The sequence below is a fragment of the Terrapene carolina genome, unplaced genomic scaffold (assembly GCF_002925995.2).
Source record: "Terrapene carolina triunguis isolate 2854851 unplaced genomic scaffold, T_m_triunguis-2.0 Scaffold49, whole genome shotgun sequence".
NCBI lineage: Eukaryota > Metazoa > Chordata > Testudines > Emydidae > Terrapene > Terrapene triunguis.
Genome location: NW_020664400.1, coordinates 215,176 through 359,354, shown reverse-complemented (window position 1 = coordinate 359,354; position 144,179 = coordinate 215,176).

Below are 144,179 nucleotides of genomic sequence, written 5' to 3'. Positions count from 1 at the left end.
ACAGACCAAATCCTGAGATGAAATCCAAGGTGGGCACTGGGGGCTACCAATTTGCAAATAAGTCTGATAAGACTTTAGCGCATAAAATATGCACAGAGTGAAAGTGTGAATAGAAGACAAGTAGAAGTTTCATTTACATTTCAATCTGGAGTAGAAAACAAGATAAAACCACATCTTTCAGGAATGATAACACTACCAGTGACAGCATGTACAGATTGGATAAACATGGCACACAGATCAAAAAAATGCATGAATGGTGGCAAACATTGAATCAAGATGAAAAGACCAAAGAGACACTGTCCCAAAAACAGATAATTAAAATGTCTTAACATTCATCCATCAAAATAGTTTTCAGGCTTAAAGGCCACCAAATTTGCAGTTTTATTAAATAGAAAAAAAATTTCATTACTTAGTTTACCATTTTTAGGATTGTTATGCAAGTTCTAGCTATTTCCTACAAAAATAGATTTTATTAAAAGTGTTTTATTTCTTTCTATTTTTTTTTGTTGACAAAGTTGACTTTCAAATATATCGTTACCTTGTTAAACCAGCCTGGCATGAAACTCTTTCCAGAGAGAAAACAATGGCAGCTATAAAGCAGGAGCTGACATGAAATGTAAAACTTTTATTTCTATTTAACTGCCAACAAAAAAATCATGATGGAAGGAGGTCATATGTTCCTTTAAGGCTACCCACTGACAATATTTAGCTAGTATGTTTTTGTATGCACCTTCTATTCTTCTTCTTCTTCTTTATAAAGGACCTTCTTCTAAACTCCCATGAAGTACATCAATTTGTTATTTTTTAGTTCACGTCCTCTTATGTTTGAGCCTCTTATCCTCTCAAACAGTTTTGTGACATCCATCATTTACATGTCTCAGCTCTCAATACAGAAAAATAATGTCTCTTCTTAGTTACCTTTTTAGTTAATACAAACTCAGAATTCAAGAGAGCTAAGTTTTTTGTTTGGAGGCAGAGAACTGGCTACAGACTAGTATGAATCTGAACAGTGGTAGAAGTGGTCATGATAGTTGATGAATCCAGGCCTCCAAAACTTGGTAGGTATGAGAGAAATATTTCAGGATCAACTGGAGCCATATCCAGCTCTTGGAAGTAAAACTGAAATGATAGGTGTGATTTGATGGCAGGCATTTCTCCACTGATCCATGTCCATTTTCTCCCCTCACCCCATAACTGCTGAAATACAAATACCAGCAAAATACCAGAATTTTTATCTGTATCAAATTGAAGAACCATCGCATCCCTAACAGCCCAAGATTTCCTAATCTCTTTTTGTTGTCATACTCTATTGCTTTTACTCATGCAAGTTTTGCCATCTTCACACATATTCCAATACCCTTTTATCTTTCCATTGACATTCAAAGTGTTCACAATAACTTCGGGTTTTGTCTCACCAGCCTCTTTGAACAAACCTTGTGTTTAATCTGTCTGTAATGGTGTGTTCCACTAAGCGTAGCATACTGTTGTAACCTGGGAACTCCAGCCCTGACGTGAGTGAAGCTCAATGCAAGAGCTCTTAGCATACATGGGCTGTTGCCTGTTGCTGCTCTTCTTATAAAACTGTATTTATGGTGACTTCTAATTGTGTGTGTGCCTAAATTTCCCTTCTAGTAGGCAGCATATTTGTTTTAAGCGATGCCAGACATTGGGCTAAAAGCTTTACGTTTACCCTATCCCCTTTTATTTTTCTGATCAGTGTTTTGTAGACTTTTGCCATTTAAGGCACACCTACTTTACTTTTTTTCATGTTAATCTGCAGGAACTCCTACTTAGTCTGTGTCCTATTTTTCCTAGTCTCTTGGAAATCAATCTCTATCCCCTTCAGTATTGAATACTCCAACCAATTTAGTGTTTTCTGCAAATTCCTTGTTAGTTTTTTCTTCCTCCGGGTCATAGTATAAGATCATTGGATTTACCACTGATAAATGTAGCACCCCACTTACCATTCTTTCCTACATAATCTACAATGTTTGATATAATACTACTCTCTGACACCAGTTTCTAAGATAATATTTTACCAATTTAGAATTATTAACATTATACCTAATAGTCTAGGCTTTAATACTGTACTGTTTATAAAGGTTTCTAGAAATCTAAGTAGATTATGTGTCTGTCTAGACCCAGTCACCTCTCATTATTACCTCTTCAAATAAGTTAATCAGATTAATTAAATGGGACCTGGCTTTTATTAAACTATGTTAGCTGTTTTTGACCACTGTCTATTTGTCCAAGTATTCTTCTATTCTGACCATAATTGATAAATAAAAGCTTCCCAAGTATAGACAAGTTCAGCTGTCATTCCCTGATGTTAAAATGTCAGCGTCAAATTCATTTGCCTCCAGTCTCTAGGCAACTGTTGTATAAACTGATGAGGTAAGCTGAACTTCTACAGTGCTGGTACCTTTATTTTGTCTGCCACATATTGGTAATATCTGATGGGAGGTTTTTATATTTATGATATATTTGGAGCAGATGGGCTATGAATTATTGTTTGATCTTTTCTTCTCTATCCTCTCTAATATGTTACATAATATTGTACATAACCCTGAAATGTTGCTGTTCAAATTAATTGTTCTTATATGATGCATATTTTCAACATATTTTGTTTTAGTTTTCTGCCCCTGTAAAATATATGTGCTGCAAGGCTTGAAAGTGTAATTTTGAGTTCAGATTTTAACTTGAGCCTTTGTTGAATGATCTCTTGTCTCTGATTTATTTCATAAATGTTTAGCTATAATTATAATTCTGCCATTTTTTGTGAAGCCATAAAATTTCACCCACATCCCTATTTGCAAGTAAACTTTGCAATGAGCTCGCTGTTGTGCATTTATTGTATGATCAGATTCTCAAAAATAGATAGGGCCACTAGTTGCATATATTTGTATGTATGCTTAATTTATGCAAACAAATTAACCCCAAATGCCTGCACAAGTCAGGTGTTTATGTATGCAAGTGGCCAGATAGGTGCCTAATTTGATTGTGTGCATGCAAATATTCTGCATGGGACAGGGTGGATAAAAATAAAGGAATTAATAAATCTTATCCCATGTCTTCTTACTTTGCTTACGAGCTTCTGGTGAGAGACCTCATCAAAAGCTTTCTGAAAGTCCAAGTACACTATATCCACTGATCATTGGATCACCCTTGTCCAAGTTTGTTGCCCCCTAAAGAATTCTAATAAATTGGTGAGACGTAATTTCCCTTTACAAAAGCCATGTTGTCTCTTCCCCAACAAATCATGTTCATCCATGTGTCTGAACATTCTGTTCTTTACTAAAGTTAGGCTTACCAGCATGTAATTGCCAGGATTGCCTCTGGAGCCTTTTTAAAAATCTGCATCACATTAGCTATACTCCAGTCACCTGGCACAGAAGCTGATTTAAGCAATAAGTTACATACCACAGTTAGTAGTCCTGCAATTTCAGAACTCTTGGGTTAATACCATCTGGTCTGGATGACTTATTACTGTTTAATTTATCCATTATGCTTGCAAAACATCCTCTATTGACAATTCAATCTGGGACAGTTCCTCAGATTTGTCACCTAAAAAGAATGGCTTAGGTGTGGGAAACTCCCTCATATCCTCTGCAGTGAAGACCAATGCAAAGAATTCATTTAAGCTTCTCCACAATGGCCTTGTCTTCCTAAGTGCTCCTTTAGCACCTCAATTATCCAGGGGCCACACTGAGAGTTTGATAGGTTTCTGCTTCCAATGTACAGTGGAACCCCGCTATAACTCACCCCGCGATAATGCAAATTCGGTTATAACAGAGGGCGAGTCTGGCCCTGGCGGCTGCAGCGGGCGTGGGGTGTGTCCGGTGGGCACTGGGCATTTGTGATCCATGCCCCGGCGGCTAGCAGGAACGACTCTCCCTGTAGCCCCTGAGCGCCCCCAGGGTACTCACCCCAGGGCTGGCTCCAACCCGCAGCCCGCGTCCTTCCCTCCCCGCCGACCGATGACTTTCAGTGCGCCACTGTAGGGGGTGGCAGCACGGAGGAGGGGAGCGCCCTGCTGGGAGCGGGATGTGCGCTCTGCCTGCCCCAGCCAGTGCCAGGTCTGCAGCAAGCCCGGCAGCCCGCATCCTTCCCTCCCCGCTGACCGACGACTTTCAATTCACCTGCAGGCGGGAGTGGTGCAGAGCCCTCCCGGCAGGCGGCGTGGCAGGAGAGACCGAGTGGTGAGCACCCCGGCTGAAGGAAGCCCTGGCCGTCCCCCTTCTTTCTTCCCCCCCGCTCCCTCCCTCCTGCTAGTCGGGGCACGTACTCTGCTGCCCGGGGCATGTCTGCAGGGCAGGGAGTCCCGCTAGCCAGAGTGCAGCCACCGCCCGCCCAGAGGCTCGCCAGCGCGGCCAGAGGAGGCAGCCTCAAGCCGCCAAGTAAGTGGCAACAAAAGTTTGTGCCCTGTTTTGTTGTTGTTGTTGTTGTTTTGCTTCGCCGCTCCGGCTGCCCTTTTTTTTTTTTCTTGCCGTCCTGCTCCTCCTGCCTTGGACAAAACTTCCTTAATAGTTGTAAGTTGAAACTGGAAGCTGAACACAAGTACAGTGGAACCCCGCTATAACCCAACCCTGCATTTACCGTGATCGAATTTTTTGGACCCCAATTATTGCATTATAGCGGGGTTCCACTGTATTTTAAAAAATTGCTGTTCATTTTTGTGCTTTTTGCTAGTTGCTCTTTTAGTTCTTTTTTGGCAGCCTAATTATACTTTTACACTAGATTTGCCAGAGTTCCTTTCTATTTTCCTCAGTGGGATTTATTCAACTTTCAATTTTTAAAGAATGCCTTTTTGTCTGTAACCATTTCTTCTAATTTTTGGTATACATTTAATTTGAGCCTCTATTATGGTGTTTTTTAAAAGTTTCTATACAGCTTGAAAGCCTTGTCACTCTTGCTACTGTGCTTTTTGATAACCATTTAAATAGCTTCCTCATTTTTTGTATTTCTCCTTGATGAAGTTAAATGCTACTGTGGTGAGCTTCTTTGGTATTCCCCCCCACACACACACACACACACTCCCAAGGACAGGGGTCGGCAACCTCTTGCACGCGGCTCACCAAGGTAAGTACCCTGGCGGGCCGGGCCCGTTTGTTTACCTGCCGCGTTGGCAAGTTTGGCCGATCGCGGCTCCCACTGGCCGTGGTTCGCCGCTCCAGACCAATGGGGGTGGCGGGAAGCCGTGGCCAGCACATCCCTTGGCGCGTGCCGCCTCCCGCTGCCCCCATTGGCCTGGGACGGCGAACCGCGGCCTGTGGGAGCCGCAATCGGCCAGAGGTTGCCAACCCCTGCCCTAGGATGTTAAATTTAATTACATTATGGTCACTATTGCTGAATGATTCAACTATATTCCCCTCTTGGAGCAGATCCTGTGCACCACTTAGAACAATCAAGAATTGCCTCTTCCCTTGTGGGTACTAGGACTAGCAGTCATTAATGGTGCTGAGAAATGGTGCTAAGAAACTATCCCTGCATCCTAACCTGAGGTGACATGTACCCAGTCAATATGGGGCTAGTTGTAATCCCCCATTATTACTGAGTTTTCTATTTTTGTATCCTGTCTAATCTCCCTGAGCATTTTACAATCACCTTCACCACCCTAGTCAGGTGGTCAGTAGTATATTCCTAATGCTATATTCTTATTATTCAAGCATGGCATTTCTATGCATAGATTCTATGGTACAGTTTTATTCATTTAAGATTTTTACTATATTTGACTATGCTTTCTTTAACATATAGTGCCACTCCCCAACCAGCATGACCTACTCCACCATTCCTATATATTTTAAACCCGGGTATTACCATGTCACATTGATTATCTTTGTGCCATCAAGTTTCTGTGATACCTATTATATCAATACCCTCATTTAATACCAGGCACTTACTGGTCACCCTTCTTGCTATTTACTGCAACATGTTCTTTTCTAACCTCTTTTCTTGCCCTGCTCATATCCATTCAAAATGCACCTGCAAAGATCATTTTCCTAGCTCATTGTTTTGACAATATCAGCCCTCTCTTTGTATCCCTGCACTGGCTCCCCTTTCTCCATTGCATCAAGAAAAGATATTATCTTTCAACGCCTTTCATGTCCCATCCTCCCCCTACTTACCATCTCTCATTCACTTTTGACATGTCAACTCCCACATCCAATCAGCCAACGACACCAGCTTTTATCTCCCATTGGTAAAATTTCCAAATACTCATCCGTATGCTTTCTCCTATATTGCCCCTCAGGCTTAGGAGTAGCTCCCTTAAATAACTGCAAAACAAACTCATTATCCTCTCTCAAACTATTCTTACTTGTGATGTCTACAAAACTTGACAACAGTTAGACACCTGGTTTGCTGAAACCGCTGCCTATCATGCTGACCAATATTGTTTGTATTCTTGTGGTCCCCACCCATCTCTCTGTGCACACTTGTTGTCTTGTTTTATACTTAGATTGTTAGCTCTCTGGCACAGGGAACATTTTTTTCCTCTATGTTTGTACAGCACCTAGCAAATGGAGTCCTAGGTGTTACTGCAATACAAATAACAATAACACAGGACAAACTGGCAGAGTTAAACCTGAGATTCTGATCTAGGCTTTAAATGGGCTAGTTTAGCTTGTTTTAACAGTGTTATCCCTACTCTAGACTACACTTTTCAAAAGTGTTAGCTAATACATTCATATCAACAAACCTTTTATCTTAGGCCAGGGTTATAGTAGAAAATTTTCTAGCAAGCAATGCAAGTCAGGGGTCTGGCTTTTTGTAACATTTCTCTACCAGCAAAAGCTTTAGTGTAAACAGTTTAACAGGGCAAAAATGTGCTTTTGCCAGCATAGTTTATGCTGATTCGGCAAACAAAATAAGCAACATTTGCAAAACCAGAATAGCTATTCCAACACACCTTTTCAGACCTGGCCTTAATCTACACACTGTTCCATTGCCATGTATTATATGGAATGCCTGGCTTGCTTAAGAGTGATTATGTTGCATTCTAGTGGCTAGCCAAATAAAGACTATCAGCCCTAACAGAACTCACAGTTCTCTTTCCTGGTGCCATCCTCAAGGTTAAAAAAGGATATAATTAAGAATTCTAGCTTAAGTCCATAGAAAGGTGGTGTCAACTTTATACAGACCCTTTGAGTTTACAAAAGGCAGTTTAAGAAGAAGTGCAGTTGCTAGGAAACTGTAATCACCAAGTGTCATGGTAATGCATGTTTTAATTTTAAATAAGGAATGTTGGTTAATGAAAATACTTAAGAGATAATGAGAAAAGATGAAATGTGAAATTTAAATACTGTACAGCTCAAAGTGAAGAAGGAATAAAAAGAATCTGATGCAAAGATTAAAGATTTACATAGTTGTTTCATCTTGCTAGCATTCAAGCAAGCTTGTTGGAGAAACAGTTGGCTCAAGTAATTTTCATATTTATGTATAATACACTAAATACATAAATATATTAAAAAATACAGAATGTGGAAGTACTTTCCATGAAGACCCCAGACAAATTCAAAATGGTCTTTGCAAAGACAGAACACTGCAGTATCAGGAGAAACAACAAAGGGTTCAAAGTTAGCAAAGGAGGATACTTATAATAAGCAACTGGCCTCCTGGAAGTTTTGCTAAAGCCATACAGTTGTATATGGCAAAACAGGAGACCCTAGGGGAAAAAAAGATGTTCCAAGAATATGTTGATTTGTTTCTTAAACTTCTGCAATTCTAAAAGTGCAACTGGACATTCCAAAACTTTTGCATGTAAAGATCCACAGACCTTGCAGTCTTGAAACGAAATCCACAGCAATGGTAGGCAATTGCAAATAAAAAATTCTAAAGAAACATGCTCTGTTTTCTCATTAGTCTGTGAAAAGGCATATAAAGTACAATTCATATTCTGATTGACCACCTCAGTATTTCATATGAACAAAGAATTGAATGTAGATTGGTCTATATTAGCTTTTAGAAGAGTGAACCAAGTCAATCAGCAGTCCATCAAAACCAAATAAAAGAACAGTTCATTCATTTAACTTTGCAAGCACTATCTGACAGCCATCTTTATTTTACATTCTGTAATTTTTTATTTAAATATAGATTCTACTTTGAATAAAAATACATCAAATTGTTAGAAGTCTTGAGTTTTTGCCTAAGCAATTTGAAATTCAACAGATTTCTAAGAAACCTTGCCAGGCTACTGAAGTCTGCCTGTGCAGAAAAAGATAAAGACTAAGGGGCATAATGTGACCAAAAATGGCAGTTTCTACCCCTAACTGGTAATTATCTATATACTACAGCTCAGAACCTAGCATAAGATCAATAAAGTTCAGGAACAAAAAAGATTTTATAGATTTGCTAGAATAAAAAACCCCATATAAGCCTCCTAATATATGTAGTCAATAGGGAGTTATCTGCCTACATGTGACTAAATATACTGTAGCTGTCATCTAAATTGGAGACCCAATGCAAATTTCATCACTCAGGGAAACTATGTGGGTTTGTGACACTTTCTGGAGACCTTTTTATCCTAAAACCAATGAATAGACTAAAATGAATGAACAGACTCATCTTTTTTTATTTATTTTGAATTTTTCATTGGCACCCGCCTGGCATCTTCCACTAATAAAAACAAAAGATCATAAAATAATAAAAACAACTTTTGAATTCAGAGGCCACTAGTGAACACTCTCTTCACATTGCTCTACTATAAAACCAATCCTAAATCCTCACTATTTAACAAAACAAAATATCCTTCAGAGGCTAAATTAAATAGTTAAATCTTACATTACATGCAACTTGAACCCTGGAGGGAGAGAGAGAGTGTACTCCAGAGATCCAGAAATTTCACTGCTGAGAAAACTCTGTTACCAACTCTGAGGAATTTAGCTCCAGGGACAGGTAGCAAGAGAAACCCAATACAGATCAACTTCCAATACAGACAAAGTAAGAGGCGCTATCTGAGACAACTGAGGCTTGGTCTACACTTACCCCCCAAGTCGAAGTAAGGTACGCAAATTCAGCTACGTGAATAACGTAGCTGAATTCGACATACCTTACTTCGAACTTACCGCGGTTCAGACGCGGTCCACACGCGGCAGGCAGGCTCCCCGTCGACTCCGCGGTACTCCTCTCGTTGAGCTGGAGTACCGCAGTCGACGGGGATCACTTCCTGGTTCAATTTATCGCGTCCAGACCAGACGCGATAAATCGAACTCGGAACTTCGATCCCCAGCCGCCGAACTAGCGCGGCAGTGTAGACCAGCCCTGAGTCTTGGACCATGTAAAGTTTATATAGATTCTAACTACAGAGGCAAAAAGACATCGCTCCCATTTAATCTGGATTACAAACATCTGTGCCAGCTAATTCCTATCCACTTCTTCACCTACATGAGACACTGGGAAACTGCATCATCCAGGTTTGACATAAAGAAAATGCAGCTCTAATTATAATCCTAATACTGGAGGGATTACACACCATATCATCTTCCTATCGCCCATAGTGGCTGCACACATAAATTGAAAAAGATCAGTGACAACACTAAACCCTGTGGAACCCCACAAACAAATGCCCTTGGGAAAGAACAGCAAATTCTCATTACCGCCAGCTGGAATATTTCTAAGGGAAGGAAAAGACCCATGGAAGTTTGTCTGTCAGAGAACTACATCAGTAATTTACCAACTGTATCAAAGGTTGCTGACATCTAACAAACCAGCAAAATGGTTTAACCTTAGTCCATCATCAGAAAGATGGCTGAATTCCCTTAATGTCATTAGCAGGACTGATAATATGCAAGGTAGTTGATGGAAGGAGCCAGGGCTGAAGGTGGAAAATCTGTGGCACACATAGTATGAATAATCATCATTATTTAATAGTTATGCCAAATAATAGATAATATAAGTTAGCACAATATCGTGTAAATATATTTTATTTCTTGTAATTATTTCAGACTGCAGCATTTCAGACAACATAAATTAATGCAAATTGTTTATATAAAATGAGAAAAGGAATCCAGCAGTTTATGACATATGGCACACATCTCAGTGAAATTGAAGGTGTCACCATCTCTGACTTGTTGACCAAGGCATAGCAAAATCTAAGCACTATGTCACAGCAAACCCCGCCTTCCTCCCCCCAGCAACAGCTTCTCATATGCCCATCATTTAACTGAGATGTATGTTAAATGTCATTAAATGCTCTAAACTAACTGCAAAATATTGCACTGTATATTGGTCAAGTACAAAATATTGCATGTGATATATGACTGCATTGCATTTCCAACAATGTTATACTGGATATAAAATTAGAACACATTTATTAATAATAATATATTTTTAAGTAATACAAGAAAAGAAATGGGTAGGAAACTTGAACTAGAGTCAACGACCAGACCAAATCACAGGATAAACAAAATATAATAATTAGAAACCTACAGCTGATCATTCATATGAGCTAAGTATTGACAATATTTGCCAGAAGAATGGCTATGAAAATCCTGCCTTAGCCAAATCCACACAAAGAGATCTGTGAAAAGAAACAGAAATGTGTAAACATTCTATGAAGTGACACCCCTAAAACAGGCAAATTGACACAGAAACTTATTTATCACAAATATAGGTATGGACCAAGCCCAACTTCAGTATAAAAAACGTTATAAAACATATATTCTATAAATCCATGTTAACACTTTCCAGTCTAAAATGTCAAAACAGTTTGGATTTTTTTTTAAATATTAAATGGTATAATTCCCAAAGTAAAGTGTATAGAAACTCCCTGTTTGAGATCTGCATACCCTGCAATCTCCAGTTTATGTAATTCACACAAATGAGAATTTGCATGGCTTAATACAGAGATAGTGGATCAGAAAAATGCCTATCTGTTCTCTAGAAGTTCACTTTCCACATAAACCTGCACAACAAGAATCCACCCATTCACCCCCCCACACACACCACCACAATTGTCACCCTCTCCCCCGTGCTGTGCAACTCCAAATTGAATGTCTTCAAGGAGGATCAATGATCTGCCCCGACTGCCATTTGACTTCAGAAGTCTCACCTGGGTCTTCCAGCAGGGAGGAATGGGGTGGGTACTGATGGCCACTCTTTGCAGCAGGATCTTTAAGAGAAGCCTGGTATGGAACATGCAGTGCATACAAGGAGTGAGGATTTTTCCCCTCTCCTGCTATCCTTTTTCAGGTTTGGAGTGAGGTTTGGGGAGCAAGTCCACTCTAATTTTCCAAAGATCACAAGTGGATGGGAAGAAAATTTTCAGTGGCACATTCAATGTGATTGGAGAAACACCTGCACTACTTGTTTATGTAATCTTAACCCCATGAGGTTATTATAAAGGAATAAAAGATGACCCTACACCATAATTCACATGGGAATTTAAAGATGCTGTCAAATCTTTTCCCAGACAACTCCAATAAAAATTCTACAACTTTATCCCCCACAAACCCACCCCAGGGACTTTCTGCATGCTTCCCAAGATACAGAAACAAGGGAAATCTGGCAAATCCAACATACCTGTCCATGGCACTCTGACTGAAGGAATATCAGGAGCCCTAGAAACCATCCTCAAACCACTCACCATGTAAAGGGCCAGCTTCCTAAATGGCACTACCAACTTCCTCCAGAAATTCTGCAACACCCTCCCGCAGAACACCATCCTTGTCACCATAGATGTCACCTTACTATAGACTAACATCCTACACCATGAGGACACTGCTGTCTGCCTCAAACACCTACAAGATAATGTACAATGCTCAGAAATCCATCCTAAACACAGCACCAAACTCATCCATTTCATCCTCACCCACAACAACTTCACATTTAGCAAACACTTTGTCCATGGGACAGCCCCAGGTACTAGAATGGCTCCTCAATATGCTACTTCTTCATGGAGGAAAATTTTGAAGGAAAACACACCGTGAAACCAATAATACACCTGAGATACACCATAGCACTCTTGGGGGAAACATTTTTCACAGTGATCACGCCATATCTGATCTTTCAATACTCGTCCGCAAAGAAAACCTGGACAACACCTTCAGAAGGTAAGCCTAGGAACATAAATTCATAATGGTGCTAGACTCTAAAAACCATGGACTTAACCGGCATACTGGTTTCCTGGATCTTTACAACAATCTGTAACACACACATGCTTGCTAACCTTTAACTGCCCACTTCAAACCCTATTTGCATAACAATCTAACTCTTATTGCTCACTCCATCTCAAGTGACTTCCTACAATATATGTTTCTTCTCATGCTTATCTACCTGTCCCAACTTACATTTAGCTTGGTATGATGATCTGCTGGGGTTCCCAGAATTGAGAGTTACTGTGTTACCACTCTCAGCCTCAGCAAGTGAGAGTTTTGCTACTGCTAAGCTGCTCACTAACAGACTACCTTATTTGCCTTACCAGTAAACTCTTTAGGACTCTGACAGTCCAAACTTTGCCCTGCAGGTAACAATCTGTGAACTCCAACTCCTGAGTTCCCCAGAGACACTTCCCTGCAGTGTCCAGCCCTCTCCTGGAACACTTAGGCTAGGTCTACACTACAGCGGGGGTCCGACCTAAGATACGCAACTTCAGCTACGTGAATACCGTAGCTGAAGTTGCGTATTTTAGGTCGACTTACCTGGCTGTGAGGACGGGGGAAAGTCGACCGCTGCCGCGCTGCCGTCGACTCCGCTGCCGCCTCTTGCCGCGGTGGATTTCCGGAGTCGACGGCAGAGCGATCAGGGATCGATTTTATCGCGTCTTCACTAGACGTGATAAGTCGATCCCAGAAAACCGATTGCCTGCCGCCAGACCCTCCGGTAAGTGTAGACAAGCCCTTATAGATGTTACTAAGTTTGTTGTTCCTTTAAAGATATACTGCAGCTCACTAATTTATCTGGGGTTTGACAAGCACTCTTATTTCAATCACAGCACTGATTTGGTTTATAGGTAAAGTAAAATAAGTTTATTCAAGAAAAGGACATAGGATTAAGTGATACCAAGTGAAAGGAATAAAGATAGAGAGGGTCATAAGCAAACAAATGTAAAAGTACACTTCCAAGACTAAAACTTAATATTAGCAAGTTACAATCTTTGACTAAACTGGTTTCTCTCCTAAACTCAATTCCACAGACTTAAATCCCTTTGGTTGAAGACTCCAATGTTCTGTGATTTCAGGAACTCTGGCAACTTTTATTGCCCAAATGATGGATACCAAAAAGGCTTTCTGTTTTCATTTATGTCTCCCAAACTTCATTGACCCTGTTACAAGAGGCAGGAACGCTTCCTGGTGTTTTTCCCTTCCTGTTGATTTCCCATCCCTTGCTGACTCATATATAAACAGGATGTCTATTGTTTTGATTCCAGAATACTTAATTTACATTGGAAACAGGTAACCATACTCAATATACTTTTACAATAATATTGTATACAGTCAATTCAATTATTTTTCATTTGAGGTTCAGACACCCTGTGTTTATAGCCTAGTAAACCTCTTAAGTGTATTCTTCTTAAGTGTATCCCCAGATAAAGTTTCTCTCTCCTGCTGGGGTGTAAATGCCATGTTGTCTTCGCCTCTGCTTGTTAACTTGATAGCTTTGTTTACCGTACAGATAAATGTACCTTCATTGTTTCTGCCTGGCAATCAGGCTTGCCAGACAAGCAAAACACACTCCACTGTCTAACACAGACTGGACTTGTGTATTGCCTGTCAAACATATTGTAAGAACAATGTTAGCACATATTTATAACTATTTGTATGCATCATGTACACTATGCAGTGATTTTTGGGACCAGTATATTACCAGTTTGTATATGATACCTTACATTACACCTTTTAGATGCAGATTGACAATAGTGTTTTAGGTGTATTGAGTATGTCAGGCCTGACAAGAGCTGCTGACAAAGAGTAGTGAACCACCAGTGGGCCTCTGCATCACACTTAGACACTCTGATTTCTTTCCCGGGACCTGTAAGGAAGAAGAGCTCACTGAAGTTTGGAAACTTGTACCTTCCACCAACAAAAGATTGTCCAATGAAAGATATTACCTACCTTATCTACCCTGTCTCGTTAAAATGACTGTTAACTAGGATTGTGAAACACTGTATATGTGTCTACTAAGCTTAAAAGTTTCATACTACCTTTAACGTTCTAGGTGTTCCAGGAGAGGGCTGGACTCCTGAACTGTACTCAGCCTATACATTTTGTCATAAATGTAGGAGTCCATGTTAGATAGTTAGGAGTGTTAGCTCATGGCTAACATAATTCATGGGGAAGTAGATTAAAAGGGGTCACTACAATAGATCCATTGGGAAGAAGACCTTGTGAACTGGCATGTAAGTAATTGAGTAAATTGTCTATGCTTTAGCTGTGGATTGTTTTTCTTCTGTTCTGTTAGCAGCACCGGAATTGATAACCACTTGGCACAAATGATGCCCTGTTCTGAGGTTCTCTTAGGCAAAAATCAAAACAGTCACCTGTCAAAGGTAATGATTCAGTATACATGTTATTTTCTATTATGCCTGTGTTATTTGATTCTGAAAACAGGAATAGTTATCGGATTGACTAATTTTCTAATTTATGTTAGCAAAATCATAGTCCAATACTATTTTTGCCTTGTCTTATCACATACTATTAATTTCCATTGTTAAGGAAAGTTAATAAACTTTATAAAATTAAATTAGACTCAAGTCCTTTTCTTTAGTTAAGCAATAAAAATCCAAAGGACCCTAAGAAAGCTGGTATGTGTAATCAGTTAAGAAGTTTGCTTAACTAAGTTTTGTCTTATAGCCTATCTTTTTTACAGTCTTCATCTCCAATTGGTGGGCATTACAGATAGAGACAGGAAACTTTGTTCTATCCAAGACAGAGGAATGTTTTTCCCAGTTGCTATGAAAACCCTATCAGACATATTGACAGTCATGACCAGATCTGATCTATTATCTGTGGAAGGAGCTGTGCTTTGAGACCTCAGTTGAATCATTGTGTTCCAGGTGGTGGTTGCTATGTTCTCTCTTTCTGATACTATTCCCTGAACTGAGTCAGTAAGATCCCTTAAGAAACAATCTGATTGTAGGGTGAGATGCAGAGGGGGTACCCAAAAGTACTGAATAGGTATACAAAATCTGGATCACTGATGTATGCCTGTGTATGAGATCAGCATTTCCCATAGGCTCCTGTAAGAGTTGGATTTTTGTTTCTGTGATACCACTTGTTTTCCATAAGGGCCATCTTCATCTTTTGTTCAGATTTTTCTGAGATGAGACCTTGTACCTGATAGCTTTCCTCAGCCAGGCCTATGATTGACTTCCCTGGCACCATGTCTCTGTGTTTGTCCTGAATCAAATATACTTTAGATAGCACGCAACTCTAATGTTTGCCTTACCTTTCTCTCTGTCTGGAACCAGGATCAGAGAAATTGTCCAGGAAGAGATACATACATTTATTTTTTCCAAAAAGCCAATATTATTGCTTCCATGATCCTAGAGAGACCCTGGGAAGCACATGTAAGATCAAATGGTAGTAATCAAAGCTGGAAAAGAAAAAGGCTTCCATCCATCTACAAAACATAAGAATTGTCTGAGGATGGTAAAAATGGGAATGCTTTTAGGACAAGCCTGCATTAGGAACTTATTTAGATATTTCAGACAGGCCCTTCTCTGCTTGTCCCCAGTTCTCTCGGGCTCCAATCTGAAGTAGAAGATGAATTATTCCATTCATGTCCTGGCCTCCCATGGGTTACTGAGACTGGGAATGAAACAAATCTATTTCTGAAATTCTTGCACAGCTTCACAGCTTTCCCTCTGCAAAATGTCCAGTGACCAGGGCCGGCTCTAGGCACCAGCGTTCAAAGCATGTGCTTGGGGTGGCCCTTTTCAAGGGGCGGCGGCACTCTGGCTTTTTTTTTTTTTTTTCCTTACGCAGCGGCACCCCACCCCCCCCCCCCCCTTTTTTTTTGGTTGGGGCGGCAAAAAACCTAGAGCCAGCCCTGCCAGTGACCTAATTTGTAGGTAACCCTTCTATTCCCAAACAGAGAGAGTCTGGCACAAGTCAGGAACCTAATTCTAAATAGGAACAGTTGGGAAAACTGCAGATCACTCTGAGGCCATAGAAGGCAGATATCGACTCTGCACTTGTCCTAGCTACCACTTGCACAGAGGCATTTTCTCCTGTTGTACTTCACAGACTGCTTCAATTTGCCATATGACCTGTATTCCTTTCTATAAAGTCTGTCTTGAGCCAGGTCTGTAAGATGAATTTTCTGATTGCTTTGAAAGTCATCCCACAAAGTTTTCCAGTGAACCACTAAGATAGCTGGGAACTGATTTGTCTAAATACCTGATCCCAAGGACCAAAGCCCCATATACCTACATGAAACAGATTTGAAACCCACTATCCACCATAGGGAGAAGCCCTTAGCACATGCAATTTTTAGGTTGTGAGGGCCCCTTATTGCTTGCAGGTTCTTCTACACCTGGACTGTTGTCCCTCTTGTCTCTCCGTAGATATCTGCTGGGGAGAGTGACGGAGGGGGAGTAGAGGATGAGGTTTGGGCAACCTGCAGCAGAAACTGGGAACAATACCTGGAGATTAGGTTGTGGTGATCCACAGCAACAACTGGGGATGACAGATAAATATTGTCTCAAACTGTTAGGTGTGGCAGGAAATCCCAATCCTCCTATTACACCTTTGCCTTTACACATGGAGGAATATATTAACTATACCTTGTCTAGGGAAGCTGCAGATTCCATATCCCCTTTCCTGATGGAGTGTATCTTCCGGTGGTTTTATTTTTGTTTGTTTGTTTTGGTGGGCTTTTTAAAATATATACACATATGTTACTATTTGATTTTGTAACTCTGATGTTGGTCTTCTGGCCTTCATCCTGTAAGAAGGAAGAATTCTGTTTGGAGTTAGGAGGGGAGGGTTATCTGTGCATGCCTAGAGGAACCAGCACATATCTACACCCTAGTCTTTTCTGCATTCATCTGTCTTGGGGCATTCTGTGAAGGTGAGTAAGGAACTGAGCGATGGTTTTATTATTCATTTGTTTCCCCACTGAGAGTTTGTCCGCATAATCCTGCTCTAGTGGGAGAAGTGAAACTGTCCTTAGAGATTGCTATGAAAATATTTCAAGTGTCTAGTGATCTCCCTATCCTCAGAAAGCTGGGCTTCTTGTTTTCCCTTAACACATGGGCCCATGCTTCTTCCCCCAAAGCATTTCTTCTCCTCACTAACTGGTAGACTAAGCTCTATAAATAGGTCCTATCCTTCTCTCCTCACCATAGTCAAGCAACAGTCCAAGAGAAGCTAAAAGTTTAGAGCAAATGTAATTATGTAAATAAAATGCATCATTTGAGCAATACACTTGTGAGGGATAAAGGTTTTAATTTACGGAGAGGGCCAACCACTCCTCAGGTAACTCAACTTATTTACCTTATTCCTTATTTACCTTTACCATGTTGCTATTTGAAAAAATAAACCAGTCCTGCATACCTTTATGAGTTTTATTAAAAAGAATAATCAAACAGTAAACAAACATATCGCTAAAGGCTAAAACTATTACCAATTTCACTAAACTAATTGATCAGGACCCACAAGTGAAGGAGACAGACAGACAGACACAGGGATGAGTTTTAAATAGCAGGCTGCTACTTTATTAAACTTAACAATGGAGGCTTTCATGTGGGTCTAGTGTGGGTTTACAGGCCATCTATCATACAGGTCAAAAATCAGGGAAGATTCTCCACCGCATACCCCTAGAATTCAGCATGCTCTGCTGAATCCTCTGACCCTCTTCCCTGTGAATGGGACAGAAGGTAACAAAGAGGGGCTTTGGTCTGCAAAGACTTTAGGTCTCCCCTTTTCCCCTAAACCCAAGATCCACCAGCAAAATCCAAGGTCTCTTATTTCTGGCCCTTTGGGCCCCTTATTCACTGTGGACACCAGCCGCAAGTGGCAATGAACTAAATATTCAGACAATTCCAAATAATAAAATTCTAAATCCTATTCCTATTTAACCTAACTGTGTCTCCATGATGCTATGCCAAAAAAAAAAAAAAACACTAAGAAGCAGGCCTTGGCCAATTTTGCCCCAATGGGAAAAATTCCTTTCTTAAAAAATTGCAGTTTTGTTGGAAAATTTCTGACCAGCTCTAAATATAACAATGAATCACCTTTTATTAATTATCTTTAGGAGACTGAATGAGGCATATGTTTTGCTATTATCTAACTCCTCCTCCCACAAAAACAAACAAACAAACAAACAAACAAAAATACCCTAAAAATCCTATCCAGAACAGCGGAGTTGACCTAGCTCTTGTAGGATGTAGATGACCATTTTGGTTTTAGACTCCAACCAAGAGATATCACATGAAGGAGTAAAATCAATTTAACTAAGCTAAAGAGACCAAAGTGGTTTCTTAAGTTACCCCTCAATGCTACTCCACACTGCCTCCTTAAATCTTCTTGTTATGGTAACTAACACTCTCCTCTTCTTATTCTCCCACCCGCAGATCTTTCAAGCTTACTATGTTATTTCAGAATAGAGGAAGCTTCACTGAACAATGCTTACAGCTTATGCGATAGCAGCTCTGGATAAAACTCTTCCTTAACTGTGAAAACATTTTAAAGATTCAAGGGCAGAATTTAGATTAAGAGCTCATTACGGTGCAGCTGTTTCCCAAAAAGAAACATGCGTGCGCGCATGTCATAACTATAAAGGGAAGGGTAACAGCCCTCCTGTGTACAATACTATACAATTCCTCCTGGCCAGAGACTCCAAAATCCTTTTACCTGTAAAGGGTTAAGAAGCTCAGGTAACCTGGCTGACACCTGACCCAAAGGACCAATAAGGGGACAAGATACTTTCAAATCTTGGTGGGGGGAAGGCTTTTGTTTGTGCTTTTTGTTTTGGGGGTTGTTCGCTCTTGGGACTAAGAGGGACCGGACATCAATCCATGCTCTCCAAATCTTCTGAACAAGTCTCTCATATTTCAAACTTGTAAGTAACAGCCAGGCAAGGCGTGTTAGGTTTATCTTTGTTTTCTCAACTTGTAAATGTTCCTTTTGCTAGAGTGTTTATCTCTGTTTGCTGTAGCTTTGAACTTAATGCTAGAGGGGGTTCCTCTGGGCTCTTTGAATCTGATTACCCTGTAAAGTTATTTTCCATCCTGATTTTACAGAGATGATTTTTACCTTTCTTTCTTTAATTAAAAGCCTTCTTTTTAAGAACCTGATTGATTTTTCCTTGTTTTAAGATCCAAGGGTTTTTGGATCGGTGTTCACCAGGGAATTGGTGGAGGAGTCTCTCAAGGCTACCCAAGGAAGGGAGTTAGCACTTGGGCGTGGTGGCAGCAAAACCAGATCTAAGCTGGTAGTTAAGCTTAGAAGTTTACATGCAGGTCCCCATATCTGTACTCTAAAGTTCAGAGTGGGCAAGGAACCTTGACAGTGCGTGTGCACACACATACAGAGTTCGCACCCCAATAGAACAAGAAGATGTCTCTCCCCGCAAAAATAAGAAGAGAACACAGAGAAAATGGAAAAATGAACTACTTAAGAGGAAAAACGGGTGTTTGAACATCTTTTGCTTCATGGATTGGTGATCTTTCTCTCCCACACTGCAGGACTGTGACTGCAGTTACTGGAAACAAGCAATGGAGATGCTCGGTGAGAGTGTTTGATGCCAGAATGGGTCTCTTGGGCAGCAGCAAACCAGTCAGGCTAACATATCTGATGACCAAAGTCTTCTCTTCTTCCCCGGGTGGCCTGCCCAGGGAAGTGAGGGGCACTTCTTTTAGATGAAAGGAAAGAGCACACTGGCCTTCTGCCTGGCCTTGACCCTTATAGAGGGAGACCACCTTAGACACCACCTTTGTATCTTTGGGGCCAATTGGGTCATCCATATATTCTGCATACAGTCAACATGGCAAAGTCCTCATCAGAATGGGCAGACTTCGATCTAATGCCATGGCAGAAAGCCACATTCAGCATAACTGTTGTCTGGAAAAATATCTGCTACTGCAACCATATGCTATATGGTCCCTCACAACACAAAACTAAGAGTTGTGAGGGGCCTACTTTATATGAAGCTACCTCCAGCTTTCCATCTGCTGCAAATGTCTGGGGGCCATAGGGCATCGGCCTCCATTATGGCATAAGTCATTTCTTTTAAAAAACTAACAACCTGGTGTGATGGGGTGAAACCGGCATCATGGGCAAGAAAGACTTAAAGGTCCATTAGTCACAGTCACTTCACCTGGACAGTAAGTACATAGTTACTTGTCATCCAGGGAAGGTGGGACTAAAGAAGGATCAGATAATAACTCATCCGAAACCTGGGTCCTAGAAATAGAGAGATTTCAGTCAAGGGAGAAACCACAGGGAGCAGATAGGAGGGTGGGCCCCTGTGAAGGGCTGACAACACCAGAGACTGTTGGAGGCTAGAGGCCTCAGGATGACATAGGTTTGTCAGGACAGTGCTTGATGCCATAGGCAGGGAAAGGCCATGACAGGGAGGAAATGGCTGAGCACAGGGCCGAGAGGACAGGTTGATTCTTTTTGTACTTTGAACTGCTCCTGGAATTTTTGTTTCTTACCCGGAAGAGGGTTTGGACTAGCTAATTCTCAGCTGGAGGTCTGAATGGTGTGCAAAGATTGAAACCCTGCAGGAGACACTGGAGATGAAAACCCGTGCAACATGGCACCTTGGCACAAGGGGGCACTCTGGTGGTGAGTGTGCACTATTACACCTAGTCACACCCACGTTCTCACTCATACACATGCTTTAAGCATTCTGGAAATAAATTTAAATAGCTTATTACAGGCTGTCACTTTCTTGCAATAAGCAAGAAAATTAGGGAAGTTACTTATGGCTCCTCAACTAGGTAGAGGTATACAACTTTTATACAGGTTTCAGAGTGGTAGCCGTGTTAGTCTGTATCAGCAAAAAGAACGAGAGGTACTTGTGGCACCTTAGAGACTAACAAATTTATTTGGACATAAGCTTTTGTGGGCTTATGCCCAAATACATTTGTTAGTCTCTAAGGTGCCACAAGTACCTCTCATTCTTTTAACTTATATACAGTAACTTTTGAGCTAAAAACAAAGAGCTGCCTTTATTTATTATCAATATAATTCCATTTAATATATAAAAAAAGTTTATACCAACCCAAAATTCTCACTTGGGCTATTCCTCTCACAAACAGTGGTCTCTATTTAAATCTTTACAAATAACTATGCAAGGAATTATTATCACAGTAATTTCACTGTAATATTACCTACCACAGATATTCCTATACTAGGCATAGGAAAGCTATATACAGCAAAGCTATATACTTAAAAAGGCAAAATTGTAACTATTTTAAAGGCAACAACTGTAGAGAAAGTTCTATAACAATATAAAGAGAGTACAGTCTTACATTATACAGTACAATGAATATTTTAACAGCAAACGATAATTCTCCTCTGTTCCATAAAGGCACTAGCAAATCCCTTAACAGTCAGTTAGTATAAATAGTATTCAATAATACAAAACACAAGAGAAACAAAATGAAGGAAAGATATATATATAAATTAAAATGGAAAAAAAATGAAACAAAGCTAATGGTGAAATATGAAGCACAACAGGATAACAGCTGGCTCTAACTTGCCCTCTCACACCTTCCTCCAAACAGAATAACAATGCGAAAACACACATTTTTAAATGAAGCAATCAATTGCCAAAACAAAGCACTTAACATGTGTACCACCCAGAGCAATCAGTCACATTATCAAACCATTTCAGAAATAAAACAATGAATTTGGGACATGATCCTGCAAATCTTACTAGCTAGATTGAGAGTAATCCTTACCTGATTTCAAAAATGCTATTTGTGTGACTAAGGATTACTCAGTAAAGATTGAGAAAAGATTGCAGAATTAGGCCCTTATTGCCCAAGAAAAACATATTATGGACAATAATATACTTTTTCAATCAGGTATTACTGGTTCAGGTCACACTGCATAGAAAATCTGGATTGTCTGAATTAAATTAAACTAATTAACAAAAAACCATGCTTTGAGCTGGGGTAATACTGGAGGCTAGTATTTTGATTTGGATTTCCCAGGGCTAATATTTTGAGCTGCTCTGGATATTATCTACTTTTTGCAGTTAACGTGTATGAGCTTTTATTAATAAAAAAGTAGATATATAATTATTAACAGTAATTTTGAAACTATTTGAACATGTCACCTGCTTTTATTAATATATAGCTGTGTTATGTTTAAGATTTATAATTTGATTATTTTTTATTCTAAACCCTTCCGATTTTGCAGTATCGTAATATTTCATCTTTTGACATGCAAAAAAAAAAAAAAAACCCACTTTTTTTTCTATTTTTTCAGTGACTCCAGTTTTGGTTTAGTTTTTTTTTTTTAATTATAAAAATTTCCCAAATAGTGTAGTTTAGTTTCTTATTCTATTTGCTTTTCTGAATTTCCCCTTTTCCTTTATTTAGTAATAAGGTTACAAAATTTCAGAGAACATGTTTATACAGTAACCTTCCAGAGCACAAGCTATTGTCTGTTTCATTTTATTCAAAATAGTCTTGAATTTGCTTTTGAGCAAGATAATTTAAAAACATATTTTTACAGTCACTGTCTAGGAAGCAGGCAATTCTTGCCTGTTACCATAACAAGATATATGAATGCATGACCTATTGGTGTTATATCACCAATTTGAGTAAACAATACTATGCCTACCAGTTTATGAACAAGAAATAAATAATCTATTCTGATGTACACAAGGAATGCATGGTAATGAAATGCAAAATCCCATTCATGTGGGGTTTTCCATCTCTAAGTATCAATAGATGGCAAATGATTGTTAACGCTTTTGCAGGGGAGGCTTGGACTTACTGGCTTCAGAAAAGAAAGTTTTGACCTTCATGAAAATAACAATTAAAATCATCAGTACCGATCATAGAATATCAGGGTTGGAAGGGACCTCAGGAGGTCATCTAGTCCAACCCCCTGCTCAAAGCAGGACCAATCCCCAACTAAATCATCCCAGTGAGGGCTTTGTCAAGCCTGACCTTAAAAACCTCTAAGGAAGGAGATTCCACCACCTCCCTAGGTAACCCATTCCAGTGCTTCACCGCCCTCCTAATGAAAATGTTTTTCCTAATATCCAACCTAAACCTCTCCCACTGCAACTAGAGACCATTACTCCTTGTTCTGTTATCTGCTACCACTGAGAACAGTCTAGATCCATCCTCTTTGGAACCCCCTTTCAGGTAGTTGAAAGCAGCTATCAAATCCCCCTTCATTCTTCTCTTCTGCAGACTAAATAATCACAGTTCCCTCCGCTTCTCCTCATATGTCATGTGCTCCAGCCCCCTAATCATTTTTGTTGCCCTCTGCTGGACTCTTTCCAATTTTTCCACATCCTTCTTGTAGTGTGGGGCCCAAAACTAGACACAGGACTCCAGATGAGGCCTCACCAATGTTGAATAGAGGGGAATGATCACGTTCCTCAATCTGCTGGCAATGCCCCTACTTATACAGACCAAAATGTCATTAGCCTTCTTGGCAACAAGGGCACACTGTTGACTCATATCCAGCTTCTCGTCCACTGTAACCCCTAGGTCCTTTTCTGCAGAACTGCTGCCTAGCCATTCGGTCCCTAGTCTGTAGCAGTGCATGGGATTCTTCCGTCCTAAGTGCAGGACTCTGCACTTGTCCTTGTTGAACCTCATCAGATTTCTTTTGGCCCAATCCTCTAATTTGTCTAGGTCCCTCTGTATGCTATCCCTACCCTCCAGTGAATCTACCACTCCTCCCAGTTTAGTGTCATCTGCAAACTTGCTGATGGTGCAGTCCACGCCATCCTCCAGATCATTAATGAAGATATTGAACAAAACTGGCCCCAGGACCGACCCTTGGGGCACTCCACTTCATACCGGCTGCCAACTAGACATGGAGCCATTGATCAGTACCTGTTGAGCCCAATGATCTAGCCAGCTTTCTATCCATCTTATAGTCCATTCATCCAGCCCATAGTTCTTTAACTTGCTGGGAAGAATACTGTGGGGACCATATCAAAAGCTTTGCTGCTCCATGTTTTTTTCCAGGGAATGAGGTGAGGCTGACTGGCCTGTAGTTCCCCAGATCCTCCTCCTTCTCTTTTTTAAAGATGGGCACTACATTAGCCTTTTTCCAGTCATCCGGGACCTCCCCGGATTGCCATGAGTTTTCAAAGGTAATGGCCAATGGCTCTGCAATCACGTCCGCCAACTCCTTTAACACCCTTGTACTCTGTCACTAGGCTGCCTCCCTCATTCAGTAAGGGGCCCACACTTTCTTCTTGTTGCTAACATACCTAAAGAAACCTTTCTTGTTACTCTTAACATCCCTTGCTAGCTGCAACTCCAAGTGTGATTTGGCCTTCCTGATTTCACTCCTGAATGCCTGAGCAATATTTTTATACTCCTCTCTGGTCATTTGTCCTTGTTCCACTTCTTGTAAGCTTTTTTTGTGTGTTTAAAATCAGCAAGGATTTCACTGTTAAGCCAAGCTGGTCGCCTGCCATATTTACTATTCTTTCTACACAGCGGGATGGTTTGCTCCTGCAACCTCAATAAGGATTCTTTAAAATACAGCCAGCTCTCCTGGACTCCTTTCCCCCTCATGTTATTCTTCCAGGGGATCCTGCCCATCAGTTCCCTGCAGTCCAGGGTCCGTATTCTGATGTTCTCCTTTCTTCCTTGTGTCAGGATCCTGAACTTGACCAGCTCATGGTCACTGCCTCCCAGGTTCCCATTCACTTTTGCGTTCCCTACTAATTCTTCCTGGTTTGTAAGCAGCACATCAAGAAGAGCTCTACCCCTCGTTGGTTCCTCCAGCACTCGAACCAGGAAATTGTCCCTACACTTTACAAAAACTTCCTGGATTGTCTGTGCACCACTGTATTGCTCTCCCAGCAGATATCAGGGTGATTGAAGTCTCCCATGAGAACCAGGCCGCGTGATCTAGTAACTTCTGTTAGCTGCCAGAAGAAAGCCTCGTCCACCTCATCCCCCTGGTCTGATGGTCTATAGCAGACTCCCACCACACATCACCTTTGTTTTTCACACTTCTACAATTAATCCAGAAACGCTCAGGTTTTTCTGCAGTTTCATACTGGAGCTCTGAGCAGTCATACTGCTCTCTTACATACAATTCAACTCCCCCACCTCTTCTGCCCTGCCTGTCCTTCCTGAACAGACTATATCCACCCATGACAGTACTCCAGTCATGTGAGTTATCCCACCAAGTCTCTGTTACTCCAGTCACATCATAATTCCTTGACTGTGCCAGGACTTCCAGTCTCCCTGCTTGTTTCCCAGGCTTCTTGCACTTGTGTATAGGCACTTAAGATAACTCGCTGATCGTCCCGCTTTCTCAGTATGAGACCGGAGTCCTCCCCTCTTGTGCTCTCCTGCTCGTGCTTCCTCTCGGTATCCCATTTCCCTCACTTACCTCAGGGCATTGGTCTCCTTCCCCCGGTGAACCTACTTTAAAGCCCTCCTCGCTAGGTTAGCCAGGCTACTTGTAATGATGCTCTTCGCTCTCTTCATTAGTGGAGCCCATCTCTGCCTAGCACTCCTCCTTCATGGAACATCATCCCATGGTCAAAGCTTTCTCTCCTACACCACCTGCATAGCCATTCGTTGACTGCCACGGCTCAACGATCTCTACCCGGGCCTTTTCCTTCCACAGGGAGGATGGACGAGAACACCACTTGTGCCTCAAACTCCTTTATCCTTCTTCCCAGAGCCACACAGTCTGCAGTGATCCACTCAAGGTCATTCTTGTCAGCATCATTGGTGCCCATGTGGAAAAGCAGGAAGGGGTAGCGATCCGAGGGCTTGAATCCTAGGTCCTGGCAAGCAGCAGACCTCTCGGTTTTCCTGGTCGGGGCGGCAGATAGATGACTCAGTCCGACTGAGGAGGGAGTCCCGACCAACACCACCCACCTCCTTCTCTTGGGAGCGGTGGTCATGGAACCCCCATCCCTAGGACAGTGCATCTCATGCCTTCCAATCTGTGGAGTCTCCTTCTGCTCCCTTCCCTCAGATGTATCATCTTGTCCACTCTCCGCATTAGTACCTGTGGAGAGAACATGAAAACTGTTGCTGTATCTGCATTGCTGGTACATGGACGCTCCTCTTTCTTCTTCTGGAGGTCACATGCTGTCTAATTTCTTCACCGTCCTTCTGTCCCCACTGCTCAGCCTGCTTTGAGTCTTCAGAATGTTGTACCCGTAGAAGCATATGCTGATGTCTGTCCAGGAAATCTTCATTTTCTCTTTTGTAACGCAGGGTCGATACTTGTTTCTCCAGACCTCGAACCTTCTCTTCCAATATGGAGACCAGTTTGCAATTTGTACAGACAAAGTTGCTTCTGTCCTGTGGAAGAAAGACAAACATAGCACATCCTGTGCAGGTAACAACAGCTGAACGCTTACCATCCATATTTCCTTCCTTCTAAGAGCTTCCTCAGCTGTTGTGGTAACTACTCAGAGAAGCCTGCAAGATGAAAGCCTCAGTACATTCTCCCTAGGCGAACTCCCAACAAACTCCCTCTGTTAGCCTCCGCTATTCGCTGCTCAGCTGGTTCGCTGCTGACTGCCTTTTTAGAACAGTCAGGCCTACTCAAGGCCCACCTGGAACAAAGCACTCCCAATTCACACTTTTCAAACAATCAAGCACACAGTCAAACTGACAAACTGTCCCCACAAGAGACACTCAGATACTCACCAACACAGCCCCGCTAATGCAGCACTTAGCGTACCTCCTCTCGGACAGATCCCAGGCAAATTCCCTCTGTTAGCCTCCACTGTTTGATATCATAGGCCTTTGTAAAGCGGGTACACTTCAAGTCATGACTTTTAATTTGTAATGTTTTTTCTATGCAGAAAGGGTCTGATCCTGGATTCTTTGCACATTCAAAATTCTCACTGGCTTCGGTGAGAGGTTTGGGTGCAAGTTTGAACCCCAGTAGACTATTACTTTGCAAAATTGTAAATATTACATTTAGCATACACAATACTAATAAACATGTACCTGCTGTGATTTTTGTGCTGTCAATGTAAGCTTTTGAGAGTGTATATGTATGTGTCTATCTTTCTTCTTTGTAGGGCCTGATCCTGCAAACACTCGAGCATATAGTCTCATTGTTTTCAACACACACTACACATATGATTTAGTATCAGAAAGAATGGTTTCCTAGAGGGGAAAATAAATGTGTCCAACTAATTCTTGAAATAATTTGTTTCTAAATCCCTAAATATCCTAAAAACACATTTGAATCCTTGTCTCCTTGTCTTAAATTACTTCCTCTAATTAAAATCTTACAATAGTGTACCCAAAAATTTCTTATGAAAAATTTGCACTTGACTGTGTCTTACATCCTTTATCTTTTCATTCCAGTACATACTGTACTTCCATTACATGAACTGTACATTTCATTAAGTGTTGTGTTACTTTATATACTTTTATTTTGCTACTGTTCCAGCTACCTGCCATAGACCCTAGCAGGTAAAGGACATCACGGCCGGATTAAGGCATAAACTAAACTAACTAAGCTACAGTTTAGGGCGTCACAATATGAGGGGCCTCTAAAAAAGAAAAAAACTGACTCCATTTCAAATTTTATCAAAATTGGTTGATAAACAAAGGAGATATGGGAAAAAAAGATTCTTTCTAAATATAGACATTTTTGTTCAAATATGACAATAATATACACATCTGGCTACACAAATACCCTTACCCTTCATTAATTGTTCATTATTGACAGGCGGGAGGCTAGGGTTGAGAAAAAAAAAGATAATTACACTTGTAAAATTAGTATTTCTACGAATAAGTCTGCTATGAGTCTCCTAAGGTAGTGTTTTGTTGGTCAGCTGCTACTGGTAAAATTCTGACCATGCCTTGATAACTTATTTAAATAAATAATCTCACTGCTGATAAAATCGAGAAAAATGTGCGGTTGGAGATGGCAGTGTCATGAAGCAATCCTGCCAAGCTCTTACTCGTACGGGACTCCTCCTAGGAGTGATGTCATGTATAGCGTTCCCCTTGGCTGGTAATAGCCGGAAGGCTGCCATCTTTTGTTTACGGTCCAGCACTCTCAATCGTATAGTGCCTTTGCTCCTGTTTTTCTTTGTTTTCTTAAGTGTCACTGCGTTCTTTCTTCTTTTGATCTGTACATACATACAATTGTATATTTCAGTGTGCATGCCGATTTCTGCTTCATGCACTATCCATGCTTCACATGATTGAGTTTGCAGGTGATCGTCTTATGGACTTGGGTCGAGTGGATCTTGAGGAGGATAAATTTGTGTTGAATATAGGCTTTCTCACTTTCTCAATGCCTGTCTAGAGATTCCCAGGCTTTTTTCTGGTAAATTCTTTCTCTCTCTTTTGTGCATATAGCTTGTTGTCAGTCTGTGCGTCTGAGGTGTTTACTCGAGATTAATTATTGGTCCTGGGGGAGACAGAGGATAGAGAAGTGATCTCTGCCCAGAAAAAGCAGCAAGAAAAGCTATTTGCCCTAACCATTCTGTGCAAACACCGTAGCTTATCATTTGAAGACATCGTCAATGACTTTTCTCTCCAAAAATCACAAAAGAAAATGTTTTAAATTTCAGTGTTAAAATTAACGTGATGTGCAAACAGACATACTGCAGGCTGCACTGCTTCCATTAAGTAAGCTGGTCTGTGTAACTGTAACTGCTTTTGCGTTGCTGAAAATGTAAAGTTTTCATATCTACTAATTAAGAAATCATAGACAGAAATATATTAATTGGAAACTATTTTAGAATGCAAACAGGCATATTGCAAGATGTGTTTTAGTTAGATTATTATTCTATTTTTACAACTTTGCCTTTGTATATATGCAAATATAAAGCTTTTGTGTTCATATATTCAATGTCCTTTCTGTGAAATTTTTTTTTTTTATGGTATGGGCCCTCTTACACTTGACATGGCTTAGGGCCTCAAAATGTCATTATCCGGCCCTGATGGACTTTCTTCTTTATCTCACTTGTCTACACGTGATTTTTTTGTACTGATTTAACTATTTTGGTTAGGAGTGTGATATTTTATTGAAATAGTTATACTGGCACCTCCTTTTTCCCATATGGGAATAGCTATATAAGTATAAAGCACTGTTACATTGATATAACTGCATCCACCCTAGGGATGTTTTATTGCTTTAACCCCAGTATAATTAAAGTGGCAAAACGTTTGGGTTTGGACAAGTCCTTGATAAAGGCCTGTACTTTTGGAGGAGGAAGATCTGTCATAGTAGATTGCTGAATGACCACAGTGAGCAGCATGGTAGCAAGCATGTAGTTCTGGATGGTCACAGGTCTTTTACAATATAAATCTTTTAAAACTTGGTTATTCATTTTAATATAAAATCATTTATCATAATTTTAGTATGCCTACTTAATGAATATACAGTATAGTTAAGTTTTTGCACTGATTTTCACCTGGTTTTTGTTGTGGCAATAAACAATGATAAATTCCCAGGGAAAATTAAAATAAAAACTGAAAACGAAAGGCCCTAAGTATAGTGCACAATACAAAGTCAGTTAAAATTAAAATGACAGCATCAGCTGAGCTGGTCCTTAAATATGTATTGATACAAGAGTTCCTAATAGTTCTGAAAACACTATTATTGTTATTGGGAAATGCAGTTAGGGCTTTTAGCTACACAGTGATGCACTAAATCATTAATGGCTGTGTATAGGACTGTCATGGGCAACTATTTGTGCTTCTCTCTTTCCATTTTGTAAACAAAGGAAACAAAAAAAAGTTTTAAACATTGCATTAAAACTGTGTTAAGTCTTTGCCTTTTAAATTTACAATAGCAAAGATATTTTATATTAGTGCTTGTAAACATGTGTCTTCATGGCATTTCTACAAGCCGTCCATTGCCTCAGTTCCCCTCTTGATTCCTCAAGCTCAGTACAGTCTTTGGAATATATAAATGGCTGTTTTTGTAGGGTTAATTTATTGCTGAAAGTTCCACTACCATATACCAGAATCCCCCCCAGTGCAGTCCAAACAGTACATTCATCCCAATAGTCCACACCAAGTATGGTTATGTTGTCTCTCACTACACCTTAGCTCAGCTCCAGCATTTCTCCCCATGCCTCAACCCATCTCCTCTAACCCTGTTTCCTTCCCAGATAGGGTTCTAGCACTTTCCTGGAGACATCAGCGACCTCCCCCATCCATCATCCCCCAGACTGCAGCTCAGAGGCCCAGCAGGCATCTCCCTGTGCTGTGCTCAGCCTTCGTCCCTCTCCGGCTGTGGCTTTGTGGCTTGGGGAAGATTGTAGGTGCCCCCCCCACCCCCAACTGCTGACCTGCCTTCTGTTTTTACCAGTCGGATCTGGCTCCACTGCTCCCTCCTTCAGAGACATCCTCACCCGGATGCTCTCAAACCAACTTTCCTCGTCCTCTAAGCTTTCTTTACTCTCAGGATTTTGGACTCTCTTTCTTTTCTAAACTCTGGGTTCTGAGGTCTCCCTCAGGATTCTGAACTTCTATTTATAACTCTCAGAAACAGACTGAACCTCTTCATTCTATTAAACCAGCACACACCTAGATTGGAACAGGAGAGCTGGACCCAATTTCATGTTAAGAGGCCAGCTACCCTGGTACAGTACTTCAGCTCAGTCCTTAACTTGCCCAGTTGTTGAGTCTGTTATAGCACACACAGAACATATTATAATGTTAGACATACAATTAAAATTTTTCACAGATTAAAATAAAATGTTACAGAATCATCTGAGACTAATATTATATGTAAATTATGTTTGAAATAGAAGCCTTCACTCTCAGCACTCCTTTTTAATATGCTTCAATCTGGCTTTTAAGAGTAACGTTTTAAAAAAGCATTTTAGTAATCTAGGAGCCTAAATCCCATGGACTTTCAGTGAGACCTAGGCTCCTAAGTATCCAAAACACTTCTGAAAATAGGAGTTGGACTCTTTAGAAAAAGTTATTCCCAACATGCTGATTTTGCAACTTGGGTGCTGGAGGATATATGGAGATATACCTATCTCATAGAACTGGAAAGGACCCTGAAGGGTCATTGAGTTGAGTTGAGTTGAGCCCAGCCCAGCCCCCTGCCTTCACTAGCAGGACCAAGTACTGTTTTTGCCCCAGATCTCTAAGTGGCCCCCTCAAGGATTGAACTCACAACCCTGGGTTTAAGGAAGCCAATGCTCAAACCACTGAGCTATCCCTGCCCCCCTCCCCCAATTAATGGAGATATCCTATCTCCTAGAACTGGAAGGGACCTTGAAAGGTCATCGAGTCCAGCCCCCTGCCTTCACTAGCAGGATGATTATACTGTATGAAGCCCTATTTGCTTCAATGATGATCTGCCCATGTGGAGTCAATTACAAGGTCAGTATCTAATTTTACATCTGCTATTAGAAAGAACCAGCAATTTCAGTCGTTATCATTAGAAGGCAAATTTAAGAATTTAAGTGTATGCTTTCTTGATTTGAAGACAGAAATTAGGCAGGTAGATGTCTAAAGAGGTGACTTGATCACAATCCATAAATAACCTACATAGGGAGCAGAAATTTGATAATAGAGAGCTCTTCAAACTAACAGACAAAGTTATAACAAGGTTCAATATCTGGAAGCTGAAGTCAGACAAATTCTGATTCAAAATAAGTCAAAACTTTTAACAAAAAGGGTAATAATTAACCATTTGACAACTTACCAATGGTTGTGGTGGATTCTCCATCACTGGAAATCTATAAATCAAGATTGGATGTTTTTCTAAGAGAGATGCTCTAGTTCACACATGAATTAATTTAGGGAAGTCTTATGGCCTGTGTTATATAAGAGGTCAGACAAGATGATCACAACACTCCCTTCTGGATTTATAATTTATGAATAAATTCTAACACTTGCACTTATGATCAACTGTAGTGCTAAAATAAGATGCTGTCTTTGAATATTTGCCTGTGAGTGTTGTTTCTTTGACTTTAAAATCATCTCCTCATTAGTAAAAAGAGAATTCTATTACAGTTTGAGTTAATGAAATGCTCTACACAAATAGTTCTTATTCTTTGTGAACATTCTCTAACCCTAAGCCTAAGAAAGAATTTAAGTAGGGCTGTCAAACTATCAAAACATATTTGTGATTAATGGCAGTTTTAATCACACTGTTAAACAATAATAGAATACCATTTATTTAAATATTTTGGATGTTTTCTACATTTTCAAATACCGTATATACTTGTTCATAAGCCAAATATTTTTTGTAAAAAAGTGATGCATCAAAGAGTGGGGATTGGCTTATAAACAGGTCTACACCAAAATTTGATGATTTTAAACTCTATGGAATCATGGAATTGAATATCTAATACATTGTCGTTTTGTTTACTTGAAGGGTCTGCAGGCATGGAGCCCCTCAGCTCCCAGTGGCCACGGTTTGCCGTTCCCAGCCAATGGGAGCTGAAGGAAGTGGCGCGCCACTTCCTGCAGCTCCCATTGGCTGGGAACGGCGAACCGTGGCCACAGGGAGCTGAGGGTCTCAGTGCCTGTGAACGCTCCAGGTAAACAAAACGTCCAGGCCCACTAGAGGCTTACCCTAACAGGCCAGGAGCCAAAGTTTGCTAACCCCTGGAATATAGGGTCGGCTTATGAAAAGGTCATACAGTTTTTGCTATTTTTACCTAACCATCTTGGGGGGTCGGCTTATAAACGAACGGGCTAATGAACGAGTATATACGGTATGTTGATTTGAATTACAACACAGAATACAAAGTGCCCACTTTATATTATTTTTTTATTACAAATATTTGCACTGTAAAAATATACACAAAAGAAACAGTATGTTTTAATTCATCTCATATGAGTACTGTAGTGCAATCTGTTTATTGTGAAAGTGCAACTTACAAATGTAGAATTATTTTTTAACATGACTGCACTCAAAAATAAAACAATGTAAAACTTTAGAGCCTACAAGTCCACTCAGTCCTACTTCTTGTTCAGACAATCACTAAGACAAACAAGTTTGTTTACATTTACAGGCGATAATGCTGCCCCTTCTTATGTACAGTGTCACCTGAAAGTCAGACCATGCGTTCACATGGAACTTTTGTAGCCTGCATTGCAAGGTATTTATGTGCCAGATATGCAAAATATTTGTATGCCCCTTCATGCTTTGACCACCATTCCAAAGGACATGCTTCCATGCTGATGATTGGTTCTGCACGATAACAGTCCAAAGCAGTGCAGACTGATGCACATTCATTTTCATCATCTGAGTCATATGCCACCAGCAGGAGGTTGATTCTCTTTTTTGGTGGTTCAGGTTCTGTAGTTTCCACACCAGAGTGTTGCTCTTTTAAGTCTTCTCAAAGCATGCTCCACACCTCATCCATCTCAGATTTTGGAAGTCACTTCAGATTCGTAATCCTTGGGTCGAGTGCTGTAGCTATCTTTAGAAATCTCACATTGGTACCTTCTTTGCGTTTTGTCAGAACTGCAGTGAAAGTGTTCTTCAATCAAATAACATGTGCTGGGTTGTCATCCAAGACTGCTATAACATGAAATATATGGCAGAACGCAGGTAAAACAGAGCAGGAGACTATGACAGTCCATGGACAGAGGACAGTCCATTCTTAATCCAGATGATTTGGGGACAAAGCAGTGTGATGGTGTGGAGACTGGGGGATAGAGACATCCATCTGCCACACTATGAGATCAGCTCACTTCCTTGCAATTCCACTCCCCTTTCAAAAAGCAAGGCTACCCCTAATTTTGCCCTCCTACCACCTCTCTTCCTTTGGTGCAGTCTTTGACTGGCTCCCCATCCTGTGCCCCAGCAGTCTTCAGACAACATACAAGTTTTCACCCTATGCTAAACCCCCTAATCAACCCTTCTCCCGCCGACTTTTCTCCAGGTGAAATCTTCCTAGATTCCCTTATTTCCCACAATGCCACCAATGTCTCTTCCCTCTCCCCAAGCCACCTTGCTTTCCCCCTTCTCCCAAGTCTCTCCTCCCCTAAATCCCAGTTTTTCCTCTCTAAGGCCTTGTCTACACTACCAAGTTGTGTCACCAAAACTGCCATTTGTCGACCCAAACAGTGAGTGCGTACACACTGCAAGGCAACTTTTGTCAGGGAAAATGCCCAGTTTTGGTGACAAAATACATCCACCCTCATGAGAGATTTACGTCTTTTTCCTCTACATTTTTGTCGACAAAGTGCAAGTGTAGACACCACCCTTCATTTCATCACTTTAATTTGCCTCCAGGAGATGTCCCACAATGCCCATACTGTCCGCTCTGATCAGCAGTTTGAACACCACTGCCCTGCAGCCAGGTAAGCAACCATCCGCCCCCTTAGACGCCCCAGGAATTTTTGAAATTCCATTTCCTGTTTGCTCGACGTGGAGAGGTCTCATCACATCTTCCCAGGTGATCATGGTGGGTTATCGCAGCAAACACTCTTCCGCTTGGACCACTGCGGAGCTGCTAGATCTGATCAGTATATGGGGAGAGGAGGATGTGCAGTCCCAGCTATAGGAATTGGGATACCTATGGGCAGTTTTCTCGAGGCTTGTGCAAAAAGGGCTATGATCAGGACACTCTGCAGTGTAGAGCGAAGATAAAGGAGCTGAGGCAGGTGTATCATAAGGTGAGGGAGGCAACCGTCGCTTGAGTGCTTCACCTAAGACCTGCCAGTTCTATAAGGAACTGGATGCTATCCTCATTGGCCACACCACCTCCACTGCCAAGAGCCCATGGATACTTCAAAGAGCCCAGAGGCAGCAGAAAGAGGACCTAACCCAGAGGATGAAGTTATTGATGAAGAGGTGGAGTTAGATGAGGATGTGCAGCTCCCAGTGGGGTTGCCTGGTGGGGCAGACAGCCAGGAACTTTTCTCCACTCCTGAGGTGCCTAGCAGTTGCTCTCCACCAAGCAAGAAGAAAGAGATGAGACTCCTGGTAAGTGGCTGTGGTTTGTGTAGTGTGGAGATGGATTCAGAGCATAGAAATGTGGGAGGCTGGCTGTGTTTCTGTGAGCTGGACATTTCCCTGTGTAGCTAATAAGTATGGCAGAACAGGGTGTTGATGCACACCGAGATCTCACAGGAATCCTCCAGAGAGATCTCCAGGAAAGTTTCCTGGAGGTACTCGGCAATCCTCTGCTGCAGGTTGCGTGGCAGAGCAGCTTTGTTCCTTCCCCCATTGTAGGAAACTTTCCCATGCCATTCAGCAATCACTTGTGCAGGGACCAAAGCGGCACGTAGGCGAGCAGCATAGGGACCAGGGCAGAAGCCACAAGCATGGAGTAGATGTACCCACGTTTCCCTGCTTACCCTTAGCTGTGAGATGTCTGCTAGAATTACCTCCGCCTGTGGAAAAGTGTGGGAGAATTTTAGAATTTGTTCCCTAGAATGCTGCACCACGACCCTTGCAAAGAGTGTGTATTCTTTTCCCCATGTGGAGTGCCCCCAATCCCCGCCAACACTCACCATGCTTTGAGTGTTCACAGAGATGTGTGCCTAGCTAGTGTCAGTGAGAAAGTGATAGTAATGCTACAAAACATGTATTTAACTGAAATGTTTCAATGCTGTGCATGAATTTCACAATCCCACTTCTGTGCATTGTCCCCTGTGCCTCACCAGATGTGGCCTTCAGGAACACCCCACACACCCCAGCCAAACGTCTCTGCCAGATAAGAAAGCGCCTAAGACGCAGCAAAGAAGACTTGTTTCGTGAGGTCCTGCAGTGCTCCTATGCAGAAAAAAGGAAAAGAAAGGAGTGCTGGGAAGCCAAACAGCAGGGCAGAAAAGAGAATCACATGTTTGTAAAGGATGATACTGAGGAGATAATTAAAGTAATGGAAGAGCAAACACAGATGCTGAAGTTCTTAATAATGCTGCAGACTGAGCAGATCAGTGCTCGACCTCCACTGCAGCACATTCAGAAATCTTTTCCATGCCCCCTCAAAATTCCACCCTCATATTCCTTTCCGCCTTCCGGGACTTCTCGATTACCCCTTCACTCCATCCCCTCAGACAACTTTCACAATGATAACTGGACCTACACACAGCTGTGAAAGTCTACCCTTCCCTGGTTCCTCCTTTCCCGCCAAGCATCTGTATGTTTGTGGGTGCTGTTTCTTGTGCAATAAAAGCAAACTTTTATAATGGTAAATCATCTTTTTTTTTTCTACAAGGTGAGATTGCAGGCAATGCCAATACATGCACAGGCATTTTAATCACTTTATTATAGGAATATAAGGCCCCAAATGTCACCATTGCCCCCCTAGGAAAACTACATGTGATGTAACATTGAAGCAACTCAGACAGAGATATATATGTTACTGGTGGTCATTGTCAAAGTGCTGCCTCAAAGCCTCCTTGATTCGAATAGCTCCCCTCTGGGCTCCTCTGACAGCCCCGGTATCTGGCTGCTCAAAATCAGCGGCTAAGCAGTCTGCTTCAGCACTCCACCCCTGAGCAAACGTTTCACCCTTAACTTCACAGAGATTATGCAAAGTACAGCATGCAGCTCTGACCATAGGAATATTATCCTTGGTGAGGTCCAACCTGCCATAAAGGCATCACCAAAGGCACATTCAACTGTTGTCTGACATTACTGAGCCTGTTGTTGAACCGCTCCTTACTGCTGTCCAGGTGTCCCGTGTAAGGTTTCATGAGTCACGGCTGTAAGGAGTATGCAGGGTCTACCAGGATCACTATGGGCATTTCAACACCCCTCACTGTAATCATCTGATTAGGAAAGAAAGTCCCCGCTTGCAGCTTTCTGTACAGGCTGGAGTTCCAGAAGATGCGTGCATTGTGCACCTTCCCAGACCACCCCGTGTTGATGTGAGCGAAAAGCTCATGGTGATCCACAAGCGCCTGCAACACCATGAAGAAGTATCCCTTCCTATTGATATACTCCATTGCAAGGTGGTTTGGTGCCAAAATTGGAATGTTTGCACCATCTATCATCCCTCCACAGTTAGGGAAACCCATTTCTGCAAAGCTGTCCATTATTTCACGCACATTTCCCAGAGTTACGGTCCTTTGTAGCAGAATGTGATTTATTGCCCTGCACACTGCCCTGCATTAACACAGCCCCAACGGTCAACTTCCCCACTACAGATTGATTCGCAACCGACCGGTAGCAGTCTGGAGTTGCCAGCTTCCACACAGCAATTGCGACGCGCTTCTCTACTGAGAGGGCAGCTCTCATTCTGGTGTCCTTGAGCCGCAGGTCTGGGGCGAGCTCCGCACACAGTTCCAGGAAGGTGGCTTTCCACATCCGAAAGTTCTGTAGCCACTGCTCGTCATCCCACACCTGCATGATGATACGATCCCACCATTCAGTGGCGGTCTACTATATGCACCTGCCCTATGAATGCCAAAAGCAATCTAAAGTTGCTCCTATCCATATCACACAGAATGTCGGGTACCTGTGAGTCTTCTTCACTTAGGAGATGCACTGCAATCTGCTCCTTCATCCCACAACACCTAGCGACAGAAGGACTATGGGATAGATACTCACAGTGCATTGCTCACACTGTCAATGATGGTGCCCCCACTGTGGACGAGATCTGCAGACAGAGGGCGCAAGTGTGAACATGAAATTGCGATTTTTATTATGTCGACTTTTGGGTGTCAATATCACTTTTGTTGACACAAATTGGTAGTGTAGACATGGCCTAAGAACCTCTAACCTCTCATCTCCCTTTCAGCACTCACCTCATCTCCACACACACCCATTTTTTATCCCCCAAATGACCCTCGCCTCAGTCTCTTTTCCCTCCCCACAAATCCTTCCACCTTTTGTCCCTCTCCATTGTCTCCCTGGTGCCTACTGCACTCACAGTGGGATCACTTGTGCTAGAGTCTGGACCCCCTTCCATATCAGCCTCTCTTGTGTCTGTCCCCTAGAAGAGGAAGGGAATGCTGCTGCCCCAGCCAGTGCTTCCCCTTTATATCCAGCCATGCCTCTTTCCTACTTAGCAGACCTTTTCAGCTGGCAGGACATGGTCCCGGCAAGAACGGAGCTGAGCGAGCTGCAAGTTCTTGCCTCCCGCTCAGAAGAGTGACATTGCTGCCTCTACTGGCAGGAGACTGATACTACAGCTTCTTCCTATCTTGAGCCTACCAGCAAGAGGATGGGAGGAGGAGAAAGTGCTATTATAACAACTATGTGTTGCACAAACCAGCCTCAGACTCTCTTCTCTGTTCCTTCTTACAGCTTCCTTCCTCCCCTTCAAAGCCAGCCAAAGTAGGGGAAAAGAAGAAAGATGGCTTTGCTGGGGGGCAAGGAGAAGGAGGGAATATGATTCCCCCATCCTTTCCTATACTTACACTCATGATGTGATGCATGTGAGATTTAGCCACATGATTCTCATGATATTTATCAAGTTCCCTTTAATATTTTTTAAAACAAAAAATGTCTCTCAATAACAGACATTGGACAAGTGCCAAGAAAGCAAGATACAGAAAAGCCCTGAAATGTCACTATGAAAAACAACAAAACCAAACCCCTTTACATATTGGTTTTGTTCTGTGCTTTAAAAGAAACAAGATCACAAGGAAATTAAAATTATTTTCTCCTGGGAGAGTTCTGAAACTGAGCCAAAGATGTGTTATACATTATTATAAAGTTTCCAGTGACTCCACAGTTAGTTTAAAACATTTAATCTTTTATATTTTGCTGTATTTCCTATTTTATACTATTGAATTTGTCTTGCCAGCTCAGTCGATAGCTTCTATCTTTCCACAAAATCAATGGCCGCATACCTACAAGTATATCATAAATTAAAAAAAAAAAATGGAATAGAAACAAAAAAACAATTCTGTGACTGAAAAAGATTTTTCACCTAGATCATGATATTTAGGTGAAGTGGAACATGCACTTTAACCTTTTTCTTTTTACATTATGTTTTCTTTAGAAAATAAGTAACAGGCTAAACCAGAGGTGGGCAAACTATGGGTATGTCTACACTACGAGGGTAATTCGATTTTACTTAAATCGAATATGTGGAATCGATATTGCAAAGTCGAACGTGTGTGTCCACACTAAGGACACACTAAGGACAGTAATTCGACTTTGTGAGTCCACACTAACGGGGCGAGCGTCGATATTGGAAGCGGTGCACTGTGGGCAGCTATCCCACAGTTCCCGCAGTCCCCGCTGCCCATCGGAATTCTGGGTCGAGCCGCCAATGCCTTCTGGGTAAAAAAAATTTGTCGTCATCCGTCCGTCACTAACGCCCTCCCTCCCTCCATGAAAGCGCCGGCGGGAAATCAGTTCGCGCACTTTTCTGGTCAGTGACAGCGCGGACGCCACAGCACTGCGATCATGGATCACGCTGCGACCATCGCTGCACTTGTGGCCGTTCTCAACACCTCGCAGCTTATCATACACCTTTCCCTGAGGCAGATGCAGAGAAATCGGGCGAGGAGGCTACGGCACCGCCGTGAGAGCCTGAAGTCGGAGAGTGGCACAGAGCTGTCCGAAACCACGAGCCCCAGCGCCCAGGACATGACGTTGGCAATGGGGCATGTGGATTTTGTTGAACGGCGATTCTGGGCCCGGGAAACAAGCACGGACTGGTGGGACCGTATAGTGCTTCAGGTCTGGGATGAATCCCAGTGGCTGCGAAACTTTCGCATGCGGAAGGGGACTTTCCTCGAACTTTGTGAGTTGCTGTCCCCTGCCCTGAAGCGCAAGGACACCCGCATGCGAGCAGCCCTCACTGTCCAGAAGCGAGTGGCCATAGCCCTCTGGAAGCTTGCAACGCCGGACAGCTACCGGTCAGTCGCGAACCACTTTGGTGTGGGCAAATCTACCGTGGGGGTTGTTGTCATGCAAGTAGCCAAGGCAATCGTCAAGGTACTGCTCCCAAAGGTAGTGACCCTGGGAAACGCGCAGGTCATCATAGATGGCTTTGCCGCGATGGGATTCCCAAACTGCGGTGGGGCTATAGATGGGACTCACATCCCTATCCTGGGACCGGACCACCAGGCCAGCCAGTACATCAATAGAAAGGGCTACTTTTCAATGGTGCTGCAAGCACTGGTGGACCATCGGGGACGGTTTACAAACATCTACGTCGGATGGCCGGGCAAGGTTCATGACGCTCGCGTGTTCAGGAACTCTGGTCTGTTTAGACGGCTGCAGGAAGGTATTTACTTCCCGGACCACAAGATAACTGTTGGGGATGTGGAGATGCCTACAGTGATCCTCGGGGACCCAGCCTACCCGCTAATGCCCTGGCTCATGAAGCCCTATACTGGCGCCCTGGACACAGAAAAAGAACTGTTCAACTACCGTCTGAGCAAGTGCAGAATGGTGGTGGAGTGTGCTTTTGGCCGTCTCAAAGGGAGATGGAGAAGCTTACTCACTCGCTGTGATCTCAGTGAAACCAATATCCCCATCGTTATTGCAGCTTGCTGTGTGCTCCACAATCTGTGTGAGAGCAAGGGGGAGACCTTTATGGCGGGGTGGGAGCTAGAGGCAAATAGCCTGGCTGCTGATTACGTCCAGCCAGACAGCCGGGCCATTAGAAGATCCCAGCGGGACGCCCTGTGCATCCGGGAGGCTTTGAAAGCTAGGTTCCTGAGTGAGCAGGGCAACCAGTGACTTTTCAGTTTGTGGACAGAAAAGCTGAACCTGCCCCCGTTTCTTTACCCAGTCCATTTTGACTATCCTCTCCAGTTACATACAACCTTCACCCCCTTCCCCTTCCCAAAAAATAAAATCATTTCGATTTTTTAATGAACACCGTTGTCTGTATTGCTGTTTTCGCGGGAATATTTTAAACCGGGGACGCAGACTGTGGCGGGGGGCGGGTTTAGTGTTCTGATGCAAATGATACTTCTAAACTCCCGGAATGACAGGCTCCGCACTGGTGGACTGGTTATTTCAATGGAGCCTGCCAGCACTCCTGGGGGGGACTGTGTGTATGTGTCGGCTATGTGACTTTCTGGCAGGGGGGGTAGGGTTACAGATCCCCTGCTGCGTGGATCTGTGAGCCAGGATAAGGACCGCTGCATAAGATCTGTAACTGCCCTCCCCCGCCACAAAGTCACAGAGCAACCCCCCCCCCCAAAAACATGAAAAGCACCTCCCAGACTGACCAGGGTAACCAGTGACTGCACTGTGTATGTGTCCTGATGCTGGACCTGACACCGCCTCTGTACCCTGCTAAAGGTGACTGTCCTGTCCAATTACCAAGCCCCTTCCCCCCCTCCAGACAGACTCTCCCTCAAAAGAACCTGACTGAAACAGTAATGAACAGAAACAAACATTTTATTGCGAACCAGACATGAAACGTGGGGGGTGAAACTTGGACGGGGGCTTGTGTGAGGTGGGTAGGAAAGGACTTATGAAATTTTGGGGAATGTCAGCCTTCTACTGCTAGAGCAGTCTGCAGGGGTTGATTGAAAGTTTTAACGGCCCTTGCCGCCCCTCCTTCTTTGGACTTTGGGTGAGGGTGGTGTGGGACTTGGTGGCGGGTGAGGGCGGTTACAGATAGACTGCAGCGGGGCTCTGTCCTCCTGCCTCCGGTCTTGCAGAACATCCACAAGGCGCCGGAGCGTGTCCGTTTGCTCCCTCATTAGTCCAAGCAGCTTTTCAGTAGCCTGTTGGTCCTCCTGACGCCACCTCTCCTCCCGTTCCATGACTGCTCGGTGCATTTGTGACAAGTTCTCCCTCCACTGTGTCTGCTGGGCTGCCTGGGCTCGGGAGCAGCCCATTAGTTCTGTGAACATGTCTTCACGCGTCTTCTTCTTCCTCCGCCTAATCTGCGCTAGCCTCTGGGAGTGTGCTGACAGGCTGGGTTGGGAGACAGTCGCAGATGTGTCTGTGTGAATTTTAAAAAGGGAGTGAATTCCTGAGACAGATAAATGAAATTGTATACAAAGAACCTAGTCTTTCTCTGTGAACAAGACCATGCACTGAACCTCTCACATGCGCACTCAGGACAAGGTCGAATTTTCGGCCGTCGCCTTCAGTGCCTGTGGACTTGCGGAGGTCTTGGAGTGTTCAGAGAACTGTGGCTGGAGACCTGAACTTCTGGAGCGGGCAATAATGGTAAGCCGCAGACTTGTGGCTGCTTAAAACTCCAGCAGTAGCACTGGCCTCCTTTCACATTGAAAGCAATGCCAGTCTCTGCTGCCAGCAATCAGGACAGCATCAACTCTGCCCCTGTCCCACCCCCTCGCGGCTGTCCCAGGGAAAGATCCCTGTATGCTGCCCCTCTCCCTCCACCGCGTGGCTGTAAAGCAGTCCCAATACTAACAGTCCCCTCCCTAATTCAAAGCAGGGCGTCATGAGCGACATCACCCTCCTGAGGATCCCGGACACCCAGAGAGAACGCATGCTGCGGGAAAGCATGCAGAAACCGGGGCCGTATGCCGCCATGCTATGTCGGGCCATGATCCCCGAGTACCTGATTGTGGCATGGAGGGGACATGTCTGCTACCACGGAGGGCCCACTAAGATCGCCCTACCCCGGAACCTGATCAACAGGCTTGAGCTCTACCTCCACGAGACCTACGAGGAGTTCTCCTACGAGGATTTCTCGTCGATCCCCGGCCACATTGACCGGATTTTCGCGTAGGTGCACTGGGACTTTGGAGTGGAGCGTCTTGGGCCTGGGAATCATGTAGTAACGGACATTGTGAAATTTTTTTAAAATACTTGGGACTAAATTGAGAAGAGCCTAAGACAGAGAAATCATGCAAAACCCATTTGTTACCTTTGTAAATATTCCTGTTTTGTACCTGATTATTTTTTTACTAGTTTACAGCACTTTTATAAATATACATTGTTAATAGTATAAATATTACCGTTCTGTTTTAAATAAATGTTTACATGTTTACAGCACTTACTGCTTGATCCGTCCCCTGATTCTGTGTCCGGGGTAAGGGATGGGGACGGTTGGTACGGGATCTCGGTAAGGGTGATGAAGAGCTCCTGGCTGTCGGGGAAATCAGCGGTGCCAGCGCTGTCGACTGCCTCGTCCTCCTCATCTCCTTCCTCCTCTTCCCCGTCCGCTGTCATGTCCGACATGATCCCATCCTCGGAGTCCACGGTCAGGGGTGGGGTAGTGGTGGCGGCCGCTCCCAGGATGGAATGCAGTGCCTCGTAGAAACGGGATGTGTGGGGCTGGGATCCGGAGCGTCCGTTAGCCTCTTTGGTTTTTTGGTAGCCTTGTCTCAGCTCCTTGATTTTCACGCGGCACTGCGTTGCATCCCGGCTGTAGCCTCTCTCTGCCATGGCTTTGGAGATCTTCTCGTAGATCTTAGCATTCCTTCTTTTGGAGCGCAGCTCTGAAAGCACGGACTCATCGCCCCACACTGCGATGAGATCCAAGACTTCCCGATCAGTCCATGCTGGGGCCCTCTTTCTATTGGATTGCACGGCCATCTCTGCTGGAGAGCTCTGCATAGTTGCCACTGCTACTGAGCTCCCCTCGATGTCCAAAGAGGAACTGAGATTCAAACTGCCCAGACAGGAAAATGAAAATGAATTCAAATTTTCCCGGGGGTGTGGCTGGTCAGAGCATCCGAGCTCGGACTGCTGTCCAGAGCGTCAACAGAGTGGTGCACTGTGGGATAGCTCCCGGAGCTATTAACGTCGATTTCCATCCACACCTAGCCTAATTCGATATGGCCATGTCGAATTTAGCGCTACTCCTCTCGTTGGGGAGGATTACAGAAATCGATTTAAAGAGAGCTTTATGTCGAACTAAATGGCTTCCTGGTGTGGACGGGTGCAGGGTTAATTCGATATAACGGCGCTAAAGTCGACATAAAAGCCTAGTGTAGACCAGGCCTATGACCCACAGCCACATCCGGCCTGCAGGACCGTCCTGCCTGGCCCCTGAGCTCCTGGCCAGGGAGGCTAGCCCCCGTCCCCTCCCCACCTGTCCCCCTCCCCTGCAGCCTCAGCTCGCCATGCCACCAGTGCTCTAGGCGGCGGGGCTGCGAGCTCCTGCCAGGCAGTGCAGCGGCGTGCTTGGCTCCGGCCAGTAAGGGGGCGGGAAGCGGGGGTGTGGATGGGGTCGGGACAGTGAGGAGACAGGGAGCAGGGGGGGTTGGATAAGGGGTGGGGCCCGGTGGCTGGTTAGGAGCAGGGGAGGGGGCAGTCAGGGAACAAGGAGCAGGGGGGGTTGGATGGGTCGGGGGTCTGAGGCAGTCAGTCAGGGGGCGGATAGGGGGCGGAGGTCAGGGTGTTTGGGGAGGCACAGCGTTCCCTACCCGGCCCTCCTTACAGTTTCACAACCCCGATGTGGCCCTCGGGCCAAAAAGTTTGCCCACCCCGGGTTAAACTGAAATAAATGCGTACACAGCCATAATTCTCTGTGTGCACCTGTCTTTTATAGTCTGCTACCTAATCCTCTTTCAGGGAAAATTGGTCAGAGATGGCACAGATGGCTGCACGGTAGCATGTATTCTGTCACATCTAGTACTAGTCAGTGAAAAATTATTTATTGTTGCTGGAATTTACTACCAATGCATAACTACCTATCAGCATGCAGGATTACATTTCATAGCATGATGTGGAATAAAAGTGAAGGATGCAAGGCAGTGAGCAGGGGAAAAAATGTTTTTGAAGTCCATTCTACATTGACTTTCCTTTGCAATTACTGCACTTCAAGGAACATCATCAGTTGTAAGAGTACAAACATAATAATTGTTATTATTAATACATTTATCACTTTAAGCATCATAAGGCTTCAGGGTATTTTACAGACAATGAAAAACAATGTGTTTTTCCCAAGCAACTTAAAAACTAAGGGCCTGATCCAAAACTCATTGAAATCAATATAAAAAGACTCCCATTGTTTTTGATGTGCTTTGAATCAGGTCGTAGGAACCAAAATGTGTTCATTTTAATCATCCACATAATTCCAATTATATTCAATAGGTTACTCATGTGAATAAGGCAAATGGCATTTGATGCCAAATTAAGATATATACTTGTATATGCCGTGGTTCAGCATGCAGATGGATAAGTGGGGCCATAGATACAGATATACCCAAGATGTGCTAATAATTTAAAAAGTATCAGAAATAAACTGCTATTTACCATTCCCAGTTTGTTAAAGATTTATATTAATTTAATAAAGGTGGGGGATAAGGGAAGGCCAGGAATGATCAATTTCTTAAATTAAAAGTTATGTAGATGTATAGATACTGGATTTGTATCCTTCATCCACAGAACTCAAAAAAACTCTACTGAATGACCATCCTTCTTTGGGCAATGTAAGCCCGGGCTCAGTGTTAAAGCCAATCCCCCTCCCCCTTCTGTCTACACACAAATCTGTCTAACCCCGGTCAGTAGTCCTCAAGACCCGGGCCCTGGGATTCGTCAGGGGAGGTGGGTCATAGCCCAAGTCCCACTGGGACTCAGGTTCAAACTGCATCATTTTGCACTTCAGACACAATTCAGGCCCTGATCCCCAGACTCATGTCCTGAGAGTCCACCAGCATTATCCCACAATCAGGGCTGTCCCTAGGGAGTGCGGGTCCCGGGACAACCCCTGCCTCTGGCCCAGGCCCTGCCCCCATTCCACCACTTCCCCCAAGTGCCTGCCCTGCCTCTTTCCGGCTTCCGACCCCTCCCCCGAGCGACGCCGGGAGCCAGCGGAGCCAGGCAGGCCGGGGCTGGGTCACTCGCTGCTGCCAGCGCCAGGTCTCCCACTAGCCCCTCAGGCCGCCCTGGACCCCGTGTCCTGAAGCGCGGGGACCCCCAAAGTGTGGGGCCCGGGGTGGTTGCCTCATCTGTCCTATGGACGGGATGGCTCTGCCCACAATCCCTAAGGCCAGTGTTCCTGGCCTCTCTATCCCAAGAGTAGCCAATCAACTCCCATGACATGGAAGACTCTGGAGGGTTGCAAGTCTAGCTGTTCAGAATTTTACCCCTCCATTTTATTCTGACCACTGAGCTGCCGAGTGAACCATTGCCTGCACTAGCTATGGCCACCAACAAGATGATGTCTTTTGTCAAGCGCACTGCTATCTGGTCATGGGACCACAGCTAGATTCTGGTAAATCTCTGTTGTGAGGCAAGGAAGATGTTTGATTCCAGGTGTACCAAGTAATAGTGAACAAGCTGGCAGCATTCGGGATTCAATAGACTGGTGACTGGAATTGGATTAAGTGGCTCAAGAATGACTACCAGAAAGCTAGGAATGAGAACCATACCTCTGGGAGTTCTCCGCCACTATGCATCTTTTATGAAGACTTTGACTGGGTGCTGTGCAGAGCACTGAGTAGTTCATAGTCGCCTGGTCAGCCAGGATGGCAACCTTCTAACCCCTGAAACTAGTATAACACTGGAAGGGAGCCAGCAATCACTGGATCAGGCTAGCAAAGTGATTCTGGTGCTCATGCTGATCCCAAAAGAGGCTTTACTGGCAGAGCAGCTGTAGCACATCCTGGGTCCATATTCAGAGGAGCTGTTTGATGAACCCTCCCTCCTCTCCCGAAGAATAGCCTGCCACTGGATTGGCAGCAGAAACAGAAGAGGCAGATGTAGCCCCAGAGCCTGGCAAGTGTTTGGCTCCATGTCTGTTGTTATTAATATACAAATGGGAGGAATTCCACTTAATGACCCAAAGCAATGATTATTGCAAGCCGCGGGTAGCAGCATGTGTCTGCTAGTGGCAGAATGCACACTAGCACCTTGGCGTCACCCCAGTGCTTGTAATGAACAAGGTGCCAGGACACAAGCAATTTTTTTACATTCATAACTGATGCAGCAAGACCAGTGGTGCCAGGGCTTAAACTGCCAAGCCCGGGGCGCCGGGGCTTAGCCCTGGCACTAAGTAAGCACTGCGTCACCCCCAATACCACAACACGGAATTCAAAATGGAGACCGGGAAGCCCAAACAACAGTTAAACCAGTATTTAACGTTAATCTTTTACTAAGTATTTGCACATTCTTACAAAGACGTGCTGGGACGTTAAAAGTAAGAACCTTATATTCCCTTTCCTGTTAGTACACTGCACCATTCAAGTCAGCCACATTCCAGTGTAACAAGCCACCTGTAAACCGCAAACTGTACAGGGAGGGAAGGGGGAAATGTAGCTAATGGGTGACGAAATCACTGTGCGAAATACAGCGGGGGGGTTGTATGCAGTCTGGAAAGTTGCCAGAGAAAAGGAAGGTTAGCTATGCAATTCTCTGAGGATCTGTATTGTCATGTGTGTTTGCATATGGTCCATAGATAGACATAATCAGAGAAGGCTGTATCATAGCTGCACCTGGGTAACTGAAGGAATGCAGAGTTTTTAGCAGCTTACAGGGAGGCAATAATTGACATGGCTGTTCGAAAAGCATGCTGTTGATGCCTCATGAATTTTAACCCAACTATGGTTGCTGATAGCTGCAAACTTTTCCTGTCATAGAAATTCCACATAGGTAGCCATATTTTGGAGAAGGGCATATTTTTCCAGGCCCTACTTTGTAGTACACCAGATCATGCCACTTGTACATGTGTTGCTCAGTCACCATAAGCTTGAAAACCTCTATGGCAGGGGTCAGCAACGTTCGGCACGCGGCTCGCCAGGGTAAGCACCCTAGCAGGCCGGGACAGTTTATTTACCTGCTGACGCAGCAGGTTTGGCCGATCGCGGCCCCCACTCGCCGTGGTTCGCCGTCCCAGGCCAATGGGGGCGGCAGGAAGCAGCGCAGGCCGAGGGATGTGCTGGCCGCGGCTTCCCACCGCCCCCATTAGCCCGGGACGGCGAACCGCGGCCAGTGGGGGCCACGATCGGCCGAACCTGCCGCGTCAGCAGGTAAATAAACTGGCCCGGCCCGCTAGGGTGCTTACCCTGGTGAGCCGCCTGCCGAACGTTGCCGACCCCTGCTCTATGGGATACACGACTGGCTTGCCTTGGTAGCTTGGAATAGAATGTGGCTTTGCAGGTTTTTCACTCTTCACTTAACTCTCAGCTTGTGCCCATGGAGCATCTGGGAATTTAAGGGTTGCTCTGAGAAATACTTAAGCTGAATTTTACAAAGTATCATTTTTTGCCCTTGTGATCCCACAGGCACATTTTTCTGAGGATGTGCTGAACCTTATCTGAAGAACTGAGCCAATAAAGAACTGTTTGATGTCTGTTTACAGGCCCTTCCACTTCTGCAGCCCAGTCACAGTCCACCAAGAGCCTGGCAAGTTGTACTATCATGGAGTAGTCAAAGAGGAACTGTACCCATGACAAACATAAGATGGACAACCTGGACAGGGCCAATATGCAAGGAAAAGGATTCATGACAAGTTGAAAGGAACAGACAGGCTGCAGAGCTGGTGGAGAGAAATGCAGAGCAGGAGAAGAGACCTGGAGCACAGTTTCTGAAGCAGGAACATCACTTGAGGGAAGACGATAGAGTGCAGCAGAAAGACTTATTTGAGAGGCTGCTTGGACTAATGGCTGCTTAGACTAATGGCCTGCTCTACCTGCACCACCTCCTAAGTCCCATCCACAGAACCATGTCTCGAGAGACCAGGAACACACTGGATAATAGCACGGTTAAGTTGCCCATGCAACTGGGATTCAATACTAGTTGGCCAGGGCACATGTATCCCCTGCAGGGCTCTGCTCCCCATAACTCCTCCATTCCTGTGCAGCAGCAAACCATGTGCTAAATGTGGTAGAAAGAGAAAGAAAAGCGGGGGTCCAGGAGACACAGAGAAGTAGGGCATTTATTTGTTTGCACTGGTTTCACGGTAATGTTCAATGTTTGTTATGCACTTTATTTTATTTGGTTTTGGTGATTTAATGGCAGCTGGCATGCCTAACAGTTCTTTACTATTTGGATTCTTTTTGTAATACAGCAATGCTAACAAACAAAGGCTTTTATTTCATTAAGAAATAATATAGCCATCCCTGCATCACAATATATAACGTGTATTTCAAAGAATAAAGCTAAAGACATGATAAGGGCAACTGAGAAGTTGTGTCCAAGCACAATTTCTCAGTGCATCTTTTCAGATCAATCCACAATGAAAATCCACAATTCATATCACACAAAACACCCTCCCCTCACTCTGTAAGCAGTCATCTTACCCATAATTAAACCTTCACAACAATCACATCCCCTCCCATCATTTGTAGTGTAGACCAATAATACTTCATTTACTGTTAACATTGCTGTAGAAATTCTCTCCCTCTTCCATTGGTCAATGCAAGTCCATAATATGGGCACACAAAGCATGCCTGATTTCTGTTGCCCACGTGCATCCTGCTTCAGCTGTAATAGGTGCACTTTCTGGCAGAGTGTACTGGTTCAGCAATCCATCACTGTCATAGGTCCACTCAGGGGAAAATGGCTCACCTTTGGATTCAAATAGGTTGTGAAGAGCTTGGAAAAGCCACAATAATGCAGACAGCATCAATGCCAATGAAATCCAAATGGTTCTATAAGGTGCACCAGTGGGGTTTCAATCTTCCAAATGCACATTCAGCCACCGTTCTGCATCTATTGAGACAGTAATTAAATCTTCTTCTGTTTGGGTCTCTGAGATCAGGATATAATGTCATAAGCCAAGACAAAAAGGTGTATACAGGGTCCCTTAAAATAACAGTGGGGACAGTTATTCTATTTATGACTATCTCATTTAGTGGGAATAATGTCCCGGCATGTTCGTGAAGGTAGACTCCCAATCGGTGGAAAACCCTGGCATTGCGAACTTTTCCAGTGCAGCTCACATTGGCATCCATAAATCGACCTCTGTGGTCTGCATAAGGGACTGCATAACAATAGAGTGGTTCATTTTGTGGTTTATGTACTCCTGTGCTCTTTGAGAATGCAAACTATAGGAATATGAATCCCATCAGTGGCCCCTGAGCAGTTAGGAAACCTGATTCTCTGAAAACCAGCAGTTACTAAAGGGACATTGTTTATGTCCGTCACCTTTGGGTAAATCACACGCCTGATCACTTCAGAAATCTCTGCCCCCGCCTTCCCCCCCAAGTCCCTACAGTCAATTTGCCAACTCCAAATTGGTTAGCAATGGACCTATAGCAGTCTAGGGTAGCCTGTTCCCAGATGGTTATGGCAACCTGCTTCTGGACTGGCATGGCCACCCTCATACATGTATTTTATGCTGGAGGATCAGGACAAGCTGCTCACAAAGGTCCAGAAATATAGGTTTCTTCATGCAAAGTTTCTGGACCCACTCTATGGGTCACTCCAGGTCTGTATGACAATGTGGTCCTACCAATCAGTGCTTGTGGCCATGCTCCAGATGCACCAGTCTACATGGGGCATCATCAGCTGTATTGAGAACTGTTTGCGGTTCCCCATTCCCGGCCAATGGGAGCTGCTGGAGGCGGTGCCTGAAGCAACAGCCACACACAGTCCTGCGCCCCTCCTTCCCCAGGTTCCGTCGGCTTCCCGGAGCGGCGGGGAGGCAGGGCAGGCAGGGAGCCTGCCCTGGCCCCAGTGCACGTCGGGCCGGAGCCCGTCCCCCAAACACCTCCTGCAGCCGAACCCCCTGCCCTGAGCCCCCTGCTGCACCCCTCCTGCACCCTGACCCAAGCCCCCTGCTGCACCCTGCACCCCGACCCCCTGCCCTGAACTCCCGCCACACCCCGCACCCCTCCTACACCCCAACCCCCTGCCCTGAGCCCCCTGCCACACCCTGCACCCTGACCCCCTGCTGCACCCTTCACCCCTCCTGCACCCCACACCCCAACTCCCTGCCCTGAGCCCCCGCCACACCCCACACCCCTCCGGCACCCCCTGGGGGCAGGGAAGGGGCGGAGTTGGGGTGGGGATTTCAGGGAAGGGGTTGGAATGGGGGCAGGGAAGGGGTGGGAAGAGGCGGGGCCAGGACGGGGCCTCATGGAAGGGGTGGAGTGGGGGCGGGGCCGAGGGGTGGAGATGTCAGTAAATGCAGCCCTCGGGCTAATGTACTAGTCCTCATGTGGCCCTCGTGGTCATTTGAGTTTGAGACCCCTGGGTTAAACCATAGAATGGGCTCTGCAACTTTTTACAATAGAGAAATACTTGTCTCGCTCATTGACAGGGTGAGTCTTCCAAATTCCAATGTATTATTATGTAAATCAACTTAATGAGGTGCTAACAACACTCTTTAAAGGAGCAACAAATCTTAACATTCCTCTGATTGTTCCAGGACAGGGCTGGACATTGGAGAACACAAGTTATTGGGAAAATTTGAGACTGGGAAGAGTGTGGAGTCATCTTATCAGTTGTTAACCAAGGCTGGTGGAGACCAGTGGAAGTCTGTGTTATTGCAAGCAGGCACCAGGATCCAAAATGTTGTACCTGGGCTGCCCAATACATAGACACAGAGTGCATGCTTGTTGCTGACTGTGGGCATCCCAGGCTGAGAGCTACAATAGCAATGCATTGAGAGGCACTCTGGGTTACAGGGTAAGAGGTGACATATCTTCACCAGTCTGGATTACATTCTAGAACGTGATACTCTCCTAAACCAACTGGATTGAAATTATGAGATGCACAACTCCTTTAAATCATTCAGAAAACTTCACAAATACCAATACTATAATGGATGCGGGAACCTTCCTTAACTTTTAAGAGAAGATACTGCCCCATCTTTAATTTGTACCCCAAGAACTTGTTAATCTCTTTCCCTTATCAGAAAAGACCTGTTTTAAGTAAACCTGCTAAAACAGAAAATAATACATGGTAAAAATATCCAATTTCTCATTTACCAGAAAAAGCTTTCCCAATGTCCCAGTATTAAAATGTTGCTTGGAAAAAATTCCATCATTTAATTGAAGACAAGAGTGTATGACCTTGGGGCAATGGATAAGAAGTTGACATTCTGAATTGACAGAACAATTTAATTTTGCATTATGTTTATTTGCTCGCTATTTTTATTTTTTTACTTCAGTACACAGACAATGTATTTCTTAAGTATTAAAAGAAAAAAGAAAACTTCCAATTCTAGTTATAGTGAAGAGTTCTGGTATTTTCTTTCTACATGAAAGACTATATTACTGAAAGAACACTACACGACTGAATGCTAAGCATTAGAAGACAACCAGTTATTCTGTCAAATTATAATGACAGGTTTTTATCCATTGCCCCAAGGTCAATTACATTGTCTTTGGTGAAATATATAGAATTTTTTCCAAGCTACATTTACTGGGCAGCAACTTGAAATCCATTTCTTCTGATGAAATGTCAATATCTTTTTGAGGCCTCCCTTTTTTTTTTTTTAGAAACAAAGATGAAATTGCTTTTAAAGAATCAGTCACTTAAAATATACCCAACAAATCATCCCCCTTTATTACAAGGCATTTGGAAAATAAGGTGTAAAAAGTTAAATGATACAGTGTGGTGTTCTGTGTCCTTTTATTCTACTCCATTCAAAAGTGTTACCATTTAATTGAAGAGCAATTCACAGAACTATTGAAGGTTCCATAATGCCTTTTTCTTTATCTTAAGAGACATCTTACAGTTTGAGTTTCAAACAGCTGACATTTCTGACATTAGAAAGAAGACAATGAAAATGTAATCCTTTCTGAGTCTAGATCATGTGAAACAGAGGGCAATTACAAGTAGTTTGAAGAAATAAGAGATGGTCTACACATAGTAAAACGTGGGCATACTTTTTTCTGTGCATTTAGATTTAGATGGGATTAATACAAGCACACAGGTGAATGGGAACAATGTATTTGAAGGGAATTGCATAGATCAGAGGATTGGTAATGGGATATGGAGGCTTTTACGAGAGGTCACTGGTTCAAACCTGCCCTATTTATTACTGACCAAAGCTATTAGCAACTAAAGGTGTTTTGTGAAGTGAGATATCTATATCAATTCAGTTTCTCGTAAATGAGCATATCATAATAACTACCATTGTTACCCGGGGCTGTCTGAACCCAAAGCTCTTGGTAACTTTACTGTTTGTGAAGCAGTGTCAGGAAATAAATCATTGGTAAGACTACATTTACAGCACGGAGGTCATGGAAGTCACGGAATTTGTGACTTCCGAGACCTCCATGACATTCTCTGCTTCAGCCCCAGAGGCTGCAGGACTCTGGAGCTGACAGCTAGTTGGACCCCGGCAGGGTTCCAGCAACAGGCGACAGAAGCGACAAGCGACGGGGGATGCCCTGAAAAGTTCCAGCTTGAGGTGACAGACTCCTGAGGGGGCCCTCCTCAGGGTTCCAGCGACAGGCGACAGTCTCGTGCGGGGGTAGGGGGATGCCTTGGATGATCGGCTGGGGTGTCCCATTGTCTCTTTGGGAAATATGGTCACCCTGCAGCTCCCAGCCACCATGCGCAGAGGAGAAACCCCTCAGATCCCAGCCGCCACGGTGGTGGGGGAAACCATGGAGCCTCAGCAGCAAAAGTCACAGACAGGTCATGGCTTCCGTGAATTTGTTTATTGCCCGTTACCTGCCCATGACTTTTACTAAAAATAACCATTACAAAATCTTAGCCTTAATCATTGGGGAACTTAAAGGTTTTACTTTATGTAATCTCAAGCACATACACATGTACACAATTGGTTAGAGCACCCAAATCTATAGTACCCAAAGTCTGGAGTGGTTTTCGAGTGGTCAACACCAAGTTTCCAGTGGCCAGGCTTCCATCTGCTGCTGGGGAGTTTAAGAGGAGTCCACTCGGCCCGGACCTTTTCCCCTTTTTTATGCTTGTAAGTGTTACTTAGCTTTTAAATTACCGATAACCACTAAGCAAGAAGGTTCAAGCCATTAGTTGTGCAGATGTGTTTCTGCAGAGTCTGCAGGTCTTGAGGGCCCTGACAAACACACACACTAGAAGTCAAATATAGACAGACTTCCTGATTTTCAAAACTACATATTTCAGCAGTTTAAAAGAAAGCCCAACACGATGGCACAGAGTCATGCACAATTCTTGTGGTCTCCCCCTCTTCTTCCCCCCATTCCACCAGCTTGCCTAGTTATGCTAAGGTTGCAACAAAGGCCTTATAGCTGCTTTTGGCAATAAGCATCATAATCGATATTCAGTTACTGGAAGTGGCCTAGGCATTTTGTCATCCCTACACCATCACAGTTTATACACCTGTTGCCATCTTCAAACATAGAAAGACCAAGGACTGATTCGGCACAAACATGAGATTATTCTTTCACATTCATTTGTCTCTTTATTGAACAGCATTTCTTCTTCGCTTTAGAGGGACCACTTCTCCTTTTGCAAAAGGTAACAGAAGTTATGTTGCTATGGAGCTGAAAGGACGGTTCAGCTGTTAACCCTATTCTGCACCATCCATTCATTGGCCTCTTTCTAATAATGTTGAGAACCAGACTATTAGTCGTTTACCAACTGTGATCCAGACCTATGTCCACTAAAAACTGTTACTGAAACTACTAAATCACAGTCGTAGTATTGAAGTTGAATTAAAGAGATGACCAATACCACATATAATTGAAACTGCAAGAAGGATATAAGTAGACAGAATTGGCCAAATTTGAATTTGCCCAAAATACAAAAGGTTAATATTCCTCTTTTTGGAGGGAAATGTTTAACATGGACAAGTGGTGAACAACAAAGCGCCTTGCCTCACAACATATTGATTACTGATTTCAGAGAGGGGAATCCCATACTGAATCATCTGCTTTCAATAGCACCTGTTTTCACTGTTCATCCCTCATCCAAGTACTGACCAGGCCACCTTTCCAACTCCCCAGAACAACTAATACAATTTCAAACTGGCTGTAAACATATGATAAATATTAAATGATGTACTATAGAGCTTTAGATCTTTCCTGAGATTCTGTCTAATTTGGAATTTTACCTGAGAGTCTCTCCCTAGAAGCTCAGAAAGAAGATGCACCTTAAAATATCAATACAATTTTCATTCAATCTGTCAGTTGCGGATCTTTTTTCTCTAATAATTTGTCTAAAATATCTTGCAGCCTGTGATATTATTCTTTGATGTTACATCAAGTGAAAAAAGATTAAAGTGTAGCTGGAATTTATCACTGATGACACTTCTGTGACTCTGGACCATCAATCCTTCATGATGGCTAGAAATCAGAACAAAGTCATCACAAATTATGTAATGTCACTCCACCTAAAGTAGGAATGCAAAATAAACTGATGAGGCATACTGCTGTGGAGTTTATATCTTTCCATAAGGCACAATAACAGCTGAGCTCATGTGATTTATGATCTACTGGTGATAAAGATCAGATTCAAAAGGACCAAACCAATTTGGAGCAATCTTTACATATCCTGCCTAGTAACCAAATCCTGGGACAGACTGAATATCCTAAACTTCCTCAAACTACCATTGACTTCAAGGGGAAATTGAGGGTGGCTCAGCATCTTGTAGGATCAGCCCCCAAAATAAAGATAAATTGGGTTAAATTAATCCCAGTCACACTGATGTTTAGGTGGCAGTCTGTATAATTTTGCTCCCTGTAACCAAAAGTATTCATCTAGCTTTACTGCCAAACCCTGGTGTAAGTGGTGTGACTGTAAAGCGGCAGCACTTTAATGTGGCTGTGCACTTTCTACACTGCCACTTTACAGCGCTGAAACTTGCATCACTCAGGGGTGTGTTTTTCCACACCCCTGAGCGAGAAAGTTTTAGCGCTGTAAAGTGGCAGTGTAGACTAGGACCTTGACTGGTGGTGGTTCTTCTGGCAACTAAGTGCCTGTATCTATCACTTTGTGTATAGCTTTTATTCTATGATTAAACTGTATTTCTTTCTATTTCACCTAAATTGTGCAAAATCTGCTTTTAAAGAGATTGTATTAGGTTTCTGTTTTTCTTTGTTTTAAAAGAACTCACTCACCTAATCCACACAGTAGTGTTGTCTTTACCCATTGTCTCTCACTGAGCTCATTCCTTGGCCTAACCACGTATTCCACCCGTGTTCTATCCATAAATTTACATCATCTGAGCTACTTGGGTTGCTGCCACTGACTGGCCATTAATTAACCTGACTCAACAACTTGAGTCAGTTTTTCACCCATTTTTAGAAACAGTGTGTTTTGCTAAACTCACCTATGCTGACTTTTCACTTGACTTGAGAACCAGTCATTCAAGAAGACAGCATTTGCCAACCATTACCACAGATAATCTCCGATTCTAAACTCTGGAGGGAAATAAAGTAAGTGCAAATGCAACAGTGTCTTAAATTGTTAGCAAATGCTGATTTTAACAGCAACCATTGTGCAAGAGCAGTTTCACATGATGCTAGTATATAAGGTGCATTCCTCTGTTCAGTAACTATGGCAGTTAATCTTTTTATGCTTTTTTACATGGACTAGGACACATACTGTGCATAATTGTGAGTAGGTTGTATTTATACACTTGCCACATTAATTCTATATACATCATAAAAGGCTTAGTCCATATACAACTAGTAAAAATTGCACACTTACTCTCCTTAGTCCCTTGTTCCCCCATCATATATTCTCTTCTCTAGTTTTTCATCCTTCCTATATTTCCAGCTGAATATCTTCACTCATCTTCTCTAAAGCAAGTAGTTAAAAAATACCTTCAATTATCTAATAAAAGCATGATATAAATATATACCATGAATAAATAAAGAAAACAATTTAAGATTAATACACGGAGCATCTGACATTGCTGAGAGTATTTTACAATGAAAATGTCCCTCACTCATATTCAGCCTATAACAGGAAACAACCTGGAAGTCATTCTGCTTGCCAGCCTGTAAACAATTAGGCTTGGGGAATAGCAGGCAATGCTCATTGCTGGTGATTTTAGTTTACTTAACTTAATCACTTTTAAGGTAATTATTCAAAATTGGTTTAGTACCAATGGTGAAGTGAAAGAATATGGTGCATTCTTTAAATGATAATTTTGCTTCGCATGTATACTATATACTGGTAAATAATCCATTTCATTTTTAATCAGTATAATAAATAATTACTATTATTATCTATCATGCTATGTCAGATTCTTTTTTCTTATAAGATGCCAAACTTGTAAATTAAATAAAACTCAAAACATTCAAGGTCATTTGGTGGAACCTGAACCACCAATTGTATGTTTCTTACCCATTTGTTGCTTATTATAAATTACTGTCATAATTAAAATACATTCCTCTTACTAATTAGCCTCATAGGAGATTTTTTTCCAATCTATCATTAGCCACTCTTACTGTCTCTTGATTTTCCTTGATAATGTTCAATTTTCTCTTGTATATGATTAATGTTGTATAAAGTAGACTCAAGAGGGTGGAACATCTAGATGGTAAAACAGTTCAGACAAAGGACAATCTGAACCTTTGCCCAAATGAAAACTGAGCTATAGCTGTTCTGAGGCTTGGAAGGGATGAATTAACTTTTTTCCATATTTTAATGTGCCTCACCTTTTCCTGGTTCCTTTGGAACATTATGCCATTTATGCAATAGCAACAAAGCCCCCACCCCCACCTGTTCTACATGCACACAGATTGAGCATCATTTCCAGTGTTGCTAACACTAGCAATATTATCATGAGTGTTATGATCTAAGGCAATTTTTGTTTAGCCACCTCCAAGAAAACGAAGGCAGCTCTGGAATTCTGTCTGAGCCACGTGCACATGTAGCTGCTAGAGGAAGTTATGCCAGAGCAGCCAAGCAGGCATACCATCGCCACAATGCAGGAAGAGGGTATTGTAGGAGCCCATAGAAATCCCCCTTCTCTGCAGGCTAGAAACAGAGGACAGCTTTGGGAGCGTGCCAGGAAGAGTAATGTGCTGGAGGGAGAGGGGAAAATCAGGTAACTGGGATAAAATACAACATGGTTTTACAAAAGATAGATTGTGCCAGACCAACCTGATTTCCTCCTTTGAGAAGGTAACAGATTTTTTTAGACACAGGAAATGCAGTGGGGATCTAATCTTTCTGGATTTCAGTAAGGCATTCAATAGAGTTCCACATGGGAAATTATTAGTGAAACTGGAGAAGATGGGGATTAATATGAGAATTGAAAGGAGAAGGAACTGGTTGAAGGGGGATTATAACAAGTCATACTGAAAGGTAGGGTGACCAGATGTCCGATTTTATAGGGACTGTCCTGATATTTGGGTTTTTTTCTTATATAGGCTCCTAATACCTCCCACCCCCGTTCCACTTTGTCACACTTGCTGTCTGGTCACCCTACTGAAAGGTGAACTGTCAGGCTGGAGGAAGGCTACTAGTGGGGTTACTTAGGGATTCATCCTGGAAGCAATGTTATTTAACATTTTTGTTAATGACTTTGCCACAAAAATGGAGTGTGCTAATAAAATTTGTGGCTGACACAAAGATGGGAGGTATTGCCAATATGGCAGAGGACCCGAATATCATATAAAATATCTGGACAATCTTGAAAACTGGAGTAATAGAAATGGGATGTGTGACCCTACACCCCATATTCTTCTTAGAGATATTGTTATGATATGAATATGGCATAATTCAGATGTGTTCTATCCAAGATGGGTAATGTGAGATACCATTGGAAAGGTTATGATTTACCAAATACGATTATCCTATTTTATGCATATATCATTTCTGTATCTGAAGTTAGGAATATGGACTATATCAATTACAAAAGCGTTTGCACCTGGGGAACACCCACCAGACAAAATGCAATCAGTCTGGCTGGTTAGTCAATAAACCATTAGGGAGAACAACAGGACTTTGAAGGTGTTAATCTTCCAACTTCCTGAGAAGCTTCCTGGGATGCTGCTTTGACAATGCAGGGTCATGTGATCATGTCACCTGATACTGGACTCCATTTTGGCCTACTAGAATTTTTCCACTAACAGGGGGTGGAAACCAAACTGGGAAACAAAGGATTCCCGCCATATGCAAATCCTACTTAAGGCAGGGAAGTGAGTTAATCAGAGGTCATTCTTCACTGAATCCCCAGGCAGGATGACTGCTGAGAACATCTAAGAAACAAGGACTGAGGATGGGAAGAAGAGCTGAGCCCGTGCTGGAAAAGGTGTCTGGCCTGTGAAATAAATTCCTAAAACAACATTTAGGGTGAGAAATAACTACTTTTAACCAATTTCTTTAATGTATGGAGCTTAGTTTGCATGTTTGTTTTATTTGCTCAGTAATCTGCTTTGATCTGTTTGCTAACCCTTATAATCACTTAAAATCTACCTTTGGTAGTTAATAAACTTGTTTTGTTTATTCTAAAACCCAGTTTGTGGAATCCATAACTGGGGAGGGGAAGCACAAAAAGCTGTGCATATCTTCCTCCACACTGAGGGAGGGAGCGAATTTCATGAGCTTATGCTGTACAGTTTTCTGTGCATCACAAGACAATACAATTTTGGGTTTGCACCCTGGAGGGGGTATGCACTTGAGGCTGGGCAATTCCCTAGCTGATTTTTCCATTGCAGAGCTGATTTCAGTGTCTGTGTCTTTCTTCAGCTGGGTATGTCCCTACCTCTGTGTGTGCTAGAGGAGCCTTGAGGGCTTGACACAGCGGGATTGGGTGAGGGAGACTAGGCTGGTGGAATGGTTGGGCTCAGTGGGACTCCAGTACATCAGGTGGCAACCTGGAGCGGGGGTTAACCCGTCACAGGATGAAATTTAATTGTGAGAAAGCACAAGGTCATGCACTTTGGGACCAACAACAAGAATTTTTGCTATAAGCTAGGAACATATCAGTTGGAAGTGACAGGGAAGGAGAAAGACCTGGGAGTATTGGTCGATCACAGGAGGACAATAAGTAAGGCTAACATTCTGTCATGGATATTTTTAGAAAAAGTCACTGACAGTTTATGGCAATAAAGAAAAATTCACGGAAACCCTTGACCTATCTCTGACTTTTACTAAAAATATCCATGATAAAATGCAAAGGGGCTGGGCAGCTGCGGGGTGGCTGGGAGATCTCCCCCCCACCCATGGGGGCTCAGAGCTCCAGGTGCCCCTTCCCCCCTGTGGCGGGGAGATTCAGGGTCCCCCTGCTCCCCCCAAGGCAGCCGGAGAGCTACCGGGGTGGTCCCCCTGCCTCATGACAGCGGCCATGGAGCTGTGCGGGGTGGTCCCCCTGACCACAGTGGCGGGGGAGCTGTGGCGGGTGGTCGCCCTGCCTGCGGTGGCCAAGAGCTGTGGGGTATCCTTGTTGCCCATGGGGGCTTGGAGGCCAGCTGCCTCAAGTGGCAGGCGTACCTCACAGGTCCCTGCCACTGCAAGAGGCGTCGGCCCTGTAGCTCCCAGCTGCCAGAGCTGAAGTCATGGAGGTCTTTTGAAGTCACGGATTCCATGACTTCCATGAAAAAATCGTAGCCTTAACTATGAGCCACCAATGTGATGTGGCCATGAAAAAGGCTAGTGCAGTAGGCTACTGCAGTACTAGGATGCATCAGGTGAGGTATTTCCAGTACAAACAGGGAAGTGTTAGTACCATTATACAAAACACTGGTGAGACCTCATCTGGAAGTGTGTGCACGTCTGGTCTCCCATGTTTATGAAAAATTAATTCAAATTGGAATAGATGCAGAAGAGGACTACTAGGATGATCCAAGGAATGGAAAATCTACCTTATGACAGGAGACAAAGAGCTTGGCTTGTTTAGCCTAACCAAAAGAAGGCTGAGGGGAGATATGATTGCTCTCTGTAAATATATCCCTAATAAATAGATATATTTATTAGGGATAAATACTAGGGAGTGAGAGGAGTTATAAGTTAAGCGCCAACATGGACACAAGAGCAAATGGATATAAACTGACCATCAAGTTGAGGCTTGAAATTAGATGATGGTTTTTAACTATCAGAGGACTAATGTTTTGGAAGAGCCTTCCAAGGGGAGCAGTGGGGGGCAAAAACCCTAACTTGTTTCAAGACTGAGCTTCATACATTTCTGGAGGGGATGATATCACGGGACTGCCTACAAAGGTAGGTAGCCGATCTGTGAGTGGTAGCAGAAAATATCTCCAACAGCTGGTGATGGGACACTAGAAGGTGGCTCTGAGTTACTACAGAGAATTCTTTCCCAGGTGTCTGGCTGATGGGTCTTGCCCACGTACTCAGGGTCAAACTGATCACCATATTTGGGGTCAGGAAGGAATGTTTCCTCAGGTCAGATTGGCAGAGACTATAGGCATTTTTTGCCTTCCTCTGCAGCATGGAGCATGGGTCACTTGCAGGTTTAAACTAGTGCAAATGGTGGATTCTTTGTAACCAAAAGCCCCTAAATCATGATTTGAGTACTTAAATAACTCAGCCAGAGGTTATTGGTTTATTACAAGAGTGGGTGAGGGGACTGGCAGGGGGAAGGAGGAGGGCTTTGGGTTGTGAAGAGGAGGAGTTGGGGAGGAGGAATATACGGGAGCCAGGGCCAGAGCCAGAGCCAGTATTTATCACATATAAAGGGTAGCAGGGGAAGTTCAAAAACATGATTTTCTTTTCTTTGTAAATCTCAAATTTTGAACTCCTGGGGTTGGCAATACTGCATTTCTGATTCCCCATTTGCAGTCCCATCTGACAGTGGTATAATCCTAACCACTTTCCTCACTTCTTAGTTGGAATATTGTGCATTGACTCCATCTCCTGCCTTTCTGATCCACATATAGAGTGGGTTCATTCTAGGCCACAAATAATACTAGGAGTGTAATGAAGTTTGCTACTTCTTGGGTTTCAATGAACTATGGGGATCTAATACACAAAATAGTGAACCAGATCCTGCCCCACTGGCAAAAGAAGTCTCTAACTGTGGTACAGACAGAGTGTGACAGGACTTTGTGACTTTGTGACACCATGTGCAGAGTCTGAGCTGTGCCTCAGTGCACAAAAGGAATTTGGGGCACACAAGAATAAGTAATGTCAGGAGCCCTCCCTCATGTGCTAAGATAATGTGCATGAAAATGTACACAATGCCAAGGAGGCTAATGCAGCCTTGCATCTACAATTGTAGCCATGGAGAAGCTCTAATGCCACCTTGTGGCCTGGGGTGCAGTTTGTGCAAGGTGCCATTGAATTAGACTACTCAGGCTAGGTGAAGGAATGAGGAATTGGCTCCTTTCCCAAAAGAATATGGAAGAAACAAGAGAGTGAAGGTGAGAGAGGGGAAAGTCTGACAAGGAAAATTTTGTGAGCTATTATTCATTACCTTCTTGTGAAACAAACCACCTATCAGAACTGCCAAGAAAAAAAGAAAAACCTTTCAGGGACAGGGAGAACTTCTATTTCAAAATGAGCAACAAATTATCTGAGTCTTTCCACTGGAAAGCTGCAGTGGATGACTAACTGCTGCCTTCTGCTCATTACTGCTATCAAAAGATGAATTGAGGTTCTTTGTATTCTCTGATAACTGAAGTTTCCGTTTTGCCTTTTCTATTTTTAAGAAGTAGTTACAGATGAAGAGAAAATGTGCTCCAGTAATAGAGCCACATCAGGAAATCTCCTCCTCAGCTGCTGCTCAGAAACATTTGAAATGCGGCGTAATAGAATGCGGCTTGTCCCATAACATTTTTAAGTGACTGTGCTTCAAATGCAAATTTCTTCATTACTTGGAATCACATTAAATTTCATAAATACTGTGCTGCACATAACTCCCCCCAAACAATTTCCTGAGAAAATAAAATGATGTGGTATGATGGTATGCATCTATTAGATAATACATAAAAAACAGCTTTATAAACGTATTTCATTTTAGTTGCTACTTAATGATTCAGTTTCAGTGGTTAGCTTACGGGTTCAGCTATTCCAATGCGATGAACCAGAATAGTCTTCAGAGCTAGAAACTCTATTATTTTGATTATTATGCCAAACATGATGGGAACATGTAGATTTATAAAACAACAAAAAAGCTACAGCTCGTTGACTAGTCCCTTTTTTCAGCATTTCAGAACACTAACCAGAGGGAAACTACAGCTCTGTTATCATCAGTTCTCTGCAGAATTATTTGTAATTTTGGTATGAAGCTAATCCTTCTTGACAACATGGAATGAGACATAAAATCAAGGCCTTGACTGCTCCTGCTCAATGAAGATCCCCTACTACCATTCCTAAGATTAGGGTAGTTAACCACAACGTGATGACAAAATTCCAATTAAGGTAATTGCATCCTGCCCTCCTAAATTTCCCCAACACTTCTAATGAATAAAGTATTATTCACGTATTATTCTAAACTGTTGTACACTGCTGCTTATCATATGGCAGTGGAACCTAAATCATATCCCAGAGGTAGCTATATCATTTATCCGTGGGGAGAGATACAGGTATAGGCACAATTCTGACCTCAGATAATCTAGTACATCCTCATTGTCATTAGCGGAGTTACACAGTAGTTTCACAGGCTCAGTTGTAGAGCCCAGCACCCGGCCCAAGTAGCCTGACTAGACACTGGACGGATGTTCAAGAAGAGATGAGTAACTTTTCCCTGCCCCAGGCTGTAACATGGTTCTGCAGAGACTACTCCAGTCCAATGGAAATGTAAAGGGACACAAGCTTCAAGGTTGACTTATGCAGGGGCACAAGGAGGAAAAGAGAAGATCCCTGGCTCTTGTCTCCTCAGTGTGCTTATGCCTTAACTTTTGATAACCTTATAAGGTGCTACTGAGAAAGGTCACACCAAATACAGGTGTATGGGTCCTCCCACATCCAGGCCCCTCTTTTGCTGCAAAACGGTTCCCAGCAGTCATGGAGAAGGGATTAGATTTGTCCAAGAAGCAAAAAGTTTGGCCTCCGGTAAACCACTCAATTGCATGCACAGAGTTATATGTAAAAAATAAATCGCTGTAATAGTGTTGTGAATAAAAAACACCATTATGCTGGGAATATTTTGAATGAATGACACAAATGTTACATTAAGGGCACCCACAGTCATTCCTGCAACTTTAAAAACACAGGAAATTATAGTTTCCTTTCAGGGTCACAATGGAAGAAATCCCACTAATAGAAGAATCAAGAAACAGCAAATTATTTGATGGTTAATCAATGCCAGAAAGTGCCATCTTAAATGGAATTACAGCAGGGATGAATGTGGCCTGGTAAAACATAGAATAATTGAAGAGATATCGTGAACACCAAGATTAAATCAGAAGAGTTATTGAAATGAAATAACTTGTTTGTTGTCTCCATTGTGACAAAATAATGAGTGTGACAGAATTATAGCATTATATTTAATAAAAAATCATTAATAACTACTTTCTCATGCAGCATTTACTACTGAGAGTTCATCGTAAGCTAAGTGTCATTTTGTTTCTAAAAGGACAACTAGCCCCAAATGAATACTAATACCACATTCACAATAAATGGAATCCTGCAGATTGCTGAATGTCATCTGCAAGGTCCTGAATACCTTCAAAGTCCAATGACATCATGGACTGCATTCAACACATTGTAGGAGGAACTCGGTGTCCTGCAGTGACACTCTCCAACTGGCTAACTAATCATGGTGATATAATGAGTACAGTCCAAAAACTGTTTATTAACAAATACTCATTTCACACAACTGGCAGGAACTGCTGGACATTTTATACTTCAAGGAAAAGCTATTAATTTATACAACATAAATTCAAATGCTAAATTTAATCCCACTTTAATTTAGATAATTTCATTCAATGAAGCCTGAAGCACGTCTTCTGTATAAGACTCTGACATAAATTCAAATACAACTAAATGTTATTTAGTCAAGTAGAAATGTGATAATCATTATTATACTCCAACACAGAATGAATTGCATTGGCAACTGAGTGTTTAATACAATATTTATTTTTTCTTAGCCCTAGGTCAAGCACTTTTCTACTAAATTATGTAAAAAGGCCTGGCAGTTAGGTTGCCCAAACGCTTCCATTATAAAAGGCCAGAAGGAAGGACTATACTGAATTAGACCAGTGGTCCTAGTTCAGTACCCTGACATGGCTAGTACCAGACACTTCAGAGAAAGATAAAAGAAATTCTGCAGCAGATAGTCATGGACTAACCTTCCCAAAGGGTTGGGCAGGGGATTCTAACCCCTCAGTAATTTATTTAGAGGTTGGCTCTTTTCCAATTCTTTATAACTTTTGTCAAATTCTCAGCTTTCAGGTTCATGTTTTCTTGGCTTGGTCTTTGCACAAGAGTGAATTTTATGAAACGTTTGAGCAAAAATGAGTATCGGCTTGTCTACACAGTACGGCAAAGTTCTCTAGAGGTGTGTGACTTGTAGAGCACGCAACATGTTGTGCTCTAACTGCCCCCTGTAGACCCTGCTGGCATGCTCAAAAACGTGTATGTAGAAAGGTTTGCTAAAGCAAACTAGATACCATTTACAGCTGCCAGCAGGGTCTACAGGGGACAGTTAGAGTGCAACATGTTAGAGTGCTCTACGGATCACACCCCTCTACAGCGCTCTGCCACACCATGTAGACATTATAACAAAACTAACTGCAACTTTTTGAACATGCTCTATAAGGGATCTGTGCTGCAATTAATGTACATGTTGTCATCTAATGCTGCCTAGATATTAGTTTCACAATACGGAATTTCTTTCTTCTATTTTTTTTCTTTAAAAACACTGGGAGGAAACTATTAAAAATTGTTAAGAAAAGGTTAAGCTTTCAAAGTGAATCACTTAAACCAGGAAATGCTAAAGTTAAGATTTCTTTCACAACCATATCTCTGCAATTTATATGTATACATTACAATACAGGCCCGGTGTTTGCCCTTGTTATGGCTGTTTTGCACTATTTAGCAGCATAAAGCCAGTATAAACAATCAAGTCGGGAATTCTCTAATGCTAATAAATACCATACCATACCGTCACGTAGTGCATATTTTATATGTGTAACCCTCCTGCCATGTGATTAATGGTAGCAAAAAGGGCCAGATTTATCTAAGGTTCCTCTTGATAAATAATTAAACTGTAACGAGCTCCCACCCAGAAACCTGGAAAACCAAATGCATCTTCCTTTGGTGCCCTTAATAGGCAGAAATTCCCTGCTTACAAGCTCTCAAAGCGTGGGTACAAACAAGTGGAAATGGGACAGAGCTATAAACTTGGAAAAAACACAGCAACAGAATATACATGCAGATAAAGTGTAATGTACCATCTGAACTCAAGTAACTTCACATTAGTCCACTGTGAGACTGTGCGGTTGAACCCAGGCCAGCAAAGGGTTGTCACCACAGGTCCTTCAACTCTGGGTGCCTTAAATGCTATTCTGTGGCTCACATCCCTGACACCAGCAACCAGCCTACAAGCATGCAGGTCACACCGTCAGCTTACTTTTTGCAGAATGACCCCAACACCCCCCACCAGTTCCAAATATCCCCAAAACTATCTCCCTATGACAACCTGCTGAGGTTCCTAGATTTGATAGTTACAGGTCTGTCTCATCTTACGCTGGGGTTACGTTCCGCGGTCAGCACGTAAAGCGAAAACTGCGTATAGTCAAAATTACATTGAGTGTAATGGCGGGCGGAATCACCTGCACTACAGGAACAGTATTTAAATTGTTATTTTTCTCTTTTTTTTGTTTTGTTTTTGCTGACCGCGTAAAGCTGAATTTGTGCATGTTAAATGCGCGTAAGATGCGACAGACCTGTACTGTGTTACCACACTCAGTCTCAGCAAGTGAGAGTTATGTTGCTAAGCTGTGTGACAACTACCTGGCACATCAGCTTGTCTGCCTTGCCAGGACTCTGACATTCCAAACCATGCCTTGCGAGTAACAAACAGTGAACCCCAACTCCCGAGTTCCCCAGAGACATCTCCCTGCAGTTCCCAGAACTCTCCTTGAACATTCAGAGAAGTTGTTAGGTTCACTGCTCCTTTAATGAGACAATAACAGCAACTTGTTCATTTACCTGGAGCCCTCTGTGCCAGTCCAAAGTGGCTTTCTGTGGTTTCTTTAGCTTTCCCAAAACACCGCAGCTCCTGGGACGCAAGGCTCGGCCCCTGGGTTCTCACTATTACTGCTTTGTCCTGTTAACAAAGGAAAAGAAGAACATAAATGCACCTATTAGGGAAACAGAGGCTTGGATGAAAAACTCCCTAAATCATTAGTCGTCCCATTACAGTGCTTTCTAGCTTCCATTCTGGATGTTGTTTGCTTTGTTTAGTAGGTCGCAACAACAATATTGCTTCCAGGGATCAGGGATTGCTATTTCTTGCCAAAGGGCTTCCCATTCCACCTCCATTCCAGGCCACCACAGGAGGAACAGGGTTTTTCCCCATGGGATCCAAGGGTTGTTCAGGGCCACCCACCAGGTATTTTGCTGTGGCCCTGTTGTGCCTATCCAGACTATGCACTGTCTCCCAGGCACCTCCTCTCCAGCCGTGCGCCACATGATGGCTTGGCCTCCATCAGCAGCTTGAGCCAGGGAGAGCCTTTGGAAGTATTGTCCCTCCTCATGATTATCACTGTCTCGCAGATAATTCCATGGACAGCTGGAAACCCGGATGGTCCAGACAGGTGGCTGGTCCACAACCGAGGCCCACGATGCCATGACCAGAAACCTAGGGAGAAACATATATTTTGAGCTGATTGGCATGCACCCATTTTAGTTTGCCTGGTGGCTGAAGCTGGTACACTGTTGAGGGGATGCGATTCACAATGGGGTATGGACCCACCCACTTGATGTCCAGTGTAAATTATTTTTAAAGATTACCCCACATCATTGGATGACTAAAAGGATGTGGTAGGGGAATTATTCTTGGCCAAGGGAGAGATGGCAGTGGGCTTCCTCAAGACATCTTCCCCAAAATATCCTTATACTGAGGTTTTATGGGTTTGGAGGTAGTAGTGGTTGAGCAGCGTTTTATGTTTTGAATTCCAGGAGTCCTTTCCTGTAAAAAATTCAAGACATTATTAATCATGCAAAAGATTTAATTTGTGAAACATGTACCCATTTCAATTTTTCATTGTTTTTACTATGGTATACCAGTGGGCTTAGGCGGTCCATTATGGCATAGGGTCCTGTCCATTTTGATTCCGGGAAGTGGCCCCCTTCTCCCTCCCCCCCCCCCAATTTGTTTCTGTATTGGCTGTCCTGTAGCTGGGACAGAGAGCTTAATTTATTCTTAATTACCTTCAGGTTTACAGTATGTATAATCCCTGCTCCAAAACCAATTTCTCCTAATATGTTGTCTGCTGTCTAAGGATGTTTCCCTGCAGCATTTACTTCACAACAGTGCTAGCAACAAGGCAAACCACACAAGGCAAAACATAGAACACAAAACACCATTTCCATTGTGACAGTAGATTCATGGTATGTTGGTTTGCTTTTCAGCCAGTATCAGCTTCTTCTGATTTTTTGAAAGACAAAAAGAACATGTTTCTACCTCTTTAGAGGTGGCAGATTCTTGCTTAAAATCTTCCTTTCTTTTACAAATACCATTGCTGATTGCAGGCAAAACAGAAGAATTAACTGTTTTTGTTCTATAGACAGGCCAGGTTTCAATGGCTTTACCTTTATCAGTTAGGTAACTTGCATTAACACAGATGCTTTCTGGCTTGCTTTTGGATCGAAAGCCATCAGCAACTCAGCAACTCTGTCTTAAAAGGGACACAATCAACTTTCACCAGAGTTCTGATTACCTTTAACTTTTAAATCCTGCTTTCAAAACACACAGTGATTTGGAAAGGAAAACACAACCTATTGTGGCTCCTTCAGGAGAGGCGCCAGGGTTTTTGGCGCCCTAGGCGGGGGTCCTTCCGCGCTCCCGGTCGTCGTCGGCAATTCTGCGGCAGGGGGGTCCTTCCACGCTCCCGGTCTTCGGGGTCCAATAGACATCCCTTATGTTATTTTAGCACATCTGACTAAACTGTCCATAGTCAAATTATTTCAATTGAACAGTCTCTTTTTACCTGGATTGTTTACAGAAATTCCTTTGGAAAAGGGCCCATTTTCCTTCAGAATAGCTGCAAAAAACCCAAGAATTCTCTTCTTCTTTAACACTTTTACAAAGTTAAACTGCTTAATTTTCTCCAGCATCTACAGAGTTAACTTCTTACTCTTTCCTTAAATCACTTGTTTATCTCCCAAAATGACACCTTAATCAACTTAGATTTCACCATTCTAAGTACTGTTTCAGGGATTTAAATTCCCAGGTCTGCACTTACTCCTTTCCTTACTCCTGGCACTTTGCCCTCAAGGCTTCCTACCTGTTCTGCAATTTCTTTATCTGTTGCCTGCCTGCTTGTCTGGGCCCGATCCTGTTTTTCTCATGGAACCGTCCCTTTCCATGGTCACAGGCTTTGTTCCACTACCAATTTTGCAAGGAGGGTGGGCTCCTTAACTAGCCCCCACCCCTCCTGGTCCCTTTCCTTTTTGTAATCACCCCACGGGGTGCTCTCCTTGTAGTTGGAGAGTGCCGTACATACGATCTTCTCCCCCTTCACCTGCTGTATTGGCTGCCACCTGGACAGGACACACGGCCAATTGGCGTTTCAACTGTTCAATTTCCTTTTCGTGGCGAGCACATGGCTGCTGCGGCATATGCTGAGCATGAATGGTCAAATCTTTGACGAGTGCCTGAAGGACCGGTACTTGCTTAGCTCCGTCATGGAACCCCAGGGATTGTATCCCACCTTGGTGAGAGCCTTCTCCAGCCAGGAGAGGTCCTCATCCCCCCTTTGAAAGAGGCAGCAGGTTTCCATCCCTCTTTGCTGCCTCCCCCGTGGCTGGGGCATCAGGTCCACCTGCCTCCCATGATGCCAGCTCATCGGGCAGTCAGACTACCGTGTCCGCGCTCCCTAAGGCCCGTACGTCCAGGCTTGAACCCATCGCTGATGCCATTGCCCCCGACTGCAGGACTCCCGAGTCCACAGCTGTACCCTTCTGTTTCCTGAACATGTTATTACAATCCGTTAGTACCACTCTTAAGAACTTTAATCACTTGAGATTTCACATAGCTCACGCCGGCACCGGGACTTACAATGTTACCCCACTGGGCTAGAAGGAGGAGCGTTATGCCTCCCGCTGTCTTGCTCGGCCTTCTACCACCGAGGGCCCGTAAACCAAATGCAAAACTCCTCCCAGGGGCAGAGCGAGAAACCCTAAGTTCTCCTCTTCCACACTGAGGGTGTACGAACCAAGGATTCTCTCCTGGAGCGAGGATTTCTAAGTCCTCCTAGCTCCCGGCACTTCTATGACCAGGGGTTGACCCACCAGCACCCTTTCCCAGCTGACCGGGGTGGAGAGTGGAATGCTAAACCCCTCTCTGGTTCTCAGCCAGACTATGACTGAGGGTGGGGCATACCTGTAATCATAAAATCCTCAACATGAAATACCAACAATGCCGAGTGGAGCAAACATGAAATATCAAGGGCAGAACAGTTGGTGCGCTCTGCAGGGTTCACCCCCTCCGCAATTCTCCACCAAAACTGTGATAGATTTATGTTACCAATTTGTGTTATGTTACAGTCTTCACTGTGAGCAGTGTCCTTGGCTGGCTGGGGCCAATGTCTTATCTTCCTACTGAGCTGAAATGTTGAGTTAACCCGTTCTTTGCTCTCTTCTTTTTCTCCCCCCCCCCCCCCGGCCTCTCGTACCTGCAAAGAAAACTTCCACCCCCACTCACACACCTTTGACCCTCCCCAAAATGCTTTGTGATGCTTGCAACAGCTTTAGCAATATACAACGCTGATCTGCCTTCCCAGGGGACTCCCTGAGGGAGGGGGGCCTTGGGGTGTGACAACCTACTTGCCCACCTGTAAGGCTAGCCCTGAGTGTGGCATAAAGGCTTTATCCATTTGAATTTGGGATGGTAACATTACTCAACATGGCATTACCATCAGCGAGTTACACAAGTCATTGAAAATGAGTGCAAATAAAACTTTCAGATGACACCTTGCCATCACATATTCCATACATACCACATCTGCTACAAGACAACAATTTCAATGGTTTTATGCATTTTATATTTCTTTTGTTGGAATTATTTTAATCTCCCTTGCTAAGTCTGAGGTTTAGCATACCAAGTCTAGGTCTCAGAGGGAGGCATAAAATCTTCTTGAAAAATAAATAGAAATAAAACCATGTATGTATTGTAACAAAGTAACCGTGTTGGCTACCTGAGTATTTCCTAGGACACAGCTTGGCAATCCCCAAAGGCGATAGCTCCTCCCATATGAACTCATTGGCTCAAGTAGTAATTCAGAGAGAAAGCCACAGGTGTGTTCCTTAGGACAGATATGGTCCTTTCGTTTAATTAACTTGTGCCTGCAGCCATTTTTCCAGGGTTTGTGCTTGTTTGCACTAGTCCACCAAAACCAAACTATTTAAACTTGATTTATGAGCTTTTCTCTGCTTACAGGATATGATACAGCAGTGATCTTACAATAACAAAGAGAGCAAGCTCTCACTTTACAGAATGACAGTGTTTCTTTTGTTTTTGTACTTTGTAGAGTTACCATTGGCTCCTAGAAATTGTATCAGAACAGCCAGTTTTTGCTTGGTACAGTGTATTTATCAAACACTGAAATGTGAAAATTTCTAGAAAAGCCAGTCTAGCACTGGCTATAATGTCATGCAATTTCCTGACCCTTGCCTGCATAACAGGTCTTTTGAATAATTACAATGATATTTATAAAAGGCAAGTTAATTTATTCATGGTGAAATCTGAAAAAGAGCATTCTCACCATTTTGAAATGCAGGGGAAAAGGCAAAGTTTGCAAATTTCATCTGTAAGGCAAACAGCTTGTTCGTTTTCACATGCTGAGCTCTGAATGATATATTGATAATGTTGTTTAAATGGTATTTTGTTCCCAGAAAACTATTAACATTTTCATTAACATTAGACAAGCTTTGCTGTTGCTTCATCTCACTGCCATCTGAAGGGCACCCTACACAATTCCTCTATAATACAACCTAAGTGAGCAGAGACCAATTTATACTTCGAAGTTTCAAATCTTAATCTTCAGAATTCAGCACTTTATTCTCCAGAGTCTGTTCAGTCCAAGACATTAGTAGTTTCCTATTTTGCACGATCACCTAAAAGATCAGAATTTTTGAGTGGCTTGGGAATTAAAGCTTTGGCTGTTGGTTGTAAGCAGTGGGTTGAATGGAAGGTGCTTTTTAAGATGGGGCTGGACCCTTACTGGACCAACCAGTCAGTTGGGACTGTGCCATTAAAGGACGGATATACAGGACATTGTGTAAGATATTATTACACTTACAGTATTAACAGTGAGGATATCTAAGGGTATATTCTATGTTGGCCACTGACATGTTGCATAACTTTGAACAAATTCCTGTCTCAGGGTCCCAGTATGTAAAACTGATAAAATCACAACACCTAACTAATGGGATGTGCCAAGCATTTGAGATCCACATTGATTAAACACAAGGAACAACAGCTGTCATTAAAAAGTAATCATTTGTCTGTGGTTTCCACATAAGTTATTTCCTGTGCTAGATACATAGTGATAAACCTCAGAAACTGCTGTGTGGTGACTGTTGCCAAATACTAACTTCTTATTGGTGACAATCTTATTATTTTAAAATTATTATTAGCATTAAATACTCAGAATTAGCAGGTGAAGAGTAAGTACAAGTCAGTGCAGCAGTAGCAGCACCACAGTTGTGGTTCAATTACAGATGCCACCTTTTTTGGACTTCTTTTGTAAAATATCTCTCACATTCTGGAACTCTGTGCCTTGCTCCATCTTTTCCTCCTTTGGGTGCTGATTCAGACAAAACCAATTATATGAACATACTGTTTGATTACGAAGCATGTTTAGAAAAAATTCTACTGTTGACTAGAAACTTAAATGTTTATGTAACTCAAGGGGCAAGTGCATGTAAAGATGTCCTCTAATGTCTGACCCACAAAAAGGCTAACAATTACTTCTGTAGCTGAAGTGAGAGGAGTCTAAACTGTAGATGTGAAGGTCCAGGGTGCAAACTCTGCTGCTGGTATACATGGGAGATTGTATGTTTCCATATGATTCACACAGTCAAAAGACATTTTTAAAAAGGGTTTGTACTTGAAAATGATGAGCATCAATTATGGTATTAATCACCAAAATATAGGGGTTCCACATTTGTCATACTTGTAAGCTACAGGTGTTATACAGTGGCACATCTGATGGTTGAGAGATACTCTTCACATTGGCAAGGATGGGGGAGCAGACATGTTGTATACATGGTGGAGTGCAGACATGCACATTACCAATGCAGTCACTCCTGGCTGCATCCAATTTCCAGGTGCTCAGGAGAGGCTGCAGGGTGTTTCAGGAAATGATGAAAGACTTAGGCCTTGTCCACACTGCACAGTTTGGTTGACAAATGTCAGCTTTTATCGACAAAACAGTGGAGGTGTACACACCACACTGCTCCTCCCGCTGATTAACTCTTCTGCTATGCAGACAAAATAAAATGAGAGGTGTTGAGTTTTTTGCGACAAATTTAGATTGACAGTGTCAATGTCATCACTGGGCTTGCTAATGTCACTGCAAATGGCCCCCAGGAGATGTCCCACAATGCCCATCCTGACCACTCTGGCGGGCAGTTTGAACTCTGCTGCCCTGCAGCCAGGTATACAGGAACACCCCCCCACCCCCAAAAGGCCCAGGAATTTTTGAAATTCCATTTTCTGTTTGCTTGGCACGGAGAGCTCACATCACATCTTCTCTGTCGACCATGCCGGCTCCAGGCAGCAAATGCTCTCCTGCTTGGAGTACACTAGAGTTGTTGGATCTGCTGGGTCTGTGGGGAGAGGAAGCTGTGCAGTCCTATTGCTGGAGTGGAGCTGGGAACTTTGATACCTACGGGCAGATTTATCATGGCATGTTGGAGAAGGGCCTCAAATGGTCCATGCATCAGTGCTGTGTGAAGATTAAGGACCTGAGGCAGGCGTACCAGAAGGCAAAGGAGGCAAACCATCACTCTGGTGCTGCGCCAAAGAGCTGCTGCTTCTACAAGGAGCTGTACGTTATCCCCGGCGTCGACCCCAACTCCACTGCCAAAAGCCCCCTATATACTTTGAGGGGGGAGGGGGGAGGGCTGGAGCCAGTGTGCAATGGACTCAATCCCACGGATGAAGTGGTGGATAAGGAAATGGAGTTGGAGGATGAGGTGGGACAAGCAACAGGGTCATTGGTAGTGCGGCAAGCCAGTACCTCTTCTTCACTCCGGAGGGTTCAAGCCAGTCCCAGCACTCTGGCTCTGGCATGGATGATGCAGGAGAGAGAAGCTCTGGTAAGTGCTCATTTTGATTTGATACTGCTTGGTTACATGAGGTAGAGCTGTCCTTTGTTTTGTTATATGTTAGAAGTGGGTTAAGGGATAAAAATGTACAAGACTAGCCGTGTTTTCATCTGCTTCCCTTTCTCCTATGCAGCTATGCAGTGGGGGCCCTGTGGAAAAGTTTGTTAATGCACACTAAGATTTCACAGGAATCCTCCAGAGAGATCTCTATGAAACTTTCCTGGAGGTACTCGCCAACCATTTGCCAAAGGTTCCTTGGCAGAGCTACTTTGTTTCTTCCCCCATTGTAGGAAACTTTGCCATGCCAATCGGCAATTGACAATCACTTCTGCAGGAACCAAAGCAGCACACAGGAGGGCAGCATAGCGACCCGGTCTGAAACCACACCCATGCAGGAGATGCACCCTTGCATCCTGGTTTACCCTCAGGAGTAAGATATTGGCTTCAATCACCCCCGCCTGTGGAAAGTGGTGGCAGAATTTACAGTAGTGTCCCTATGTGCTTACAGTGATTCCCTTAAAAAACTACATAGACCCTTTGCCCCATCTTGGACCTTCTCCTCCGTCCCACCCTGACCCAACTCACCACATATAGGGGGCTCGCCGAGCTGTGTGCTTGCCAAGGGAGAGTGAGAAAGGGGTGTATTTAACTATAATGATTCAATGCTGTGAGTGAACTCACAAAACTGCCCATTTGTGTCTTATGCTTATGCAGATGTGCCCTTCAGGGGAACCCCCTGAACACCAGCCGAGTGCCTTTGTCAGTCAGATAAGGAGGTGAACCAGGAGGAGTAAGGAGGACATGTTTAGGAAGGTCCTCCAATCATCTGACACCACAGATCAAGATCACAGGGTGTGGAGAGAGACAATTAATGAAAAATTGAACATAGGACAGGAAGCAGGGCAGGGAGCATATTTTAGAGGGCCAGGAGTGAATGACAAAACTGATGGAGGACCAAACAGAGTCCCTGATTGTGCAGCATTCAGGACACATGACTGCTTACCTCCCCATGCAGCCAATGCAGAACTGCATCCCATGTCCTCCACAAACTCCACACAGACAATCCTTGCATGTTCCCAGCCTGTCACAGTACCCCTTTCTCTCCATCCCTTCAGACAGGTTCCCTAATGACAGCTGAACTTATACATAGCTATGAGAGCCTCCAGTAAAAGAGTGCTCCTCAGTGTCAAAGCAATCCTTTAATCTGCCAAATGCACATTCAACGGTCATTCTGCACCTGCTGAGCCTATTGTTGAAGCGCTCTTTGCTGCTGTCAAGGTTTCTGGTGTAAGGCTCATGAGACATGGAAGTAAGGGGTAGGCTGGGTCTCCCAGAATCACTATGGGCATTTTAATATCCCCCATTGGAATCTTCTGGTCTGGAAAGAAAGTCCCTGCTTGCAGCTTTCTATATAGGCCAGTGTTCCTGAAGATGTGTGCATCATGCACCTTCCCTGACCACCCCACGTTGATGTCAGTGAAATGACACTGGTGATCCACAAGCACCTGCAATATGATAAAGAAGTAGCCCTTTCTATTGATGTACTCCATCACAAGATGGTCCAGAGCCAAAATTGGGATATGCATGCCATCTATCACCCTGCCAGTTAGAGAATCCCATTGCCGCAAAGCCATCCACTATTTCACACTCGTATTCCAGAGTCACAGTCCTTCATATCAGGATGCAATTAATGGCCCTGTATCCTTTTGTGAACGCAACCCCTACCGTGGACTTCCCAACTCCAAACTGATTTGCAACTGACTGGTAGCAGTCTGGAGCTGCCAGCTTCCACACAGCGATCACCACTGAGAGGGAAGCTCTCATTTTGGTGTCCTTGCACTGCAGAACAGGGGCGAGCTCTGCACACAGTTCCATGAAGGTGACTTTGCGTATCCGAAAGTTCTTCAGCCACTGCTCATCATCCCATACCTGCACAACGATGCAATTCCACTACTCAGTGGTTGTTTCCTGAGCCCAATAATGATGGTCCACCGTGTGCAGCTGCTCCGTGAATGCCAGAAGTAATCTGCAATTGTTTCTTTACATGGCACACATGGATTCTTGTTCAGATTTGCAGCTCATGAAATACTGCATGAGCAGCTGTGTTGTGTTCATAACACTTATCACAAGACTAAAGAGCAGTGCAGGATCCATGCTTTCAGGCTGAGATGGCAGCTGCACAGTTTACAGAGGCCATGGAATGATAGAACAGAAAAAAGTGCATCATGGGAGGGTGAGCCTGCAACCCTGATGCATGGTGATCTATTCCCCATTCCCACAACTCCTAGCAGCTGAAGGTGGCGAGTTGCACAGTGGGACAACTACCCATGGGGCACTGTTCTCTCTATGCTAGAGCACCAGCTATGGTCGTGCTCTGCTAACACAAGTAGCGTTGTGTGAACATGCAAAAGTGATGTAATTATAATGGTTTATGATCATCGGAATAACTTGTGTCAACTTAACTCTGTATTGTAGACATAGCCTAAGGCTTCAGCCCTGTCTACTGATTGAGGTATCACATTGAGGAATCAAGGGCTCCCAGCCTTTGCAAAAGGAAGTACCATCTTCACTGCTAATAGCGCAACCATTTGTGAACCAAGGTGCCTAGGGTAGCCCACAATGAAAATGCCAATGTCAGAGCAGACTGCAAAAAGGAGAGCAGATTCTCCCAAAACTGTAGGATCCAACTATAGTTGGAGTCACAAACCAGTCACAAACTGTGCTCCAACACTGGTTATCAAGAAGCTGAAAAAAAGATATCACACAGCCCCCTTTATTGCATTCCAGTCTGTGACTCCCAATCAACAAATAGGTCCAGTAAAGTGAGAAGTTATTTAAAACTCTACTCACTATACAAAATGTTCTTCTGATCCCCAAAGAGACAGCCACGTTATCAGATCAATACTACCTTGGATCTTACCTAAAATACCACACTTCCAGCCAATCCTTTAGTATCTAAAAACTAAAGGTTTAGTTATAAAAGAAAAGGAGTTGTTAAATGGTCAAAGCAGTCAGATACAAACATATGATTTTAGAGATCATATGAGAGGTTCTTAGCAGCATTGGTGAGTTTGTTGGCTTGTAAAATCCCTCTGGAACACATCAAAAGCTTGAAAGCTTTGTTCAAAGCTTCAGTTTCTAGAGAAGTTACTCCAAAGATGAGAAACAGGATTGAAGACAAAATGGAGAAGATGCAGCTGCCTTTTTATATCCTTTGCCATGTGGCTTATACATCCTCTCTCCCCAACACAAGCTCACAGCACATGGGCATGGAAAAGCACTTGGAGTCCCCTGTCCACAGTCATGTCCCTACATGTCCTGTTGACACATAGGCGTAGAGCCCAGCTTCTCTCAATGGGTTCATTATACAGCTGATTGCCCTTGATGGGCCAGTAAGCAGGCTGGATAGTGCTGATGCCACTCTGTCTGGGGATGTCACCCAGATATAGAGCACAAGTTTGAGATATCAATATATCATACATATTTATAATTCACAGTACAAAGATGATACATACATATAAATACACGTACCATTTTTAGCAAATTATAACTTTTCCACTGATACCTTACATTGTATATCTCATATGATTCATTACAATTTTGTAATATTGATATCTATAGTATAATAAATGGTTACCAATATTCCATATAGCATCACACAATTATCTTGTAATCACCCTCAAATGTTTGTTGGGAGGCTTCTTATCTAGGCTATTCTGCTGTCTTCCTGCTTATTTGTCCAGCAATCCCCTAATTACACTAAATCAATACATTCATAGAGTAAACCTAATATAGTTATAGAGAGACTCTCTCACTAAACAGGTCACAAAGTAAATATACAATTATTACAGACCAGCATTTCTAGATTATTACACAGCATTTCTATGTCTGCCACAGACATGGCAAGTCTAAAAGCAAAACTTTTAAATAATTATTCCAAAGATATACATTTGCTTTGTCCTTTATTTGTTTTATACAAAAATGTCTTATATCCTCTGATTACTGAGTATTACTGAATCTCATTGACTTGTTTAATTCTCTTGCTTTCACCACTCAAACCCTAGAACAAAGTTAAACCACACACACACACACACACACACACACAGAATTTTGCTTGCACACTCTGTGCTTTGGTGATGATGGCAGGCAGGTTACACTTATACAATAGATTTATCTAAATCTGCAACAGTAGTTAAAAAAAAAAATCAGGCATTTGGAGTAACTCTATTGTTTCCTATACTGTTTTTATCTAAGTTTACTTTGGTGGTGAGAAGACAAGCTTTGTGCTGGAAACCAACTGGATTTGGGGAGACAGATTATACTTGAAAAAGGGCAAGTCACAAGGCTTCAGAATATCTCCAAGGGGAACTGATATTGGAGCAAATGGTTGGAACAAGCACCACTGCTACTCTATGAGCCGTCACTGAGTCCTTCCCCTGGCCTATTCCCAATGTTCCTGGTGGGGCTATTCAGTGCCCTTTCCCTGATGGAAAAGGATAGAAAGTTCCCCAGTTGCTCTGTCTGTGCTTGCCATCACTAGTGTTGGTATTTCATAGCACAGAAAGCCTTGCATGGGGTCTCTGCATCCTCTTATTTGTTTACCTGTAATACATATTTTAAGACATGTGACCAGTAACAGCTGAAAACCAAACCAATTATCCCATGTCTGGTGTCTCAAGAGAAAATGACAACTACCTTATCCATCAGATTCTCTTTTCACATTTTTGCTAAAAATTAATTATTTTCATTTTTTCTGCTTTCCTTCTCTGTTTGGTGTTCTATTTTTCTATTTGATTTTTTACAGTTTCTTTTTTCAACTACAAACTGTTATTATCCCCTCTCTATGCTAATCCCCTTTCGCTGTCTACGATTATCACTCCTTTATTTCAGACCTTGGCTTCTTACCTTTTGATTCTCTAATTGGCTTTCCTACCATCTGATCCTATTTTGTTTCTTCTGCATGCAACCTGACCTTTTTAATTATTACCTGGCACCTACATTTTCCACTCTCATCATCTTTCCTTGCCTTTTTTCTATCTTTTCTACACAAGATCTCCATAGTTGTTCTCTCTGAATGTTTTTATTTCTCACAGACATAAATAGCTTATTTAATCTCAAATCTATTGTCTATTAAAAATTCAGAAAAAATGTCACTACTGGTCTGTAATTAAACACATTCTGACATCATGATAATCACTTTAAGTACGGAAATAGCTAAATCCATTAATGATAAGATAACATGACCAACTATATTCTGCCTTTTTTTTTTTTGCTTCACTGCCCTAGCCACATGATAACAGCTGCAAGGGCAAGAGAATTTGCATTCATCTACTAATCCATTTTAATACAAGGTTTCTATCTTGTCAGTATTCAGAAACCAGTGAATAGACACATAAAGTAACTGATTATAGGTGATTTAAAAGTAGGACAGGATGTAAGCAAATGTAAATTGTAGACTCCAATGGCATTTCCTTCAGTTATTTCTTTCTAACATGTTCAAGCTTCCAGGATCTTTCATAATTGTCTAGGTGAGCCTCTTCACATTAGAGTGATTTTTAGAAAACATATTTTATTTATAAAGTCCTCTTATTTTTATGCATAACAGGTGCACACCTCAAAGCATCTGTATCTTTCTCTGACACACAACCAAATCCTAATGTGCAGGACACACAAAACTAAAATCTAACATTGGATGCTAAAGACAAAAAGGTAATAATTTTATACCATATGCAAGAACATCCAAAACACACTATATTAAGGACCAATCTATAGTGATAGACTCAAGGAGATCAATCTAATTAGCTTAACAAAGAGAAGGGGTGACTTGATTACGGTCTGTAAGTACCTACATGGGAAACAAATATTTGATAATGAGCTCTTTAATCTAGCAGACAAAGGCATAACACAATCCAGTGGGTAGAAGTTGAAGTTAGACAAATTCAGACTGGAAATTTTTAAGTGTGAGAGGAATTAACTGTTGGAACAAACTATCAAGTATCATGGTGGAGTCTCTATCACTGGCAATTTTGAAATCAAGATTGAACATTAATCTAAAAAACATACTCTAGGAATTATTTTGGGGAAGTTCTATTGCCTGTGGAATACAGTAGGACAGACTAGATCAGGGGTTGGCAACGTTTGGCATGCGGCTCGCGAGGGTAAGCATCCAGGCGGGCCGGGCCAGTTTATTTACCTGCTGATGTGGCAGGTTCAGATGATCGCGGCCCCCACTGGCTGCGGTTCGCCATCCTGGGCCAATGGGGGCGGCGGGAAGCCGCGGCCAGCACATCCCTCACCCGTGCCACTTCCCGCCGCCCCCATTGGCCCGGGACAGCGAACCACGGCCAGTGGGGGCTGCGATCGGCTGAACCTGCCGCGATCAGTAGGTTTCCAGTATAGGGTGATATTGATGTGACCATCGCTGATTAGCACAGTGGTGTCCAGGAAATGGACCGCTTGTGTAGATTGGTCTAGGCTGAGGTTGATGGTGGGATGGAAATTGTTGAAATCATGGTGGAATTCCTCGAGGGCTTCTTTTCCATGGGTCCAGATGATGAAGATGTCATCAATGTAGCGCAAGTAGAGTAGGGGCGTTAGGGGACGAGAGCCAAGAAAGCGTTGTTCTAAGTCAGCCATAAAAATGTTGGCATACTGTGGGGCCATGCCGGTACCCATAGCAGTGCCGGTGACTTGAAGGTATATACTGTCCCCAAATGTGAAATAGATGTGGGTGAGGACAAAGTCACAAAATTCAGCCACCAGGTTTGCTGTGACATTATCAGGGATACTGTTCCTGATAGCTTGTAGTCAGGGACGGTGCAAGGATATTTTGCGCCCTAGGCAAAACTTCCACCTTGCGCTTCCCACCCCCTCCCACCGGAGCATCGCTTATTATAAACTTTCAAAAATGAATACTGCATAATATGGCATTGTTCATTAGAATTAATACATATTCCACTTGAAAATTTATTAATTTCATTATTTAGACTACATATTTAATGAAAATAAATGAATAACCTGACAGGGTGTGGGGCTGGCTGGCTTCTGGCAGGGCAGGGGATGCGGAGCTGGTTGGAGATGGGGGGTGGGGCTAGCTGGAGGCGGGGGGTGCGGGGCTGGTTGCAGGCAGGGCAGGGGGTGTGGGGCTGGCTGAGGGCAGAGTGGCGGGTACCATGGCCGTCCCTAGATGTTCTGGGGCCCTACGCAGCCCCCCCCCCACCGGGGGGGTGCCCCAGGCCTCCGTGGGGGAGGCGGGAGTGGGGGGCCCCACCTTCTGTGTGTGGGGGGGCCAGGCTTCCGTGGGGGGGGGGAAGGCCTCCGGGGGGTCGGGGCTGGCTTGGGGGGTAGGGAGGAACCACCCCCCAGCACTCACTGGTGGCGCGGCTGGGGCCGGGTCTCTGTACTTCCTGCCGCCGGTGAGTGCAGGGTCGGCCCTGCTGCAGAGCGCAGGGGAGTGGGGGCAGGGCGGGGCTGAGCAGGGGCGGGGCCCTGGGGAAGAGCCAGAGCAGCAGGGAGCAGTGCAGCGCCCCCGGCAGCCGGAGGAGGAATGATATCACTTCCCGGCAGGCTGGAGTTGATCAAAGCCGCAGCGCCCCCTCGCACAGTGGCGGGAAGAGGGTTACACATTTAGCCGGCACCCGGTGAGCATCCCAGACATTTTGGCACTGCTTTTTGGCACCCTCAAATCTTGGCACCCTAGGTGGCTGCCTAGTTTGCCTAGTGGATGCACGGGCCCTGCTTGTAGTCCATCTTTGTGTGGAATGTTGGTTTAGAGGGCTTCTACAGCCATAGTGGCCAGGATGGTGTTTTCTGGAAGATCACCGATGGATTGTAGTTTCCTCAAGAAGTCAGTGGTGTCTCGAAGATAGCTGGGAGTGCAAGTAGTGTAGGACTTGAGGAGAGAGTCCACATAGCCAGACAACCTGCTGTTAGGGTGCAAATGCCTGAGATGATGGGGCGTCCAGGATTTCCAGGTTTATGGATCTTGGGTAGCAAATAGAATACCCCTGGTCAGGGTTCTAGGCATGTGTCTGTACAGATCTGTTCCTGTGCTTTTTCAGGGAGTTTCTTGAGCAGATGGTGTAGTTTCTTTTGGTAATACTCAATGGGATCAGAGGATAATGGCCTATAGAATGTGGTGTTAGAGAGCTGCCTAGAAGCCTCTTGTTCATATTCCAACTTATTCATGATGACGACAGCACCTCCTTTGTCAGCCTTTTTGATTATGATGTCAGAGTTGTTCCTGAGGCTGTTGATGGCGTTATGTTCAGCACTGCTGAGGTTAAGGGGCAAGTGATGTTGCCAGAACAGTAGCTTTAGAGACTAATCACAGATGTAATGTAGCAAGAGTAGTAGCTATACAAGCTTCCCCAGTAGCCCATCAACGTACTTCAGTTTTTACCCGAAAAGACCAATTGTTAGGAATAAGAGAAAAGCTAGTTCACTTTACAAAATTATTCCAACCTTTCTTCTCAGCTGAGACAGCCAGTGTGGGTGACATTTAGTACCAAATATGTTGGTAGGGTTTTGAGGTGTGTCTTCTTGGGACAGAGGTGAGACTGGGATCACATTGATTGTAAGCCAATCAATAGTCTTCAGTTGCTAAAGTCTGTTGATCATGACTGACCAGGTTGGAATTTGAAACAGCAACCAATGCACACCATTGAAGGCCTCTGGCCTCAGAGTATTAATGTTGCTTGACAGACATGTGGGTCAGGCTTAGTCTCCCAAATAGACACAGTGGTACAAAATATCCATTTCCATCTGTGAATGGCCATAGGACTACTGATCTAGCCACAGTAATCAACATATTTCAACCTTGAGGTTTTAATTCCCTATCAGTAGGAATAAAGTCCAATGTCCTTTAGAAGCTACATTAGGTGCAAAATACATCATTCCTGATTTGCTAATCTCTACACTCACTCCCCAAACACAAAGGTCCAGTCAAAGTTACTATATTGTTTCAAAATCCTGAATGGTATTGGCCCTATCTACTAGAGAGATTACCTTTACTTCCTCATACTGGAAAAACCACATCTGTAAGAAAATGGGAATAATCTTTCCTGCAGGAGAAAGAACTTTCAGAGGAGCTGGACCAAGAGGCCAGAACTCACTGCCAGACAAAAGAAGAATGGCCACTAACCTAGCTATATTGAAAACTAAATTTAAACCTCACATTTCTGACCAAGGAATCCTCTGAACAGTCATCCTCACACTTTTACTAGCACCACCCTTAGCCTTAACATTTCTCTTGTCAGCTCAGCTGGAAGAGAAATACTTTTATTTTTCCGTTTATATTTTGTAGAAGCATGGATGGATAGAGAATGATCATATTTGTACTACTTGGATAATAATAAAAAAAGCTAAATCCGTGTGAGATAAATTTACAGCAGCCTTTGAGCCAAAGTAGAGCAGCGCTTCTAAAATGTGGAACGTCAGATGCATACTATATGTCTAAAAAGTAATCAACTGCACAAATCCACACCTCTGGGGAAATTTGGGTCCATAAATCAATGACAGTATTACATACATCCATACTCCAAGTAGATGTCTCATCTCAAACAGATACACTATGGCTAAAACTCTTAAGTATTTCAAGTCTGAAATTCAATACCAATTTCTAGATCAAGCTGAACACAATCTTCATTTTATTTAGCTGCTGTTTCACAATGTTTTGTATGAATAAGAAAACATACACAATTTCAGGCAAGTTTACAGCATTTCATATAACATGCAGTATGCCTCTGTACATTGGGGAAGCTTCTCTTAAATTGTCTGGCTATACCGAAAGAAGGGCAGGACACATTTAACATGGGTTTAATCAGGTCACAACTCTCTTATTAGATGTCTGGGACTACTTGGAAGATAATAGTGTACAGTGCAGGTAACCCCATGTTTATTCCATAATTACCAAGGGAGCTTTTACCAGCTCCCCATCTTTTTCCATCCAGGTCCCTCCAGCAAATCCATTGCTGGAACTTACCACCCCAATTTGTAGAAGGGTTAAGGTGGGCTATAAGAATAGGGGGTTGGCGCCCTGTTGTACCAATCATAGGAGTCCCCAACTGCCCCCCGTTCATTCCTTTAATGAACACCTCTTTTTAAGTTCTTTTCCAAGCCATTTATCCAGTCACTGTATAACTTCCCTATGGAGTACCTGCACTGGATATATGCCACAGGGAGGCACTGGCAATTAGCTTGGTTGCCTCCCCCCCAAACTCAATCGGGTTCCCAGACATCTTTTACTGTCCCCCTTTTATATCGGGCAAAACAAATGGGCTCCAAAGCTCTACAGAGGAACACTATTCTCCCAGCCAGCTCGTGTAAAAGGAAGAGTTCAGGTGCAGAGCTGCTCCTTTTAAACCCTGACCCTTTTGCAGCAGTTTTCATCCCCCCACCCCTCCTCCAGCCACAAAGCACTATTCCCTTAATTTGGCCAGCAAGCCAAATACCCCCCTCCCCTCGGTTTAAGGTGCAGTGTGGTCAGTTGTATCATTTTAAAACCAGTTCAGCTAAAAAATACCATGTTAAGATGGTCTTGTCACTTGTTGAGTAAAATTATTCAGACATGGTCCAGACATGGTCTACACTACAGTTTCAAACAATTTTAAAGGTGGTTTAACTTAATCAGTTCAAAAACCTGTGAGAATTTTGGGGATATTTCCTCAAGATCACTAACTACAGGTTTATCAAGTATACCTGGGGTCACTCAACAACAGTACACTAAAGGAAACCATCTCCTAGGAATATGTAAGAGCCCCTTTAACTTTGTTTTAAAAGTTACCGTTTAAAAAGATGTTCTATATGCAGATCTCCCCATAGTCCTGATCCAGCTCCTAATTAATTCAATTGGAATCTTTCCATTGACTTACACTGAAGTTGGATCTGCCCCCTCAGTCATGTATCAAACTTAAAGGTATCAGCCTCCTTCCTTACTTAAAACTAAATGACCCAAAACATGACTATGCCATGCAGTGTGTTCAGAGAGAGAAATTTAAAATATTCAGAAAGAGGTGATACAATTACTTGAACTCCTCCTGGCCAAATTCACTGAATTACTCCCCCAAGGATATTAAAATATTTTTAAAAATGCACAAAGGAAATACAAAAAGTAGAAATAAGAACAAGGAAGTATTTATATTAACTCTGGGAAGGTCTCAACTAATCCCCCATTTCATTTTTGGCTTAATTTCCACTGACAAAAATTGTGCATGAAAAGACACTACAAAATGATGGCTCAAGTGGACTTCATAGACTTATTATCTTTGCTCTGAGGTCATCTTCCAAAGAGATATGGTACCACAGTGGATAACATATTGAATGAATTCACATAAAGACTCTTTCTAGTCACCCAGATATTCTTCAGTCATGCTTTCCTTTAAAAGTACTTGGCCACTTTGCTGCCTAGAATCAACTCTTCCAGGTATTCTCTGCTTATCAGTTCAGATATTTCCTTTTCTTTCTGATCCAATAGCTGTTGTGGTATCATGTTTCTACATGTGATGGATATAATCCTGCATATTTAAATAGTCAAATCCTAAAATTTCTACTCTACATTTACTCAGGCATCAATGTCTATCCGACATATTGGATATACATGATGAAAAATGACTTAGAACAAAAACGTTTAAAGATGAACAAAGCTGTGAAGCTGGTACAAGATCAAAAATGGTAGACAGACTACATTTGATTCCATCATTGCTGTTGACCTGATGAATGGCAATCAAAGAAGATGATGATTTACAAAGGCAAAAGCCCCACTGATTTCACTGGGACTTTCACCAGAATAATGACAGTAAGTATTTCAGGATTTCTTCCTATTGCCTTTTATGTAAAAAAACCCAACCAACCAACCAACCAACCAACCAACCAACCAACCAAAACTTTAGCTGTATGACCTAGTTGTTGTTGGAGGGCTCAGGACTCCTTAGTTTTATTATTTAATTTGCCATGAGACTATTGAGTACATTTGGGAAAGTCATTTTGGGCAATATTTACATATTTAGTTGTCTAAAGTTAGACACAATGAATAGGACTCATAATCTGAAGTGATGAGCACATGCGACTCCAGTAAAAGTCAATGAAAGTTGTGAATCCTCAGCATCTCTGAAAACAAGCCCATATGTTTAGGCCACTAAATATGGTTTTAGGTAAACTTTTTTTTTAACTTTGGCTTTAAACTACTCTGTACCTCCGTTTACCCAGGTGTAAAATGTGCATAGTACAATTTACCTACTGTATCTAACAACGCAGGAGTGTGTTGAAACATCATTAATTAAAGTTTGTTAAGCACTTTGATACCATAAGATTAAAGGTCCTGTATAAGAGCATATTAAATATAAGTGGTTACAAAAGGCTGGGGAAAAGTGGCAGAGAAAGCAGCCTAAGAAAGACTCTGAGTGACTTTCCTATCTTATTTGTTCCTTCTGCAAGAGTCAGAAATCTTAGTTTGGGGATGAGCTGCTTAGTCAATTTTTGAGACTGGGGTTTTTATTATTATTATTTTTAAATATATGGCACTAAAGTATCACTTGAACTACAGTTTTGATTCTGAGAGGTGGGAGATGCAGTTGCTGCATATCTCTCAGGACTAAATCAAAGTGCTCCCAGATCAGTTCAGACTAATAATCAGGGGAATGTATTCAGGACATTTGTAAGCAAAGTGAAGCTACTCCTACCTCTTACATTACAATGTAATGTTTGTTTCACTTATAAATATCTAAACTCTAATCAAATGGGATGGAAGGGTCATTTTCACTCATCTGACAACACATTTTTGTGTGCACTTATGTTTAGATTAATTCATTGTCTGCACAGTGCTCTGAACATATTATGTGTTATATAAATACTACAGAGACAGAAACTACTAAGGTAGGAGAGAGAGAAGAAAAATGAAAGAAAAATGAAAAAAGATAACCACATAAGTGTAAAATGCATTACAGTTATTAGTGTATTCTGCTGAATATAAACTACAGAAAAGTGAGTATGTTGGTACATGCCAGGTGTTGGAGGTGATAGCATTCCTTTAAGAAGGCTATTTCATACTGGTCACATCATACCATGGCTAGGTAATGGAATCAAAATACATAAAAAAGCTCAGCTGTTATTTGTACTGCACAAAACATTAAGAGATCACAGCAAGAGTGCAGCAAATAACATTTAAATAGCTAAAGGTTCTCTCATGTTGGAGAAATAAAGCAAAGTTCACGAACCTTTAATTTCCCTTCATTCTCAGCCTTGAGAGGATTTAGGAAAATTCACAGTGATAACTGCAGCCTAGTTATAGGAAGATAGATATTGCTTGTAAACTAGAATGATTGTAATATTTCCTGAGTGGTAGTGGTTTCCTGTTGCTTCAAAAAGACCTCTGCTCCCCATGAAATTACTGTTTCTTCTATAGCTATATTTCTAGTAACACTGAGTGGCTTTATCTCATTGGGAAATACACATCTCACTACTATCCATTTAAAAACAAACAGGTTCTTGCAATTTATTTAAATTAATCTTAGCACTAACTCTTAATGATAAAATAATCTTGAAAAGATTGATTAGGCGATGGTTCCGTCATTGATGGTGAGTGTTCTTCCAAACAGGCAATAATGGAAGGAAAAAATGTGTTGATCCAGGGACCATTAGCAGGAACAAGATCCAGTTTCCTTTCAAAGTCAAGACTGCTTGAGGAAAGAAGCAGCTCACTCCCCATCTGGGATTGTTTTATTTTAAAGGAACTCACATTAAATGAAGAAAGTACACTTTAATGTTGGGATTCGTCAAAGTACCTCAGCATATATATAACTTTTAAGTTATAGGGATTTCTTAAACATGGGCCTAAGTGTTTTGCTGTACTGGGTCCTCAATACATCTTCTATTTAGATAACTGGGGAGGGTTTCTGATTATGATCATTCAAAGTAGTGTCATTTATAATGGACACTTATCTATACTCATCTGAGACCACAATGCATATAGAAACTCAATTTAATAACTCAATAATTCCGTAACAAATCACTCAAAACTAGTCAGAGGGATCAGTTTCCACCAAGACCAATGTACTAAAACAAATATGGTGTTTCTTGGCTGAGGCATATTTGATTTCTATTAAATCAAAATAAATTATTAAAGTACTAAGAAATAAAATTGTCTCATTTTTCAATTCTCATGTCTCCTAAATGACTTGTCCAATTAGCACTAATTTTAAACACACACACACATACCCTTCTCTGGCAGAAAATCATGTCTGAAATTTCAGGTGGTTTGTTTTGATTTTGATGAAGTTGTAGATAGCATGTGAGGGGTCTAAAATCTGACTTATATGTACGGGTATCTCCCCATAATACATACTGTTATCTATTTTGTTGAATACTATACACTGAAGGCCATACCATTCCCACAGCTGCTCCCCAGTATAATTCCATTTACTTCAATGGAGTCACTCCAAAATCACACCACGTTAACCGAGAGCAGAATTTGGCCCTATATGTGTGTATATTCTCAGGAGCATACACTTCCATCTTAAACGTGGTTTGAAAGCCTTGGGGAATATACTACATTCTTAAATAGTTAAACATGCTAATTCTTTGACTGCAGAAAACAAGAGGCTAGGGGTGAGGAAAACATAACAAGAAACAAATATTTCTAACATGAGATACAGTAATTTGTTAAATGGCAATGAAAAATGTAAGAGTAACAAACATGCAACACTGGAAGAATTCTAAGAGCTAGGCTCAGGTTTTGAGAGAGAGAGAGAGAGAGAGAGAGAGAGAGAGAGTGTGTTAAACTAAAGCCGACATGGCAATATCCATATTTTTTCTAACTATTTTGAGATATGTTCCTGATATGACAGTCTTGAGTCCTTACCATGCTTGATTTGTTGATGTATAATAAGACACACCACATTATAAATCCTAAAACAAAACTCATACACCTAATTCAAAGAATCACCAGCATCACCAGTGTAACTAGGAACACAGCCTGCATAATCAAATCCCTTGATGTCTCTCATATATCAGGAAAACGCAATGAGGACAACATCTCAGAATTAATGACAAGACCATCATGCTATTAGCTGTAAGATTAACTGCAATGCTTCAGAAAAGCAATTCCCCTTAGCCAAGCATTACTTGAATATTATTTTATTTTTTAAAAAGTATTACTAGCAGCATTCACTACCACTGATATAAATTGGAAGGAAACCAAATAAAGAGGGATTCTTATATTAATTAGCTCAAATTGACTTGGATCGGAACACTATCACGTGTTTTTTACAAACTTGCTGAAGGACTGTAAATGATAAATGTCACTGGCTTGGTAACAATAAATGCCAATAAATCAAGCTGGGACAAAGTAGAAAAACTTGGAAAGCAGTAACTCTGAAGAAACTATGGGGTGATAGTGGTCAACAAATTGGACATGAATTTGCAGTATAATACAGCAGTAAAACAGTGCAATGCAATGTTTCATATGTGAATATCAGATTATCTTTGAAGTGGATTGATTTGGCTGCCCAGTCACTAGCTAGACCTTTGGATGTTGCTTTACTCAAATCCACATCATTGGATTTTATAACATTATTCCTTGCGGATGGACCAATCAGGCTTTGATAAAATAAAACAAAACAAAACACCAAAAAAAAAAAAAAAAAGACTGCTATCATCTTGAGCTACATGCTCACTTTTGGACTCTTAAAACCCTTGTTTGGATTGTTTCACTATTTTTCATTTATTCCACCACTTCACTATTCACTTTGGAAGCACAGTCTTCCTTTACTTTTAATCATTTTTCTTTGCTAAGTTTTTTAATCACTGGATCTCTTGTGGCTTTATAATATTCATAATTTTATATTTATAATATGTATTTATAACTAATATAATATTTTTGGAACACATTCATTTTGGCATGTGAATATAGATATTGATATGACTGAAGAACTATTCACTAAACATTTCTAGTTGGTAGTTGTCAAACAATTTATTCCCATGGGGTTCCATTATCTTGGAGGCACCCTCATTATTTCTCAGCCACTCTTGGCTACCTGTAATTATAGTCTTAAAAGTGCCCCCCACCCCATGGGGGCTGATGATAAAAAAAATTGCATTATAGGGTATGCACCTTTTTTTTCCTTTAAATTTTCTTCTAATATGCTTTACTATATTAAAGCAGCAGCATTCAGCAGTAATAGTAATTATTAAAATTGCTGCAAAGTATCTTTAAAATGGAAAACTGCTCTATAATGAAAGCATGCACATTTGGTGTTTTTGGAGACTTTTGAAAATATAATATACATGAACAATATAAGTCAACAGACACATCCCTACACTCAGGGATGAAAGGTTAAACACTTCTATCCTACAAAATCTGAAAATGAAAGCATACAGTAGCTTGCTATTAATTTCCAGATTTGCACTGTTTGGCCCAGCATTGTGAGAGATTTAACATAATTAAAGCTTCAATTTATTTCCCTACTTGGAATTGATTCAAAGACATTCCAGAAAAAAATATACTGAGATGAGCTGAAAATATGACCTCAAAAATATAGACAGACATTAGATAGAAATGAACAGTAAGGAATAATGATGGGTATTTTTTCACAAATCTTCAATAACGAAAGAATCATAAAAAAGACTCAATGATTAGTAATAGGCAACATAATATAGGCAAGTAAAACACTGAAGAAAAGGTGAAATGCCATTAAAAAAATCATTGATATACAAGCTGACGGACTGTTGTCTTGGCTGGCCAGACATATTTATTTGATTTACAATAACTGAAAATTTCCCCCTCACTTCCTTGGCCACCTATCTAATCTCAGGAAGTCTGCTTTCAGTTATGACCATTAAAAGCTCCCAATAGTTTTTTACAGCCTTGCATTTCACCTTTGTTTTTTCAAGGATTATGAGAGTTGCAACATCAGTCTTAATGAGAAACACATTACTTCAGTTATGGATCCCGTAAAATGAATAGTAATCCAGTTTCCCTACTCCCACAAGTCCTCAAAGGTTGGTGAGGACTTATCAGGCTTTCCTTTTCTAGTCTATGCACTCATTTCCATGAAAGCTTCCCCCTACCTATAACTTTGTATAACCTAAGCTAATACAGTATAATACAAATATTTAAGTCAAATCACTTTATGTCCATATTTATCCCTCTTTTGGGAGTATACATTGTGACCAGATAAAATTCTGTGGATCATTTATTAAAATCTTGAGTAGAAATGAGAGCAAAACAAACCCCAACATCTTAACACCTCTCCTTAGCTTTGTGGAAAGTTGTATCAGGATTCTGTAGCTACCTCTATTATGATCTGAACCAAAATCTCAGATCTAAATATTCCTGATCTCTGGGAAAGGTTATATCTGAATCTAAATCCAAATTTAAAACTTGTGGACTATCACTAATCTTGAGGGAACTGTTACAACCTGGGGGTTCAGGCTTAAGGCCTAATTAGGACTAGGGTTTGACTTCGGTGTCAACTGCATTGTAGTCTCTCAAGCTGTTATTGGAAAATTTCCACCACATCTTGACTAGCAAGTAGGCCCTCAGTTTCGGAATAAGCCCTGAATCAGACCTGAAAGGAGGGAGTTTGATTCAGGGATTTGAGTCCAAGCTCACAAAAAATAAATGAGTTCAGATTCAGGGTTCTTCTTTCAACCTCTATATCAAGTAGTACTGTTGCTACATACACAGTCATGAGACACCACATTGTTGAAAATGTATTTGCCTTAAAATGAGAATTTTATGTCATGTCATACTTACTGCCACAAGAGACTATTGATGCAAAAAGTCTGTTCTATTTTTAAAGGATTCAAAATTAGAAATTGGAATAATTATCAAATGAATAATAAGAATACCCATACAAACCACAGTATCATGCACAATTCCACTAGTTAAGTAAAAATGTATAAGGAATATATCAGCCTTCATGCTTGAAGAAAAAACAACCACCACTTACTACTGAGATTAGAAAGAAAATTTCCCATAGGGATGTTATTGCACAATTGTCTATTATAGGGTTTTTTATACCTTCCTTTGAACTCTGTAAAGGTGACCAATATTGAATACAGTATATAACACTAGATGGACCATTTACCTTAACTGGCAAGACAATGTGTTTTCCTATGGGACAAAGGGAAAGAATGTCAAGTCAATTCAATTAAAATTTCATTTTAAGTAAAAAATGAACCCCATGAATGAGAATTTTAGCGGTAGCCACAAAAACCTGCACACAAAATGATGATGCATTTTGCATGACAATTACAGCAAATAAATGTACAAATCAAGTGGAGTCAGCATTAAGGAGACATAGTTCACTAGTTAATCAGGTCCTAAATCTTTTTCCTTTCACTTCACTCTGCCTTCTGAGAAATAACAAATCTTCTGTAACACCTGAGCATATTATACTACCGTTTAGGCAAACATCTTCTCAACAGTAACAATTTTTTAAAGAAAAAAGAATGAGGAGTACAAGTACTCCTCGTCCTTTTTGCTGATACATTTTTCAAAGAACTCTCATCTCTACTGCCTCCAGCCTTCTCATATTTGTTTCTTTAATGCACCTGCTTCCAGACCAGAGTAATTATGTTAGTACGATGGCTTGATAATTTTTCACTTTTGTACCAGACAATGCTTAGATCAGTCCATGATTTTGTCATTTTCTGTGCAATACTTGGGGATACATTTTTATTTGTTTAAATGGAAAACTAAAGGCTCCATAATGTTTTTTTGTGATCTGCTTGACAAATATTGAGATTTGTGCATCTCCAGAGCACAATGCCTATCATGGACTGGATGCCTATCATTTATGTATCATGCTAAAGACATAATTAGGTCTACCCATTGTACATTTTCCTACTTGACTGGAGGATATTTCATTTTTTAATGTCTTTCCTGGCAAGGTGAAAGTTTGTAACTCCGAGTCTAAAATTAGAAGTATAGGGACATGTCTGGCTGTCAATGTTAACCGCTATGGAACATGAATTACCTCACTGGATTCAACATCTATAGTAGAGATCTTGTAGAAGATATCCTAAAGTTCTTTATTAGTTTACCGTGACGTTTCATCATGATAATCTGCATTACCTGGCAATCTGTTATTTTTACCAGTTTCCTGTTCTAAAATTTCTTGAACATCTTTAAGTATCTGTGGTCCCCAATTATTCCATCTGACACAGTATGTACATTTGACAAAAATGGTGCATACAACATCTAAGTCAAGAGCATACGATACACCAAACCACATGCTGTTTTATGATCCCTGGGAGTAAAGGGTGGTGGTTTAATGAAGGATGGTAAGCTGCAGATATACTGGTCATGACCTTCAATGAAGGAGGTGCAGTCAGTGCCAAATCTATTATTTCCTATTATTTGCACCATAAGCAGCATGAAACAGGACACAAGTAAAAACATGCTCAAGGCAGATGTAACCTGTCAGTTTTACACTCTGCATATGAGATTGATGTAGATTTTTTAAACTAAATATTATTTTAAAGATAAACAATAGTTAAAAATACAAGTTATCTTACATAATATTTTTAAAAGAGGGTGATAGATATAAGAGAATACAGAAATAAATCAGAGCGCTGAGGTAGTATTCATCTTTCTGTCAGTAGGGAAGGAAGAAAGAGATGATATGCTTGTCATTCTTATTCTTGAGAAATGCTCATATCACTATGAAGTCAGAGACCAGTATAAGAATCTAGCCTAGACTGATAGTGGTAGATTTATCCTTATATAGTTCCATTAGTAATCTAATTTAGGCAGTAAGTCATTCCAGCTCTCTAAATCCTTTATTTGTGTCATTCACATTTTTATAGTACTTTCGTTTGGGGGTGGGAGAGAGGGGGTTGCACAAGCATAGGGTCAGTTTATTGCCCAGCCACATGCAGCTGTACAGAGAGGAAGTAAGAGCCACCCCATGACTCCCACATCATGATTGCAGGTGTGGAGAATAAAGACTGCAGACCCAGTAACGTCCCACTTGCAGATGGATGGGGAGCGGGTGAAGTCTTGGTATACTGATGCACCACTGAATCTATGCTCCCCTGAGAACACTTCTTTCCCAGGATACCTCCTTGTGTGGTAGAGTTGCACACTGCCCCTTAATGTAGGGCTAGAAGCAAATGCTCAGACAGCCCATATGGATTAAATATATTTATTGGCTGCAGTAACAAGAATTCTGAACATGTATCTATCTATCTTTCTTCAGTTGCAGAAAATGTATGACATTTCCCTAATGTGATGATAATAGGAACCTTGGGGACAGATCTCTGAAATAACTCTTGCATTAACCATTACATCATATTAGAAGCCACTTAATTTGTCACCCGAGAAAATATAAAGATTATTCCAAATACCATGGTGTTCCCTCCAGCATGTCACTGTGAATGTTGTGTTTATTTCATTATGGTGGGCAAAATATAGACAACAATGCTTTTCCACAGGTATTTCCTCCATTAAAGGGAACTTGTGCTGCTCACAGTAGAGCTAGCACTATATCCTTCCTCCCGCACTTCACCAAGAGCTGTAATGGTTAATATTTTACTCTCGGTTTATATCCTCCCCCCACATTCCATCTGAATCTTGATATTTGCTTTTCAATCGATTCTACCTGATTCTTGAGGATTGTATTAGAAGGCACTGTATAAAATTCGTACTCTTGGGAACACATTCATATCAATTGATCTACCCTAAGTACTACAAAATAAGGACAGAACATTCCATCTCTTTAAGTCATCATATTTGTTGAACAATTTGCTGTAATTTGTATTTAAATTACTGTTTTTGATCTTAGAGAGACAAGGTGGGTGAAGTTATATCTTTTATTGGATCAACTTCTGTGGGTCAGAGAGACAAGCTTTTGAGCTTACACAGATTTTTTCTTCAAGTCTGGGAAAGGTACTCAGAGTGTGACAAATAAATACAAGGTGAAACAGATTATTAACTATAAGGAGTAAATATATGTTGCAAGAGACCATTCAAGGTGAAGTGGGAAGTTAACACTTCTTCAGTCATAGGACAAAGGAGGGTTAGTGAGTTACAGATTGTTATAATGAGCCATAAATCCAGTGTCTGGCATTTTGTACTCTTAGTTATTCAGTCCCTTTTCCACTTACATTTACCTAAAAACTGATTATCTTCTAGTTTCGTGCTGCCTAGAATCATAGTTTGTACTTTCACATCATTTATCATATATCCAGAAACTGAGCCATAATCCGTTATTGTTTTCAGTAGCTCTAAGAACGATTTTGAGATGTTTAAAATATATGAAACCTCACCTGCAAAAAGGGAAATGTTATTTGACTATAGCAGATATTGGTACTGCTGTGGGGTGCTTGGCAGATTATTTACCTGTAAGGATGTACTGGTGATTAATGCAATTTAAGAATGTTTAGAGCTATGAATACTATATAATATCATACTGACAATACACATATATTGGAATCCGTATGCATTCGAATGTGGGCTGGTTAGTGTTTTGGTACATGGACTTGAGTGCAGGGCACTGTTTCCAACATCAACGTGCTAAATATCCACGATGGACATGATCCCCATTCCAGACATTTTTAAAGCGCCCGTTCCCCATGTGAACAGAACATAAGAACATCAGAATGGCCAGATGTTCAACTGGTCAGACCAATTGTCCATCCAGCCCAGTATCCCATCTTCCAAAAGTGGCCAATGCCCCTCATCAATTATCTTTTCCTTCCCCTCATCAATCCTGAGTGGCTCTCCACAATCTGAAACTATACTTTTGTAATATAGATAAAGCTAATATGAAAGTATGTTAAAAAAGAACTCACAAATTCATCTTCACCCTCGTTCCTTTTATGTTGCCTCACTTTTCATCACCTTACATTGTTGGTGGTGTAGGTTTTTTTTCTTTTTTTCTTTTATGACTGTATGATCTTCAGGGCAGAGATAATGTATTCCTATAGGCATGTTCAGCACTTAGCACAAAGGGGTCTTTGGGCACTGCCACAATCTAAATAATAATGGCCCTGTAGCAGGGTGGTCCCCCGCTCCTGCCCTGAAGGACTTAAAACAGCCCTGGGAGAGGGCTGTGGCAGGCTGTGAAGCAAAGCCTGGGCTGACTGGGGGAAGGCAGTAACAGCTGGGGCCACGCCTCAATCAGGCCCAGCTGGCCCCTATAAGAGGCTGCGAGCCAGGAGCCCAGAGTCTCTCTCTTTCTCTGCCTGTAAAGAGAGAAGGGCCTGGCTGCCAGGGAGCTGAGCAGGGTACTGAGAGTGGAGCAGGGCTGGGGGAAGGCTAGAGGAGCGGGGGAGCTCCAGCCTGGAAAATCCCCAGGCTGCGGGCCTAACTGGAGGCCTAAGGCGCAAGGGAAGAAGGTAGATACTGGGCAGAGACAGTGTACATCATCTCTCCTCTAGTCCCATGGAGTTTGGGAAGAACAAAAGAACAGCCTGGAGTTGCATTTTCCACAGAATCCCTTCACCCAAGGATCTGAGGCTCTGAGATTAGAAAAAATCTCTGCCAGCAGGTCTCCAAAGGAGGTAGGGGGCTGAGAGGAGCACAAATGCATAAAAGAGCCAGAACCAGTATTGAGGCACAAATAGTCCATGGATCCACCGAGTTTGTGGATGAGCCATGTAGTCTGCTTCACAGGGCAAAGAGCATCTTAACAATGGTTCACACGCCTCCTTAGACATTATGATCTAATTTAATTAAAACATGAGGCTGTACAGGGCAATAGATGACTCATATACTGTATTTCAGTGGAGGAGGTTTACTTGATATAGAGGCTGATCCTGCAGTCCAAATGCAGGGAGTCTCAATTTTTGGTGATATGCAGTACAGGAGTGGGAGTTAAGAGTTTTGCTTTCATGTGGATTTCACTATCATGCACATGAAAGATACAGCATTAACTGTCTCAGTTCAATTAACATGTTATGCCTTTTTAAAATGTCCGTTTTCACAGTAGCAGACAGTGCTTTATATCAAGGCATTTATTTTGGAGCAGAATAGTCAAGCATTTTTCAATAGTCCACATATTATAAATAAGTGTGATGCTTACTATAAATTCCAGATCATAAATTATTTCATCCACATAAGAATATTTTATATACAGGAATGTACGTATATATATGAATGCCGTAAGACAAAATGCAAGAACCTGTTACACTTCTTTGGTGTTGGATTTTCAGACATTTCTCTTACCAGATAAACTCCAGGAGTCAGTTTTCTACTACCAAAAGTATTGTAAAGAGACAAGATATGGGAAAATACAACGCAGGATTGCAATTCTGCAATGGGCTCTGCACAGGCACCAGGTCCACCCCACACAGAGCCAGTTTCAGAATCAGGGCCTAAGTTGCATTCTGTGAAAGTCTATTTCAGTGAAATGTTTGTTTATTTTCTCCAGCGACAAGAAACATCTAACATCTCTCTCTCTCTTTTTTTTTTCCATGCACATATTTGCTCAGTTTTCTGTCTACATAGTTCCACGTTTACTTAAACTAATTTTACTTCTCTATATGTTCCAGGCACTTTACATACTCTATCCAAAATCTTGTGTTCTTCAGGCCAATTTCAAAAAAAAGAAAATGATTAGAGAAAAAAAATTCTTCTAGTTCACGTGCTTTAAAAAACAAATGGAACTGGGAAATTTGATGGATATAAAAAAATGTATCACGAGGGTTTACTGGAAATAAAAAAAATGAGTTTCTTTCATTGCTCTTTGTGCAGGTGGCACTGAAAAAGGTGTTGAATAGTCGAAGTGATATTTATAACAGAAAAATATTTCTGCATGCAAGCAAAGAAAACATGACTGCATTTCTGAAGAAGAGAAGTCAATTTTGGCTTTTAAATACAGCAATGAAAAATCCAGTGTAACTCAACTAGTTTCAGTAGAGTTCAATTAGTATGACAAAGCATAATTTGTCCCAAGAGTATAAGAGATAACTAATATAGAAGGAAAAGAGATTTAATGTTTGGAAAATGCTTAATATTTCATAAAAATAAAAATTGTATCAATTGAATTACCAACTGCCTTAATGAGTCTGACCCTTAAGTTTAAGAGTCAGTCAATGGAAACCTGAATTCCCATTTACAGAGTTTATATTTCTAAAGTTGTTTTTCCCCCCTTCCTGCTGAACACTAAAATTTCTATTATAAAATGACAAACTCTGAAACACAGTGTCCTGGAGTGTGACTGAATTGATTTATACACACTTACTCCCAAATATTTTTGCTGTCCTAGAATGTTCATAAACTTTTGAAGCTATTTTCTCCCCATTTACAATTAGGCTTGGTAGGCCACCAAACTAAACACACTTATGCTCTGTGCTTTAACTTTTTTATTAGATCACTGCTTGCTAAATTATTTCAAATCAATCTTAAATAACTGTCACGTTATCTCTTTTTTTTTTAAGAAAGCCCCCTGTGAAAACAAATTATGGTGCATGCAGCACAAAGGTTTTCCTTACTTGAGGTGACTATATTTCATGAGACAAATCACTTCTTATGCAAAAAGAGATACAAAATTGTCCTAGAACGAGCAACTTTGAGTGCCAGGTAAATATTTCTAGACGCTCTGGGGCTCTTGTAGAGACTTCAGCCATGCACAGAACCTGTGATAAATGACTTTCCATCAGTCCCTCTCCCATCAGATATTTTGTTTTAAGGTAAGGACCCTGAGGCCTAAAAGTTCATTGTTTCTTCCGTTAGAGAAAGGACTTACATCAGTGGGTCACCAATTTTTTCACCTGACACTAAACAACACTTGTCACAAGGAACAAGTGCTCCTCCCCTTCAGATACAGCCCCCTCAGCTATGTCCCCTGCCTGCTCTACCCACCTGTAATGCCCAGTGGCTGAGGCAGGCTAGGTGACAGTCCATAGCAGTAGTCAAGTGTGCAAGGGTGGTCTGGTACCTGTTTTTGTTGGGGTCTTTATATAGTCCAGACACACAACGAAGATGCTGTCTGTCCAGCCCATTGGGTGCCAGGGGCATGGAGGCTGGGGGTCTGTAGGCCTTTAGCACATAGGCTGTTGGACAGGGTAGTGGTTCTGCATGCTGCTGTGACACAGCAGCTAAGGTGGTCATTTAGGGACTTGGAAAGCCTGGATTAAATACTGGAGTCCTGACACCACCTTCTCCCTTGGTGCAATCTCAAGGTGCCAAAGGACTGGGCTTATCTGGATGGGCTCTCTGGAAGGCTCTGATCTTTTCAGGAGCATGCACATAGTGGGCAGGTTCCCAGGATGAGGTATCATATTTTCTCTCTTTATACATGGGAATCTAGGATCTCATGGATGAGGTACTCTTCTTGGCCTTGGCTGGCAAAGTGGAAGGTTTTTGTTTTTGTTTTTTTAATTCAGGAAAGGGATTGTCAGAGAAGAGTTTAAAGAGGAAGACATTGAATTTAGGGTGCACCTTAAGGTAGCGAGAAAGCTGAAGTTTGAAGTTACTGGGTTGATTTTCCTGTGCATCTGGTAGGGTCCTACGTACTTGAAGGCCAGTTTACGTATGTGTCTGCCTGTCTTGAGGTGTTTGGCTGATAGCCGCACTTTTCCTAAAGGTAGGGCCCTCCTGCCAGTGATGGTCAGCATGATGTTTGTATGCCATCTCAGTTTTGTTTCAACTCTTTCTGTATTTGATGGAGTTGACAAACCAGGTCTGAGGCTGTGGGAACTTCAGGTGGAAACAGAGGTGAAAATCATAATTTGCAAAAATATAAGCTTATCTTTATCGAGGCATGGTCTGCATTGTAATACGCAAATTCCAGATATGAAATCAGTGTCATTTTGGTGGTAGTTTGTGAAGCCTCATAGGTATTGTTCTAAGACCTGGTTTACTTTTTCTGATTAGCCATTGGTTTGTGGATGATAGGCAGAAGATGCATGGAGACACACTGGTAATAGTCAGAACACCTCTCTCCAAAACAGATACACAAACTGGGACTCCCAGTTTGAGGTGATGTGGTCTGGGAGGCCGTGGAGGTGGAACATGTGTGTGATGAGGACACCAGCATTGTCTTTGGCGGTGGGAAGACATATGCAGGGAAAGAAGTGCACCATCCTTATTAGTGGTACAGCATCCCTCAGATTCTGACAATTCAACAATGAAGTCCATTGTAATATTAGCCCAAGATCTCAAGGGGGTCTCAGTGTGGGTATTAGCATCTCAAAGGGTTTAGTTCAAGGCACTTTGGTACAGTCACAGGTGTTGCAAGACTGGACATACACCTGAATGTGAGACTGCAGTTTTGGCCACCAGAATAACCAATGTGTCACAAAAATCGTCTTTGCCTGGCCTACGTGTCCAGCCCAAAAGATATGTTGGCAAATATGTAGGATCTCCAGAAGTAAATACACCCATGAATGAGGAGGAGTCCACCCTTTTGTGTTAACTTATTTTGAGGTTCCACATTGGAATTTAGGAGTATCTGGGCCAACGGGTCATTTGGTAGGGCAAAACCTATGGTCATGAACAAACTGGATAGCAATGATCCTCCATGGAAGTGATGTGGTTTCAGGATACAGGGAAGCTCTTCTTTAGGTCCCTTAGGATCGTTAACATATTCTATTTTGTAAGACAGAGCATCTGTCTTCTCGTTGCAGAGCCAGGGTTGTAGGTGACAGTAAAATCAAACCTAGAAAAGACCAACATAGCTGTTGTTGGGTTAAGGCTTAGCAGAGAATAAGTATTCTAGATTTTTGTGACCAGTGAACAGAGTGTCTGGCTCCCTCTAGCTAATATCTCCAGGTCTCAAAAGCCACTTTAATGTTAAGTAGCTCTTTGTCCAAAATTTCATAATTGCACTCAGGAGGAATGAATTTGTGGGAACGGTATGCACAGGGATGAATTTTTTGGTCAAGACCCTGTTTCTGGGACAGAACCACATTGATGGTGACATTGGAAACATTAGTTTCCAAGATGAACATCTGACTTGGGTCAGGGTGTGCAAGGATGGGCATGGAGGAGAATTTTCAGATGATTGACGGCTTCTTGGTCTTTTGGTGCCCAAGCAAACTTGGTGGGTTTTCGTAACAAAGATTATAGGGGCCAGGATTCAAGAGTAGTCCTGTGTAAAACACCTGTAGAAATTCACAAGTTCAATGAAGCACTAAATTTCTCAATGTTTCATGGTGTTGTCCAATTGCAAACTGCTTCCAGGTACTAGGGAGCCATTTGGATTCCCTCAGCGGACAGAATGTAGCCTAAGAGTTTGATGGCAGGCTGATCAAAGTGCTGGTGGAGTCTTTTAGGATGTTGTGCACATGCTGGTTGTGTGTATTCTGGTCTTCCAAGAAAATCAGGATGTCATCTAAGTAGGTAACCACAGTGATCCAGCATATCTCATTAGTCATAATTGATTAGGTTGTGGGCACATTAGTAAGTCCAAAAAAGCATGCTCCTCTGAGTCTAAATTGGTGAATACCTGGGCTGTTCTTACCCAGTCCAGTAGCTCTGGCATCAGGGGTACCAGGTATTGATTCCACACAATGATTTTATTTAGGGCACAGTAGTTCACATAGAGTCTTAGGCAGCCATCTTTCTATTTCACAAAGAGGAGAGGAGCTCCAGCCATGGATGTGGAATGCCAGATAAAAATCTTCCTTCATATTCTTGTGGATGTAGTCCTTAAGGTCAGCTAATTCAGGTTCTGACATGCAATATATTTGCGCAAATAGAATCATGGCCCCCGGCTGTATGGCAATAGGGCATTCATTTTGCTGGTGTAGCGGTAGTATGTTTCTATTTTACTTTTTGAATACATTTGAAAACTCCTAATATTTTGCAGGGAGTGTAATGCCTGACCGTAGTAACAAGGAAGGCTGTTTTGTTGCCCAAACATCTCTCCCTGTTTCTGAAGCCTGGGCATGGCATCCTTCCTGAGGTTCTGGTTGGCATGATCTGGGAAGTCAGGAGGCAGTTCTCCCTGAAAAAGCTCAGAAGGCTTGGTGTTCTGACTTTAGGTGAGCGATCTGCTCTTGGAGGATCAGCATCCCCTGGGGCACCTGTGATGATGCTTCTTACTGTATGCGCAATGGGCCTAAGATTGCACATGACCAGGATTCATCGCTGAGTTTGGTCCGCTGGTTGGATCATTAGCTTCCCCAGCCTGGGCTGAGTACTGATGGGGAGTGTGGGTTCCATTCTCTTTTGGGGTAGGATGAACCTAGGAGGAGACTGAAGCGGTATGTAATGCCTGGTGGCTGAGGTAGGCCGTCCATAATAGTAGTCAAGTGTGTGAGGGTGGTTGGGTACCTGGGGAAGGGATGAGGGGAGTCAATCAGTATCAGAGGCAGCCTGGGGCCAGGGTCAGAGTTCCTGTAGGGGTCAGTAGCCAGAAGATCCAATCCCAGTTTAGAGAGATGAGGTCAGGAGAGGTGGTGAGGCAGCAGGGCAGCAAGGCTGGGTCAGGCAAGGCAGCAGGGCAAGGCGGTCCAGGCAGCAATCTGCAGGAGCCTGTTGCTCAGACAGCTTCATCTTCCTGTTGGGGTCTTTATATAGATGAGAATGCTGTCTATCCAGCAAATCAGTGCTAGGGGTATGGCTGCTGGGAGTCTGTAGGACTTTAGCACTAAGACTATTGGTCATGGGCAGCAATTCAGTGTGCCACCATGGCACAGTGGCTAAGGATGTTGTCTAGCAACCTGGTGATCCTGGGTTAAATACCAGCGTCCTGATACCACCTCCTCAAAGGCTAATTTGCTGGAGGGGCAATACAGAGTGTCCTAGGATGCAATTGGTAAGATTCTGTCAGCAAACTGAAGAGTGCATTGGGCTTAGGGAATTTGCCCTTCACTGTATACTGCTAAAACAGACACCCCCGAGATAATTTATCCTTGGTCTCAAAAAAATATCTCTCTCAATTCCTTGATGGGATGCAGTTGGTTTCTAAGATAGCTGACTACTTAATATTCAATTCTGACTTGGTTTCCCAGTGGCTAGACAATGGTTTTGCAATGGAGAAGCTGGAAAAGTTGACCGAACTAGCAGCCATCTCTGATACATTAAACATCTAACTAACCAAACTCCTGTTTAAGCAATTACTCCTGGCTCTGCACCCCCTTCTGAAGAGAATGTTTTTTATTCTAAAACAAGCTGATGCCCAAACCTCTCCACAAAACAGATTTAAATAAATACTTTCCCCACTCCAAGTTTCTGGGCTCTTGTATCCACAAAGTGGTCTACACCATCATTTCAGTTCATCACTGCTTCAGGAATTTACAAAGATCCTGCAATAGCTAGACTACTCTCGAAGGAAGGGAATGAGTGAAATTTTGCATATGCTAAACAACACCAATACCAGGACAAAGTTATCTGCTGCATACCTTGATTGGATCAGGCACCCCATTGATGAGGATAAGTGCGGAAGACCCATGCAACACAAAGGTCATTGGTGAGCTCTGTCTTCATGCTCCTGCCTTCCATTTTCTGCAGAGCCTGGGCTCCAGCCTGAGCCCAAACATCTACATTACAATTATATAGCCCTACGTTCCAAGCCCTGAAAGCCCAAGACAACTGACAGAGGCCAGCCGTGGGTGTTTTAGTGCAGCTAAACCAGTAGCCCTAATCTGTATTACATTCAATTTCCAAACTATTTTAACAAACAGCTCCATGTGACACACACCGAAGGCTTGAATAACCAAGATGAGGTCAGCATCTGAATGAAAAGGACAACCTTTTTAACAACTGCAAATGACAAAGTGTTCTTAATGTTTTCTGTAATCCCAACCCACTTAAATATCAGTTTATTTTTCAAATGCACCAGAAAAATCTCTCTCAAATAGACAATCCACATGTCTCCAGGCTGCAGAATTGCTAAATGACACCATCCTGTAGTGCTGGACAAATAATTTGCTGTAAATAATAGTCATCTTGAATGTTGGCTTTTTCCATTGCAGTATTAAATATATATTTTTTTCTATTATGACCTGACCTACTATCTAACTCTTATACAGCTTTGCCTCCTTTGCTTGGAGAAGCACCACTCCATACTTAAAAAACTTTTACTTTATAGGTTTTTTTTCAGATTACAGTAAGAAACTGGAATGATCCTAACCCTTCCGCATTCATGGAGTGGCATATAACTTACATCTACACTCAGACAGAAAAATACCATATCCAAAAGAGACAACCTACTCCTATTCTCTGAAGAAACAGAATTGCTACTCTCTTTGGAGAAGATGTTACAGGACCTGAACCAAAGCACACTGAAGTCAATGAATTTTTCCACTGACTTCAATGGATTTGAACCAGGCCCACAAAGGAACACAAAGAAACATATACTAGTCTGATCCTCTGTGTCTTCATTTGATAATGTTGATTTGTTTATGTTGTGTATTGAAGCATTGGTCTTATTTAACAAAGAGAGTGCTCATGAGAGAGAAACAGAAAGAGAAATTAACATTTTCCTACTTTCCAAGCAGTGAATTTATAATAGGAAATTTATTATTCTGTGACTTTAAAAAGTCCTTTTAATATTTTCCTGATTATGTGCCATAACTTCAATTTTGAGTTATTTCCCTCTTGAGATTTTCAGGCAGAAAGAAAGGTTTTCCTAGTGATTTATCTTTATATCCTCTTTAACTGCCAGATCTTTCATCCAGATTGCATATATAGTAACATCCGCCACTACTGTTCATGTATAAATAATTCAAAATACTAAAACTTAAAATAAAATCTTTAGAAAAATGTAACTTACAATATGTTACAAAACATACACACACACACCCCACACATCCTGGAAAACCAACACAAAAGAAAAATGTTGTTTTTAATTGATTTAACTCAGAGCATAAAGTGATAAAACCTGTTACCCAAATAATGTACTGAAGACAGGAATATGGCTATGGTTCCAATTGCAAAGAAGCAGCTTACAAATTACTACTCCGTTATAATGCAAAATACTGAAATTTATAACAGGCTTTAGGTTGTCTCCTAATTAAGATCTAAGAGCTTGTTTACAAATACCTGCTTATAGATGGACGACAGGCATAATATCACGCAAGACAATATCAGAAGGACCAACTTTCTATACAGTTCTCCCAGCTGCTAGCATGGGATTTCACATACAAACAGAGAACACACATGGAAGCAGCACAAAAGCTGCTCTCATGACTAACACACTCCTGCATAATTCTTTGCAGCTCTTTTGTGTGTGAGGACTTTCTGACCCTCTCTCTGATTTATTCTGTTGCAGGTAGAGTCTATTAGGGATGAAGTACTTGCCAATATATCTCAAACACTAGTCAGTTCAGGGGACAGTAGGAAGTTAGGTGGGCTTCCCAACCCAAAGAAACAGTAAATTGGAATGTAAAGTGCCCACTTCTATCCACAGGAGCACTCAGTTGTGAAAGTCTGTTCAAGGACTCCACTGTACATGGAAGGTGGAAAATCAGGATTGAACTGGGCATGCCAGTAACCTCAGAACATCTACCGAAGAAGTTCCTAGTGCATGCATGACATTCTCTGTTAGAAGCTGAGAGGGCAGCCAGTATTTTACTCCCATGAAAGCTGGCACAGCCTCTATATGAAAATATATATATGAATATCCCAAGGGGAGAAGTGGGAGCAAAACACATATCTGGCTTCAAGACTAAGAGTGATAAGTTTATGGAGGGGATGGTATGATGGGATAGCCTAATTTTGGCAATTAATTGATCTCTGACTATTAGCTGTAAATATGCCCAATGGCCTGTGATGGGATGTTAGATGGAGTGGGATCTGGGGTACTACAGAGAATTCTTTCCTGGGTGTCTGGCTGGTGAGTCTTGCCCACATGCTCAGGGTTTAGCTGATCGCCATATTTGGGGTCAGGAAGGAATTTTCCTCCAGGGCAGATTGGCAGAGGCCCTGGGGGTTTTTCGCCTTCCTCTGCAACGTGGGGCATGGGTCACTTGCTGGAGGATTCTCTGCACCTTGAAGTCTTTAAACCATGATTTGAGGACTTCAGTGGCTCAAACATACGTTAGGGGTTTGTTGCAGGAGTGGGTGGGTGAGATTCTGTGGCCTGCGTCATGCAGGAGGTCAGACTAGACGATCATAATGGTCCCTTCTGATCTTAAAGTCTATGACTCTATGATTCTATGAAATAATATTCTATATGAAAATGGAAATACATTCCTTTCATCTCTGGAGGTCACTGCTTGCACCTGTGTCAGTCTTAGGGTATGTCTACACTACGAGGGTAATTCGATTTTACTTAAATCGAATATGTGGAATCGATATTGCAAAGTCGAACGTGTGTGTCCACACTAAGGACACACTAAGGACAGTAATTCGACTTTGTGAGTCCACACTAACGGGGCGAGCGTCGATATTGGAAGCGGTGCACTGTGGGCAGCTATCCCACAGTTCCCGCAGTCCCCGCTGCCCATCGGAATTCTGGGTCGAGCCGCCAATGCCTTCTGGGTAAAAAAAATTTGTCGTCATCCGTCCGTCACTAACGCCCTCCCTCCCTCCATGAAAGCGCCGGCGGGAAATCAGTTCGCGCACTTTTCTGGTCAGTGACAGCGCGGACGCCACAGCACTGCGATCATGGATCACGCTGCGACCATCGCTGCACTTGTGGCCGTTCTCAACACCTCGCAGCTTATCATACACCTTTCCCTGAGGCAGATGCAGAGAAATCGGGCGAGGAGGCTACGGCACCGCCGTGAGAGCCTGAAGTCGGAGAGTGGCACAGAGCTGTCAGAAACCACGAGCCCCAGCGCCCAGGACATGACGTTGGCAATGGGGCATGTGGATTTTGTTGAACGGCGATTCTGGGCCCGGGAAACAAGCACGGACTGGTGGGACCGTATAGTGCTTCAGGTCTGGGATGAATCCCAGTGGCTGCGAAACTTTCGCATGCGGAAGGGGACTTTCCTCGAACTTTGTGAGTTGCTGTCCCCTGCCCTGAAGCGCAAGGACACCCGCATGCGAGCAGCCCTCACTGTCCAGAAGCGAGTGGCCATAGCCCTCTGGAAGCTTGCAACGCCGGACAGCTACCGGTCAGTCGCGAACCACTTTGGTGTGGGCAAATCTACCGTGGGGGTTGTTGTCATGCAAGTAGCCAAGGCAATCGTCAAGGTACTGCTCCCAAAGGTAGTGACCCTGGGAAACGCGCAGGTCATCATAGATGGCTTTGCCGCGATGGGATTCCCAAACTGCGGTGGGGCTATAGATGGGACTCACATCCCTATCCTGGGACCGGACCACCAGGCCAGCCAGTACATCAATAGAAAGGGCTACTTTTCAATGGTGCTGCAAGCACTGGTGGACCATCGGGGACGGTTTACAAACATCTACGTCGGATGGCCGGGCAAGGTTCATGACGCTCGCGTGTTCAGGAACTCTGGTCTGTTTAGACGGCTGCAGGAAGGTATTTACTTCCCAGACCACAAAATAACTCTTGGGGATGTGGAGATGCCTACAGTCATCCTCGGGGACCCAGCCTACCCGCTAATGCCCTGGCTCATGAAGCCCTATACTGGCGCCCTGGACACAGAAAAAGAACTGTTCAACTACCGTCTGAGCAAGTGCAGAATGGTGGTGGAGTGTGCTTTTGGCCGTCTCAAAGGGAGATGGAGAAGCTTACTCACTCGCTGTGATCTCAGTGAAACCAATATCCCCATCGTTATTGCAGCTTGCTGTGTGCTCCACAATCTGTGTGAGAGCAAGGGGGAGACCTTTATGGCGGGGTGGGAGCTAGAGGCAAATAGCCTGGCTGCTGATTACGTCCAGCCAGACAGCCGGGCCATTAGAAGATCCCAGCGGGACGCCCTGTGCATCCGGGAGGCTTTGAAAGCTAGGTTCCTGAGTGAGCAGGGCAACCAGTGACTTTTCAGTTTGTGGACAGAAAAGCTGAACCTGCCCCCGTTTCTTTACCCAGTCCATTTTGACTATCCTCTCCAGTTACATACAACCTTCACCCCCTTCCCCTTCCCAAAAAATAAAATCATTTCGATTTTTTAATGAACACCGTTGTCTGTATTGCTGTTTTCGCGGGAATATTTTAAACCGGGGACGCAGACTGTGGCGGGGGGCGGGTTTAGTGTTCTGATGCAAATGATACTTCTAAACTCCCGGAATGACAGGCTCCGCACTGGTGGACTGGTTATTTCAATGGAGCCTGCCAGCACTCCTGGGGGGGACTGTGTGTATGTGTCGGCTATGTGACTTTCTGGCAGGGGGGGTAGGGTTACAGATCCCCTGCTGCGTGGATCTGTGAGCCAGGATAAGGACCGCTGCATAAGATCTGTAACTGCCCTCCCCCGCCACAAAGTCACAGAGCAACCCCCCCCCCCAAAAACATGAAAAGCACCTCCCAGACTGACCAGGGTAACCAGTGACTGCACTGTGTATGTGTCCTGATGCTGGACCTGACACCGCCTCTGTACCCTGCTAAAGGTGACTGTCCTGTCCAATTACCAAGCCCCTTCCCCCCCTCCAGACAGACTCTCCCTCAAAAGAACCTGACTGAAACAGTAATGAACAGAAACAAACATTTTATTGCGAACCAGACATGAAACGTGGGGGGTGAAACTTGGACGGGGGCTTGTGTGAGGTGGGTAGGAAAGGACTTATGAAATTTTGGGGAATGTCAGCCTTCTACTGCTAGAGCAGTCTGCAGGGGTTGATTGAAAGTTTTAACGGCCCTTGCCGCCCCTCCTTCTTTGGACTTTGGGTGAGGGTGGTGTGGGACTTGGTGGCGGGTGAGGGCGGTTACAGATAGACTGCAGCGGGGCTCTGTCCTCCTGCCTCCGGTCTTGCAGAACATCCACAAGGCGCCGGAGCGTGTCCGTTTGCTCCCTCATTAGTCCAAGCAGCTTTTCAGTAGCCTGTTGGTCCTCCTGACGCCACCTCTCCTCCCGTTCCATGACTGCTCGGTGCATTTGTGACAAGTTCTCCCTCCACTGTGTCTGCTGGGCTGCCTGGGCTCGGGAGCAGCCCATTAGTTCTGTGAACATGTCTTCACGCGTCTTCTTCTTCCTCCGCCTAATCTGCGCTAGCCTCTGGGAGTGTGCTGACAGGCTGGGTTGGGAGACAGTCGCAGATGTGTCTGTGTGAATTTTAAAAAGGGAGTGAATTCCTGAGACAGATAAATGAAATTGTATACAAAGAACCTAGTCTTTCTCTGTGAACAAGACCATGCACTGAACCTCTCACATGCGCACTCAGGACAAGGTCGAATTTTCGGCCGTCGCCTTCAGTGCCTGTGGACTTGCGGAGGTCTTGGAGTGTTCAGAGAACTGTGGCTGGAGACCTGAACTTCTGGAGCGGGCAATAATGGTAAGCCGCAGACTTGTGGCTGCTTAAAACTCCAGCAGTAGCACTGGCCTCCTTTCACATTGAAAGCAATGCCAGTCTCTGCTGCCAGCAATCAGGACAGCATCAACTCTGCCCCTGTCCCACCCCCTCGCGGCTGTCCCAGGGAAAGATCCCTGTATGCTGCCCCTCTCCCTCCACCGCGTGGCTGTAAAGCAGTCCCAATACTAACAGTCCCCTCCCTAATTCAAAGCAGGGCGTCATGAGCGACATCACCCTCCTGAGGATCCCGGACACCCAGAGAGAACGCATGCTGCGGGAAAGCATGCAGAAACCGGGGCCGTATGCCGCCATGCTATGTCGGGCCATGATCCCCGAGTACCTGATTGTGGCATGGAGGGGACATGTCTGCTACCACGGAGGGCCCACTAAGATCGCCCTACCCCGGAACCTGATCAACAGGCTTGAGCTCTACCTCCACGAGACCTACGAGGAGTTCTCCTACGAGGATTTCTCGTCGATCCCCGGCCACATTGACCGGATTTTCGCGTAGGTGCACTGGGACTTTGGAGTGGAGCGTCTTGGGCCTGGGAATCATGTAGTAACGGACATTGTGAAATTTTTTTAAAATACTTGGGACTAAATTGAGAAGAGCCTAAGACAGAGAAATCATGCAAAACCCATTTGTTACCTTTGTAAATATTCCTGTTTTGTACCTGATTATTTTTTTACTAGTTTACAGCACTTTTATAAATATACATTGTTAATAGTATAAATATTACCGTTCTGTTTTAAATAAATGTTTACATGTTTACAGCACTTACTGCTTGATCCGTCCCCTGATTCTGTGTCCGGGGTAAGGGATGGGGACGGTTGGTACGGGATCTCGGTAAGGGTGATGAAGAGCTCCTGGCTGTCGGGGAAATCAGCGGTGCCAGCGCTGTCGACTGCCTCGTCCTCCTCATCTCCTTCCTCCTCTTCCCCGTCCGCTGTCATGTCCGACATGATCCCATCCTCGGAGTCCACGGTCAGGGGTGGGGTAGTGGTGGCGGCCGCTCCCAGGATGGAATGCAGTGCCTCGTAGAAACGGGATGTGTGGGGCTGGGATCCGGAGCGTCCGTTAGCCTCTTTGGTTTTTTGGTAGCCTTGTCTCAGCTCCTTGATTTTCACGCGGCACTGCGTTGCATCCCGGCTGTAGCCTCTCTCTGCCATGGCTTTGGAGATCTTCTCGTAGATCTTAGCATTCCTTCTTTTGGAGCGCAGCTCTGAAAGCACGGACTCATCGCCCCACACTGCGATGAGATCCAAGACTTCCCGATCAGTCCATGCTGGGGCCCTCTTTCTATTGGATTGCACGGCCATCTCTGCTGGAGAGCTCTGCATAGTTGCCACTGCTACTGAGCTCCCCTCGATGTCCAAAGAGGAACTGAGATTCAAACTGCCCAGACAGGAAAATGAAAATGAATTCAAATTTTCCCGGGGGTGTGGCTGGTCAGAGCATCCGAGCTCGGACTGCTGTCCAGAGCGTCAACAGAGTGGTGCACTGTGGGATAGCTCCCGGAGCTATTAACGTCGATTTCCATCCACACCTAGCCTAATTCGATATGGCCATGTCGAATTTAGCGCTACTCCTCTCGTTGGGGAGGATTACAGAAATCGATTTAAAGAGAGCTTTATGTCGAACTAAATGGCTTCCTGGTGTGGACGGGTGCAGGGTTAATTCGATATAACGGCGCTAAAGTCGACATAAAAGCCTAGTGTAGACCAGGCCTTAGTGGTTTCAGTTGACAGGGGTTTGTTCAAGGCTTTCATTCATATTTGATTAATCTGCATTCACATACCCTGAATTTTGCTTTGAATTTGCAGTTTAAAAAAGTCCCAAAACACCAAGTCACAATCTTGAGGTTTTTCCTGAGTCTGATGTGAAACCAGAGGTCAAGGTTTGCTTAAAATAAAGGAAGCCTAAATTCTCTCATAAGGGTTGTGAAACTTTGTGAATCATTGCAAACAATGGAGAGGCTAACAGAGGGAGTTTGACTGGGAGTTCGCCTGGGGAGAGCCCACTGAGGCTTTCATCTTGCAGGCATCTCTGAGTAGTTACTGCAACAGCTGAGGATGCTCTTAGAAGGAAGGAAATATGGATGGTGAGCGATCAGCTGTTGTGACCTGCACAGGATGGGCCACGTTTGTCTTTCTTCCACAGGACAGAAGCGACTTTGTCTGTACAAATTGCAAACTGGTCTCCATATTGGAAGAGAAGGTTCGAGGACTGGAGAAACAAGTATCGACTCTGCGTTACAAAAGAGAAAATGAAGATTTCCTGGACAGATGTCAGGATATGTTTCTAGGGGCACAACATTCTAAAGAACCAGAGCAGGCTGGGTAGTGGAGACAGAAGGACGGTGAAGAAAATTAGCAGCATGTGACCTCCAGAAGAAGAAAGAGGAGGATCCATGTACCAGCAATGCAGATAAGGTTAGCAACCGTTTTCATGTTCTCTCCACAGGTACTAATGCGGAGAGTGGACTAAATGATACATCTGAGGGAAGGGAGCAGGAGACTCCACCGATTGGAAGGCATAAGTTGCACTGTCCTAGGGATGGGGGTTCCACAACCACCGCACCCAAGAGAAGGAGGTGGGTGGTGGTGGTCGGGGACTCCCTTCTAAGAGAGACCGAGTCATCTATCTGCTGTCCCAACCGGGAAAACGGAGAAGTGTGCTGCTTGCCAGGAGCTAGGATTCACGATGTCACGGAGAGACTGCTGAGACTCATCAAGCCCTCGGATCACTACCTCTTCCTGCTTCTCCACGTGGGCACCAATGATACTGCCAAGAATGACTTTGAGCAGATCACTGAAGACTACGTGACTCTAGGAAGAAGGATAAAAGAGTTTGAGGTGCAAGTGGTGTTCTCGTCCATCCTCCCTGTGGAAGGAAAAGGCCCAGGTAGAGATTGTCGAATCGTGGAAGTCAACGAATGGCTACACAGGTGGTGTCAGAGAAAAGGCTTTGGATTCTTTGACCATGGGATGCTGTTCCAAGAACAAGGATTGGTAGGAAGAGACAGGCTCCACCTAATGAAGAGAGAGAAGAGCATCTTCGCAAGCAGGCTGGCTAACCGAGTAAGGAGGGCTTTAAACTCCTTCCCTGTGGGGAAGGAGACCAAAGCCCTGAGGTAAGTTGGGAAGTGGGATACCAGGAGGAAGCACGAGCAGGAGAGTGAAAGAGGGGAGGAGTCCTGACACATACTGAGAAAGCAGGATGATCAGTGAGTTATCTTAAGTGCTTATATACAAATTCAAGAAGCCTGGGGAACAAGCAGGGAGAACTGGAAGTCCTGGTACAGTCAAATAATTATGATGTGATTGGAATAACAGAGACTTGGTGGGATAACTCACATGACTGGAGTCCTGTTATGCATGGATATAAACTGTTCAGGAAGGACAGGCAGGGCAGAAGAGGTGGGGGAGTTGCATTGTATGTAAGAGAGCAGTATGACTGCTCAGACCTCCAGTATGAAACTGCAGAAAAACCTGAGAGTCTCTGGATTAACTTTAGAAGTGTGAGAAACAAAGGTGATGTCGTTGGAGTCTGCTATAGACCACCAGACCAGGGGGGTGAGGTGGACGAGGCTTTCTTCAGCAACAAACAGAAGTTACTAGATCACAGGCCTGGTTCTCATGGGGGACTTCAATCACCCCAATATCTGCTGGGAGAGCAATACAGCAGTGCACAGACAATCCAGGAAGTTTTTGGAAAATGTAGGGGAGAATTCCCTGGTGCAAGTGCTGGAGGAACTCACTAGGGGCAGAGCTCTTCTTGACCTGCTGCTCACAAACAGGGAAGAATTAGTAGGGGAAGCAAAAGTGGATGGGAACCTGGGAGGCAGTGACCATGAGATGGTCAAGTTCAGGATCCTGACACAAGGAAGAAAGGAGAGCAGCAGAATACGGACCCTGGACTTCAGAAAAGCAGACTTTGACTCCCTCAGGGAACTGATGGGCAGGATCCCCTGGGAGAATAACATGAGGGGAAAAGGAGAACAGGAGAGCTGGCTGTATTTTAAAGAATCCTTATTGAGGTTGCAGGAACAAACAATCCCGCCGTGTAGAAAGAATAGTAAATATGGCAGGCGACCAGCTTGGCTTAACAGTGAAATCCATGCTGATCTTAAACACAAAAAAGAAGCTTACAAGAAGTGGAAGAAGGACAAATGACCAAGGAGGAGTATAAAAATATTGCTCAGGCATGCAGGAGTGAAATCAGGAAGGCCAAATCACACTTGGAGTTGCAGCTAGCAAGGGATGTTAAAAGTAACAAGAAAGGTTTCTTTAGATATGTTATCAACAAGAAGAAAGTCAAGGAAAGTGTGGGCCCCTTACTGAATGAGGGAGGCAACCTAGTGACAGAGGATGTGGAAAAAGCTAATGTACTCAATGCTTTTTTTGCCTCTGTCTTAATGAACAAGGTCAGCTCCCAGACTGCTGCACTGGGCAGCACAGCATGGGGAGGAGGTGACCAGCCCTCTGTGGAGAAAGAAATGGTTCAGGACTATTTAGAAAAGCTGGACAAGCACAAGTTCATGGGGCTGGATGCACTGCATCCGAGGGTGCTAAAGGAGTTGGTGTATGTGATTGCAGAGCTATTGGCCATTATCTTTGAAAACTCATGGTGATCGGGGGAGGTCCCAGATGACTGGAAAAAGACAAATGTAGTGCCCATCTTTAAAAAAGGGAAGGAGGAAGATCCGGGAAACTACAGGCCAGTCAGCCTCACCTCAGTTCCTGGAAAAAATCATGGAGCAGGTCCTCAAGGAATCCATTTTGAAGCACTTAGAGGAGAGGCAAGTGATCAGGAACAGTCAGCATGGATTCACCAAGGGCAAGTCATGCCTGACTAACCTAATTGCCTTCAATGAGGAGATAACTGGCTCTGTGGATGAGGGGAAAGCAGTGGATGTGTTATTCCTTGACTTTAGCAAAGCTTTTGATACGGTTTCCCACAGTATTCTTGCCAGCAAGTTAAAGAAGTATGAGCTGGATGAATGGACTATAAGGTGAATAGAAAGCTGGCTAGATCGTCGGGCTCAACGGGTAGTGATCAATGGCTCCACGTCTAGTTGGCAGCCGGTATCAAGTGGAGTGCCCCAAGGGTCAGTCCTGGGGCTGGTTTTGTTCAATATCTTCATTAATGGTCTGGAGGATGGCATGTATTGTACCCTCAGCAACTTTGCAGATGACACGAAACTGGGAGGAGTGGTAGATACACTGGAGGGTAGGGATAGGATACAGCGGGACCTAGACAAATTAGAGGATTGGGCCAAAAGAAATCTGATGAGGTTCAACAAGGACAAGTGCAGAGTCCTGCACTTAGGACGGAAGAATCCCATGCACTGCTACAGACTAGGGACCGAGTGGCTAGGAAGCAGTTCTGCAGAAAAGGACCTAGGGGTTACAGTGGACGAGAAGCTGGATATGAGTCACAGTGTGCCCTTGTTGCCAAGAATGCTAACGGCATTTTGGGCTGTTAAGTAGGGGCATTGCCAGCAGAACGAGGACATGATCATTCCCCTCTATTTGGCATTGGTGAGGACTCATCTGGAGTACTGTGTTCAGTTTTGGGCCCCACATTACAAGAAGGATGTGGAAAAATTGGAAAGAATCCAGCGGAGGGCAACAAAAATGATTAGGGGGCTGGAGCACATGACATATGAGGAGAAGCGGAGGGAACTGTGATTATTTAGTCTGCAGAAGAGAAGAATGAAGGGAGATTTGATAGCTGCTTTCAACTACCTGAAAGGGGGTTCCAAAGAGGATGGATCTAGACTGTTCTCAGTGGTAGCAGATGACAGAACAAGGAGTAATGATCTCAAGTTGCAGTGGAGGAGATTTAGGTTGGATATTAGGAAAAACTTTTTCACTAGGAGGGTGGTGAAGCACTGGAATGGGTTACCTAGGGAGGTGGTGGAGTCTCCTTCCTTAGAGGTTTTTAAGGTCAGGCTTGACAAAGCCCTGGCTGGGATGATTTAGTTGGGGATTAGTCCTGCTTTGAGCAGGGGGTTGAACTAGATGACCTCCTGAGGTCCCTTCCAACCCTGATATTCTATGATTCAAATATGGACCGGGTTTGATCTTGATAATATTTGAAGACATCCATGTTTCTCTTGAATTGAGGTTTCACTGTAAACATTTCATCAACCTCTAGCCCTATATTATAGCAACATTCACTGAGACAGAAGGGTGTGGTTCCTTTTGGTGTCAAATTCTGAGCCACTGCTATCACATTTTGACTGACATTTGAAAGCAAGATAGAACAAACAATGGGCCACTGACTTGGAAGTCCACTGGAAACTGATATACTTTATATACTCTATCATAAGCTGGTTCGTTTATAAGCCGATCCCCCAAGATGGATAGTAAAAATGGAAAATTTTTATAACCCGTTCATAAGCCGACCCTATAATTCAGGGGGCAGCAAACTTTGGCTCCCGGGCCATCAGGATAAGCCACTGGCAGGCCGAGATGGTTTGTTTACCTCAAGCGTCCACAGGCATGGAGGTAAACCTAAGTAAACAAAGTGTCCCCGCGTGCCCAGCTGCTTACCCTGATGGGCCAGGACAGCAACTGGTGGGGAAATATTTTTTTGGGGGGGGAGAAGCTGGGAGTCAGGGGAGTAACCCCTGTGACCACCCCCCATATGACCCCACCCCTAGCCCGGGACCCCCATACTCTCCCCATCCCATCCCTTCCCACCTTATCTGGGGAGGGCCAGGGGAGGATGTCTCTGACCTGGCTGGAGCTGCTCCGGCAGGCTGGGCAGCACGGCCACAGTCTGCTTCGGCGGGCCAGATCGGGCGGCGCAGCAGCAGCATGTTCCAGCGGGCTGGGCCAGGCAGCACGGCCGCAGCGTGCTCCGGCGGCGGGCCACAGCCTGCTCTTGGGGGCAGGGCCAAGTGGCACAGCTGCAGCCTGCCAGCCCCGAAGCTGCAGCTGCTTCGGAGACTCGGGGGAGAGCAGCGTGGCCAGAAGCGGAGAGATTCTGGCCCCGCCTCTTCCCTTCTGGCTCTGCTGGCTGTGCTGCCTCTCCTTGCCCCCTCTGTTGGGGGGAGGGGCTGTGTCCCACCTCTTCCTCTCTATACCCGTTCATAAGCCGACCCCCTTCTCTGGTGCTTCCCTTTTTTACTAAAAAAAATCGGCTTATGAACGAGTATATATGGTAATTATAATAGAAATCTACTGCTGGAATTTCAAACTGCAGAACAGTGCCCCCATGGTGCAGTTAACATCTTGCACCGGCAACTCTATAAATCTTCTGGTAGGATTTGATTAACCCCTTTTGCTAAAAAGCACTCACAAGCAGGTGCTTCTCTGCAACATCTCCTGTCCTATGTCTCCCAACTCACTGGAAAAGACTCGTCCAATTGTCACATTCACTCAAAAGGTAATTTGAGTCACCCAGGCAAAAATCTGCTCTGTGTAAGTCTGGATTGATTCTACTGATTTCAGTGGAGTTACTTGATTTTCACTACTGTAAATGAGAATAGAATTTTGTCTGTCATGTGCGCATCTTCCACATTAGAGACCTGCATAATAAATCAGCATCAGCTCTATCAGAAGTTAAAAAGGGAGTCTGTCCGTGCCTAAGCCAATAACAGCAGGGACACCATCTTCTGGTATTCAAGTCAAACTAAGAGATGCACATTTTTATCTGCTGATCACCAGGTACTGAGCAACATTATTTAAAACAGGAGCAAATGATTTAAGTTGCTTAGTCTAAGCTTTGGATGCATCATGCATGTGATCTATGGAGTAGTATGCATTTAGAATCTGAATATGACAGCATGATAGTCATTGAACATAAGTTATTTCTTGGACAATCTCACATCCTGCATTTATTAACAAATCAGAGCTAGTGCTGACTGCTTGTCCTATACCACATGCCACCATAAAGAACTGTGCAATCTGAATCCTGATATTACCTATTCACTATATTATGTGCCTGGCTGATGTCAGTGTGGCTACTCCAAATGTCCTAACAGTCCTGTGTCCCTCTGAACCATGTCAGTGATTACTGCTGTGCTACCCTGATCCTATCTAACTGATGTGGTGATGTTTATGATGTCCCCCTCCTCCCCCACCCTCTGCTCATCCGTGTGCAGTGCAGATGTGGCATTACATTACTAACATAACTCTAGAAGGCTGAGTCAGAAGCAGTATGGTAAAAATTAATAGTGTAGAACAACAATACCAAATAAAAAGCACACGGTAACTAGTACATTATTTTATTATCGTTTTTATTATTGTAGCACTAGCAACCCCAGTCACTGTTGGAGATTGAAGGTTTTTTTATTTTTTTCCCCTCTCAGAAGTCTAACCTTTTCCTTTGCAGAGATAATAGATCGAAGTATAACCCAATCACAACGTAGCTTGTCAATAGAAAAGATGTTTTCCACCACTCTGGATGGTCAGAGAGCCTCCCAAGTGTTCTTCCTTCCTACATAACTGAGAAGGTATTAAGCCTGGGGGATGGTTTCCTCTCCCCATACCTAGTCCCCCATGCCTGGTGACCCACACAATGTCAAATCAGGTAGAAAACTTTCCCTCACCTTTCCTTCCTGCACTCAGGAGCTTGCTACTGAGCCCTGCCCGTCCCTTCAGAACCTTTCTGCTCTTGGCAGTCTCCCAGGCACAACACCCCATGGCAAAAGACACCAGATACCCTCAAGTCCCTAATTCTTGCTTCCCCACACCATTTCATAGATTCCAATGCCAGAAGGGACCATTGTGATGATCTAGTCTGTCGTCCTCCATAATACAGGCCAGACCCATAGAACTTCCCCAGAATAATTCCTAGAGCATATTTTAGAAAAAATCTAATTTAAAAATGGTAATTAATGGAGAATCCACCATGACCCTTGGTAAATTTTACCATTCCTCCAAACCCTTCCTGCCCTCCTTCTCCAGCTGCTCAATGATTCTGAGAGGCTCAAAAGGTGAAGTAGAAGAAAGGGGTGAGGAAATGACTAGTGGTACCCACCCTGCTCCACCTCACAGATTTCTGCTGGTTTGCAATAGTGGTACTCCCATCTGACTAACCACAGATTAGTCTTTTGCAGGGGCCAAGGGAGCACTAGTGTTTTCCCCCACCTCCTCCTGCGGTGCTAAACTCAGTTTCCCTCTGATATTTGCACGTTCCCTCACCATGCCCACACATGAATATATGCTTGAAACTTTAACTCCAACTTTTTGAGGGTGTGTGAGGGGCATAACATACAGCATATACGTAGAAGTTGACAGACTATTAGCAATGTTTAGTGCAAGAGTACCGGTTTCAAAATCCATCATCAGTTTTACAAAGTTGGAGCCTGCTCCTAAACCTGACAGACCCCTAAGGAACCACAGGAGACTTAGGATATCCTCATAGAGACTACATGCTTATGTACTGGCTCTAGTGCCCATCCATAGGCCCCCTGGGAAGAGATCAATCTGTGAAGAGCCTCCTCAAAGACTGGATCATGGGAATGTAAAAGAGTGGACTTGTTCAGGGAAATTTTGGCAAACCAGTAAAGTGCCTAAACCACTATCGCTTGTTGCTAAAAGTAGCCAAGTTAACAGGCCATACTGAACCATTCTTGCTTATTGCTAAAAGTAGCCAAGTCAGCAGGTCATAAATTGGTCATGCAGGAGGGGAGGGGAGTTTGGGTGCCACAGACAGGGGAGGTTGACCCCGCACACTTCCTGCTAAGAGTGTTGAAATTGCAGCTGCATGTATTTTAGGGAAAAAAAAAAAGTCTGTTTATACATGCCCCTGGGAATGTTTGTCAGGGCCCAAAGGCATGGACACTCTGAAAAAAATATATATCTCTGGTTAATTGACGATCATAAGGTGTTTGGCCTTTTAAACCTGCTTGCTTAGCAAGTTTTCTTTAAGGGATATGTCATTGTATTACTAATGTATAAATAAGGGGGAAAAGTTTGAGGTAATTGGAGAGGCTCTTCGGGGACGCTCCCTCTGGATGCATCTTCGGGTTCCCACCGGCAGATGGAAGCTTGGCTAGCTGAAGCCTGTAACTCGAAAGTCACGCTCAGCTTCAGTAATTATCGAGGATTGGGGGTGTTTTACTAACCTGTTGCAGACGTGTGTAAGTGCTTGAGACTAAGTAAAGTTTAGCTTTAAGTGAAAGCACCCTTGTGTTGTCCTGTTTGTGCCAGTCATCTATCGGTTGAATGGCTGTCTCTCCCTTGATTTATTTCCTGACACCACCTCGCACAGAGTAAAAGTTACCGAGAGCTTTGGGTTGAATGAGCCCCGGGTAACAGACTTACCCTCATGGCTGCATGTAGCATAGCAAATGTTCTTTCTCTAGTAGCCTCTGCTGACACTGCTCTGACTTTATGGTAATCTGCCTCTTCTTGTGACACGGCCCTCTGGCCAGGTCATGTTTTTGTCCCACTCCTCCAGGATAACAAAAGGACTGAGAAATAATAGTCACAATCCTTATCTCTGGTCTTTGGCCCTCAACTCTGGGCTCCAGGGTCCTTGCATCCTTTCACTCAGTCATCCCTATCTCCTCAATGGCCCCACATTCCCCTGCTTTCTCCAGCAGCTGTTAGGGGAACCTAGGCTCTCCTACTATACTGGGTTCCAGTCTAGGGACCCTGTAACCAGTGGCCAAGATCTGCTCTGTCTGACTCCTTGGTGCTGCCTCCCTGGACTTCTTTCTAGCCTACCCTTTTTATTAGGCCTTCTCCCCAGCCCCTTTCCAGGATCTTGTAATGACCTCCCTGGAGGTCTGGTTTCTGCCCCAGGCTGTGTTCCATCATAATCCTCATGCCAGGGCTCCTTTCAGTGGGCTCCCAGAAGTGTTCCACTCATCCAGTCTCTCCACCTGCAAGTCCTACTCCAGCTGAGCAGGATTAGGCCTCTCCTTTATTGAGCTAATTCTTCCCCATTACCTCAGGGCCCTGCATGAGCCTTCTTCCCAGTAGGGCATCCCAGGTCTATCTCATTCCATCATAACCTTTGCCAGGCCAGCTCCTGATGAGCTTTCCTTTTTCTTTGCACTCTACAACCAAAAGAGAGACTGCAGATTTCCTTCCCTTTAGCCACTTTTTAATCTGTGCTTCCCTTCTTTATAGTCACAACCCAGTTCCCTCCTGAGCTGGGTTTCATCCTCCAGGTGCAGCCAAGTAGCATAATTGGCTACTCAGGCCCACATTCACTCTTTCATTATGTGAGAAGGGTACACATTCTATCACGGGGGGCAGTGTGGGACAATGGATAGGGAACTTGACTGGGTAAGTCAGGAGACCTAGGTTTCATTCCCAGCACTGCTGCCAATCTGCAGTGTGACTTTGGGAAAATCATTTCCTATCTCTCTTCCCCAGTTTTTCCACTCTGAGATGGGTAGAGTGATGCTTAACTTCTTGGAAAGGTGGCTTTGAGATCCAGTCATGAAAATCTATCTATAAGATTAATTATTTTTAGTGGAGATAGTTTGGCCCCAGATATAGTCATAGTTTGTTACTTTTTAGACTACATCAGATAGAGGTATCTTTATATTTCAAGCAAACCTCAAAGTCCAATAAAAATGCAGCAAAAGGCAAGAAAAAATAAATAAATGAAAACAGATGCTGAGCTGCAGTAACTCTTCCAACCTTCCTTCGGTGCAAACTAATCTGTATTTCTGTTTGTTTAATGAGGTCTAGCAAATGATACTTCATCATATTAAATTGTCACTTCATATTAAATTAAATAACAATAGGTAAAATAATAATGATGAGCCATATTGTGTCATCAATTTTTGAGCAGAACTTCCTAATGAAATTATCAGGGAATTCTACTTAAAAAAATCAATGACATGATCTGATGCAAAGTATTTTTGATCTCTTTACATCACTTCAAGATACTGAAAATTAGTAAGATAGAAACAAACCGTGGTATTTACCATACTTTGTGGTTAACTCAAATGTCAAGTCAGGCACCGGAAATTGTACTGCACTGTATTAAAGCATACCAGGACAGAACATATCTCATTGATTCATATTGATGCATATTGCATCAATTTAGGGCTAAAGAAATGCTATTCCCTTTTTCAGAAAAAAAATTCTGGTCAGAAGATATTAGATATTCAAATAAACAAGTATTTATAAATCAAGCATTTGCAGAATGTAAATTTTTTAAATCAATTAGCCTATTGGAACACCTTCATTTTAAAATCTTTAAAGATGTTATTGATTTTTGGATCTATTTTTAGTAGAATATTTTCATTGTTAATATCCCAGTGATCTCTCTTATCCTCCAGTTTTGAGATATATTACCTTCCTCTTCATCTTATTTCCTGTTCCAACTTAATTGGCTGATTGACCATGCTTAAATTAGAAGCTATAATAATGGCAAAAAGTATGGCTGAATCATGAATGACAACTTTGATATTTACAGTAGAGGGCATTATTTTTTATTTAAATACAGTGGGTTAGTATGCTAACCTATACAACTATTATGTCAAAGAAATGTACATTAAAAGAATGTTATGTTTCCAAAGTCAAGCACTCAAAAGCTAAGAAATTCCAGAATTAAGATTGCTTGAGCGGCCTTAATTTGGCTCTCTTGTGCATATGTATTATGATATAGTTTTTTAATTATATGATCAGATAGTATTTTTTCCAAAGATGCCTGCCTTTCAATGTATGGATAGGAAGTTAATGTTTCTTTTTATCCTCCATATTCAATGTGGGGCCCAGGTCTTATTTAATGTACCCCTGAAATGAATACAAAATTATTAATTTCCTCATGGGCATTTCTATGGTCCTGCCACCATAGGATCTCATTAGTTCACAAATATAAATGAATTTATCTTCACAATACCCTTATGGGATTGGGTATTATCCCAATTTTACAGATGAGGAATGGAGCCACAGAGTTTACAGACAAAATTGTAAGGTGTCCACTAACTTTGGGTGGCTAACTTGAGATACCTAGGACCTGATTTTTCAGAGTGCTTAGCATTTTTATAGTACTTTTTATGTTCAAAGTATAACTCCTCCAATTGTCTTCAGTTTCAGTTGAGTGCTCAGGACTTTTGCAAATCAATCCCAAATGTCTCATGTTGGGCATCCAGAAAATGAGGCAAACATACTTAGGTCTGGGTGGAAGTAGGGGGAGCATTGAGAGCACAGTTGAGAGAGTTCCCTTACTTTTAGTTCCTGGGCCTGTTGCTACAGTGGCCCCTGACAGCTGGCAAAAACAGTTGCAGGTAAAGTTTTACTCAGAATCTATTCCTGGGCTGGAGCATGCTCAGTTGCTCTTTGAGGATGGTTTATACACAGTCTAGTCACAGGCAGGAATGGTAAAGTGCTTAAGCATGCTCAGTACAGACAGAATCTTGAGACTTTAGCTGCCCAACTCTAAGTATTTACTGGGCATATGCAAATAGATGGAGGCTTATAAATTGGTCAAATTAGAACCATTTTTATAGGGACTGAAAAAGATACATCCTTGACAACAGGGCAACCCCCCTTTCAAATTTGAAGACTCTGTTCCAAAGCATGGATGCACTAGAAACTTCTCAATAAACACCAACTGTAGGAGTTGAACATGCACAAAACACATTTTCCCCTAACCTACTTCTGAGAAACAGTTGAAACTCTTTAAAAAATTTCAACCTAATGTAGACAGCCAGCATGGAAAATTTTAGTCCGAATATTTACAATTTGGTAAAGTTAAAAGCAACTAAAAACAGGTTCTTATAATGTAAAATACTAGACAGTTTTAACTATAGGTGGCAGTACCAGCTCCACCTATAATTTTGTCTGAGACAAAAACTTTTCTCTGAAGTGTTAATTGTGAAGGGAATGGTGAACTGGGGGGGGAAAACGTAATAGATGTTCAATTACTGTACATGATTTTGGGAGGACAGGCAACAGAGAAAGAAAGGGAACCTCTAAAAAAGTTGTGTCAGCGGTTCTCAAACTGTGACTCAAGACCTCAAAGTGGGTCACAACCTTGTTTTAATGGGGTCGCCAGGGCTGGCGTTAGAGTTGCTGGGGCCCGTGGCTGAAGCCAAAGCCAGAGGGCTTCAGCCCTGGGTGGTGGGGCACAGGTTACAGGTCCCCCCCCGCCTGGGGCTGAAGCCCTGGGGCTTCAGTTTTGGCCCCCTCAGCTGGGGCGGTGGGGCTCAGGCTTTGGCCTCCGTGCCCGGGGCGGAAAGGCTTGGGCGGGTTCACACTTCAGCCCCCACATCCTGGGGTCATGTAGTAATTTTTGTTGTCAGACGGGGGGTCACGGTGCAATGAAGTTTGAGAACCCCTGGTCTATCTACATTATATGAAGAGACTAATCAGAGGTATAAAGTCCAGCAGAAGGTCTTGGTCCTAACAATTGATATTAAAGGCCTCCATTCGGATTGGCCAGACCTAACTGAGAAGTCGACTCTCATTCTGTGACCATTGCTTCCCATGATAGTTATGTTCTACTAGAAAAATGAAGCTGTCAATATATAGAATGAAACTACGAGTGCAAGAGACAGAAATTTCACAGGAACTTGGCCTACAGAATGAAAGGCACTCCTTCAAAACTCTTTCCTTCAATTTATGCACACACCAACTCCACACCTATCACATAAACAAACAAAATCTCAAACTAATCAGGCTATTTCTCCTACAGAAAGACTTCTTTACATTTCTACTTTTAAATACTTTGGAGGCCCGCAATACGAGGCCTGCTTGAGTAAGAGTAGCACACATTTATACTGTTCATTTTTTTTTTTTTAAGTCCAAGGAAAGTGACAGAAGCAGAGGAAAAGAGGATGGGATTTGTTCGAATCAGATGTTTTTTCTGCACATGTGTAGAAAAGAGAAAAACAGACAGAAGAGGAAAAATCCCAAAGAGAGGGTGTTAATAGTTATTGAACAAGCTCGACAGCTGCATGTTATGGCATTAGAATGGCCCTGTCCGTCTGCACCTGAAAACCGTGCCAGAGGACGTGGAGTTAAAAAGAGAGAACTGCATTCAGACGGGGAAACCCCGGGGAGGGAACAGACAGTTGAGCTTCTCTAACCCAGGAGAGAGAGTTTACAGCCTACAGAGCCCCTGTCCTCACAGAAGGAGGGTGCAGAACCCCTGAGTTGAAGAGGAACAGAACTGAGGTTTGTACTGGAGCCCACTGAACTCTGAAGAGGACATTGATACTCCCAGGGGCTCTCTGAAGTAAGAGAGGCCCATGTCATGGATGGAGCTGCTTACAGGTTTTTTGTTACCTTTGTTTTGATGACTAAGGGCTGTCTGGTGGCATCACTAGGGACACAGAGAGGGGACGAGATACTTGAGATGGAGGGTGGAGGGTGAATGCTGGCCCCTTGGAAAGACACCCCACAGCACCTGTGCGGTGCGTGTGGAGTAACTGGAAAGATGATTGAAGGCCAAAAGAACATGGTTGCTGTTGAGACGTATTTTCAAAACCAGTTAACAATTTGGCTGTCAGCAAGCAGTATTTGGCTGTGGTTTGAGACATGCTGCAATTCCATTTCATTTTCTGAAGACACAAGTGATACACATTACACTTTAGGCCACAGTATAGACTTGGGAAATCATCTCTGGAGAAGATCATAGAGGGTATACATATGCCTATATTTGTCTGCTTGCTAAAAAAAGAGATGCAATGTCCTGCTTAAAACTATACAAATGTGATGCAGATGTTACAAATCATATTTGTTCTATTAATATGGAATGTATAATACCAGTAGGATTATGAAAATCTGTGTAGCCTGGATTACACTGACAATCTTACTAACAGCCTTGTTTAAAAATTTAAGTATTTCAAGTGCTGCTTTTAAAATGCTTTGTTCGCTTGTCTGCATTAAATGTGAATACTTCTACACTAAATAATGATGTGGTATTTCTCTCTTTGATAGTACTATAAGCTATTAATAAGACCTAAAATCAGAGTTTAAATAGTGTCCTGAATTTGACTAAAAAACTACTACTTATTGTCCTTAACTCTGCTGCCCACAGATATCCCCTTGTGGAGTTATTCTTACTTTATCAATTATCTACATTTCCTAGCTTCTGATTTATATTCATTACTATCAACTTCCTCTTTCTTCCATTTGTTAGACATGGTGTGTGTGTGTGTGCGCGCACACACACACACACACACAGCTTTACTTCCCCTCTATACCAAGTCAATTTTTTAGCCAGTATGACCTTGACCCTCAATTGTAGTTTCTGGATGTCTAGTATAGTATTCTTAAACAATCCCCAATTACCATTCACATTTTTCTGATTACATTCGTCCTCCTAGCTGATCTGGCTCACAATTATTTTCAGCTTAGTGAAATTGGTCCTTTAAAAGCACCAAATATATATGTCATTAGTTTGGACTTTATATTATAAATATGGTAAAGTCATGATCACTTGTACTAATCATAGATTATTAGGGTTGGAAGGGACCTCAGGAGATCATCTAGTCCAACCCCCTGCTCAAAGCAGGATCAATCCCCAAATGGCCCCCTCAAGGATTGAACTCACAACCCTGGGTTTAGCAGGCCAACGCTCAAACCACTGAGCTATCCCTCCCCCCACCAAATAATGCACCATTATTTTTTAGTTCTGTAATTATTTCCTCTCTATCTGTCAAGACAAGGTCTAATATAGAACTCCCTTGTGCTGGATGCAACACTTTTTGAGTTAGGAAATTGTATTTATAAGATTTAAAATTTCCAAGCGTGTTTTACAACTGACAGCATAAGACCTCCATCATATATCACTCAAATTGAGGTTCCCCCATGATCACACAGCTTTTCTTTTTTTTCTTTTCTTTACCTGCAGACATTAGATAAGTTCATAAGAAGCTGGCCATCCTGTTCAGTAGTGTGATCTGGTGGTCTGCAGCAGACACCAATTAATATTCCATCTTGTGCTTTATCCATTGGCATATTGATCCATAAACATTCAAGATATAACCTGGAAGAAAATTCAGTGACTCATAAACAGGTAATGATTTTTGACAGAATATTGCTCCCCCTCCCCTTTTGCCCATTCAATCCTTCCTATTGATTCTAATATTCCAATCATGTCAATCATCCCACCAGGTTTCAGTAATACCAATGAGATCAAATGTATGATCATAAATGAACATTTCCAATTCCTCTTGTTTGTTACCCAGGCTCCTAACATGGGTATATAGGCAATAAAAGAATTTCTTCTCTTCATGTCCTTTGGTTCCTTGATCAATTTTGTTCTCAACATCTTGATTTTGTACAAAGTGCTCATATCTTCCCTCTTTTTACCCTCGCCTTTTGTTATTAGTTTAATGTCCTCCTGACAACTCTAACCAGATGGTCCCCAAGGAGCATTGCTCCTCTTCTACTGAGGTGGAGGTCATCCAAATTATACAGCTCTCTCACCCCATGGAAAGAGCGCCAATAGTCCACAAAACCAAAACCCTCAACCCTACACGACTTACTTACCCAGCGGGTCAGTTCCAGAATCTTCTGCCTTCTCTCTTTCTTCGCTCATGGGAAAGGAAGAATCTCAGAGAAGATTGCTTGGGAATTCTTTTTCTTCAGAACACTTCAGAGTTCACTGACGTCATCCACTGTCTGTGAGACAACCCACAAAATAGTGTCATTAGTGCCAATAGGAACCATTACTAATGGATCCTTTTCTATCAACTTCAGAAGCCTATCCAATCTTACAGTTATGTCTCATGTCTTGGCTCTGAGAAGGTAGCACACCATCATGTTATTCGTCGGCCCCTTGCACATGAGTATTCAGAATAATAATAATAATTAAAAAAAAGCCAAATTCCCAACAAGGATTGTCAGTCTTCCTGGGACAGCTGGAGAACTCTATGTGGGCAAGCTTGATTTTATTACAGGTTGAGCCATACTGCCATCCACAGGTGCATCCTGTAAATCTCTCTGTTCCCTTGGATTTGCTGGATCTGGAGTGGTATCCTCCACAGTTTTCACATCAACCAGGTGGTATCTACTGGAAACTTCTAGCTATATGTAATTCTTCCTGATCCTCCTCTTTCTGGTGGGCATAGCCTGCCCATCCTCATGTCTCCAGCTGTGCAGAATGCTGCCATGACCTCTTGCCTCTGGTGGTTACAAACCACCATTCCTCTGCTCTGACTTCCTCTTTCCCACTGAGTCCTTGATGACCAGCCCCTGTCTTCCTTGAACCTGGGGTACTGCCCTGTTTCCCACACCTGGTTGTCTAGGAAATGCTCAGCTTCTCTGATTCTCAGTAGCATCTACACTTGCCCCACCAATCCAAGCATCTTTTCCTCCAGCACCGCAACCAACTTGCACTTCATACATGGGAAGTCCCTTTTGGCTTCAGGCAGGAAAGAAAACACAGCACATCCATTGCAATCCACTGTTCCATCAGTGGCCATCTTGATAGCATATTTAGAGCTGGACCTAGAAGGAAAGCCTTTCACACTCCCTCTCTCAACTCTGTCAGAAGCTTTCTGTGAGCCGCCTCTGTTTACAGCTCTTGAGCTTGTCTAGAAGTGACTTTTTATATCAAGTCTCCCTACTTAGCTCAGCTCAGCTATGACTCTCACTACCAGGGAGCAATTAGCCACTCAGAGACTTCAAACAGTGGGGCTGATCAAACCTCCAAGAGTCAGAGCCTCATGCCCTTTACCAAGGCACCAAGGAATAGACCAGTCTCAGCTGTTTACTCTGGGACCCATGGCCCAACTGTGCAGCCAATAAACAGAGCACAAACAAAACAGCCAAAGAACCCACAGATGAACCAAATGTACCACTCACCAATCCAACTTCCTCCAAGCAGTGTCTGCAGCTATGCCCTCTGAAACACTCCTGTTAGTTATCTTTGTTCACAGCTAAGCTGCTTCTATTCACCACATTATAGCCCTATAATTCAAAACTTGTCTTTACTTTCAGATAGTACATGCATCCAATTCCTCTTTCACTTTCTACCCCTTTTTTCCCTATCCCTCCTAGTATTTCTTTCCCATGTTGTTAATCCCATCTTCAAACCACACACACAGAGCAACTCAACTAATTATATCCACAGTGCCATGAGAGTGGTTGGATGTAAAATGATACCTGAGAGGCTGGGCCTAAACTGCTAGTTATTTGGGAGGAATTGCATCTAGTGATTTTAGAAGGAAATTGTGAGTTGTGACTTTGAGATTTATTTTTGGTTCTGTCCCTGACTATGTGATCTTGCACAAAAGTCACTTACCTTTCACACCCCTCATTTTCCCCATCTATAAAATTCAGATGGTATCTATATACCTCACAGGAGGTTTGCACTGAATACTATCATCTTGCGTGGAAATCCTAAAATGGAAGGAACAAATGCAAAGTGTTATGTAAGCAGGCACAAATAGAATATGATATGTGGTTTATAACAATCAGATGTGAGGTTCTACCCAGGAATTATTTTGCCAGCTTGTTGGTGAAAGAGACAAGTTTCTAAGCTACAGAGAGTTCTTCTTCAGCTAGAGGCAAGAAGAGCTCTGCGTATCTCAAAAACTTGTCTTTTTCACCAACAGAAGTTGGTCCAATAAGAGATATCACCTCACCCACTTGGTCTCTTTCACATCCTGAGACTGACACGGCTACAACAATACTTCAAACAAGATTTATTTTTACATGCTGAGTTGGACACTTCAGTTTATGTATTATATTACACAAGAATCATTTATGCATACTTTGTGTGTGCCTTTCTATACCAATATATACACACAAATATATCCATACTACATAAAGTGTACAATTAACATACCAAAAAAATTGCAAATACCCTTGCTAAACAGTTCAATATTGGGGACCAAATTCTCTCTCAAATAAGTAAATGATATATTTGTGATTTTGATACATTGCATAGGGCATTTTTATTTTAATACACTAACAAGAAAGTTAAACAGTCTTTTTTAATCTAATATATATTTTCACATTTGAGTGTTTTCATGACAAGATAACTGGGATTACTTCAATATATCAAGCGACATTAATGTGAGATTACTGGTGAAGTAGTACATTTTCTAATCTCTCATGTGGAAATGTTATGCAAATTATTTGTAAATGCAAAAGCCTTAGGAGCAAGGATGCATTAACAGCTCATATTGCAAAGGTATCCTCAATAATTTACAACTCATCAAAGGTTGAATTGGATATAAATTGCTGCTATACAGTACTAAATTCAGAAGAAATGCAAAGAGCACCATCTGCTGGATCACATGAACCATTTGCAGCTCTTTTTGGAAAACCAATGTACTGAGCTTTACTACTACAGTTTTATATAGGACATAAATGCAAAGGACATTTATATTATACTGTTATTTTTAATATATAACAATCTACATGAAGCATGTATTTAAAGATAAAGCTGACATTACAGATAGTTGTGCTTAAGTACTGAGGAGCACACAGCAAACTACATATATTGTAGAACATTCTCTTTCTCTCTCTAATATTCTACTGAATTGTGACACTTGTAAAAACTACAGTGAAATTGAAGTGAAAGCTGATACTCCATATGCCATGGTACCCAACTATGTAATTATCCAGGCTTATGGATTTCTAAGGAAAAGTTCTTGATATTTTCAAGGAGAAAAGGTGAACACCAACCCTCCACACAAGCACTGAGGCAACAGGGAATGAATCCCTTAGCCTGAGTTAAGGCTTCTCCATCTCTGTCTGTCCTGGCAGCAGGACTAATACGCTTCACTAGCCAGAAAGACAAATACTACACCCTTGGATCCATTTCCAAACTGGTGGCAGACTCATAGCACCTCTGTCAACAGCCAAGGCCGATAATATGCCTTTCAAACTCAACATCTAGGATCAGCACCCAAGCACAGCAGCTAAATAGAAGAGACACCCCTTTCCAAGCCCAGACAGCCAGATAGGTGGAGGACAGTAGCAGGCCAATCCTTACCCCAACTTTACCCCAGAAGCAGTACACAGTTAATTCTCATAAGGAGAGTTAAAAGTAGTACATAGCAACCATAGGATCTCGCCTCCTCTTTATGTTCTACACAGCAAATTATTATAAGTAGGGAATATATGGGAAATCACACTTGAAGTCCCTGTCACTCCACTCTGGGGACCACTTGTAGGCCTAGGTTACATAGTGTATCAGAACCAGTCTTTCACTTAATTGCCAAGCTAGGGTGGATTATGCTAAAAATATAAAGTAATACAATTTCGGTATTGATGCTGAGGAAATAGCTGCAAAAGGAGAAAGTTAGTACTTTGAAAGCATTAGTGTCTGTTCAACTAAAAAGAGCCTATTTCTCTCCTTACCCAAACTTATAACGCCAACAAGGAACCATCTGTCTCAGAGGAAGAGTCTAAAACAGTGGTTCCCAAACTTCAACAACCTGTGAACCCCTTTCACTAAAATGTCAAGTCTCACAAACCCCCTACTAAAAATGAATATTTCCAGGGATTTTCTCCTTTACCTAAGTATAAATTATAAAAGCAGTGATCTTAGAAATATAAAATTTGTTTTTATGACATGCTTATTACACACTATTTATTATTAATTATTTATCATTATAGTATTTTTATTACATTATGAAGATGGCAACACTCTTCCAAGATCTCACTTTCATAGCTTGTATCACTTTGAATAAGCCTGTTATAAGACAAGGCTCCTATGTTTCATCAAGGAGTATCAGATGTGAAACAACATGAAGGTATTTAAGAAGCCAACTCAAAGAGTTCCTCCTACACAAGCATTCAGGTCTTGAGCAGTCCAGACAAACAATGCACGTTACAACAAAGCTTAAACTTGTTCTTCATAATCATTTTAAAAACAATACTAGCTGCCTATTTAATTTTAAAAACCGCAAAAAATATCCACCTCCCTTTCCATTTCTTATAAGGAGACTTGAAGTTTAAATCTCCTCAGTGTGATAGATATGCTTGCTTTGATCTGCTTAGCTCTTGGAAGTCCAGGGGCTCCGTGCTGCTGGCCCCGTTCTGCCCGGGGTCCCTAGGGACAGCTCTGTAAGCCATTTGGGATTTTTTTCCCGAGAACCCCCTGTAACATTTAGCGAACCCCAGTTTGGGAACCACTGGTCTAAAAGATCAGCATCTATGTACTCTCTGTTCTATTGCTAACAATTTTTTTTTTGAGAGTGGATATGTAGATTTTGCCTACAAAATGGAGTTCAAGTAAGATCTGAATTTCCCTTATTTTATACACTCTATTTTGTTTCTCAGCAAAGGGGAGATCTTGAATTAAAACTTATTTTTCAGCAGCATCTTCTTTTGCCATAATCATCTAATACAGTACATGTGCTTATAATGACATGATATCATTTCCACTATATTGTCTTGTTCCTGCTCGGAACGAGTAGTCCCAGTGGCTTTAACTCAAAGGTTCAGGTACAGTAACTCCTCACTTTAAGTCGTCCCGGTTAACGTTGTTTTGTTGTTACATTGCTGATTAATTAGGGAACATACTCATTTAAAGATGTGCAATGCTCCACTCTTACGTTGTTTGGCTGCCTGCTTTCTCCACAGCTGGCAGCCTCCTTATGCCCCCCTCCCACAGTGCCTCCTGCCCGCCGGCAGACCCCGTGGATCAGCGCCTTTCCCCTCCTCCCCCGCCTCCTGCCAGCGGCAATCAGCTGGCTTGCGGCGTTTTGGGGCAGGAGGGAGGGGCGAGGAGTGAGGACTCGGCGTGCAGGCTCCCCCTGACTCCCAAACGCTGCAAGCCAGCTGATTGCCCTGGGCAGGAGGGGAGGAAGGGGGAGCCTGTGTGCTGATTCCTCGCTCCTCCCCCCTCCTGCCCCCTAAACGCCGCAAGCCAGCTGATTGGTCGGCAGGAGGGAGGGGGGAGGAGCGAGGACTCAGCGTGCAGGCTCCCCCTCCCTCCCCGTCTCCTGAATGCGGCAAGCCAGCTGATTGCTCCGGGCAGGAGGGAGGGGGAAGGAGCGAGGACTTGGTGTGCAGGCTTCCCCCTCCCTCCCCTGCCTCCTGCCCCAGGCAATCAACTGGCTTGCGGCGTTTAGAAGGGAGGGGAGGGAGGGGGAGGAGTGAGGACGCAGTGTGGGAAGGAAAGGGGGAGGTGGGAGGGGAGAAGAGGCAGGTCAAGGATGGGGGCTTGGGGGAAGGGGGGGAGTGGGTGGGCTGAGGGTTGAGCCCCCCGCCCCTGGTGCTTGCAGAGTAGGGGAAGCTGCCACTGTTGCACATTTCTCCTAGCCTACAGCACCTTCAGTCTCCTTGCCTGCCTCATCTCCAGTGCCAGTGGGCTATGCCTGTATAGGGCAAGGCAGGGGCACCTCCCAACTATAATACTGTACCTGTATTAAATTGCTTGTTTAAAATGTATATAATGCCTTTTGTCTGGCAAAAAATTTTTCCCCCTGGAACCTAATCCCTCCTATTTACATTAATTCTTATGGGGAAATTGGATTCACTTAACATCGTTTCACTTAAAGTCGCATTTTTCAGGAACATAACTACAACGTTAAGTTAGGAGTTACTGTACTGCAAAAAACAAACTGCCAAGAGAACCCCCAATCCCAAGGACCCTCCTTACCTCTACTTGTCTTTGGAGGGTAGAGGCAGTGTCCCCCAACACTAGGTTCTAGGGGATGAATGGCTTATATATCTCCCCTCAAGTTTTCAGAAGTACCAAAAAGCTATCTTCCTGAGTAGTCATCGGGGGACATCCCAGTATGGACCATTGTCTCTCTGACCTTTACAAGAGTCTTTGCTGGTGGGGAGAGGATGTGTCCACCCTTATCTCATCCAGTATAGAACCTCTGGGAATCAATCACTGTTACAGCTCACAGGCTGAGATATGCTATATAATTTCTAGTATAGTTGCTGGGGACTCTCACATGTTTCCTAGCAACCATGCACTTGGGATTATGAGGTTTCCCTAGCTACTACTTTAAGGACTATGGGTGTTCTACCCCTGTACTTAGTCATATTGCCACTACAGCAGGAGTGAGGGTGTGTTTTCTCTCTTTGGAGAGTACAGGAATAAGTTGCCCCCAGAAGATTATTGTAAAGACTAAGGGAAGCAAATGTCCAAAGTAAGCTGTCCACCCCAAGGATCCTTCTGACGTGAGCAGTGACCCATAGCACAAGAGAAGGGGACAACCCAGCTAATTCAAGGAGCCCAACTGTGACAGTTAGACATTCCCTGAAGACACCAAGAAGTAAAGATGCAGAAGTCCCAGGGCCTGGAGTGTGTGTAGGCAGCTGGGGAATTGAGGAGAAGTCACCTATATGGGAGATGCAAACACCACCAACTCAGATTCATGAACTTGGGCTGATATGTGAGAAAAAATAACAGAACCCCAAAAAACACCCTGATTTCAGGGGGATTCTGGGTTCCATTAGATCTGTTTGCACAAACCTAACCATCCACCATAAGTGCAAAACAAACTCTGTTCTCACTGAACTTCCAACATGATCTTCAAATACAAGTTTTTGAACAACTCCTAGTTACCCAGTATAAACTCATGAAGCTATTCCAAGGAACACATTTCTGCTACAAACAGGAACTGTACACTCAGAAATATACGTAATTCAGTAGCCCTCCAAACAGAAGTGATACTGTAGCAGGGTAGACACCTGCTCCGGCCTGGAAGGGCCTGAGATAGCCCAGGGAGCAGGCATTGTGAAGGCTGAGCTGATTGAGGGAAGTGGCTGCAGCTGGGGCCACGCCCCAAAAAGACTCAGCAGGCCCTATAAAGGCAGGGAGCCAAGCGCTCAGGCCAGAGTCTCTCTCTGCCTTCAGAGAGAGAAGGGCCTGGCTGCAGGGACCCTAGATATAGGGTCCCTGTAGTGGAGCAGGGCTGGGGAAAGGCTGAGGAGCTGGGGAGCTCCAGCCTGGAAAGCCCCAGGCTGCGGCTTAGTATTAGGCCAAGGGGTACTGGGGGTTGCAGAGGGCAGCCCAGGGCTAGTCCAAGGCAGCAGGTCTAAACCCTCCTTGCCAGTGATGAGTGGCCTATACTGCAGTCTGCCCCAGGGAGTGGGGGCTAGTTGGTGACTGGCAGTGGCCTAGTACTGAGGCAAGGTGGGGATAGTGGGTGGGGGTTCCCCAGGGAGGGGAGACCCAGATCTGTGGGGTACTGCCAGGGGGGCAGCACCCAGAGCAAGGGGCACCGGGGTCCTGGGAGGGACACGGGGGCCAGTGCAGATGACAAGGTGGATCACCAGCCTGCAGAGGGCGCTCCAGAGGCTGGTGAGCTAATTCCCTGGATGACCAGGAGGAGGCGCTGCAGGGGTTAGTCCGGACCCCTTACAGATACATTTTAAAATTCTTCAATGGATACATTGTACTGGAAATAATCTAGACACGTGTTTCTCAATCTGGGCAGTAAATTTCCCTTAGGGGACACCATACTTTGCAGAAGGTCAAACAGAAAAGAAAAAAGAGCACTGGTGGAAAGATGCACGAGCCTATATCTTCAATAGCACCCATAAAGGTGTTCCTGTATCTGTGACAAGATACACTGAAAGTCATCTGTCTTCCCTACCTTTTCCCACAGCAGCCTATAATGCATGGGCATCACTTCCACATATGTGGTGTGCATACATTTATATAAAGACCACCAATTTTTATGGGTCCCTTAAGCAGCCACTCAGGAGAGCTTTCACTCTGCATACTTTTAATGTATGTGCACAATCACACACATATGTATGTGGTGGTGATAGCCATATGATACAATTATTTTATCTTGCAACTTTGACTGCCTCACCTGCTATCTAGTCACAAATCCTTCTCCCCAGGACTTATTTTAACTTTAAACTGCCAAGCAGCTTCAAACATCTACCTTTTATAAAAAAATTCAACCTTTCAGAGAAAGAGTTCCTTCTATTACCCCAAACGAGGAATTCTTCTCAATAATTACATCGGCCCATAGGCTAGAATGGGCAAGTTTCAGTCCTGCACCCGTGACAGATTTAAAGTCTGATATCTCACAATCCTGCAGAGCTAGAAACAGGAACTTTATACTACTGTGAAGAGAAATGACATATCATACTTTTTTTCTAGCCTTGGAACATCCTGATATACCGGACCTATCACCCATCACCACCACCCAGAATGTTAAAGCTATTTTAGAACACATTTATAGGTTTTCATGGCTCTCTCTAAGCCCTGTATACTTGGACTGATGGTAACTTAGGAACCAGGTTTTATGGGCAGAAGGATATAGAATAAAAATACATCCAATATAAATTATGAAACCTCTCCAAAATATTCCTAAACTATTTTTTTCTGTAATATGTGGTATGTAGAGGATACATGATGTTGTGAAGTGGTATAAAGATTTTATTGGAACTTGAGTCAGATGACCTGAATAACTCACTTGTGGGTAACATGATCATCATAAAATTGTGCTGATATAAATGTTTTGTCAGACCACACTGCCATGTATTTCATTTTGTGTATATAGAAAGTAAAAATATACTATGCTTCTGTTTGACAGTCACATCAAGTAAAGGAGAGCCAAATCTCTGATTTGGATAATTACACTAAAATGCCTTAATAGGTTTTAGCCCCTGGTTAACCAACTTCCATCCCTTCCTTTAATTTCTCTCTCTCTCACTCACACACACACACACACCCCAAGTGCTGATAAACATGGCTCCACTTTATTCAGGGAAGGAGAACCTTGCTGATGAGAATCAGAACACAGAACATAATGGTACTGTTATGTAGAGACAAATGGAACTATGGAGAATTGTAAGAGTGCTGTATGAACTTGTAAAGAGTCAACAGTTTATTTTGAATAAGTGTATACGGTCTGAGGCTCCCTATACCTCCCACTCTCCTCCAGGTCTCTAATAGGCGCAATCTTGTTATCTTTGATAATCTGTCACTTTAGTGGCAGGTCATTTTTTCCAAGGTGCCATCCTCTCCTCCTCATGTTGGTTGCAGTGGAGTGCCCTCCACTATGCCCTGCTTTTATCTACCTCTTCTGTGGTTTCAAAGTGCACATGGAGTAACACAGAGTTACAATTTCCAAGGAACCTGAATTGCACTGGTAAATTGGAAGAGAGCCCAAAGGAAATACTATTGGGTTCTAATGCATAGTCTCTATCAGAAAAGAGAACAGACAGAGATAGCTGAAGAAATGCATCAGGAAGTGTGAGTGGTTTTTTTTTTTTTTTTTTTTTTGGCATGTCTGTATTTTATTGATAATGTTCCAGTGCTAGCACGTTTATCTCCAATAAAGGACATGCTTCAATCTCCCTGATTACTCTCACTGGTTAAGTCAAAAGATGAATATAATGGCAGCTAGTAATAGGAAGATGATGCTGGAGACTAAACTGCAGCATCTAGATTGTAGGCTTGGGCCTGCATACATGAGAAAGCTTAGCAGGTTGACAAGCCAAAGAGAAATTCATAATGCCAGCATTTGTAGGAGCTCAAGCTGTAAGAAGAATTTTTTTTAACAAATAAACAAACATTTTACCTGTTTTCAAAATTGTTGCATTGCAGCAGGTTATATTCAGCACCGCTCCCACTTAATTTTTGTTACTTTGATTCAAGTATACTGTTTATTTTAATGCTGCTAAAATAAATCACATCACATTGAAGACAAGTTCACCCTGAATTACCCCCAAAACTTCCTCCATAATTTATCCCAGTTAGAAAAATTCAAAACACTCAAAAATTCCACAAAAAATCCCCGTAGAGCAGAGTTAGGAGTACTGAAATATAATATGATATATTTATCAGTTAACACATTATTTTTAAAAGTTTGTTACCGCCTGAGGGGCTTGAGGCGGACTAAAAGGTCCGTCGCCCGGTGTGCTTAGCACCAATAAAGACACCGAGGGGAGAAAGCAAGCCAAGTTTATTTCAGAGCTCTGAAATGACACTAGGAGACCAGCATGTCTTAAATTTAGTGCAACAAATACAAATAACTTTTACTTTTTATACTTTAAGCAGTTTTTGTGTAAGCCTTTGTTAACTTTTTTTTATTACTTTTACTTTTTTTTTTTTTTAGCTGTTACAATTAGAAAAGTTTTTATACGCCTGCTTATTTTTTGGCCTTGCAAGGCCTGTTTACAGCAGCTGCCTGCTAGAAAAGCTGACCCTTACATTTTTACTTTAGCCTGTAAGCAGTGAGCATAGAAGTAGGTGAGAATTCACAAGATGGGGTTTGGGGGTTCAGATAGGCCCAGAGCAAAAGAGCTTTATTGACACTTTGGCCTTTTACTTTTTTGAGTTACCTGGTAGCTATGCCCAGTGGCCCCCAACAATTTTTTCTTTGAGAACACTTAACAAACCTTTGTCAGAGTTTTTTTATACTTTAAAGACAAAATGCGATTAAGCTTTATACAATTAGGATTATTAATGAGAGGATATAAGGGAACTTCTGGGGAGGGGGAGGTACAACTTTTACCTATGAGCACTTTACAGCAAATGAGCAAAAGAACAAGAACAAAACATATTACTACATCTGTGAGCAAGATGCGAACAATGCTTCCCCCTACATCCCCTAGTTCCCCTAAACCAGGTAGCCAACCCCAAAGGGAATCCAAAATAGTGGGTTTCCCTTTTTGGGCTTTCCACTGGCTAAAGGCCCGTTTAGCTGACAAGATGTGCTTGTTAATGTCCTGTGAAAACTTTGGGACATAGGTACAACACTTTTTTTTAATAAGGGCACAGACCCCGCCTCGCGAGGCTAACACATAATTTAGGGCCTGACGGTTCTGCAAAGCCAGCAGTTGAAGCTGGTACAGCTCAGAACTTATGCTTTTTTTTATGGCTAGAGTATTATTGGCAAACTTAAATTGTCAGAGGTGCTACTGCTAGTAACCATTCACCTTTGACAAAAGTCTGACCAATTTTGAGGTACTACTTTTTAGGGCAATCCCGCTGAATGATGGGGAGTCTGGGCACATATTTAACAATTGGAGAGATTAAACTCACGGGCAAAGGCAATTTTTAGGGCCTTGTATGTGTTGGTAGCCATATTTGCAGGGATGGCTCCCCATTCTGCATGCGATGTGGGTGAAACAGTAGGTAACAGAAGACTTGCCTTTGTGATAAAAAGAAATGCTGTGAGAGACTCTAAACCTAAACTTATATTGTAATTACTACAACTTAAATACTTAAAAGACAAGAATAATTGACACTAAACAAGTTAAAAAAATAACAAGACCAAATACATAGGCCAGGTTGGCCTTTTGTGAGAAAATAAAACCAATGCTTAGGGTTTTCGCGGGGAGTATGCTGTGACTGTTTAGAAAGATTACAACGCATTTTTAGTGACCCTTACTGTTTTTTGAATAACAGCTTAAGTCCCAAATTGTTGCTAGCAGTTTTTTTTGCAGGCTGGACAGTTTACTGTTTAGGAGCGGGCACTGCTTTTAATTGAGAGTGATGAATCCAGTTCTTGTGTTTTTTGACCTTTGCCGCTGTATGGGTGACAAGCAGGACGGTGTGGGGTCCCTTCCACTTCTCTTGGAGAGGCTTGTCCTTTTAGGTCTGCACGAGAACGGAGTCACCAAGCTGCAAGGAGTGGACCCGGACATTCAGCAGAAGAGGCTGTGAATCTTTGGTGTACCTGTAAAGAAAAGAAAGAACAGCAGACAGAGGGCACATGTACTGAGACAAAAAACTACACCCCACTTTTTATTCTCCTGCCAGAACTGGGGTACCATTTATAGGCCATGCTTTTTTAAACATAATTTTGAAGGGACTAAGCTTTATTTTACTTTTAGGGAGAGCACGAATGCGAAGTAACACAAAGGGCAAGGCATCAGGCCACTTAAGAGATGCCTCCTGACAGACCTTTGAGAGGTGTTGCTTGAGTGTCTGATTCGTGCGTTCTACTACTCCACTGGCTTGTGGTCGCCAGGGTGTGTGGAGTTTCCAGGGGATTTGCAGAGCACTTGATATTTTTTGAACAATTTGAGATGTGAAGTGTGTTTTATTATTAGATTTTATTTATTGGGGAAGGCTGAAGCGAGGAATAATTTTTTTGACAAACTTAAGAGCCACTGTTTTGGCAGTGTTGTTGCGACATGGGAAGGCCTCAGGCCATCCGCTGAATTGATTCACTAAGACAAGGAGGTACCTGTACCCTTGGGTCCTGGGAAACTTAGTAAAGTTTATTTGCTACACCAATCCTGGGCCTGGGGTAGGTTCCAGGGTGGCTGGAGGCACTGCTACTCCTGGTCGAGGGTTATTTTTTTGGCAGATTAAACCTTCAGCTTGTACCTGTGATGCTAGGGGTTTAAGTCTAGAAGTTAGAAAACATTTATTTATGAGCTGGATAAGAGCCTTTTTGCCTGCGTGTGTGGTTTGATGCAGTTTCTGCAACACTGGTTGAATTAAGCCCTTGGGCAGGAGGATTTTTCCCTTTGTGGAATAAAGCCTTTTTTTTTTTTCTGGAGACCGAGACTGTTAGCCAGGTTTTTGTTCTCTTGGGAGTACTGAGGGGCTGCAAGCTTACCCACTGATGGGATGAGGGCATGCATTTGGGCATTTTTTTTAGTTGGTGATTTTAGGGTAGCAGCTCGCTTAGCCTTCCTGTTTGCTTTGGCATTGCCCTTGGTTACATTTTGATTTTTTTTTTTGATGGGCTTTGCAATGCACCATTGCTACTGCTGAGGGGAGTTGTACTGCTTTAAAAAGTTAGAGAATTTGAGACCCATGCTTGACCGGAGAGCCTTGGGCTGTTAGCATTTTTCTTTTGCTTTTATAAACTAGCGTAAGCATGCAATACCCCAAAAGCATACTTTGAGTTAGTAAAGATATTAACCCGTTTGTTTTTTGCCAGCTCGAGTGCCCGAGTTAGGGCCACTAGTTCAGCGAGCTGGGCAGATGTTTTTGCCGGTAAACTTTTAGCTTTTACGGTATTATGAAGAGACACAATAGCATAACCAGCCCTTTTTTGTTTATTTACAACAGTACTACTTTTATTTGTATATTATTTTAAGTTAGCATTTGGGAGTGGCTGATTTTTTAGATTTGGGCGGCTAGAATACTGAACATTTATGATTTTTAAACAGTTATGTTCCTGCTTTTTTGTTTTTGATAGCAGGGTAGCTGGATTAAGGGAGGGACAGATCTGCAGGGTGACTTCAGGATTCTTTAACAGCTTTGCCTGGTACCGAGCAACCCGAGCCTGTGTGAGCCAAAGACCACCCTTAGTGTCCAGCAAGGCTCGAACCATATGAGGAACATACACACTTGCACACTTTCTTTTAGTGTCAGCTTTCCAGCTTCTTTTAAGCACTAGAGCCGTAGCTGCGACCGCCCTTAAACAGGCTGGTCATTCCTTTGAAACTTGATCCAGTTGTTTAGAAAAGTATGCCACAGGACGCTTTTAGGCACTTAGTAACTGACATGCCCTGTCCGCTTCTGGGGACCAGTGAAAGGGGTTATGATTCGCTTTTTTAACACATTTATACAAAGGTTTAGCCCACAGTTTAAACTCTGGAATTCATATTTTGCAAAAGCTTGCCATGCCCAGGAATGCCCTAAGCTGTTTACAGTTGCTGGGGATAGGAACTTGGCAGATAGCCTTTCTTTTTTTTGTTTGAGAGCTGTTTTTTTTCCTGCCTGATGTGAAATCCCAGATATTGAACCTCTGAAAGAGCAATTTGGGCTTTGCTTTGAGATACCTTGTATCCTTGCAGTCCAATAAAGTTTAGGAGACTCACAGTAGCTTTGAGACAAGGGATTAGACCCACAGCAGCAATTAACAAATTATCCCACTCCTCCAAGTCTTTGACCAAAGCCTGTCAAAACAGAGTGGGGGAATTTTTAAATCCTTGAGCCAATACTGTTTAACAAAACTGCTTTTTAACTTTTTTGTTGTTTTTATTATGCCTTGCAGTATTTTGCTGATTTTAGTTGCTTGGGCACATTTAGCCCCCCTTTCTTTTGGTTGTTAGCAAAGTCTTGGCTGTGAACACTGACCTTGGACTGAGGCCAGCATGACTGAGCTTGCTAGCTGTATTTTTTTTTAGTTAATTTATTTTGTGCTTTTTTTTTTGGCTTTTTTTAACTTTTAAAGGAATTTTTTATTTTTTATTTATATATTTTTTTTTAATTATTAATATATACTTATTGGCATTATACACTTTTTTAGTAACATAATTTTTGTACAGAGCTTTGAAGCAACAAACCAGGATGAGCACACTTACTTTTGAGGATTTTTTTTTGTACAACTTTTGGTGTTTAATAGCTTTTTTTTTTAAACTTTAAATGCTTTTTTTGTTGTTTTTTTTTTTTTCCTTTTTTGTAATTTTTTTTTTTTTTACTTTAAATGCTTTTTTTTTTGTTTTTTTTTTTAGCCTTAGCTGTAACTTGATTTTGCTTTACTTTAGATAACAGGGTTTTTATAAGTATATTACAATTATTTTAGTCAGGCTAGCTAGACACCCTTTAAAGACAGAAATGAACTTGCTTGGATTCGTTGAGAATTCTTCTGCCTCTGCCTTGAGAGCAGCCAGATGTTAAAAGCAACATGAGATACACTAACACAAGATTCTGTGTTCCTGGACGGGCTACTATACTTTCAGTAATTAACAGATACAATTCCACGGGGGGGTACTCTCTAAAGCCTGTGGGGGTGGAGGAGCTGAAGGGGACACCGATTCTGGCATTACAACAGTGAGAGGGTTCTGGGGTTTAGCAGCCAATACTACCGAGCCTGTCGGAGTCAAATGGCACTTGAACAAAATATTAGTCCTATTTTTTAACACCATAAACGTATACGCATAGAGATGTTTATTTTATTTATTTGTTTTCTGACAAAACAAAAGCAACTGAAGGATCATGTTGCAATTAAGTGATCCTTCCGGTGGCCACCTTTTTTGGCACTCCAGCTGATACTGAGGCCAATTAACTGTACAGAACTTTTTTTATTTACTTTTAATTAACTGATTAGATTTAAACACTTTTTAGTTCACCAGAATGCATTCTAAAAGTGTACACTGTACCCTGCCGGCTGTACTCTGTCCCTGCCCCATACTGAGGGAGACTCTGGGCGTCCCCAGGTCAAAACAGGCAGACACTGGGCGTCCCCAGGTCAAGACAGATAAAGTCCCCACTGGACTGTTCCTACCTTATTCAAGGGTCCGGTTCTGCACCGTCGCCCTTTCCACGGGTCCGGTTCCCCACCGTCGCCCGCAGCTGCTTCTCCACTGTCTCTGTGCGTTGCACCGTTGTGCCCTCTGGGGTCGAGCAAACCACGTCTTTGCCGAGGCCCCCGATGAAGTCACCGGTGCGCGCTGGGCGTCGGTTATCGCTGTAATTCGTTGGCCACCAGGAGGGATCCGGGCAAGGCTAAATTTCAGCCTTGAGCCCCACGTTGGGCGCCAAAACTGTTACCGCCTGAGGGGCTTGAGGCAGACTAAAAGGTCCGTCGCCCGGTGTGCTTAGCACCAATAAAGACACCGAGGGGAGAAAGCAAGCCAAGTTTATTTCAGAGCTCTGAAATGACACTAGGAGACCAGCATGTCTCAAATTCAGTGCAACAAATACAAATAACTTTTACTTTTTATACCCCAAGCAGTTTTTGTGTAAGCCTTTGTTTGTTAACTTTTTTTTACTACTTCCACTCCTTTTTTCTTTAGCTGTTACAATTAGAAAAGTTCCCATACGCCTGCTTATCTTTTGGCCTTGCAAGGCCTGTTTACAGCAGCTGCCTGCTAGAAAAGCTGACCCTTACATTTTTACTTTAGCCTGTAAGCAGTGAGCATAGAAGTAGGTAAGAATTCACAAGATGGGGTTTGGGGGTTCAGATAGGCCCAGAGCAAAAGAGCTTCATTGACACTTTGGCCTTCCACTCTCCCGAGTTACCTGGTAGCTATGCCCAGTGGCCCCCAACAAGTTGATCAAATTCTCTTATGTTACATCAGCTTGCTCTTCTGCACTGACAAAAAAAAATATACAAGCCATTTCTCTGTATGTATGGACATCATTGATTAGAATTGATTTCTTGCCAAATGTGATATCTTGACAGTACAAGGACTTACTGTATAACTGATATCCTCATCTGCTCTTGTCTAGTTTCAATCCATGTCCCTTCCAAAGCTGTGAAGAACCAGACTGGCATCCAAAAGGGTGAACGTACACACTGTGAAAGACAAGGACATAGAGTCTGAGATACATCTTGTTATGCATACTTAGGAATCCAAAGAAGTGATTGACAGCAGGAGAAGCAGCAGCAGCACATGTGTTGGTTACTGCACAGCCACAAGATATTTCTTGCAGCCAAGATCTTTTTTGATTAAGAAAGTATGTTAAACTGATAAAAGAAACCAAGTAATACTATTCTGATACTATACAGTTCCACTACCAAAAAAGTGACTACTTGTTTCATATAGGCACAGTGCAATCTGAGATGGATAATTATTACCTCTGTGCATTTCACTCTATTTGCTCTTCTTTTCAAGAAAGTAACTTTTCTCCCCACACCTATTGTGTATGTTTTTTACATAGAAAAGGTCCAACTGCCATCTGCTTTAATAGATGGAAGACACATGGCTGTGGCAGAATATTGCTAACACTACCCCTTATGTCCTCGATGCTTCTCATTAATTATATCACAGAGAGGCCATAATTCCATTTCAGATCCCTTGGCTGTAGTATATAATTTACACTAGCACCTGTCGTGCCAGTAAAATTCTCTTTTTAGTTACAACATTGTTTTGCCCGGGAGAAAAAAAAAAAGTGATTGACCTTTTGTACAAGTACATTGCTCTCTTGATAGCTAAAATGAGGATCCCTCTTGTTCATATACAAAAACATAGAAATATAATCCTCCAACTGTCTTTCAGCCTTGAGTAGAAGCTCACTGATATGCATAGCAGCATGAACAATTGAAGAGGAACAGTAACCG